The sequence below is a fragment of the Sphaerodactylus townsendi genome, linkage group LG14 (genome assembly GCF_021028975.2).
Source record: "Sphaerodactylus townsendi isolate TG3544 linkage group LG14, MPM_Stown_v2.3, whole genome shotgun sequence".
Classification (NCBI taxonomy): domain Eukaryota; kingdom Metazoa; phylum Chordata; class Lepidosauria; order Squamata; family Sphaerodactylidae; genus Sphaerodactylus; species Sphaerodactylus townsendi.
This window is the reverse complement of record NC_059438.1, coordinates 27,691,924-27,800,481: the sequence shown is the minus strand read 5'-3', so window position 1 is coordinate 27,800,481 and position 108,558 is coordinate 27,691,924. Positions and strand designations below refer to the sequence as shown.

Here is a 108,558-nt window from a genome sequence, read left to right as displayed (position 1 = left end):
CTCTTATGCTAGAACTATAGCTTCTCCTAAACCAAATCTGTAGCTGAGCCCGGAAGCACAGCCACTAGGATCGACTGGGCCACTTTCAGTATCCTAAGCCCTGCCAGGTACTCTTCGCAATGGTATGCACCACCAGTCCATTCCAGCATCTTGGTCCCCCAACCCAAGTGCAGACAGCCTGTAAGTCAACACAGTCTTTTGCTGGCTGCAGGCCAAACAACAGAGGAGTAGTGCATTTTTCCTACAGAATGCAGCAGGATAAACCACTTTCACCCCGCGGAAGTATTTTATCCAGTCATTAAGCTGCTTAACAGTTTGTACTCAGTAACAACATCAGGAGGAAAGACATTCCCATACTAACAGCTCAAGTGAATATAACACAATGGAAAGCCAGAACTGACGGAGGAGAGCATCAGAAGGATAAGGAACGGTGGACACACATAGAAGGTGGAAGGCTGCCATTAGAGCCTACAATCAAGAGGGGGGGGGAACTTATGGGTACCTAATATGTTTTTTCTAATGAGATGAAAAGCAGTGTCGGGTGGCTTTCTCCAACAAAATAGCTGAGAAGGAAAAGGTTAAAGACCCCCCCTCCCAACATGCTGTTCTTGTCCATAAAAAGTAGTCCCTGCAGGCAGCTGCATTTGCAAAAGGAAACAGAATTGTTTAAAATGAATATAGAAGAAAAGCATTGGGCTCTTACTGACCTATGAGGTGATGTCACGTCACAATGTTTACTAAGCAGACTATGTATACAGGGCGGTTGGCCACTGCCTTCTTCTCCAGTTATCTAAACTTTACCTCAGTAAGCTGGGTATTCATTTTACCGACATCAGAAGGATGGAAGGCTGAGACAACCTTGAGCATTTACCTAGCAAACACTACAAGCATCTGAGAAAGGGAGCTCTGATTCAGAAAAGCTTACGTGCGAATAAATGTTGTCAATCTTCAAAACGCCTCTATTTACTGTTGTAGTCTGTGTACTATCTTGTTAGAAAGAGGTATCGTGTGTGTGGAAGCCGTATCAGTGACGAGCAGAGCTGAGGGGGGCAGCCACGAGGACACCTCGCCTGCTATTCAACTTCTATAGATGTAACCTTCAGGCAGCGGGGATTGGCTGGCCAAAAGGCCGTAATAATAAATATCTATATCAGGCAGCGGGGAAAAAGATGTGAAGGGTTTGACTGAGCACAAGGTCCAACCCAGCACAGAGGAAACGTAGAGGAGCTGGGGTTGCCAGCTTCTACACGTGGCCTGGAATTAATCTTTAAACTACTCCCTCTAGCCGTCTCTTTCTTTACTATCTGTTTTAGCTGTAGTAAATTCCAACTGAGATTTACCCTATATCAGGAAACGCTCCAATCGCCCATTCGTTTTTACGGACTGTTGCAAATGAACACGGAAGTTCGAAGCCGGCTGAGGCCGTGGCCTTTTCGCCCAATGGGATCGCGCCGTTGGCGGAAGCTGACTGCCCACCTGGCGGGCCCCCCGATGCCCACACTCAAGATGGCGTCCGCTTGAGCGCCGCCTCCTCCGCCACAGCAGCCGGCAGGTTGCCTCACGCTCCGCCCGCGCCGTAGTCCCGTGAGCGCCCCAACTTCTCTCCTTCCCCGGCAGCGCCATGAACCCCGAGAAGGACTTCGCGCCCCTCACGCCGGGCATCGTGCGGGCCCTGAACGACAAGCTGTACGAGAAGAGGAAGGTGGCGGCGCTCGAGATCGAGAAGTGAGCCCGGGAGGGCGGGAGTCTCCTCTGTGGCAGTTGGGGGAGGGGGGCTGAGGGCTGGCCGCCCCCGCCGACCTCTGCCTCTGCCGGGGCCGCTCGTCGCCTCCGCCTCACGTTCTTGGCTTGTTTTGCTGACTGAGGCCTGGCTAGACAGGCGGCGGGATTAGAATGGGATGGAGTCCAATTGGGCAAGTGGGCGGTGGTGGGTCACGTTTCTTAGCGTTTTCTCACGCTTGAAAACTCCAGGCTGCACGTCAGAATGAAATCTAACTCAGGTCGTTGTGGTACCAATTTCCCTTTGGCTGGGAATTATTACGCCCAGGAAACGTGGGTAGGGGTGGGTGATTCTTCCCCTGTTGTGCTACAGACAGTCCATTCTGACACATTCTCCACATCTGGTTCTGTTGCAAGTGTAGCCTGTACTTTAATGTCACCTATATTCATTTATACCACTGTTCTCCCCATTGGGAGCCTAAAGCGGCTTACATAACGCTCCACTTCATTATCCTCAGTACAGCCCAGTGAGGTAGGCCAGGCTGAGAGTTTGTGACTAGCCAAGGCCTCTCAGCAAGCTTTTGTGGCTGAGTGGGGATTTAAACCTGAGTCTCTATGCCATGTTGTCTGGGAATCTTGCTCATGGTTCTGCATTCAGTTGACTCAGACTCTCAGTGTGGTTGAATCTGTCTGGCGAGGGCTCTTTCTTAGGCAATGATGATTTGTCTCACTGACAGTCCAAGAGGAGAGGGATTGAACTTGCATGCAAGTGGCAAAGTAACTGGTTTGTGCTAATAATGGAAGAAATAGAGTGTGTGTATGTATGTGTGGGAGGTCCTCTGCATCTTTGGCAGTCTCCCTGACATTTGTAGAAAAAGGTAACCTTGGTCAATTATGCACAAGGTGTCCGGTTGCAGCAGTGTCCATTGCAACAAGATTTCTTGTATGGATGTATTTCCTCAAGTCCCGCTTTCAACATCCATTTTCTCTGCAGCAAGTGAGACCATTTCTAGCGCAACTGTTAATTTGCTTTGCTGTCAGAGTGGGCAGATTTGTCCTGGACATCTTTCCTCTGCCCATGGTCAGCCTACCTAGCTCTGCCTTTCCTGCTGCCTCACACTGCAGTCCATGCTTTTGCCCTCACCCCTCATTCCATGTTGCTGACTCCTTCCCTAAATGCTCATAATAACAACAGAGAGTTGGCTTTTCCATGAAACAGTACAAGCAGGGTCTCTTTTTGTCTCTGCCCACCTCCCTTACTCTGCTTCCATTCTCCCCAGTGAGTGGGAGGGCTTTTTACAACTTTATTTCAAACAAGCCTACATTTAAAAAAAATTTCCTGCAACAGCGGAGAGTGTGTATAGAGGGGAAGGGAAGAAGATTTAGCACACGGTCCCCTTCTTTAGCAGTGTATGGTTAAGGGAATTGCTTTATCTCTTTCTTTGGTGGGGGGTGGTAAGTTGGGAAAGAGACTACAACATCAATATACCTGCTATCATAGGTATATCAATGTAAACGCCCCTGTAAACTAGCTACTGTAAACTAGGCCCCTGTAAACTAGCCCAAAGCAAGAGAATTAACTTCTCTCCCTAAACGTCCTGGGTGGTCTCCAGTTGGTACAGAATGGTGTGGCTTGTTTATTTAGTACACTTAAAACCCTTCCCTCTTTCTTTCATGGGATTCTGCCCAGTGTTCGTGGCTTTCCAGTCTTCTCACGACTCTGCTGACAAGTCAGGCTGAGAAAGAATTTCCTGGCTGAGTGCATATCTGAAACTGTGTCTCAGTATTCTGAGCTTGACACTTGAACCGCTGCGCCATTTTGACTCTCTGGGTAGGTTAAAGAGAGTCAGCTAAAGGAAAGGAAGAGAGATAGATGGGGGAATTAGCCAGCTTAAGGGCCTTCAGAGAGAGGGGTTTCTAGCTATTTATCCCCTTGCTTTTTTTTCATTGGGCTTCCAAACTTGCTAGATCAGGGGTAGGGAACCTGCGGCTCTCCAGATGTTCAGGAACTACAATTCCCATCAGCCCCTACCAGCATGGCCAATTGGCCATGCTGACAGAGGCTGATGGGAATTGCAGTTCCTGAACATCTGGAGAGCCGCAGGTTCCCTACCCCTGTGCTAGATCTATTAACAGCCACTGTGGATGAAGAAGGTGCTGCTGAGGAAATGGTTTGCTTTCATCTACTCTACACGTTCATTTCCTGGGAATTGCTGGTCTAGCCTATTTTTCAGCTGCTGTCAGACTATCTAAAAGGAGCAAATCAAACCATCTGTCTCTCTTAACAGAAGGCAGTTCCTGGGCTCTTACAGAATCCTTTATATTTTGCACAAAGTTCAGGGTATTGTATTATTAATTAAGTCTTAAGAATTATAAGTCTGCTCCGGGTGAAGTGAGACCTGTGGTGTGGTGCTGAAAATGCCTCTCTTTGGTTCCTAGGCTGGTGCGTGAATTTGTGTCTCAGAACAGCACAGCTCAGATCAAGCACGTCATTCAGATTTTGTCACAGGAGTTTGCACTTTCCCAACACCCGCATAGCCGGAAAGGGGGCCTCATAGGCTTGGCAGCTTGTTCCATTGCTCTTGGAAAGGTAGGTGTTCCACGCAGTTTCCTCACAAATAAGGGCTAAGCCTTCATCACAATGCTGTCAGACCAAAAGGCTTAGCTTTGCCAGTTTTCACCTGTGCTGTTGCTACAGCGCATATGAGATGTACTATGGCCCAGGAGAGCACTGCCTTGGTTTGAAACATGGCATGCTTTGGGGCCCAGTTTCAATTGGCCATGGTGGCAGGGGCTGATGGGAATTGTAGTCCATGAACACCTGGAGAGCCACAGGTTGCAGACCCCTGGTCTAGAATCTTGCCATAAGTTCAGTATTCTTTGTCCAATTGATTGGTTACTGAATAAAACTTCCTATGTTGAGAACCATCTTAGATTTTTTAAGTACTTTTTTTACATCTTATCCACACTTTATAAAGCTGTTCTAATATAATAATTGCAAAAGTCTTTGTTTGCTTGGACTTTTCCATAACCAATATGTGCATTCCAACCAAAACATAGATCATGACCTCCTGAGCTTAATAAGTATCTATCTTTTAACATTATCCATTCCTTCAACCATACAAAGGCAGCTGCTTCATAGTATGGTAGTAGATGTGGTCCTCCTAGAACTCTCCTTTCTTTAACATCATACACACTTTAAAAAAATTCTTTTACCAAATGAAATTTGATAAATCTTTTTGCCATTGATTAAATAGTTTTTTAGATGTTACTGTTGGTATTGTTTGGAATAGAAAGGTCAAGTCGCAGGTGTGTGTCCTTAATTTGGCCGTAGATTCAGATTTGCTTATGTCTGTGAGTTTGGAGACTTCTCCCTGTAGCTGAGTAGGGAGTGTACTTGCCCCATTCCTTGGAAACTTAAATTGAACAACAACAACAAAACACATCCGATCTTCTATTCCACTTTAAACGTTCTGGGGTTGCCTTGTCCCTATCACAGCCTTAATATAATGGCGCCACCTAACCTTTTTGAAATGGCTCAACGTGTCTGGGAGGGCCTCCGGCTCAATCACCAGGGGCTCTTGATGCAGGCATTCTGACCTTAGCCAGGGATGTTTTGGGCTCAAGACAAAGCAGGGTGCATCCTGCAGGGCTAGTTGTCCTGTTTCAGTTTAGTTTTTCAGCATTTAGTTACTGTTTCTGATTTTGGCATCATTAAAGCATCTTCCTTTTCTCTTGCTTTGCTTTGTGGCATCAGGACTCTGGGCTATACTTGAAAGAGCTGATTGAGCCGGTGCTGACCTGTTTCAACGACTCGGACAGCCGCTTACGATACTATGCCTGTGAGGCTCTGTACAACATTGTGAAGGTCGCTAGGGGCTCCGTCTTGCCCCTCTTCAATGTGCTGTTTGATGGCTTAAGCAAGGTAACAAGGCTTCTGTGGACCTACAAGCCAAGAGATTCTGCCAGTTAAAATCCCCTGTTGCAGGGCTGGTTCCTGTTGCAAGGAATCCAGCTTGTTTGAGAGAGTGGCAACAAGTTCCTACTGCAGGAGAGATCGAGGGGCCTTCTCAGACTCACTTTCCTTAGACCTGTCATTAGCAGAAGTAATACTCATTATGCACGTGTGCTGTCCAGTTTGCAGTGATGGCCACCATTGTGGCCAGCCCTCCTTGCTTTTTTTGGGATTTGCTGAGAGTAGGATCAAAGCAGGAAGCAGATAAAGCAAAAATTGAAGGTAGGTAGTGAAGTTAGAGAGTGAAGGTGGGTAGGCCTCTGTGCATAGCAATAAAGATTTGCGTGATCATCTCTTTAGGGAAATGTCTTCCTCATTGTCCCGGCCCTCATTCTGAACTTCAGAGGCATTGCTTCCAAGTTCTCTGCACTTCAGTGTGATGTTGGAGACAAGCCAAGGGATGGTGGCAGCCAAGACTGGGTTGAGTTAAATCATCCTTTCAGCTTCCAATAAATGTCATCTTTAAATAAATGATTGAAATCAAGTGGGTTTCCCCCCACCCATTTTGAAATGCTTGCCTTTTTGAAGAAGCTTGCGCACTTAACAGTTGCCCTATAAATTGGAATAGGTTGGTTTACAACTCAATATATCATTTGTACAGCTTAGCAGCATAATCAGTGCTACATATCTATATATATATCCATTCTATAGCACAGTCCGTGACTAACAATCATGAATCTCCACATTTTGAGGATGAAACTAAGAAGTACCTGGCAGGCATACCTTTTTATTTTGTAATGTATTTTGTTAGATTTTAATCCCATCTGTTTTCTAGAAAGCTCAGGGTAGCATGTATGGCTCTCTTCCCTCTTCCATTTTACCTTCACAGCAATCTGCTAGGTAACGTAGGCTTAGAGGATGGAACTTCATCTTCATAGTGGAGTGAAATGTGGCCTTTAAACCAGGGGTCCCCAAACTACGGCCCGGGGGCCAAATGTGGCCCCCTGAAGGCATTTATCCGGCCCGCCAGGCATGGCAGCGATTGCTCCATTCATGTGCAGTGGGGGCTCGAGGGAGAGGAGGAACTGGCCCCAACAGCCGTTGATTGCAGTTACATGATGGCACCCCCAAATCTCCTGCATTTTCTGACCCAGAGTTGGAAACCTTACATGTGGCAACGCCTGCTCCGCCCATCTTTCTCGGCTACTCCATGTGTTGCTCTCAGGCTTTCTGTTCCGCCTCATTCCCATTGGCATCAGCCAGGCTGGCGAATCACTCGCTGCCTGCTAGGGAGGAAAGAACCCAGGAAGATACCTGATCCTGGGTTAGATGGAATGCTTCATTGGGAAAGTTCTGCTTTTTTTTTACAGGGGAAGGTATTCCACAGCCTCCCCAACAATATTTGGAGCCCACCCTGTACTTGACATACTTTGGTCACTGTTCTAAAAATAGACCATGACAGAAAGGCTGAAAGGTGAAATCAAACATTTTACAATCATTTGTGCATAGGAATTTGTTCATAGTTTTTTTTAGTCCGGCCCTCCAACAGTCTGAGGGACAGTGAACTGGCCCCCTGTTTAAAAAGTTTGGGGACCCCTGCTTTAAACCAAATCTACCCTGTTCTAGTCTCACTTCAACTAGTATGTTGTGCTGGCTGTCCTCAGTGCCTGAAACATAGGATAGACTGAGACCCAGGATGATATATCCCGAATCTTCATATCTGTGATGGTTTTCTAGTTCCTGGGCCAATAAAAAGGCCACAGTGATAAATAATTTGCATTTTTAACCCTAGAAGTCAGACATTTTTTCCACAATTGTTCTGTTTGAATTTTAAAAACAGCTTTTACAGGGATACTTCATTGGTAATGATTCAGTTTTAATAAGTCATTATTGCAAGTACTTAACATAGTTGTTCAGGTTAAATTCAGACTTCTTTTTTAAACCAGGTGATTTCTGGAAAGAGTCTTTTAATGTAATTTATTTTTTATGGTCAGTTTGTTTCTTCCCCAGCCAAAACATGTAGACCTGGTATAGCAATTATCAGTATTTTACAGCTTAGCCAAACCATCTTATTTTTCTGGTGGCTTTTTTTCCATCCTAGCTTGCTGCAGATCCAGATCCGAACGTAAAAAGTGGCTCTGAACTCTTGGACCGGCTTCTGAAGGTATCTTTCTATTTCCAGACTGTAGCTGATAGTGCTGTGGGTGCATTTCAGATGGGGCAATTGCAGGTTTCCTGCCTTCTTCTGTGTGTGAGTGAGAGAGGCAGAGACAGATCAATTTTGTACCTGAGTGTCTGAGATTATTTTTGCAGCTGTCCCAAAATTCTGGCTTGTGAAATCTCCTACATGCCACACTTTCAGTTTATACCTAGAAAGCAGAAGTATAGCCTTGGTGATTGTTGGAAAACACTAAAATTCTGTGGGCGATTTCTGTTGGAGTAGTTCTCATGTCCTTTTTGCTTCCTATCATTCTCTTCTCTGGGCTATGTGCTTTGCTTGGCTGCTGGCTCTGAGATCGAACCTGGTTAGTTCTTTTGTAGGAGGTCCTATGATCCATATTTATTATATAGCAGGGAATTTTAAAGGCCCTGCACCAAAGAAGAGATGACTTGTGAGCATGTGATGCAGAGCTCTGCAGGACTCAGTAGCTGGATATATGAAAAGGGGAACTAGCTTCTCACAAGACTTGGAAGGCTAAGGATAGGACCCATGAATGATTCTTCAAACCAAACAGCTTAGGGTTGCAGTACAAAGTTCAGAAATCGATGCTGATTGTTCTATTCTGTCTTCTTTCTGGGGCAAAGTGGTCAATGGCCATGTGATAGAAGTTGAGGGGAGAGAGGAATCTCAGCCAGTGCCAGTGGGAGTTAACCATGAAGGGACTCTTTCTGGAGGCTTTGACTGCTGCTCTGTGTGAAGGAGGAAAGCATCCTCTCTACAGGAAGTGGACTCGTGTATGCAAGCTGCTCATGTTGCTGTATTGACTTTGTGAATGAGCAGTGTTACAAATCTGCAGTTTTTTTAGATCCCCTCTTAACACAAACAAGGAAACATTTGATTCTATTTCCATCTGCTTTTAGTTACCAAAAATACCAAACAAACAAAAATCAACCAGTGAACATTTGATACAATTGTTGGATCAATTTACAGCTAATGAAGAGCAGCAGTGGCGTAGTGGTTAAGAGCAGGTGCATTCTAATCTGGAGGAACCAGGTTTGATTCCCCGCTGTGCTGCTTGAGCTGTGGAGGCTTCTCTGGGGAATTCAGATTAGCCTGTGCACTCCCACACATGCCAGCTGGGTGACCTTGGGCTAGTCACAGTTCTTTGGAGCTCTCTCAGCCCCACCTACCTCACAGGGTGTTTGTTGTGAGGGGGGAAGGGAAAGCCCCTTTGAGTCTCCTACAGGAGAGAAAAGGGGGATATAAATCCAGACTCTTCTCTTCTTCTCTTCTAATGTAATTGAGGCCCCTCGTAGCTCCTACAAGCAAACAGTTCTTAGAATAGTCAGATGTTACTCACTACCCATAATACTTCATCCAAAAATCTGTTCTGTCTTAATCAACGTATATTCCAATTTAAGAACCTGCAGGAAAAGCACTCTTAACCTTATCTGATGTTTCACTTTTAGAGGTGGTAGTAACATTTGGATAAACAAAGAGGTGGCTTCTTGTGATACCAGAAAGAGACTCTTTTTTGAAGCTGAAGTTGTGTTTGTGCTTGTGTCTGTGTCTGTGCAATTGCTACTGGAATTTATCTGTATGAGTGTGGGATTGCCCAATAAATGAGGAGAGAAGATGATTTCAAATGGGTTTGTTTTGGGGTAAAAGTGCTCAGAAGTAGTATAGAGGCCCCTTCTGCACATGCTAAATAATGCACTTTCAATCCACTTTCACAATTGGTTGTTGTGGGCTTTCTGGGCTGTGTGGCCGTGGTCTGAGATCTGGCAGATCATGGCTGCACAGCCCAGAAAGCCCACAACAACCAATTGAGTTCGGCTGTGAAAGCCTTCGACTATATACTGTCAAAGTTGTTTGCAAGTGGATTTGCTTTTCTGCAAAGTAAAACCCGGCTGCAAAGTGGATTGAAAGTTTATTATTCTGCATGTGTGGAAGGGACCATAGATTTGTTGTGGAGTTTGATGTTGTGTGGAGGTGCTGGTGGGAGGAGAGCAGAGACAACTCTTACTATAGTTTTGTTATTCTGGCTTTGCAGGACATAGTGACAGAAAGTAATAAGTTCGACCTGGTGGGCTTCATTCCCCTTCTCCGTGAGAGGATCTATTCCAATAATCAGTATGCTCGGCAGTTCATCATTTCCTGGGTATGTATTCAAAGCAGATTTGGGCCCCAAGGTAGCAGGCTGCCTCCAAATTTTGTGGGGGTGCCTAGAATTTTCATCTGTCATTTATTGTCGGTGCCTCTTGGTGATTCTCAGTGGAAGTGCAAAGCTTATTTTGGTGAGGAATGGGAGATACTCTTTGCTGTGATGACAACTGGAACCTTATATTTATTTGTATACTTCCCAGCTTTAAAAATGGTGAAGAGTTAATTAGGTTTTATGTAGCAATAATGAAAAATGATGGTAATTATAAAATAAAAGCATGAAGCTTGAAAGATGAGTTAGGCTGTTAAAACCAAAGAAAATTTGTCAAGGTCTGGTTTAGTGCCTATGGAGGTTTTGCCTAACAATCACTGAAGAATGCAACGCTAATTAATAGGTGAGCATCTATTCTAAATTAATAAATCCTCAAATTCCTAATCTTATTTAGTACTATTATTATCCGTCTTTATTACATACACAATCCCACATACAGGACAGTAAGAAACTGCTCATAGATTCATCTGCTTTTCTCTCCATACAAACTTTACTATTCAATTATCTAATCGCTTTACTTTTTCCTTGCTTTCTTCCTGTAACAATATTTTAAAAATTCTTCATCTTGTCTCTAATCTTTATTTGTTTAAATACCCCTTCTGATTTTTGTTCTTTTTGTAACAAAATTTGAATTTCAAGCAAATCAGCCCACTCTGAGTTGAAAATGTTAACAGCACAATCCTATGTAGAGCTAGCCCAGTTCTGCTTGATCCAGAAAAATACAACTTGGCTGCCTCTCTGGTTGCTAATCTAATTGTTTTGTGAAGAGTCTCCTGTATTGCAGCCTTGGTTTGCTTTAATTTTGATTCATGCTTGGAACCTGCAAGTACAATTTTCCTTCTTCTCACATGGGCTAGATCTTGGTACTCGAGTCTGTCCCTGATATTAATCTTCTGGATTACCTACCGGAGATTCTAGATGGGCTCTTCCAGATCCTGGGTGATAACAGCAAGGAGATCCGTAAAATGTGAGTGGAGAGTCCAGAATATGCAATATGCAGATTATCTTTTTGCATGCTGGGGTGACTCTGGATAGGGCATTGTTTTTCCACCCTGTCCAAATCATGTTGTAACTCCAGAGGGGGAAACATCATTTTAAATGGAAGATGTCCTCTCATTAGACTCTGAGTTTCTAGGCCTGAATATGTGATGTTTGCTTCCAAAGCACCTCTGAGCAGTGTGCCTTTAGTCTGATGGAGCACAGGTTGTATCAGAAATTGCATGTGTTGAACAGGGTGAGGGTTGGCTGGTTGGTGAATGGTTCTGTTGTGTAACTGGCGGGATTTGACTAAGTGGTATTTAGTGCATTCCAGCTATAGGATTAACATAAATGACCAGGTGGAATCAGGGGAGAGACCAGTTCTCCTCCTACCATCCCGGGTAGATGTTCATTTTCTGGCAAGGGAAGTTTCCTGGCTATTCAGTGACAAGGCCATGATTGGAGGCGAGATGGCTACGTGCATCTTGGACTGGGGTAGCTTGTGCATTCCGTGTGAACATCAGAAGAGCGCTGCTGGATCAGAGCAGCATTCTATCTAGTTCAACATGCTGTTTCACACAGTAGCCAACCACTTGCCTTGGAAGGCCAACAGATGATATAGAGGCCATACAAGGTTTCAGAGGTATATTGCTTCCGGTTTCCTCTGTTTATGAACAGTGAGCTCATGTCTGAGGGGAGGTTGTCCTCTGAACATCTGGCCTTCTGTTTTCACCTGTAGGTGTGAGGTGGCCCTTGGTGAATTTCTTAAAGAGATTAAGAAGAACCCTTCCAGTGTCAAGTTTGCTGAAATGGCCAACATCCTGGTGATCCACTGCCAGGCCTCAGGTGAGTTTTGGTTGCCTTGCCATAGACACCAGCACCAAATGGCCTGGCCAGAGGCTTTCTCTTCCTCCATCATGTCTTATCTTACTTACTGAAGAGCATTCATCTCTTTCTGTACTGTAGTAATGCATGAGCCCCAAGCTGTGAAATGTTCTGCAGGTTTTTTTGTTACCGACACCTTGAACTGAGCCAGGAAATGCATATGCACCCAGAAGAGTGATCTGGGAACTGGTTGTAGTAGTTCCTAGTGGCCCACTCCTGTGAGAAAATGGTGGCCACATTTTGTATTAGTTGAGGCTTCCAAGTCGCCTTCAAGGGCATCCCACTCCAGAGCTCATTATATAATCCAGTTGAGATGTTGCAGAAAGGGGGATTGGTGTAGCCAGTTTAGCTGAGCCAAATTGTTGATGAAAGCAAGCACCCCTAGCAGCAATTCCAGTCTGCTGCTCAAGGAACAACCCTCACATGCACATGGCACTATTACGCCATCCAGCAATGGCGGATCAAATCCCCAAGCTTACTGTTAACAAACATCTCTTTCCTTCCCTATAGACGATCTCATCCAGCTGACAGCCATGTGTTGGATGCGGGAGTTCATTCAGCTGGCTGGCCGGGTAATGCTGCCGTATTCCTCAGGGATCCTGACAGCAGTCCTACCTTGCCTATCTTATGATGACCGGAAGAAGAGTATCCGTACAGCAAAGGGGCTGTGGCTCAGTGGTAGAGCATTTGTTCGGCATGCAGAAGGTCCCAGGTTCAGTCCCCAGCATCTCCTATGAAAAGGTTCAGGTGAGAGGTCATATGAATGACCTCTGCCTGAGATCCTGGCGAGCTGCTGCCAGTCTGATTAGCTTTAATATTTTTCACTTACTGGGTGACTTTATCCATTTTCTGCCCCGACGGTTTATTGTGTCTTCAGTTTTCTCCATAAGCTCTCTTCCGAAATCTCTGAATATACTGCCACTGCGTGCAACCTCAAGGTGGCTGGCCACAGATGGAGAAAGCAGGTCTAGGCAGAAATAGGGGTAGAGAGGATGACAACCTTTATCAGTGGTTGATGGAGTTATGAGGAAGATTTGGCTTTATTTGGGAAAGAAAGGCAACTCATTCCTCCCTCTGCTTTGAGTCAGACTTAGTACTTCTTTACAATTAGGGAGATAGCTGGGGATGGTGAGGAAAAGGAACATTTTCATTTCAGTTAGCCTTTGCTCTATTTGGTGCTGAGTATCTCAGTTCCTCTAACTCAGGGGTAGGGAACCAATTGGCCATGCTGAAAGGGGCTGATGGGAACTGTAGTGGGAATTGTAGTTCCTGAACATCTGGAGAGCCGCAGGTTCCCTACCCCTGCTCTAACTGGTTCCTCAAACTCAGTGGTTCTCAACCTGTGGGTCGGGACCCCTTTGGGGGTCAAACGGCCCTTTCACAGGGGTCGCCTGAGACTCTCTGCATCAGTGTTCTCCATCTGTAAAATGGATAAATGTTACGGTTGGGGGTCACCACAACATGAGGAACTGTATTAAAGGGTCACAGCATTAGGAAGGTTGAGAACCACTACTCTAACTGGTGCTGAGTGTCTCAGTTCCTCTAACTGGGGCTTCAAGTGTACTGAAATCCTGGGAAACCGCTTGAGACTTAGTTGTTTTATCCTGCATAATGCTACCCTGATAGTGTACAGCTACAGGATTACATTCCTTACATTGGTGGGATGCAGGCATCAAAGAGGCGGCCAATATATGCAACCAGAGCCTGATGAAACTTGTCATACCTGAAGATGACGAAAACGAGTTCAAGCAGCCCACAGCAGCCCCCCAAGTAGAGACTGAGCAGGACAAACCTCTCTCCAAGCAGGAGATGGCTTCCGATGGTGAGTCCTATTTTCCAAACATCTTCTGACTGGTTTTGTACAGTGTAAATAAATAGCTAAAAACTAGCATTTGTGCAGTGTGGCTGGCAGATAAACTAGCCATTTGCAATCCCAGGACAAATGTGTAATTGACATACCATAGTTAGTAGAATGGAGTGTGGATGTAAAAGCTTTTTTGTTGGAGGCAGGTAATACCTCTCAAAGCATTTATTACCTAGTCTCTTCAGCTGAGCGTCTTCTGTCTTCGTCCCTCTTGCCCTTTTTCTCCTTAGCTCTTGGCCCAGCCTCTGGGTTGAAGAGATATGGCCCCTTTATTTGCAGGTGCAAAACACACACACACACCCTTGGACAGAGAGGTGCTGGTTGTTGGATTGTTTTTTTGCTGACTCGACCTTTTTTCCTCAAAGAGATGGGAACCACCCTGCTTAGGGATATTTGGGCTTGGATTCCACTGACTTTTCCATTGATGCTTTTCTTCTCAAATTGCAAACCACCTTTGCTCATCTCTTGCCTTGAAACCCTATGGCCATGGTGGCGAACCTTTGGCACTCCAGATGTTATGGACTACAGTTCCCATCAGCCCCTGCCAGCATGGCCAATTGGCCATGCTGGCAGGGGCAAATAGTCCATAACTGGAGATATAATCCGCCTACTATGGGTTCACCATAAGTGGAACTGTGACTTGACGGCACTTCCCTCCACCACCAAAGAGTGAGTGAGAGAGAGAGAGAGAGAGAGAGAGAGAGAGAGAGAGAGAGTGTATAGCGGGAGGGGGAGAGGTCACAATGGAGAAACATAATTTAAATCATTTAATGGCAAAAGTTGCAGTACAGCTTCCAATAACCTGATGGAGCCAAGTTCAGACCAACATAAATGTCCTTCTGCAGGTGGCCTGGATGTCTCAAACGATTCCAGTTTCAGCAGCGCTGGTGATTTCATACAAACCAGGTAAGGTTCTCAGCAGTAGCTGGTGATGCTTGATAAACTCTGCTTTGAGAGAAAAGGAGGGGTTATTTTGGTGGTGGCTGAGTCCACCGTGTCCCGCAGTGTCACGAGACAGGAAAAAATAGTCTCCCCTGGTTCCGCAGTGTCACTGAACACAAACAAATAGTTCCCCCTGGTTCCTGCACTGGTTCATTGGAAGAACTGAGCTTAGTCGTAAAAGATTTGTGCTGGAAGGAATTCAAAACAGTGGGAGACGAAAGTGATGCCACTTTGCTGCATCAGAACAGGCACTTTCTGCATGTTACATCTCAAATGCAAGGAAGGTGAATCAGTTTTTCCACCCACGAAGTCCCACAGTGGTGTTTAAAGCTTGGAATAGAAAATCTCTACCCCTTCCCCGAATAACTGATTGGAATTAAATTCAGTGGATTTGTATATGCTCCCCAGTGGTGTGCCCTTGGGGCACTTCATGCTTGGCTGAAACCAAAGTGCTGAGTGGCAAACTGTGAACCTTGGAGCATTTTGTCAAAAACGTATCCCTTTAGAAAGGCACAGTCTGGAGACCAAGACCACGGATGGGATGGTGCCCATATAAGCAAGCAGAGGTACAGAAGCATTTACTTTTGGAAAAGTTCCTGTTTACTCTGCTTGTGGGCTTTGAAGCAGTTTCCTGGAGATGAACACTTACATTTTGCTGTGACTGTTCTCCCTAATATATGAATATTGGCTCCAGACATCACTTTGACCGGAAGAGGAAGGCACATGATTGAATTAACATCTAGGATACCTGTACCTGACCATGGCAGCAAGGCACAAAACATGGGACCTCTGATTTATATCTCTGCCTTTGCTTACATTATTATTATTATTATTACATTTCATTTTGGTCTATTTTTGAGATGATGGATGTACTGTTGTAATGTCTGGGACCTTTTCGTATGATTAATGTTAATATTATTTGACCACTGAAGAAGGCCAATGGGCTGAAATGTGTTTGGTCAGAGTCAACAATCATCCTTTGCATTTTTCCCCCACATTTGTGAGCCTCTTTGGGTCAAGAGACATGTTTTTAAATATATACTTTTTCCTTTGTTTAGATTTATACTTTTAACGTATACATTGAGCCTGTGGGTTTTGATTGACTTAACTTTTTTGGTTCTTCATTCAGTTTGTTTTGGGTTTAAGTTTTTCCCTTTTTCTTTTTTTCTGTGTAATATCCCATCAAACCACTTAGGGTCACTGTAACTCCAGCCTAACCCCTGGTTGTCGAACCGTCCTTTTTGATATTGGCGCGAGAGAGTCTTGCTTGTCCTTTCTCTCCTTGCTGATGCGCTGTGTATTGAATTCCATTTCCAGTTGTTCTGTTCTTGCTCTGATGCCTCTTGGCAGTAAAATTTGATCCTTCAGAGGACAGGCATGTGCACCAGGGAGCGGTTGCGTTCGTGCCTTCCAGCTGTTGCAAGCAGGCATAATTTGCCTTTTCAACTTTTCTCCTTTCTGTAACTGACACTCCAGATTGTTTCAGGAATACCATAAGGAGCAGGGCCAAGACATTTTTTGGAAGGGTGTCAAGACCACCACTCCCAGTGTGCCCCTCAGAGAGCTCAACTCAACTCAACTGATGCTAGATCATCTCCTTTTGGCCTTTGGGGGGAGGGGGTGGGAGAGGTGGTGATAGGGATTTGTATTATCTATAACCATCTGTTTATTATCTGTTAGGCATTGGAATTTTATTGTTTTTAATATTAGTATTGCTATCTTTAAATTATTTTAATGATTGTATATGATTTTATGTTGTGACCTGCCCTGAGCCTTGCGGGGGTAGGGTGGGATATCAATTCAATAACAAACGAACTAACTAATAACAACCTACTGGAGATCCCTGGTCAGAAAATTGTCCTGCCATCCTCTGCCAAGACTAGAGCCAATGACACCAGGGCCCTTCAAGACCTATCACAATTCCTCAGGGCTGGTTAGACAGAATTTTTCTGCCTGGCCTGTGATTGAGGACAGCAACGGTAGTCCATCAAAGCCAGCCTCTCCTATTTTTATGTTCTTTTGCGTTCTTGTTTATGTTTTATGTTCTTCATTGCTGTACTCTGTATTTGTTATTAGTCCTGCCCTCAGGGTTTAAAAGGGAAGACTGCCAAACTGTGGGAATGGTAGTTTTAAATTTTAAATTTTTTGGTACAACTTTAATTGTATATATTGTTGAACACCGCTCTGTTGACCTATGTTGTTTTGCCTGCTTGAACGGTAAGCCGAAAGGAAACCCTGGGCAAGGAATATTATACAGAATATTTTTTTAAAAAACTGAATGTCTAAACCAGGGGTAGGGAACCTGCGGCTCTCCAGATGTTGAGGAACTACAATTCCCATCCTTCTGGCAGCGTGGTGGCCATGCTGACAAAACTGATGGGGTTATGGATTCGGTATGGAAACGCAGATTCTAGTCGCTGGTTATTGCTGCAAACATACAGCTTAGTGATAGTGTAGGGCCCGTTCTGCCTGCGGCCCCTCAGCTACGCCCGGCAGGAGTTCTGTGAGGCATTAGAGTGAAATGCCGCCGCATGGCGTCGCGGGCAGGTATATGAGAACGGCAGAAGGCAGAGGTGACTCCGCCGCGGAGCAACCTCTGCATCCCAGCCCGCCACCGATTGTCCTTCCTGCGTGTTGCCAGCCCAGGCGTGCAGCCCATGCGCTGCCCTCCGACCCTGGTGGGAGGGGACGGGTAATGGTGAACTCGCGGCGCTAACTAACGGCGTTGTGGCTGGCAGGAAAATCTTCCAGTACGGCGTAGTTGCTACCGCGCCCGCCAGGAAAAACGTCCACTCAACAACAACCCTTTAAAGGGTTGTTGTTTAGAAGCGGCAGCGTAGCCCTGCGAGGAGGAAGAGGCGTCAGGTCGCCGCTGCTGCAAGCTGGGGCAGGCCCCGGGTAAAATGAAAGCGGGCGTGGATCGAGCTGGGCGCAGGAAGAACACATCTTCCCGGATTTTGGACAAAAAGGGAAAACAGAACACTTTTCTATGAGGCTCGTGTGGAGGATTCCTGTGAAAAGCCCACTAGAATGTGGGTCTGCAACTTGCGGCTCTCCAGATGTTTGTGGACTACAATTCCCATCACCCCCTTCCAATTGGCCATGCTGGAAGGGGCTGGTGGGATTTGTAGTCCATGAACATCTGGAGAGTCAATTGGCCATGCTGGCAGGGGCTGATGGGATTTGCAGATCCCTGCACTAGAATGAGCATCCGTAGCATTTGGTGGATTGTCATGTTGGAATAACAAGGGTCACGTTAATTGAGTTAAACAGCAACTTAGAGTCAAGAATTTCAGAGTATGAGCTTGCGAGAGTGGAAGCTCCCTTGGTCAGACACAAGCACAAGTGGTGATCTGAGTTCTTCTTTCCTAATCGGAGGGTGGGAGGAATGTTGTAAAGAATGCTTGTAAAAGTTGCAAAGAATCACCGCGTGTTCCCCAGATCATTTAGACAACATCATTCTCTTGGTCTGAAACTTTCACTAACCTCATATTAACATATTGAGCCCTTCTCTTGGTCTGAAACTTTCACTAACCTCATATTAACATGTTGAGCCCTTTGGGGATAAGGCGGCCTATAAGTCTAATAAAATAAAATAAATAAAAATAAACATCCTGTCAGCTCTGTGGCCTTACTTGTTGAACCTCCTCTGTCAGCAGCACTGAGAGAATCCAAGTGACCCTCAACCTTGATGGAATTGTTCAAGTGTTGGACTGTCACCTTCATGATCCAGCTATTGGGATGATGACCCGGATTGCTGTCCTGAAGTGGCTCTACCACTTGTACATCAAGACACCTCGCAAGGCAAGTGAGCATCACAGTCACACCAGACATCTCTTTAGAACTGGGACACATGATCTGTTCTAACAGGCACAAACCTGAATTGTTTCATATGAGATATTGGTGTAATGGGTATGAGTGGCAGACTCTAATCTGAAGGACCAGGTCTGATTCCCCACGCCTCCACTGGGTAGCCTGCTGGATGGCCTTAGGCCTGTCCCAGTTTTCTCAGAACTCTCTCAGCCCTCCCAGAGACAGGCAATGGCAAACCACCTCTGAATGTCTCTTGCCTTGAAATCTGTACAGAGTCACAAAAAGTCAGCTGTGACTTGATGACACGCACACACACACACATATACAACACACAGATATTGGTGCTATGAAGATTTTGTACCAGTATTCAAAAGTAAAACAAAATTATCTGTTGAGAAGCTTAACAAAAATAAGAGGGTTTTTTTCCCTGTTGCAAGGAAGTGAAACAGCTTCTAAACTGGTTCTGGTGGGTTTTCCGGGCTGTGTGTGGATCTTGTTCCTAATGTTTCGCCTGCATCTGTACGCGAAACGTTAGGAACAAGATCCACCAGATCACTGCCACACAGTCCGTAAAACCCACCAGAACCAGTTGAATCCAGGTGTGAAAGCCTTCAACAGCTTCTAAACTGACGGTTTCCTCTTCTGGTATGGTTGCAATTTTATCTTTGGAACAGAGGACCAAGACTTTCTGTAATGGTTTGGATTACTTCTTCATGGCTTTTTACCTCCCATTTTCAGATGTTTCGGCATACGGACAGTCTGTTTCCTATCCTGTTAAAGACCTTATCTGATGAGTCTGATGAGGTGAGTGTGAACTCCATACAGTGAACGGTTGTTTATATTACTTTATTACCAATAAATATGTTTACATGGTGTGGAAATGTCCTAGAATATCTTATTTTCAGCAAATGATGTCAAATGGTTTGCCTTTTGGTATTGGTTATTTGGTGTATTTTAAACCAGAGATAATGTTGGTATGGAAGATGAAATTGTTAAGAATGGCTGGTCAAATGAAAAGACTTTTCATGTATGTTCCTAATGGAACAAGATCTACCAGACCACAGCTACATAGCCTGGAAAACCCACAACAACCAGTTGAATCTGGCCGTGAAAGCCTTCAACAATACATTGTGTTTGAACTCTCCATATTTGTTTCTGATGTGCCCACGCAACCTGCTATTTTGTGCGGTTCTAGTACTTCTTTCCCTTGGCCTGGCCACCATCATCACCTTCTTTTGTTGTCAGTTGTACACATACTTTAAGTACGTAAAACATTTAGATTTACTAAATGGACTTCAGATGCTACAAATCCCTCTGTGTTTTACTGCTGGCCAGTTGAGTATTAACAGGACTGGTGTGCGAGCTGTTAAGATCAGGAATAATATGGCCATGGGTTCACACAATGCTTTGCCATGGCTGCACCTTCTCTAAAACCCTTTCTAGTGAAAGGAAAGAAAATCAACTTGTTCAGTAAGTTCCTTGTCTGTTAGGGGCAGCCTATCTACACCCCACAGCCTGTTTTATTTAGGGAGAGGTCTATTTCTTGAAGGTTAATATCTTTGTGGCCAAGAAAGATGAAATTGGCCCAAGATTTCTTGGTATAGAAGATGAAATTGACCAAAGATTTCAGTAGCTAAGAAAGCACTGGTTAATTTCATCCTTTATCCACTGGGTGAACTCTCAGCATATATTAGGAGATGTGCACATTTTGGATAGATGGACAGATGGAGAGAGAGGCAGAAAGAAAGAAAGAAAGAAAGAAAGAAAGAAAGAAAGAAAGAAAGAAAGAAAGAAAGAAAGAAAGAAAGAAAGAAAGAAAGAAAGAAAGAAAGAAAGAAAGAAAGAAAGAAACGGTAAGCGTGAAGATGAAGGTAGCTGGACTATTCTTAAAAGAGATTTTTCAGGATGATCCAGGGGATTGGTAACCAAGCCTGTGTGATCAGCTGTTGGCTGCCCGCCCTGCCAAGTCCTTCCATCCCATAGAGACCTACATGCACCTAGTGAATCCCCACAGTAATCAAGAGATGCTCGGCTCAACAAAAATGTACCTTTCAAGAAATGTAACTTAAAGTTTTTGCAAAGATCTTATCATTCTGTTTTTCCCGGCTCAGTGGCATGCTCCCACGCAGAACAGGCAGTCCATCCCAACTGGTGGTCCTTGTTCTTCCTCTGGCTGCCCAAAGGGTGGACAACATCCTATGGGGTGTGTTGAAAATTCTTCTGATATACCCCGCCCCAATCCAGGGCTGCTGCTTTCCCAGCCAGCAGGTTTGGATAATATGTAGCTCTCTAGGTCATGGTCTCAAAAGGGTCTGTGCTTGAATTCCTTAGCTGTCAAGAGAGACATTTATAGCATTCCCTGGACTTTAGAAGGAAAAGGAATGTTAAAGGATCCTGACAGCTGTTCTGGACCCCTGGATCAAGAAGCAATAAAACCCATTTCCTTGTCTGAGGTGTCACTGGACCGGCTGTCCAATCCTCTTTGCTATCTTGAAGAACGAAAGACGTTTGAATTCTTCTGGTATTCTCAAAGCACTAAATTACTTCCCCTAGAAGAAACTCCTTGTTCAATAATGACAGTGATTGGCAGCAGGGATTTCTTGTCCTTTGTTAACCTCACAGAGTCCTGCTTACCTATTCCTCTTAACATACACTGCTGATGCCCTAGATTCCCAATTCCACTACAGAGCCTCATCCTTCACTCTTGTCTTCTTCAGACAGCAGTCTTTGATTTCTGTTGGGAATTGTGCTGGATATCTGGGTCCATGAACCATACCCTTTTTTCAAGGTTGCTGGAAAGTGACAACCACTTTTGCAAGCACAAGTTCCTAGGAATCAGGAGGAATACTGTTTTTCTGCTAATGTATTTTTTTTTAGCTACTGGGAATCACAGAAGTGATGGGTTCCTTTTAGAAGAACAGGACAACAAGATAACTGTCTTGAGTGATCTGCAATTGATTATAATAACCTTGGTCTATCTTCCCTATTTGGGGATACCGATGTCCCTGTTTAGTTTTGGTGACTTAGGAATCCACTTCAGAGGCTCCTTTGCCATTTCAGTTCCCTTCAAGAAGAAAGACAACAACTTTGGATTTATATCCCCCCTTTCTCTCCTGTAAGGAGACTCAAAGGGACTTACAATTTCCTTTCCCCCCTCCCCCCACAACAAACATCCTGTGAGGTGGGTGGGGCTGAGGGAGCTCCAAAGAACTGCAACTAGCCCAAGGTCACCCAGCCGGCATGTGTTGGAGTGCACAAGCCAACCTGGTTCCCCAGATAAGCCTCCACAGCTCAAGTGGCAGAGTGGGGAATCAAACCCGGTTCTCCAGATTAGAGTGCCCCTGCTCTTAACCACGCTGGCTCTCAAGGTTGTGATTCTGGAATTGGCCAACTCCTGCTGTCTTCTGGTGGATATGCTGGGTCAGGTTACTCAAGTCTGCCTACCGTTGAAGGGGCCACAGAGAATAGTCATCACAGCTGAAGCTGGACTGTGCGAGATGTGTGCCTGAAATCTGTTTTAAACTACTGAAACCTGAGAAAAGGCAGCTGCATGGAATTCCAGCCCATCTGCTTAGCAGTGGCAAGTTGGCAGATGTTGTAAGAGCCAGGTGTACTGCGATTCCTGCCATCAACACGCCATAGCAAAGGCATGCATCAGCTGCCAAGGAGAAAATAGATCTTTATGCCTTCACAAGGAGGCCATGTCCATCACAGAAGGTGGGGAATATGCTTGTGTCTCTAAGAGCAGAATTTGTTGCAAGGATCTAAAAAGCATAATGGTACATTGGCTCTGTTAGTTAACACTATACTAGGCGGAGAGGTCCAAACATGAGCGGGTATTTAACAGTTAACTGAAACATGGGAAAGCTTGCACTCTGGCGTCCTCATAATTCAAGCAGATTCACGATGAGCCTGCTTCCACAGTTGCGGACACAAGGCAGAGAGGCCTTAGCCTGTTTAAGCCCACCAGCCTTCTCTAAGCTCCGAGAGCGGAAGGCATGGGCGGTCTCTGTCGTGCCTCACTGATTCAAACAGTTCAGAAGTGATGCCATTCTGAGAACTTGAGAACTGCAAGAATGCCAAATCTATCAAGATGAAGATTATTCTCCCCCCCACCCCCCACCCCCCACCCCCCACCCCATTTCACAACCAAAATCCCTCAAGTTTATGGCCTGGAGTCATGGATATTTGTTTTACTGAGAGCTGAATGAGTAAAGAGGACGAGAATTGTGCTTGCAGAGGTGAAGCCCAGTGAATTTAGGGTATGGGACAGCCACCTTTTTTGACACTGAAAGCTAATCTTCCATTTTAGTGTGTACTAAAATTCTTTGCAGTTGGGCTCTGGTCCTCCCGAAAGTCTGGTAAAAACTTGGATTTTCAGCTTGATGGTAGCTCTTCTTCCAGTCCCAGGCTTTTCTCTTCATCATTCATCTCTCCACAGTAGAGCTTTTCTGAGGGGAGGCCTCCTCTCCTTGCTTTGCCACAGCCCAGAGCCTCACATTCTGTTGTCCCAGCCTTCCCCTACAGAACGGGCTCTCTCACTCTAAATCCCCAGAGGCTTTTCTCCATGTGATACAGATTTCAAGTACAATGACACTTAACAAAAGCATGAATGGCGGTCTTTATCCAGTTAGATTTTCATTTTTGCCTGATTGGATTTCCACCCGTTGTGTCCTGAGTTCCCAGCTTTCATTTTGCCAAGGCTGAAATTTGGGACTTTGACGTATCAAAAAGGAAAACAAGGGTGAGATTAACATGACCTGTGACTTGTTTCCTCCTCCTCGTCATCGCATGCGATTCCTGTGTACAAATAAAGTGCATTTGCAAGGTTTGCAGCTAGCTGTGTTGATCTTCACACTCCAAAGCTGAGGGTAGAGTGTCTGATGAGCCATGCTGGCATTGTTGCTGTGTTGTTCATTCGTTCGTTCAATCGTTCTCTCTCTCTCTCTCTCTCTCTCTCTCTCTCTCTCTCTCTCTCTCTCTCTCTCTCATACTTTTATCCTTCCCTTTCCTAAAGGGCTCAGGGCGGGTTACAACAAGTTAAAACAGTAAAACGTTAGGTAAAACAATTAAACATTAAAACTATTAAAACGCCAATAACAATAGATGAATTATAGAAAATATTTATAAAACAACATAGATGGCGACTTGAATGATCTATTGTATACCATCTTGTCCCCCTTCCCCTCCCCCCTGCTCCAGATCTTTGCACTCATTCAGTTTAAAACTCTTTCCCATGAACACACATGAAGCTGTCTTACAGTGAATCAAGCCTTTGCTCCCTCAAGGTCAGTAATGTCTCCTCAGCTCTCCAGGGTCTCAGATTAAGGTCTTTCACATCACTTGCTACCTGGTCCTTTTAACTGGAGATGCCAGGGTTGAATCTCGGATCATCTTTATGCCAAACAGATGTCGTTCAATTGAGCCAAGGTTTCTCTAAGAGCCAGTGTGGTGTAGTGGTTAAGAGCAGGTGGATTCTAATCTGGAGAACTGGGTTTGATTCCCCACTTCTCCACCTGAGTGGCAGAGGCTTATCTGGTGAACCAGATAACCTTGGGCTAGTCACAGTTCTCTTTGAAACCAGATAACCTTGGGCTAGTCACAGTTCTCTTTGAAAACTCTCAGCCCCACCTACCTCACAAGATGTCTGTTGTGGAGAGAGGAAGGGAAAGGGGTTGTAAGCCACCTGGAGTCTCTTTGCAGGAGAGAAAGGGGGGAGGGGTATAAATCCAAACTCTTCTTTTCTTCTTCTTCTTCATCTTCTTCTTCTGCTGTGCTTCTTGACCTTGGGGGCGGGGGCATCAGGACACGATGCAGAATAGGAGAGACGGGTCAATCTCTTGAAGTGTGCAGTGTGTGATACTGGGCCCTGCATAACCCCACTTATATTCCAGGCCTGTTGCCCCGCGGTAGCATCATCTATTCTTGCCCTTACAAGGGCTGACACAGTATGCTGCTGAAATGCATGGTTCTTAAGTGGCTGCGGGAAGGGAAACCTAGCAAAGGAGGGGGCTGCCTCTTCAGGAAGCAAAGTGAACATCAAGACTTCCTGGCAAAAACAAGCAACATACCAAGGTTCTTTTCAGGCTGGCTGGTTCCCTTCCCATAGTGGGCACGCAGCCTTGCTAAGCTTTGAGTGCCTTGATCAGGAATCACCCTGCCCAGGTGCCTATAATACCTATGCTTCCCTCCCGGGCACAAAGCTTGTGGACCTGAAGGGTGAAGAAGTCCTACTTTTCATCAAAAACACGTATGTTCTCCAAATCATTCCCATCAAGCAACTGCAGTCTGTCTGCTCCAGAATTTTTGTCTCTTCTGCTGTGTTTATAGAAGGTCTTTCCGTCACAATCACTCCCAGGGTGGCTCACAAAAACACAAATAAAAACGATTCCAAATTAAAAGGATAAATCAGTTGTGATGAAAGGTGGGGGTTGGCACTCGGATGTTTGCGATGTTTCAGCCTTCTAGTTATTCTGGCCGCTGCTGATTCCTTCTGCATTGCGCTGGTAGCGTGGCCAGGGGAACAAATGCTCCTCCGCTACAGCTAAATGCTGCATAGCCGGTTCTTATATTGCTGGATGCTCATCATCCCTAGTGATCAGAGCCTTTCCTTGCCTAGGCATTCATCATGGCCCAAGAACTGGTTCCATTAAAGCAGTTCATGGACTGCAATTCCCATCAGCCCCTGTTGGCAGGGCCAATTGGCCATGTTGGCTATAGAAAGAAACATAGCTTCAAGAGATGACCTAGACAGAATCAGCACAAACGATGGAAACAGACTTGTCAATTTTGAGATTGTTTACCTCTGCTTTAATTTACCTTGTGTAAGTCTCAGACTCCCTCTAGTGGATGCGCCCCCTGCACTTGTCTGCTGCTAACTGATCTTTTGGGTTTGTGAACTTTTCTCTCAGTTTCTAGAGGACAGATTTAACGAGGGCCTTTAATGCTCATCACAACTGCAGAGTTCATGGCAGATGCACCCACAGATGCACATTCATGCTTGGAGAGTTCAGTTGCAGTGAACGTACTGGCCAAAACCATCTCTGACTAGCCCTGGAGCACAAGCCTAACTTGTAGTCTAAAGTTCAACCTTGCAACCATCCTCTTCCTTCAAGCGGAGCAATGGCCATTTCTTTCTCTGAAACGCTTTGAAGTGCGGGTAAAAAAGGAATAGTCTATCTAGGACAGGGGTAGGGAACCTGCGGCTCTCCAGATGTTCAGGAACTACAATTCCCATCAGCCTCTGTCAGCATGGCCAATTGGCCATGCTGGTAGGGGCTGATGGGAATTGTAGTTCCTGAACATCTGGAGAGCCGCAGGTTTCCTACCCCTGATCTAGGAAATGTGAATGGCAGGGAACTTATAGAGCAGGTGCACTGAATGTAGGATCGAAACCCACCACGTTGATTCTTGCTTTGTGCCTTTCATAAAGTATAACACATCCCTTGCATTTTCAGAAGTTCTTTCAGGCATGATAGGAACTCCTGATAGGAAAATAACAGTTCCCACCACCCGTAATTGTGCGTGTGTGTATAGGAGCCTGCCCTCTTTAACATTTGAGGTTTTGTCTGCAATTGTGATGCTCAAAAATGCTGTTCTTCGGCTGGTACAAGGATACGTGGGAGAGTGAGGTTTGGAAGGCAGATGGAGTCCAAAATGCCTCACTGTACTAAGAACATAAGAAAGAGCCTGCTGGATCAGACCAGAGTCCATCTAGTCCATCACTGTGCTACTCGCAGTGGCCCACCAGATGCCTTTGGGAGCTCACGTGCAGGATGTGAGCTCCCATTGGGCTCCAGCACATTCATGTTAAGATGCTAGGATATCAAGGATATCAAGGGGGGTGGGGGAAGAGATAAAACTGTCGTTGCTGCTTTTGGCCGTCCTCTGCTCAGAACCAATCTAAGCAGAAATGTCTTTTTAAAAAATAGCCCTCACGACTGTGAAATTGTCTGGTTGAGAGACCGAAGGGCAAAGGTCAGTGTTCCTTTTCTCCCCTGGAAAAAAAGGGCAGTTAAATTGTCACAGGATGATTGATTGGGGTCTCTTTGGTGGGGGGAGCTGGAGGGGGTTTACTTTTCACACTATACTCTCACTTGGGGGTCTGCCAAAAGATGGGGATTGCATTCTTGGCTGGGGCACCACCAAGCCTGGGTTTCTTCCCACTCCGCTCTTGGGCTGCGTATTAAAAGAAAAATAAATTAAAGGAGCTCTCTGACTTGTCAAGGAGAAAGCTCATTGCCTGCCACTGCATTCAAGTCACAGCCCAGGCAGCCTTCCTGTGAGATGAATAGCCGTGTTCCTTCCCTCTGGGATGTGCTTGGCTTCCTAAATTGCCCTTCGGGCTGGGATGGCAGGTGTCTTGGCTGGCAGTTGCCACAAGGGGGCATCTGAGCCCACAGCGCCTCGTCACTTCCCCCAGCTGGTCTGAAAATCTGTTCCAGAATGTCCCACTTTTTGCAGCAGTGCTGTGTGGCCTCCTTTTCATGCCGCCCTGGGATAGCCTTTCCTCGCTTGCAGGTATTGCACAGCGTCAAACGCCCCATGGTCTTGTCCAGTAGGTTCCCACTTTGTGATCATCAACTTGGAGCTAGTGTTCCAACGGTTCCCCCCACCTCCCTAAAAAACCTTCTATCTCATCCCCATTTGGAATGTTCCCCCCTGCCCCGCCCAGATTTCCATGGAGTGGTGCTGAGGTGTGTGTGTGGGGAGGTTGGCATACATATATCTAGTAGTAGTAGCATTTATTTACAGTCAATGACCAAATACAATATAATTCTCCAATGTAGCAAAAATATCTCATACCAAACAGCACAAAAATACCGAACAGAACAAAAATAGTTAAGCGGGATGCCATATTCAGATCATTTTTTTCTTTTTCATAATGAATAAGCAGAATTTTGCTACCGGTTTAGTAATATTCTCCTTCATAGTTTGTAATAGTTTTGTCGCAACAAACTTCATCAGAACAATATGTCATATTATGTAACAGATGTGACAGGCATTTTCCCCTTGCCTCCATACATGTATCTCGTTACCCCCAAATGTAAGGAAACCTTTTTCACTCATTGTACTCTTTGTCCCTGAAAGAAAATAAACGGTAAGAAATGGTTCCTTTTTTCCTTCCCTTTTCTTTTTTTGCGAAGGGAAGAGTTTGCGGCTTCTGTCTTTGTCACATGCCTGCCCAGTCATTGGAAACAAGCCAGGGATATGCTTTCCTTCCTTTAACTTTCTGCCTCTTGCCAGCTCTGTGTCTGCAGGAGAAAGCAAAGGAGCCCAGCAAAACTCCGGGTGGATGATGGGCTGCCTTCCAAACTTGCCCACCAGAAGTCGGGGGCAAAGTGATCGGTCAGGGTGTTGGATGGACTGGTGTGCTAGGAACGGCTGATGTTCTTGCTTAGCGCATTGGTAGCAGAAGGGAGGGAGCCCTCTGGGGATGAATGAGCGAGCCCCAGAGGAAGAGAAGATGTTACTGGAAAGGCTGCACAAGAGTCGTTGTGGGGTAGCTGCCTGGGTGAAAATTTAGGTTCAGATTTCCATTCTCTTTGGCAGGTCTTCAGGAAACGCTCCCTCTGAGACTGATCAGTGATGGGGAGAACAACCCCAAGTATATTGTCCAGTGGTGTGATTCAAATAATTTAACAATCAGTTCTGGTGGTAGGATTCGAATAATTTAACAACTGGTTGTTTACAAGCACCATTTTAACAACCAGTTCTGCCAAAGTGGTGCGAATCTGCTGAATCCCACATATTGTCCCAACCCAAAGAGGCATAACTGGAGAGGCGAGATTTCAGGGAGATTTCAGGGCATGGAAGAAATCCCCCCCCCCCCCCCAATTCTTTGGACAAAACTGAGGTAGGCGGGAATAAAAATATGCTTGTCAAACCTTAAATATGCTGTGTATGTCTACTTGTATGCATGGGAATTACCAGTGTCTAATGCAGTAGGTTGTTTTCTACATCTGTATTTCACATGTTGAGTTAGTAAACCCTCGTTTTAAAAAGCATTCCACTCATCCCAAATGGTGTGTATATGTCCATATACTGCCTAGGTAGGAGCTTTTTGTAGTTCTTTCCCAAATTTTCATTTTCTATTTAGAAAAATTGGAGAAGGTCTTGAGGAGGGAGGTTTTCCATCTGAATCTTTCCAGATGTATTCTGGGCCTTTCTACCTCTCCAGGCGAAAGTTTTATTAAAGCCTTAATCTGTAGTAAGGGAAATAAATAAATTGGGCAGGCCACTTGCCTTAGGTGGGGAATCCATGGTGATATCTGATCATGCTCAGCGAGATAAGTTATGCCAGCATCAGATGATGCCTGAATGGAAGAAAGAGAAGCCAGATAATGTAGCAAAGTGTGAAAAAAAGTTAAGAAAAGGCAAGCTTCAGGCTGATTTGAGTTGTTAGGTAACAGTTCCGACTTAGGATCTCCATTACTCTGCTTCATATTGAACTCTTGTGCAAGTGAACTTTTCTTCAAGATAGGGGCTGCCTGGTGTTCTGTGTGGGAGGGGGCCGGAGTTGAGAGCCAAGCTATTAAACCTCTTCTCTGGCTAGCAGGGATTTCAGTCTTTTAAATGACAAACCTATCTCGCTTGCCACTTTTTATCCCCCCCCCCCCAATCTTGCTGGTGTTAGACTTTTTAATGTTATGGAGCCAATGTGGCTTGTCACATAGTTTTCACCTTCTCCACTTTAGCCTTGCAATTGCTTTGTGAGTAGGGTTGCCAGGTCCCTCCTGGCCAGGGATAAGGTCGCCGAATCCAGCTTGGGAAACTTCTGGAGATTAGGAGATGGAGCCTTGGGAGGCAGAGGAGGAGTTACCAGGGGGCGGGAGGTGCGCACATGCCTGGTCCCCCTCAAAAATCCCCCCATGGCAGCCCCCCTACACACTTATCTTAGTGACACAGTGCAGGCTGGAGAAGTGACCTGTTCCCTTCAGGCTGAAAATGGCCTGGTGGGAACTACACTTCCCAGGAGACCTTGCAAGCCCCAGGGTCTCATGGAAAATGTAGTTCCCACCAGGCCATTTTCAGCCTGAAAGGAACAGGCCGCTTTTACAGGCTAAACTAAGGTAAGCGTGGAGGCTGGGGGACAGGGCATCGGGGGGGGGGCACAGAGTACGCACCAGGCACACTCTGGCCCAGCTACACCTCTGTTGGGAGGACAGGGACCTCAGTGGGGTACGATGCCATAGAGTCCACCCTTCAAAGCACCCATTTTCTCCAGGTGAACTGGTCTCTGCAGTCTGGAGATCTGTTGTAATAGCAGGGGATCTTGGAGGTTGGCACCCCTACATGTGAGGAAGCTCCCTTGAGCCACAAGGCAGAATACAAATGCTTCAATCAGAAAGGTTTGGCCGAGAGGTTGTGAGGGGCCCAAAGAAAGATGCCTTCAGAACTGCGGCTTCAACCAGAAGGCCTGGCCTAGCAAGACTGCCTTGTCTCCAAAAGGAGGCAAGGGCTGGGCTGGATGCGAAGGGTGACTTCATTATATTGGGGGCAACCACTGAAAAGCCTTGATCCACAAAGACTTGATTGACAGGTCTTAAAAGTGTACGGGCCATCATAGGAGAGAAGATGCTCCCTCGGACAGCCTGGGCTGAGATCCTTAGATGAAAATGGCAGGGGTGGTGTTCTTAAAAAGTTGTAAGATAAGCAGAACCCCAGGTATTGCACGGCTCCATTGCCCCAGCGTTGCCCTGGCTTGTAGGCTTCGGCTCCATCAAGAATGTTGAGGGTTACACTATTCTTCAAGTCTAGAAACTCTAGTCTCTGAAAAATCTGGTACATCAACCCCCTGCCTGTGAGTGGCCTCATGGGTTTTGTTCTGCACAGTCTTGTGATGAGTGTTTGGAGGAAAGGGGCAAGATTATGATAGGAGTGACTATCCAGCCCCCAGTTTACTGCTGCCATGTGTACCCACTCCGATATGTAGGTCCCTCTGGGAGTAACAGAGGCAGATGTGCCAAGAAGGCAGCAGGGAAGTGTTTTGACGCCGCTCTGTATTTTCATGCTGTGTTTCCGACCACGCAGCCAGCCCTCTAGTAATACCTCAAATGCCAGGCACTAGAGAGCACCAGCAGAATGGGAGTGGGTGGGGAATGAATGGAGCTAAAACTGCTGCAGAATCACTGTTCCGATTTTTCTTTGAATGCGGGCTGTGGGCTCTTCTCATTCAGGCCTAGAGGTAAGCATATTTTGGGAGAAAAGGCGCCAAAGCCGTTCAGTGGTGCAGCTTTCAGGAGCATGGATTTGCTTTGTCTCCCCAGCGGGCCTTCCTTTTACTGCCTTCCCTGTCTCTTGACGCTCTGCCTGCCTCTGTGGTGTTGTGCAGAATGTTTGCAAGCCTGCATTCCTCTTTCTTCCCCCTAAGTCAAGAACAGTTTGGAAGCTCTGATGGACTTTCAGTGGAGTCTCTATAGTTTAGGCTTTTCTGGTTTTGTACTGTGGAAGTTACCCCTTTGGTGTGACTTGAAATCAACGGTGTGGATTTACTGTTTGGACCTCTTGCTCCGTTGAGAGCCAGCGTGGTGTAGTGGTTAAGAGCAGGTGGATTCTAATCTGGAGAACCGGGTTTGATTCCCCACTCCTCCACCTGAGTGGCAGAGGTTTATCTGGTGAACTAGATGTGTTTCTGCACTCCTATATTTCTGCTGGGTGACCTTGGGCTAGTCACAGTTCTCTCAGAACTCTCTCAGCCCCACCTACCTCACAAGGTGTCTGTTGTGGGGAGAGGAAGGGAAAGGAGCTTGTAAGCCACCTTGAGTCTCCTTACAGGAGAGAAAGGGGGAGGAGTATAAATCCAAACTCCTCCTCTTCTTCGCCTTTGCTTCTTGACCTTGAGGGCGGGGGCAGCAGGACACGTTGCAGAATAGGAGAGACGGGTCAATCTCTTGAAGTGTGCAGCGTGTGATACTGGGCCCTGCATAACCCCACTTATATTCCAGGCCTGTTGCCCCGTGGTAGCATCATCTATTCTTGCCCTTACAAGGGCTGACACAGTATGCTGCTGAAATGCATGGTTCTTAAGTGGCTGCGGGAAGGGAAACCTAGCAAAGGAGGGGGCTGCCTCTTCAGGAAGTGAAGCGAACATCAGGCCAATTCAACTAGAACGCGATGCACATTGCATTGACCTAAATCTGGAAAGAGCAGGAAATCTCTCATTTTGTTGTTTGTTTTTGCGAAGTATGCGAGGAAGCCAGAAGATGTTCATTATCCGAGAACTACGTGTTTTGAAATAATTTCTTCCCCTTCTAGCGAAGCCGGTTGCCATATGGAAGGATTAGCCATATTTTTCCGCTGACAAATTGTAGTAAATAGCTTCCCAATGTAAAACCGCAACTTTTAATCAAATTAATGCCGTTTCCTAGCTCTTGTTGAAAAATCAACTTCGGGAAGCATGTTGGGTAGCTGGGTTTTTTAAGATGTCCAGAGCGGTGGGGGTCATCGTACCGTCTTCTCCCCTACCTCTTTTCTCTGTAAGACCCGTCCCTCCTATTCCATTGGCACAAAATTAAAACCAGTTCCCCAGTTTTGTGTGATTTATGCCACAGCTGGAGCAATGTTTTTTTTAAAAAAATATTAATACGTGAACAGGTTTGCATCTTTCTGCTCAGTTGTGGGGAAAGTCTGTGTGCAGCTTCTGTGATCCCGGTTCACCATGTGAACGGCGGTGGAAGTGGAAGAAGCCTCATCCGATTTTATGATCGCTCTGAGCTCATCCCTAAAAGCAGCCTTGCTTCTCTGCCAGAGAGACTTTGCTCTGCCAGCCCTTAAGCCCTGGGCTCTGCAGGGCCTTTGCAAGCTGGCCACCCTCTTCTGGTTGCGCCCCCTAACCACCAGGGAGGCCTCCTTGCTGGTGGGGAGGGGGGCAGAGCTTCACATCGGCCTCAGTGCTTTCAGGTCCAATAGTGAAATAGCTGCTGCCCTCAAGTGATGGGACTCAGCTGATGCTCCTTTTTGGCACCTGGCCGGTCACCATGGTAACATTAGGCATTTGTGCCCTGCCAGGATATTGCTTTTCTTACACCCTTCCAGTTTCATTCTTTTGCTTGTACAAAAGAGAGCGAGAAAAGCAGCCTGAAATTTGTTCAGTGGTGAGATGCAGGGCGCATGTAAAGCACTCTCCCTCCCTCCTCCCCACTGGCGCCCTCTCTGACAGGCTTGTACTGTTTAAAGCTCGTACGAAGCTGTCTTTTACCAAGTCGGTTCCTCTTGCTCAGAACAGGCGACTTGGAAGGGCAGCTGCTTTCCGGAGCTGCGGACAGGAAAAGGCCTTTTTCTCAGATTCTTTGAACTGCAGGTGCAGGGGATTGAACCCAGGACCTTTGGCAAGGCATTCAGGTGCTCTGCCATGACTCACAGCTGTGCCCTTATCCAAAATCTGCGTTTCCACTGTTCCTGCACTGCAGAATGAGAGAGCCTGAAGGGGGGGTCCAGGGAGATCAAGTACCCTGGAAGTTTGTGCTCGGTGGGATTTCTGGGCACCAGTATGCAATAAAAATCCCTCCCCCTGCCCTTGACGCTGCCACCAGCCCTTTGGAAGCTGTCGGGGAGAGCCGTGCTGCAAATCTGCAACCTGCTGCCCACCCTCGCTTCAGGGTTATCTACCCTAGAAGGAGGGTCCAAGTCCCTGGGGGCAACCTCACAGCTAGTGGCTTCCAAAACAGAACTGGGCACATTATTTCAGAGTTTTTTAAATGGGGGATTGCCTGAATACCGGTCCCCCTTATTTTTGATCACGCTGTGGACCCCTTCCACCCCGGTCCTTCATGAGCTTGCTCATTTTTGCAGGGGCTCATTCTTCCTCCTGCCTTCGTACTCCTTCTTTGATTGGGGCCAGAACTGGTATTCTGTGAAATGGGTTCTCTTTCTGTGCTGCTGTTGGTGAGCAGTGTCACTGCTGCGGCGCTGCCGCTGTGCAAGTTGATGAAACCTGACGAGTGGGTGGTTGTTGTGCCACAGTGCAGTAGGGGCAGGCCCTGGGGACCAAGATGACCCATGAAGCAGGTAGCAAGTTCACCACCGTGGCGGAGCTGTATGGGCAGCAGTTAATTTGCATGCTTCATGAGCATATTCTTTGCTTTAATTGAAGAGGTTTTAGCTTACTGGTGGAGCAGGTGCTTAGCACATGGAAGGCTTCAGTTCAACTTACCCCATTAGTCAATCTCTATGTGAAGCTGGCCAAGCTGTTCAGAAAGTGGGCGGAGCCTTTATAAGGCAGGGCTTGTTAGTGTCTCCCATCATTCAAACTAAAGGGTTTTCCATAAATGCTATAGCAATATCATCCTCTGGAGGACTGGTAAGCATTCAGGCCTGTAACTCCATTCCTCCTTCAGTCTTTCATTCTTTTATTACCAGGGTGGTATACTGGTTAAGAGCAGGTGGATTCTAACCTGGAGAACTGGGTTTGATCCCCACTCCTCCACCTAAGTGGTGGAAGCTTATCTGTTGAACCAGATGTATTTACGCATTCCTACATTTCTGCTGGGTGACCTTGGGCTAGTCCAGGGGTAAAATTTTGTTACTCACTGTTTATCTAATTTGATTGAGATCAGACTGAGTTAGCTTGTGGGTGATGGTGTATTTATTTTATGTGCTGTCCGCAAGCTTAAGTGGTGGTTTTTAGAAAAACTTGGTCACTGGCAAACGCCTGAAGCTTCCTTATGAATCAGGGCATCTCCTTAAGTAAAATGCACCTCCCCTTCTATTTCTGGACATGGCCCACCCACCCTAGTGGAGGGAGAGGGACGGGTGGCATGCAAGGGAAGGGGAGTGAGGGAGGGGAGGGGAGGGGGGAGGGGTAGCATGCAAGGGAAGGGAGGAAGGGGGATTGTTCCCAATACCTTCTACCTGCAAATCAGGTTCTTGGACACTAAGCCATCTCTCATCCCTTGGATTTAGTTTGAGGCCTCCTTGACTCGGGACCAGGTGGACAAACTGTCCTGTGTGGGGCTTAGCTCCCACTGAAAGAGCAGACTTATGGTTGGAATATGCTTATGGAATATGCTGCCACAGGAGGTGGTGATGGCCACTAACCTGGATATCTTTAAAAGGGGCTTGGACAGATTTATGGAGGAGAAGTTGATCTATGGCTACCAATCTTGATCCTCCTTGATCTGAGATTGCAAATGCCTTAGCAGACCAGGTGCTCGGGAGCAGCAGTAGCAACAGCAGAAGGCCATAGCTTTCACATCCTGCATGGGAGCTCCCAAAGGCATCTGGTGGGCCACTGCGAGTAGCAGAGTGCTGGACTAGTTGGACTCTGGTCTGATCCAGCAAAGCTCCTTCTTATGTTCTTATGTTGGAGGGTTCTCTCTCGCTCTTTGCTCTTTGAAGTTAATCCAGTCTAGACTACTGGAACATGCTGTAAGTGAGGCTGCCTTTGAAGACATTCTGAAAAGTGAGTTATGCAATGCTCTGTTCAGGCTGATGTCTGAGACCCCGTCTTCCATTGCTGACTCCATATTGGCTTTTCTTTTTATTCCAGGTGATCCTCAAGGACCTTGAGGTCCTGGCTGAGATTGCATCCTCTCCTGCTGGGCAGACTGAAGACCAAGGGCCATGTGATGGCTCTGAAACACATCCAGGGCAGCTGGAGCTTCGTGTTCCTCCTCCAACCAAAACTGGCCAGGCCGGCTCCCCTGGTGGGTCCCTTTGGTCCAGCAACCTTGCTGGCAAAAAAAAATCTAGCATGCTAAGCAGTTTTGTAGTGCTTGTCTTCATTTTTTCTTGATGCAAAGCAGTCTGTGATGAGTTTTATCAGCCAGAGGCAAATGGTTTCTGGCACAAATCAACTGTTATCTCAGGGGAGCAAACTGAGCATGGAGGCATCCTGTCTTCTCTCTGTTCGGACAGTCAGCCACACAAGCAGTCCAAATCTTTGTGCTACCGAAATGTACGTGATGGACTGAAGAGTGGCTTGTGCATTAAACAGTAGTCTTCTTATCCTCCAAAATTAAACTGATGCAGAGGGTGGGGGGGGGGGGGAGCACGGGACTTGAAGGGAGGAAGTTGTTTTCAAGGGTGTGTATTTTACACAGATAGGGTGGTATTGACAATTGCAGAATGGATGAGTTTTGTTCAGAGGCTCACGGGGACATGTGGGGTCACATGTCCCTGGGCGCATGCCAGCTGGTCATGGGGGGCCAGGATCTTCCCCGGAGCCTTCAGCCAACGGAGCCTTCAGTGGCGGGCTCCCATAAGCAAGGTAAGTGGGGCACGGGGGGTGGGAGTGGGGCGCTGGGGGGCGCCTGGAGCAGGTGTTGTCCCAGGCAACATTCCCCCCTCCCCACGCCTCTAGTTTTGTTGCTTGCTGGGTTCTTAAATCCCTCATGATTTTAAGAGCGAGGTGCTGGCCCTAGTGGCTGCAGAAGGTAAAGTCTGGTGGCATTGTTATTTTGTCATCAAAAGAATGGTGCAGTCTGACTCATCCACAGAATTTGCCATCAGTCTCAGAGCATAACGAAAATCAAACGGCCAAAGTTTTACAACGAATCAGTGTTTATTTTTTCTGCAAATGAATCCCATTACCGTTAAGCAATTCTTGCATTTGCAGAGAGTGCCTGCAGGAACATAACTTGAAGAATTTAACTTTTATAAGCCAGCTTTGGACAGCTTCCATGGAGAGGCGGTATAGCTTGCTCTGAGCCAGTGTCTTAAGATATTAAGCCACCTTCATTTCTGCCAGGGGTAGTTCTAGTTTGGGGAATCCTTTCCAAGAAATTCAATGCTGTGATAGGCTAGGTCCGGAATTGTTATACAAGCCAACAGGGCATTTGATGCTTAACAGATGGGGTTTGAATCACCTTTCTTGATTCAAAATCCACTGTAGAAAGTTGTCTTTTTCTATCTTTATCAACTCTCTTAATGGGGTGTGCCCTGAGATAGCTGCTGCCTTGCTAGTGGTCTTGTATTTTGAACCTCATAAAATGGACTTTCCAGGAGCTAACCACCCTGTGCTCTGTTGATTTCTGGGTGCTGTCTCAGCCTTTGTCCATTTTGTTAAATGCATCAGTTTCCTGCTGACTTCTAAGCAGCAGGACTCTGGGCGGGGAGATGAAAAGTGCCCAAGTAAAAAAAGTATGTAATATTTTGCAGCACTCATTTAGCTCTCTCAGCCCCACCCACCTCACGGGGTGTCTGTTGTGGGGAAAGGGAAAGGAGACTGTAAGCCTCTGTGAATCTCCTTACAGGAGAGAAAGGGGGGATATAAATTCAAACTCTTCCTCTTCTGTTCTTGTTTTGAAATATTTAATTGGGGGGAACAGAGAAGGCCTCACATTTATCACATTTGTGTCCCTCCCTCCCTACAAAAGAGCTCAGAGTAGCAAATGAGGCTCTCTCCCTGTTCTGTTTGGTAGCCCTGGGAGGAAGGTTGGGTGGTAGTGACTGGTGCCCAGTCACCCAAAGGGCGTCATGGGTGGAGTGGCCATTTAATGTTCATGTGTCTGGTCTGACTGTATGGAACCACTATACCACACTTGACGCTATATTTGACTGCACAAATGAACCAAAAGAGAAAGCAGCAAATAATTACAGACTTTGGAAAGGAGGAGGGGGTCTTTCAGGCTGTTTGTGTTCCAACCTCCATGAGTGCTAGAATCTTGCTGGTTTTTCACAGTTGTGCTTTTTTGTTGGGGTGGTTTTTGCCCACTTGCATTGGATCAGTATGGAATTGACATGGCTGCTTTGTCTGGAGAGGAGGGGGGGGGGCAGTCTGCTAATCTCCCTCAGCCTTGCTGTCTCTGGCTAGCCTGTGCTACGAGCTGACACTCTGCATCGCAGCATTGGCTCACACTGAACACAGCTGGAGCCGGATTCAGTGCCTTGGGTATGTTGTTGATCTTCTCTGTCTGGGAGATGGCGTGGGTGGAGCTGCTTCTGCAGAGTTGGCCAAGCAACTGCAGAGCTGTGCTTTAGATCAGGCTGATGGCTTTCTCTTTCCTTCCCAAAGGAGCATCTAAAAATAGCCATATAGTTATGGCATGTATCCTAAAGACTATCGTGGCCCCTGTAAGTGAAATCCAGGCTCAGTTTGCTGTGTCAAATACTTGGAAAGACTTGGAAAGTCCATCCAAATATATCTAGCTTTTTTCCCCTCAAGTGCCTATTTTAGTTTTAGAATATCCATAATTGTGCAGTTCTTTTTTTTAAAAAAAGATACTGCGGCAGTTTAAGCGGATGGCTATATTGGTAGTTGGTTGCAGAACACATGTTGAATAGACATTTGCAGTACTGAGTTACCACCACGTTCAGAAACGATAAGCCCAGAAGTGCACAATGTCTTTCTGTCCTTGGAAGCCTTCTCTGGAAGATCAAGCTGGTCACTGTTAGAAGGGAGATGGCTGGGTTTGAGGGACCACTGTTTCCCCCCAGTATGGATTTTCTATGTTCTGTGACATAGTCCAGTAACACTTGGCAAATAAGTCTGTGCCTGTCCTCCCTAGGAAGAGTCAGACTTCTGGTTGTCTGTTGTTGCCATCAATCCTCCATTTTGTTAGGCTTTCTCTTTCTGCTTCCATGTTGGAACCGAGCCAGCTGTTTCCTGCCAGTTGCATGAGATCCAGAAAACTAGACCAATGGCAAGCTGTGACTTCCATCTCTTTAACAATGAAAGTGATTTTTTTTGTGTGGAAACATCTCTGGTAAAATAATGGCCTTTGCACTCTATGATCAGGTCCTCCTTGCCTTCTTTTTCTTAGGCAGGAAGCTGTCCTCTGACCTCGTACTTCCTGTTCTAGGCTCCATCTTGACAAGGAACTTGTTTTATGTGCTTACTTCCTAAACCCGTCTTCAAATATGGGGAGAGTGCTACATTGTTTTAGCTTGGGAAAAAACCTGTCAGGAAAGTTGCTAACCTCCACATCTTTCTAATACTAGATTATCTGGTACTTCAGAAAATTTCTATATTTCCTTTGTCACAGATCAGCCATTACCTAGACTTTAGACACTTGAGACCTCTACAGGGAAAGGGGACCAGTTAGAAAGAACTGCCCCAAAAAGACCCATATTGTTTTATGAGAATTCTCAGTGAGTTGGTTCTCCAGGGGAAGCCCTGGTTCATCGGTAGAATATAGCAGTAACCTGAGTAGATGATATGATTGCCCTCTTCAATCCCACAGAGTCCATTCCTCGTCCTGCGTTAATAAGAAATTTTGGAGGACAAACTTGCTTTGGAAGTATGTTTGTTTTGATCTTACTAGTGGACTCTTATGTTATGTTTGTGTCCTTGCAACTTCTTGTTGCCTTATTGACTGCCTTGAGTATAAGAAGGTAAAGTGGGACATAAATATTTGAAATAAATAAGTAAGCATATTTCTATTCAAACTTTGCCCTTCTAGGCTAGTAGTAAACCTGAAGCAGAAAAGGGGAGAAAAAAAATTCAGCTCAGAAAGACTAGGTAACCAAGAAGGTTAATAGAATGCCTAATAGTAAAAAAAATACTAAGGGGGTACATCTGTTAAATTAACCAAGCTTTAAGGCATAACAAATACTAAAAAAATTATTGGAAACCAATTGTGTTTCTGCCAGAAATCCTTCCTTAATGGTGCAGATTACTACAGACCATAATTAATACAGACCATAAAGTAAAACTATTCAAAATATCACATTTCTGAACCCAGCTTTAAAACATCACATAAGAAGTAGGGCTGATTCATTAACTAGACAAGTCCCACTTTATTATTGGAATGGGCTGAAACAATCAAAAAATCCTTTTTAAGATTGTGGCTGTTCGTGGCCCAAATATCTTTGTAAGCAAGGTCAGAATGAATTGTACCTCTATGGTGTGTAAGAATTTATATCTTGCTGTTCCGCAAAGGAATGTGTGCAAGGGAGCTGACCAGAGGAATCCAGACATGACGGTAAACTGACTACTGACTGCTTTTAGGTAATGTTTGAAAACCCCACATTCCACCGTTGGGCATAGCAAATATCAGGGGCCTACTGGAAAAGGTTTTGTTTGAAGACCATCAGAGGGGACGGTTGTGCCTTATTGGCAAGGGAATTCCATAATGGGAGAGGGGGGGCCCTGGACGACAGCTGTAAAATCCCCACAGCAAATCATGTAGTGCTGACGGTTGTGAGGAGGGAAAAGGCTGCAGAAGAGGAGCATCAGTGTGGCAGTGGCAGAACCAAGCCGTGAGCTGTCAACAAGCATTTCCATCCAGTCCGTGGCCAGGCTGATCTCCCCTAGCTTACTTGGCATAAAGACACTGCAACTGTCCCATAGCCCCAAGACTTCTTGCTGGAGACAGCGGCCAGAATGACCTTTCCCTGGCTAGTGAAGCCACAGGATAGAAAGGCAGTCGGAGCAGATCTCTTTCATGCAGGGAAGGAAAAGGAACGATCGAAGTTGCTCGGGTAGCAGCAGGAACCAGGTTGGCCTTCTGCTGGCCATGGTGTTCTTTACAGTGGGGGCAACTTTTCAAGTGCCTTGAACTTCCTGGCTGGCGAGTAGAATCCTGGGTGGCCTCCCTGTTGCATCTTTAGTCCCTGGACATCTGGAAATTGGTGCAGATCTCTTTGTGTTAGGGAGGGGCCAAGCCAGCTCCCTGGGGCTGGGCTGATCATCCTCTTAGGCGGCTGAAGAATTTTGAGCACATGAGATGTGCCCTAAAAACGCTGAGTGTTATTCCATAGAAGCTTCTGAAACCTACAAGGAGCCTCCAATTTATGATTGCTGCCAATTCTGTGAATCCACCACAACGTCAGAAGTTCAGATTTCTTTCTGTCACTGTCAGATTTTCCTCCTTAGGACACAGTCTCTGTGGCTTGTAGCAAGACCCTTGTAAGGGTAAGTGAATTGCATTCTGCTCAAAAGCAACTGTTTGGAGCAGTCAGGGCCAAGCCCAGGGACATTCTGTTACTTTAAAAAAATACTTCAATTTCTGGCTTTGTTGTTTTGTTTTGAAGATGAGAATGCCTGGCTTTTGATCTTGAAATGCAGACAAGCAGAACTAGCAGATCAGCTGCCTTGTCATGTGAGGGCTTTGGCTACAGAAGCACAAAGGTCTGAAAGTGGAGGACGGGCTAGAGTGTGTTTGCTAATTCAGCCTCCAGAAGGCTGCTTTGCAAGGTGTGCAGCGGGAGGGATGGGCTCCGGCAGAAAAGACCCCTCTTCCATGATTGCACTGAGAGGAGTTGCCCTCTGCATCTTTCCTAGCGGTACATGGAATGTGTTCAGACAGGCTCGAGCATCTGAAACCCTTGCAAGAGTATTGAAGCATGGTACAAATCACCACTGAGTATGGAGGGGTGAAACAGCTGATTCAGATCACTGCATTGTAAAATACTTTGAGTTGTTGCCCCTCTTGCTGTATCCATGCACATCAAAACAAGGTTGTCCTCTTTTCTGGAGGAGAGGAGAGGTCAGGCAGGCTAGCCATTATGCTAGTCACAGCAGGCCTTCAAAGTTGCCTTTGGGGCTTAGGCCCATAGAGCAGGGGTCACAGAACCTGCTGACAAAACAAGATGGCAGACTGTAAGCCAGAAGCGGCCTTCCTGAAGTCCTGAGTGTTGGCCATTCCAGTCTGGAACTCCAATTCCATCTTAGAAAGATGTTCCCCAGTGTTCAGCTAAAGAAAAGCCTTCTCATAGCACAACAAAGGATCCTGTAGTTCATCTCTTACATGGTGGATCATCAGTGTCTCTAGGAATGTCGCTGTCTGAAGCAATTCCATTGGGGTTCTCGGCACAGCCTACCATTTGTAGAATACAGTAATACTTCCTCATTGTGTTGGCCTTTCTTAAACAGGAGACAGGAAGTATATTGGAGTATCGTCTTCATTCAGAAGTTCCCCTTTTTATTATTTATGTATTATTTCACATTTATAGCCCTCCCTCCCCCGAAGGGCTCAGGGCAGCTTACAACCACAAATAACCAAAATCACAAACATCGAATAAACAATTTAGTATTTCAGCAACAGATTACAACAGTAATAAAAGATGGCAACAGCCCACTCCCACCCACTGCAGCCATGAGAGGCCAAGACAATAGATGGAACACAGCATCACCTCAGCTGGCCAGATGGAGAAAAGTACCCATGGGGAGAAATCCAGACGGAGAAGTACCCATGGGGAGAAATCGGCTGGCCAGATGGAGAAAAGTACCCATGGGGAGAAAAGTAAGAGATTTTGGAAGGGTCAGCAGTTCAAGGCAGCCAAGAGAGATGATGTTTCCTGGTCCTACTGCATGTGGAAGCCCCTTGCATCTCCAGGTGACAGCAGTACTTTCCTTGTGCATGGCCAAGAAGTCTTCGTGTAACCAAGCATCAGCCACAAGCAGTCAGGAGGTCTTATGCAGCTTGGTCTGCTGGCTCCAGTACTTGAACAGAATTTCTGGTAGAACTTGCCATTCTGGAGAGAAAACTGTCCATTGTGGCTGTAGTCTGGAGGGCTTCATCCCAGAATGCTCGTCCTGCAATCACTGTAACATTACACTGTGCTTTTCAAAATACCACCTACACCAAGGGCATAACAGACAAGCTTGGAAGAATATACAAAACTTGGAGGCCAACTCAACGTATGGGTCTTTCCACCCCAGTTCTATTAAAATGTTTTCCTTGTCTTCACCTCCCCCAGAATGTGGCAGGACCATGTGACTACTAAAGTGGACCTTATCCTATTTACCACTCCACTGAGCAGAGTTATATGTTTACTATAATGTTTATACCCCACCATTCCTCTTGACTCAAGTTTGAAGCCTTCCTGCAACCTAAGAAGGCTTTCTCCAAATTGAGAAGAGAAGAAGAGGAGTTTGGATTTATATCCCCTTTTCTCTCTTGTAGGAGACTCAAAGGGGCTTACAATCTTCTTTCCCTTCCCCCTCACAACAAACAACCTGTGAGGTGGGTGTGGCTGAGAGAGCTCAGAGAACTGTGTACATTTTCATGCTGTATACTTGAAGTAAAACCTTGACTCAAAACATTTCACTTATTCTAAAAGGATAAAGAATTTTTGGCGCTCCTGGAAATTCCTGGCGCTTCTGGAAATTTCCAGTTCTTCCATTACAAAATTGAAAAAGCCATCAGGTCTGGAGACCCAGTGCCGCATCTAGAACATAAATCTTCAACCTCTCTAGAAGTTTTCAACCTGCCAGGACAGTTTGAATATCAAGCTTGCTGACCTACAAGATTCGTGGAGGACAGTTACTAGACATAATAATTAAAGGGAACTTCAATATACAGAAGCAGCAAACCCCTGAAACCTACTACTTTATAGAAGAAAACACCAAGGGAAGATCATGGCATCTCTACCCTGCTGGTTGACTCTCCAGGGCAACTGGCTGGTCACGATATAAAATAGAATTCTAGACTAAATGGATCTGATCTGTCAGGGATCTTGGGATGGAATATATTCTCACATCAGCTTTCAGAAGAAAGCAACAATATCAAAACAAGTGATGCTCAAGCGGCAGAGTGGGGAATCAAGCCCGGTTCCTCCAGGTTAGAGTGCACCTGCTCTTAACCACTACTCCACAGCTGCACAAATTAAGTGGTTGTTCCATTGGAGGAAAAGCAGCTGAAGTTGGAAGAAGGCTAGAACTGACTGGATCCCCCCCGGCTATGATCCAGAGAGTCTGGTAGAACACGGCTTCATCTTGGAATACTTTAGGCAGAACTTTTGCTGAATAATAGCCTGCTGTTATCCTGGGAGTATCCCATTATCACCCCCTGTCTTCTGGCCGTGGATATATTGTGGAGGATAATTCATATGCTTTCATGTTTTGTGGAGGTGCAGCAGAAATGGTGTTGACCACTGCCCATCCATCTTCATCTTGCTTATGGGTTTGACTGTAGGCCACAGCACAGTTGCTCCAAATGTTTCCTTGTCATATACCACTGTATATGACAGGGGTGGCCAACCTATGGCGCTCAAGATGTTCATGGACTACAATTCCCATCAGGCCCTGCCAGCATGGCCAATTGGTCATGCTGGCAGGGGCTGATGGGAATTGTAGTCCATAAACATCTGGAACGCCATAGGTTGGCCACCCCTGTCATGTACAGTCTTCTGTAGAGTCCTTCTGGTTTCCCACTGTGGCTAATGGATCTAGTCTTCCAACCTGTAATGGATTCAAATAAGGTTTCTAGACTACCAGAGGACTACTCCTTTTTCCTGAGATGCACTGTGCTTTAGTTGAACAGCAGCTTCTTCCTCTGGATCCTCCCCCCCCCCCCCTTTAGAAAGACTGCTTTTCATGCATCTTGTGCTGCTGGAGCTGGAGCAGCGTTAATTAAATTGCAAGATAAGCACCCAGCTCTGTCATTGGTCTCCAAATAACATGCATGAAATCACAATTCAGTAAATGCAGCGAAACCAGTAAAATACTAAAGTGCAGGAAAAACTGATAAGAACGAACAATAAACCTGGTTTAGAGGAACAGAAGAAAATCAACCGAAAGGCTAGCTGGGTAGCTAGACAAGACTTGGCATGGCTCTTGAAACTGAAAAAATCCAGTGCTGTGTGACACTTGAGTAGAGTGCTCCACAGATGGTATCCCAGCACAGCAAAAAAAAAATCTCTTGGGTGGGAAACCACCTTATCTTTTGGCTGTTGCAGTTTTTCTAGTCATGGTCTGGTAGTTTTTGCTCCTAATGTTTCACCCACATCTATGACTGGCATCTTCCGAGGCATGCCACCGTAAGAAATGTTCCTCTCTGTAGCACAGTGCGGAGTGATTTGGGAGGGTGAATGCCCGCTGTGTTGGCCACCCCTGCAGGGTAGGCCACCTTGACCTCGTAGGGGCTCAGCTGCCCTCTTGGGTCAAATAAGACACGACACTGGCTTCTATTCAATGGTTGTTTATTTCCATCAGTAGTTAACAGCACTCCTGTAAGCTTGAGCCCCTGCATCGCACCAACCAACCTCCGTCTTGTCTTGCTTCCCTTTTATCTCTCTCAGGAGGTTCTTTCCTTCCTGGGAGCCTCCTGTTCCAGTCTCCTAGTGACTGGCAAGCTGTCTGTCTTGCTCTTCCAGACTGGTACTGACTCTTCAGCTTTCCTGGCCCTCCTCAATTGCAGCCTGTCTGGGGCTGTGCTGGTCCCTCCCCCATTTTTTTAAGGCTGCAGCAGGCTGCTGGTTGCAACTTGACTAGTGCTATGTTGCCTTCACCCTTTTCCCTTCTGAGGCTTGTTCTTGCTACTGAGTCTCTCCTGCCATTTCTCTGCAGTCTCTCCTGGCCCCTGACTTCCTGGAGGTCCCTGCTCCTACTGGAAAGTCCAAGAGTGTGGCTGCCAGTGGTGGAGTGCTCCAGGATCCCTGGGTGGGTGTCTGTGTCAAGGAAAGGGATAGAACAGGCTGCCTGGTGCGGGGAGTCAACCCCACCCTGGACAGAGGGGCTTTAAATTTTGTCTACCTCACAAGTGGGTGGGGGGAAGATGAGGTGCATTTGCATTTCTCTGGGTAGAATTCATTTATAATTGCAGTTGTATCTTCAACAGAACACCTTATCTTTGTTGGGAGCATAAGAGCCTAAATAGATTATCTCGTTTATTGGGTTCATAGGGGAATAGGTGCCTCTCTAAATGGCCCTTTTTCAAAGGAGCTCAGTGTGGTACAGGTGGTTGTATCTGCTTCCCCCAACACACCTTTTTATCTTTAGTGCATCTCTGTGAGATAGGTTAGCCGAAACGATGATTTATGGTCCAAGGTTACCCCATGAACCACCTGGTCCAGCAGAGAGATGAACCCATCTCTCACTGGTCTTCAATGTACCCTGGTTTGTACTGTTCCCTGGGCTCCAAGGCGATCCCTGGCTAACGGGGTGGATCACAGTTGAGACTCATAGCCTGCAGTCCTGCATCTTGACATCTGTTTTGACAATCCAAGGGGAAAGTTTGGGGTGGTTTTCTGTTTTGATCTGGTCTATTTTTGTCTTGCCTTGTGATGTCCTTTTACATATTTACCCAAAGCTGAATGCACAACATTCTAGAATAACTTGTTGGGAAGACACCCTGTAGGAATTCTTTTTTCTTTTTCTTTTTCTTTCTTTTTTTTTTTTTTTGCTGAACATCAGGTTTCACTTAGCAACATCTGCCTTTCCTGGCGGTGCTTGTGTCTGTGTGTGTGTGTCTTTGAGAGAGGAGGTCATGATTGTTGTAGTTGCCCAATTTAAAGTTTTTACTGTAGTCATCTGGAAGTTAGTGCTCTGTGAGCTTTCTTCTCAGCTAGTTCCTGATAGATAGAAGCCAGGGATGTAACCAGAAATATATCACATTCTGGCACGCTGTTTTTCCTCCAGCTCCCTGCTTTTGCATTGCTTATGGTTCCCCCACGTATGCTGTTTTGGGCAGCTGGGAAGATGGGGAGGGGAAGCCCTGTGCAGGGGGACTGGGTGGGGTCTTGTGTGAAAGACCCTCCACAACATGACCTTATTGTTCTTCCAGTGACCCAGTAATTCCTTCTAGCCTCCTATGACCAGAACACCAAGTTTGAAATACTGTGCAAAACATTCTTGTTCCAAAATAAATCTAGATTTCTTCTTAATGGATGACAAACAGAAGCAAATCTTCCAGTCGTACAGTATTAGTATTACAGACAGTTACTCCCATGGTTAGTCCTATTATAACCAGGCTTCCCATCTTGTTTTGGTACTAAGATTGTACTTACTGTAGGGAAACTTCTAGGGAAAAGTATTTGCTTTGTTTTCCCAGGATACTCGGAAAGCTTGCTTATGCCTTCTCAGAATCCTGACCACTTTGTGTTTAGTGGGGCTCACATGAGCTTAGTTGTCAGAGGAACATCTGATACTTCTGTTCCTTTAATAGTAAAGTGCATAGGGTTACGTAGTGCAAAGCAGGCCGAAATAAAAACTGGGCGACCACTGACAACAAGGGTCCTATTCTTGGATTGTTTACCAGTTGGTTTTGTGAGTAAATCGGATGAAAAAGCTGGGGCATCCCTTACATTCACTGAACTGGGTCCTCCAGAGGGGTCCAACTGGTTTCCTGACTGCTCCAAGGGAGCTCCCACTGGTAATCCTGCTGCAGTCCCAGTAGACTGAATGTGCTTGATTACAGCCTTTGTCCACTAGTGAGAAATCATTTGGCTCTTGATTCACTGGGAAGCACTGAAGCCAAAGGAGGGAATCTCATACAGAAGCCAATAGAATTCACTTCACAGCCTGTCAAGAAAAGGGCTGGAATGGGGCAGGTCCCTTCCAAGGATTCCCCCTCTCTACACACCCCTTCTTTCTTTCCTCCTGCCCCTGAAGCACAGAAACGGGCTTAACTGTCTGCCATCACTCTGGCTCTGTGGCTTTCCTGAAGAGGACCCAGGTGAACTTCCCTGTTCCCCGGACTATTCTGTTTTCAGTCAGGGCATGCTCTGATGTATGACCAAATATGAGGTGTGAAGAATCCAGACAGAGTGAAGAAGGAACACTTTATTTAACAAATGTTACAGCAGTCATAAGGTTATATCACCCCATAGGTCAGTAAAGACTCAGGGCTTGCAGAGGAGGTCACATTTACTTTTAGAACAGTAAAGTAAATAGGAGAAAAGTTATAAAAATGGGCTAGAATAAAGATAAGATTACTACAACTACACAGGGCAAAACTCAACTGGAAAAGAAGTTGGCGGGAAAACAGCAAAGCTCTCTAATGTGTCTGCCTTCCTGAGTTCCTGCTCTTGTGTCAATATCTGATCCCAGTAGGCCAGACTCACCCCAACAAGGGGCCAGAGATCAATCCCTCCCCCCACCCCTCCAAATCAGCCTTACTACTGCTCAGTTTTAGAGACTGAACGTTCTCCCTCTTCGTTCAGGGCCTTGTATGTTTTTTTGTTCAAGCTCTACTTCTCATCAGTAATTACCTTCTCCTTTTCCTTCCATTTTCCTCCAACTCTGTAATTAGGCTTGGAGGATTCTCGGGAGCTGGAGGCATGCTGCCAAATTTACATACATGTCTCTGATCTTTATGGAAGAGAGGCTTCCCTGGAACCTGAAGGCCACCTGGGCCTAGGATCACGACACAGCGTACTTCTGTGATAGTGGAAAATAGTTGCTGGCATTTTTGTGTCTGTTTTGTGTCAGCCAGCATTGTTCTAAGTATGGAAGCATCTTTTGGGTACTGGGTCCCAAGAGAGTCAGTGGGGCCATCAGCAACTCTCTAGCCAGTGTGTAAGTGCTCAATGAATTAAACCGATCATATCTCATTTGGATTCCACATTTAATGATTGTTGAACTACTGGGTGATCATGAGCCTTCTACTTATCTGGCTCCCTCTCAGTCTGCAGAACCTGAGCAGTTAAACTCACGGAGGTGAACCCTGCTCCCTAGTCTGCTGACTAGTGAACTCTTCTTTGAGAAGTGGCCTCAGTAGATGAGGCTAATAATTTGCAAGAGGTGTCTCATCTCCTTACCTGGTCCAGAAGGCAGGCAGATAACAGCCCCCTCTTGATCATTAAACAATGTTGGTCTTCCGGCTTCTTTTAGAGGGAGACATCCTGTAGTTCTTTAAGCTCCTGCATACCTCATCTTCTGACTTATTTTCCATTTCTTCTGCTCCTGGAAAATTTGTCTGCAAGGTTTCTGACTGGGGCTTGCTGTGGTGATTTGCTGTGCCAACTGCATAGTTGCTGATTTGCTCCTGAACCCGGAGTTTGGAAAAGAGCTCTTGGCTGCATGGAGGGGTCCTATGTGGGTTGGTTGGAATCAAGAAGAAGAGTTGGATTTATATCTCTCCTTTCTCTCCTGCAAGGAGACTCAAAGGGGCTTACAAACTCCTTTCCCTTCCCCCCTCACAACAAACCCCCTATGTAGTAGGTGGGGTTGAGAGAGCTCAGAAGAACTGTGACTAGGCCAAGGTCACCCAGCTGGTGTGTGTTGGAGTGTACAGGCTAATCTGAATTCCCCAGATAAGCCTCCACAGCTCAAGTGGCAGAGCGGGGAATCAAACCTGGTTCTTCCAGATTAGAGTACACTTGCTCTTAACCACAACGCCACTTCTGCTCCAGTATATGATGCTTCTCCCAGTATAGGAGGAAGAGTATACGATTGTGTGTCTGCTGACCAGCTCTGTGCTTGTGTAACACAGCGGCAGTTGCTGTCATCACACCTTGTTTGTGGAAAATCTCAGTAGTTGCTGTGAGCCGTTCTCCTGGTTTGTTCCTGTGTTAACTGTAACAGCCAAGGTTGCATATTTGTTACTCTAGTGTTGGGCTTCACCATATGTGTGCGAACAGCCAATCTGGCATGTTAGAAATCTGTGAAGTTTACACTTGGGGAGTGTCGGCGTATATTAATTCTACTCTGTTTTCCTAACACCCTCTCTTGCCTTTCTAGTATTCCCTCCCACCTCCGTAGCAAAACAGATTCTATTGTAAGGTTTTACTACACTTGAGTGGGCGAGACACCCGTCAGCCGCCAAAACTGCAACTGGGCCAGTGTCTTTTAAAAGATCTGGAGGAGTGGATGAATAACGGGGCCAGCAGCTTTCTGCCAGTTTCCACGCAGTAATTACATTGATCTGTACAGAGCCATCTCTGTAGTGATTATGAACTGTGAGGGAGTGGAATGGATGCAGGAACCCAGTCTGGTGGTCTGCTGCTGGTAGACCACCAGGTCTGGGTGAAAGGAAAAGTCTGCTCATCCTATTTTCTCACTTCATCCAAGCTGCTGTAGGTTGTCATGTGTTTGACCTTTTTGTGTACATCAGTCAAGAAGAGCGTTTCTGTCATGCTTCCTTGCCATGAATCTTCCAAACACTTGGTGATGACTGGGTAATGGTACAACTAAGTACAGTAGCAATGTTTTCCTCCAGTGGAGGAAGTGTGTCTGTGGTTTGTTTGTTTTTTATTATGTTTTGGTTTTGGGGTGTTTCTTCGCTGTTCCTTCTTCCTCTTTATATGTGTTAACTGTGTGCACATTTTTAAATTGGCTTTACATAGTTTTAAAAATTGTTTTAATGGCTTCAGTTGTTTGCCACCTTGGGGACTCTATGTTGGGTGAAAAAGTGAGGGAACCTTTGAGGTGGGGTGAGGTGGGTTTGTATATCAATGCTAGGCATCTCTTCAGGGTTCTTCATCTTCAACATTTTTTTCCTTCCATAACATTTCCCTCCTACCTGGTCCAGCCATGAAGGCATTCTATGTTCTGCTTAACTGCATTTCTTGACTTAAAACCCATTAAAGGACACTTCTGATGTAAATGCCCAATACTGGAGTTGCATCTTTCATCAGCTTCGTTCACTTTTCACATCCTCACGGCCACGAAAGGTTGCTAGGTGGCATTGGCCCAGTCACACACTTCTCAGTTTAACCTACGCTAACGGGGTTGTTGTGAGGATAAAATGGAAGAGAGGATAATGATCTAAGCTACACTCTGGGGAGAAAACTGGGATATGTATGAAGTAAATAAGAAAATAAACATAGCATAATGTCCATGCTGGGTCTATTTTCTGCAGAGTATACGCCCTGAAAGCCACCTGCATTTGTGCATAGGGTCCTCTGTGTTTGTGAGCGGAAGATAGGTAACTTCCTGCCATTCCTTCTAGGTACCAAAGGCATGGAATGCTCTCCCTCCACTCCCACCATGAACTCCTACTTCTATAAATTCATGATCAACTTGCTCAAGAGATTCAGCAGTGAGCGGAAGCTGCTAGAGATGAGGGGTGCCTTCATCATCAGGTCAGATGAAGTAATGTTTTAAATATTCTTTAATTTTGACTTTTCTATATGAGTAGATAGATGGTGTTTGGTGTCACAATTTGAATGACAGACAAGTCAGTGTCTAGTTACTGACATATAATGCTGGAGTCAATACCATATCCAGACAGTCACCAAGTAATGAATTGCAGCATAGAATTCTGAACCGTCTTATACTTCCTGTAGGCCAAATAAAGGGACATTGTTGAAGTGGCAAGGCCATTTTGTTGAACTCATCAGCGGGCAGTAAAAGGGAGTGGCGTATCCGCCAGAGGAACATGGGGGGTCAATTGACCCCAGGGGCCCCCATTGGATCATGTGGGGGGCGCCTGGCGGGCCCGTGGGGGGCGCCCTGGCCTGGCTGCTCCTAGGTGCCCCTCGACCTGGCCCTGCCTGGCTATCTGGGACTGCTGCCATTGGCTAAGGTAAGTGAGGTGCGGGGGAGGTGGGGCGGGGAGGGCGCGTGGAGCAGGTGTTGCCCCCGGGCGCCTTTTTCCTGCGGTAAGCCTCTGGTAAAAGTTGACTTAACAAGAGAGAGAATGACATTCTGTCTTGAAACATATAATTTCTATTTAGTTGGCAAGGCTGGTAGCATTGATCGAACTGCCCTCTGCTAAGTTTTCCTTTTAGCAGACTGACTGGGCAGGAAGGTAGCACTGCAACTGCAGTGCTGTGAGCTTCTGTGATGGAGGGCCTTTGTCTCTTTGCGGTTGTGAACCACTGTGCTGGCAGCATTTGGCAGTCATTCCCCCCCCCCCCCCCACCCCTGAAATAGCGCAGCGTGGCTCACCTGCTCACTATGTGTCTGATTCCTCTGCCTGAGAAACTTTGTTTCCTTTCTGCTAAAGGAAGCAAAATGGCATGTGTGGGTAATGCGCACTCTGGTTTTGGTGAGAGTAGCTTTCTGTGGTTGCAGTCTTCCGATTTGAACTTCCTCTGCATGATGGCTACTCCCTGCACTCTGGCTCCCCACGTGGATTGTCCCTTCAATATGGGGCTTGTTTCTTGCTCCTGAAGGTGATCCCCCAGAGAGCTGATCCACAGCTCACATTATGGGGGTATTGATGGTCATGGAAGTTTCCACGTGATGCTTGTGACTTCAGAATTGGCTGCGAGTTGATTCGGAAACAGGAGAGCGACTGGATGTGTGTTCCTCTGCTTTGTGCCATATGCCTGTTACAAAGAGGCACAATGTCCTACATTTCCTAACCATCCCTACAAGCCTTTGTGAGATCATCAGTCGAGGAACATCATGTGGCCAGCAGCCTTGTTTCCTCATCAGCAGACTTCCTAAAAAGCAGCTCTTCATTGCCCAAGTCAAGGCCGACATGGATTGATTTTTCCATACGTGTCTGCAGCTTGTCTTCTCTGAGATTAAATGTCATCTCGCTAAACTGTCTTGTGAGCTCTCATTGTGCTGAGGCAAATGAACCAGTGTAGTAATGCACTGCTGACCCAGCAGCACCGTGGTAGAACGTTGGAACGCCAACGGACCTACGGCCTTCTGGTCGCACCGCACCCCCACTCCTCATCCCCCTATGAGTCACGGGTCATGAACTGTCTGGCTCAGTCACCGGGCGCAGGGACAATGGTCTTGCCCCCAGGTGAGGATTAGGCTCAGACGCTTACGCTCCTCTCCGCACGTAGCCAGGTGAGATCATGCATCACATGATGATCTCCCGACCTCCCGCCCCCGCTCTCCCCCCGGTCCTCCCTCCTACACGCATAGAATAACAATAAAAGGTGCCAGGAACCAGCACGCTGGAGACTCGCTTAGAACACTTCGCTGGCTATCTCCACTAGATGTTATCTCCGCCTCGCCTCGCTCTTACGCTGACCACGCGGGTCGACTCATGCTGGTGCCGAAACCCCGGAATCCTCGAACCTCCACCCTGCTCTCTACCGTCAGCCTGGGAAGGGTCAGCGATAATGGAAGTCCGGCTGGATCGGGCGATCCAGGGACCACTGCTGTATCGCTTCGTCCCTCTGGATCGGCGATCCAGAGACACGCCCTAGGGACACTCTCTCTCGTCCCGGACGGAACACCGGGTAGGAGTATGGGAGCTTGCAAAGCAGGGCTTTATGACAAGCATGTTGATCGAACTGGAAAGCGTTAGCTTAAATGCGCAGGGTCCCCCCGGTGAAGAGAAGGGAGCTGCGAAATTGGTTGAGGAGATTGAAGCTCAGTGTCCATGGTACCCAGAGGGGACATTGAATCTTAAGGATCGGGAAAACATCACACTTTTCGCGACAGAGCCTCGCTACGATGTCACTGCTACTGACGCGGAGGCCGTTATGTCGCCATCAGCCTGCAGACCTATGGCTCCCTTTGCTGTAGGTCACTTCGACCTTTCACCTTCAATTTCAACCTCCGGAATTTTTCTATCCACTAAATTGGACGCCTGTCCTCCTTCTGCCCCCCCCTTTGCTCCTCCACCATTTCAACTCTCCCGCTGGCTCAGCCGCCTCTCCCCCTGTTCGCCTTCATTTTCCTCAAGCCACTGCATCTCCATCAGCCATCGTAATGGCTGGTTTCGAAAACTCTCGAGAACGTGATAGCCACGATTCTGCAGAAGAAAGAAACCCTGACGGAAGACGATGCCATATTCTTGCATTGTGCCCCATTCATTTCACAGATACCGAGGGGAGGGTGGCGCCATTCGGCTGTCGAAAACGGGCCTTCTTTTAAGCTATATAACATCCTCACTGAGTTCCAGAAGCGAGCGCGAGACGTGAGGAATCACTAGCCCCTACGTGAGAGGCATGCTGGAGGCAATCGCTGGAGGGAATCACCTAATGGTTCCGGACGACTGAAAAACCACCTTCGTGATGCTCCTGAGTCTCTGCACAATTTGTGATCTGGAAAGCGAGTTCCGCCTAGCAATATCATAGGGGAGCGCCTCTCCGGCGGCGCGCACAGCCAGCTTTACGGTTTCCGGCTGCTGCCAACCCCTAACGATCAGATTGTCCTGCCTGAGGCCACCTTTAGCTCGAGGCGCCTCTATAAGGCATTTATCAAAGTCCCCAATGCCGGCCAGCCAACTCCAGAAGCCCACCATCCTGCAAAACCCCAAGAGCCCTATGCCGAAGCTTCAGGAACAGGCTCCAGGAAGCCAAGAGGCAGGTAGATAGCCGGCAGGCTCCAAAACGAGCTCCTCATGCGCTCAAGAAAAGAGAACGCTTCCACGGAGTGCCGCGAGAGCAATCACGGGCCTGGGCAAAGATCCTGAACTGGCCGACATGCTTAAGGCTTGCCAGGACATCGGATCCTCCGCCCACCTGCTGGGGCTCTCCTCACCGCAGCACTTCCACCGGGCGGGAGGCAGCCCTCAGGATGACTGCTTTAACTGCTGCAGACCCGACACCTCCGGGCGGGAGTGTAGGCAGCCCGGGTGGGGGCCTAAGCAACCCCGATGGGAGGAGGGTCCCTCCCCCAGGAGGAGAAGGCCACCTAAAACCCGGGTGCCCACCACAGGCTTCCACTGAAACCACTGCCCGCCGGGAAACTCCCCGCCGGCCTCCCCAGCCCAGGACCAAGGGAGAGGAGAATACTAGAGCAGACCCAAACACCAAGTGCCCCTGCCAAAACCTTCACTCCCCTCTCGTGGCATCTCGGGCCAAGATGCACCCAGCCCATCTCCCTCTTTAAGTTCCCTCAATGCAGGTTCTTGTCGCCTAACCCAGTATGATTTGCCCATCCCCGGCATCGCACTATTGGGCTAGTGCTGCCAGCGCTCCTGCCGCTGAACAGGGACTGTTCATCGCCCCCGGAGTGATTTACTCCACGCACCAAGGACCCATCCATCTCCCCAAGTCTGGACAAACATCCCAGGAGTTTCATTGAGCCAGCTATGCCAGTTTGATTCTTCTTTGCTCCCATGCGCTGCCCGCTGCCGACCCAATAAAGGCTAAGCAAGCCCTAGCAGCCGCAGTCGGCACCGCCGAAGCGGTGGAGACGCTTCTATCGGGAGCTCCCGCCCATACCTGGAGCTCTATAAGTGTAAGTTCAAGGCCCGCGGGACACGCGCCGATGTTACCGCCATCAGAGCAGCCGAGTGGCCCCACCAGTGGGCTTCCACCGAGGTCAGTTCGCGACATCTGGGGGGGTGGAGACAAACCGACGGAGATCCGCCCGCCACGGTCAACAGCCCAGGACTCGAGCGGCAGCTTCGATAGTCCGCCCCATCGCTTTTAGACATCCATGTCAATCTCTGGGGAAGGGACCTCATGAGTCAGGTCAAAACGACTTTGGTCTGGGGATGGGTAAAGCCGCCACAGATCATTGATCCCACCGCAATTCTCTCCTCAAAATTACTTTCACTCGTGAAGAAAACTGTTTCCCTCTCCCCTCCTCTCCTTCTGTTTTTTCGACTAGTAGAGGCGGGAGGGCCAATTGGACTGATCATCTCCCTGGATTAAACGGGCCCGGCCCCTGATAATGCAGCACTGCTGGACAGGCCCCAGGTTGCAAGGGGCTGCCTACCATTATGCCCCCCTAATACCTAAAACCTGTTTGGGTTATGTTGCCCAGCCTGGCAACTTTACCAATACCATCGCTAGGCCATTTTTATTTAAACCGCCTTAAGGAGCGGTTCCGCAGGCTGCAATTCCCCAAGATAATTCGATCACAAACTTTAGCACCATCCAGCTTCCTGGGCGCTAGCCACCAAGGTCACGTAAGTGCAACTCCCTTGCAAAGAAAACCCCCCCTTTTGTTTGTGTGCTTAGGAATTCGCCCTCTTAACTGATTGCATCATTCTCCGGATGCACCATCTCCAAAAGGCGCCTAAAAGCCCCTTTGTGTTGCTGATTAAGCATGCATACCCATTAATCCTCTAGGACCCGCTTCTGTCCTCGAGGCTCGAATTCTCTTGACGCACCCTGATGACGCTTCTGAAGCTGGCCTTCACCAGGGTCGCTTCACCTCCGCCCTCCCCTGTCAAACAATTAAAGAAAGAGGGAGTAGGGCGGCCCCAGTAGGATTGCATTAAAAGCAACCTTCACAGGCTGCAAACAAGCCTTCTTATATTAAACTCTAAACTTCTAAACCCCAACTCAAACAAAACTCCGATCCTGATCTCCCGCCATCCGCTTCTAGAACTGAGCCTGGGACCCGCCCCCCCCCCCCATAACCTGGGAAAGGGGTGTGTTTCAGTCCCTCTTCCTACAGGTCCCTGTGGACTGATTCGCCATGACAGTGGCCAACCCATGGAATGGCTTGTGAGGAAACCAACCCTATCCCGGAGATGGAACACATCTTCTAAAGGATCCCGCCTAGCGGTCTCAATAGGAACGCTGGCCGCCAACGTTTCCAAAGACCCGAATGACCTGGGGAGACGCCACCACCAGCCAAGCCTCCTAGGAGCCGCTGGGCGCCAGCAAGACCACCCCCGAGACACCTGAGAACCCTGTGCCGCCTTTGCTATCATCACCGCCAACTCGGGCGCCACCATCCTTTGCCTGCTCTGTTGCCTCCTGCCGATGGCGCATCGTGGCCACCCCTGACGAGCTTTCACCAGACCAACATCTGGGAGCAGTTTGCTGCCGGGCTGCCAACGCCTCTATCTTCTTCTGCCTTGGGCCAGTACTCTAGGAGTCGGAGCCTGCTAAGCTCCTGCCTGCTCCCCGCCTGCAAAGCCTCGAGACTTCCTAGTGGAGTCTGGCTAAGCTCCCTTCATGAATGCCTCCTTCATCCATCAGGTGTACTCTATGAGCTGACTGGGGACCCGCTGCCCAAACCCCGGGTTGGCTTCTCCCTTGTCACCAAGACTGTCGCTTAACCATCATCTCCAACACCTGCGCCGCATCACCGGGCGCAGCCAAACGGGAACCGACCTGGCCCATTCATCGGGCTCGCCAGTTGGAACTGCACACACACGGAGGACATTCCCCCGTGTTCGAAACATCCTGCTCCCCAGGGCTGTTCTGGACCCGCGGGAGAGAACGCTTAATTACATTCCCACCACTCTCTGCCGGAACTTCTTGTTGCCTCAGTCAGCCTCACCATCGCCCCACCCTCTGTGGCTCCACCCCGAGCCCGACGCTGGCCAGCCTCCGCTTCTGCTCTTCGGACCCTCCTGTCGGAGCTGACGCTGGTCGCCCCTCTCTCCTCCTCGGGCAGAGTTCGCCTCCTCGCACTTCCTCGGTAGTGGGAGTCCCCGGACTCGCTTCTCTACAATGCTAAGAGACTATTACCGCCTGGCCTGTGCCCCCCAAGGGTCCATCAACTTCCCCACTTCCATTGCTCTGGATGCCTTGGCCTCCCGAAAGCAGCAGGAACTCGGGCTGCTTAATTCCTAGACAATCGTGTCCGCTTATTGATTACTTATTGTTATTACATCACCAAGGTTGTGAGAATGTACATAATATGTGTTGTTTTTTTTAATCTTCTTCTGATAATTCTTAAATTGATTCATATGAAAGTACGTGAGCTGCAAGAAGTTGTATCTAATCTGAAATATGATGTTTTGTCTCCCCATTGGTGGTCAGCCCTCTGGAGCTGGCTGCCGAGGATGGTTGAGTGCTATTGTGCAGCCTCTGCATTGGTTTAATTGTGTGCCCTCAAGTATCGGATCTTGTTTCTTTCGTTTCAATGTGTGTTCCATATTGCCTGTAACGTGTGTAAGAAGCCCTCGGAATTTCCCTTCTACCCTCAGCAACCAAGTTCTAATGTTACACAAGCAGCCTCCTCGGTCAGCTTGACCAGACGGGCGGAGGAGACAAGCCGCCCCTTTAAATCACCCCCCTTAGCATTTCGTCCCCTTCTAAAATGTAAAAAGGAGGAGATGTAGTAATGCACTGCTGACCCAGCAGCACCGTGGAACGTTGGAACGCCAACGGACTCCACGGCCTTCTGGTCGCGACCAAGACTCCCCCACTCCTCATCCCCCTAAGGAGTCACGGGTCATGAACTGTCTCACTCAGTCACCGGGCTATGTGGGACAATGGTCTTGCCCCCCAGGTGAGGATTAGGCTCCTAGGACGCTTACGCTTCCTTCTCCGGGTGACGCAGCCAGGTGAGATCATGCATCACATGATGATCTCCGACCTCCCCTCCCCCGGGCCTCCCCGAACTCCCCGTCCCTCCTCCTCCTACACTCATAGAATAACAATAAAAGGTGCCAGGAACCAGCACGCTGAGACTCACTTAGGGAACACGGACCTCCGGCTCCCGCTGGCGATCTCCACTCAGATGTTATCTCCGGCTGCCCTGCCTCTGCCTACGCTGACCACGGGCCTAATTACAAGCCAGCTGGAACACGAAGACAGACATCTATTGTGGGCGTTTGGCCGATGGGACTCTTTTCTTTCTCCTTTGGTCAGTGCAAGGTGCCGGAGGGGTGGGAGATGGGTTTACATCTCCATCCCAGGTTACATATTGTCAGGCTTGGCGTAAGAAGGAAGTGGATAAGCAGAGAGTGGCGTGGAATAGGGCTGATGCCACTGGCTTTCTGTGGAGGCTGAAATTATGTGGCTTTGTATTTGATGGGCAGAATGGTGTGGAACCTGGAATAGCACCAAATAAATTCCACAATGACTGTTACCAGCCAGACCTGAGGTGGGATAGGGTGTGGGGGCTATTTCTATGGAAGCAATGTCTCTACCTTTCTCCCTCACCCAAAAACAGGGTCTGCAACCTGTGGCTCTCCAGATGTTCATGGACTACAAATCCCATCAGCCCCTGCCAACATGGCCAATTGGCTGCTAGCTACACCTTTCCTAAAGCCATCTGGAAAACCATATAGCTGGTCAATTTGCTGTCTCATACCTAAATCTCAGGCCTTCTTCACCAGTAGATCAAAGAACCAAGTCTCCATTGCATGACTCTGTTATAACAATAGCTCTCACCTGGTGGTACACATGTACTAACAGTAGGACCCAGACGTATCCTAGGTGGGACTCAGAGTTTTCACAACAAGTACTCACTCTTCCTCAGATTTCACTGCATCTTCTTGTTGGGTTTCCCTCTGCAACCCCTGGCCTCCCCCCTGGTGCCCAGGCTGCAGCCCAGTTTAGCGGGGCCTTTCTTGCCGCCTACCACCATCCTTGGATGATTTTCTCTGGCCCGCTGGGCCTAGCCCTGCCCACCTCTGTCTTTGTTGGAGTCCTTGCGTGCCTCCGCCCAGTTGGGACATGGGCCTGTCACTGCCACCAACACCCCAGGGAAGCTGTGTCCAAATCCCCTCAAGATAAGCGACTTGCAGGACTTCTGCTTTGAGAGAGGAGAATTGCCTGGGTGCCATCATGGCTTTTGAATTAATGGCTGCTTCTTTGACTTGCACACAGTTCCAAATCCTTCATTCATTTTGTTCAGTGTTTCCACACTCCATCATTAACTCCTTCAGCAGACCAGGCTGTTGATGGGATTTCTTTTTCTTGCTGCAGAATTGGTCAAAATTTCCTTTGGCTGAGTGTGTATGGAAAGTAAGGAGGCTTGTGGAATCGTCCAATATTTTGCAATTCTGGAAATATTTACCTGAGCAGAGATGTCAGAGGTAGATTTCTTCTAGTTGTCTTCTACAGCTGTGTTTCTGGAACGAAAGCAGAAGTACTTTGAAAAATCCTGCCAAATAATTTTTTTAGATGGCTTAACTGTTTCTATTTTTATCTTGCAGAAGAGTGCATTTGGGCTCTTCAGGAACATAAAAATAAAAATCCCAGAACTAATCCTTTCCATGCCAGCCCCCTCCCTCCACATTTTAAATTTTAAAAAAATTGATCTGTTAAACTAAAATTCGTGAAAATATTTATGATTGTGATTTGCACAAGAGCAGAATTTTTATCAATTCAATTCAATGCCTTTTATTAGCATAGTATAACAACAACATCAGAATTTTTATCCTTCTGCAATGCAGAAACAAATGTTTTTAAAATCAGCATGCAAAACATGGACCTAGTCTTTTGTGGGGTGATATGGACATAAAGCAGCTGTTGAAATTTGATGTTGAAAGGATGCTAAACCTACTTAAAAAAAACCATTCAAGAATAAAATGAGCTTTCTGACCACCGCCCCTTTTTTTCTTGCCAGAGCAGAAACTAGACATGAGGTAACTGTGGAACAATACCAAAGTGAGGCTGAGGGAATCATCTCATTCCCTAAGGCAGGGGTCTGCAACCTGTGGCTCTCCAGATGTTCATGGACTACAATTCCCATCAGCCCCTGCCACCACTAAGCCAGGGACTTACAAGATGGTTCCTCTTGTAGGTTGCTGACAATGCACTCCTCTCTGCAGGGGGATGTTTTTTGAGAATTCCATACCTCCAAAAAGCCACTGGGCTTCTGGAAAGATATCCGAATTTTGGTGTGTGTTTGTTTTTAAAAACACTACTTTCTGTAATGAGCTCTCAAAGCACAAGCAGTATCTTCAAACTGCTATTAGCCAGGTGGTGATAACTTAAGATATTTTGGCTCCTTGTTAAAAGCAATCCCTCAAGTTGGGTTGGCAGAAGAAGCATCTCTGTAACCATAGCATTCCCAGCTCTCCGAAGGTTTCTAGTTTGCCAGTGGTCTCATACTGATAGGGGGAAATTATTCCCATCCATTGGACTGGGGGAAGGAAAAGAGAACAATGTCCTTTTTCCTTTTTTTTTTTTACCCTGGCTGGCTAATGCAGGTGGAAAAGAACCCTTGGAACTTTTCATGTGAACTGTTTCAAGGAAGGCAGAACTTCTGTCTCTCTGGTTAAATGGCAAAGCCAAACAATTGCATCTTCTACATTTGGGCTGGAAAGCAGGCCTGCCTGGGGTGCTGTGCTACTCCAGGGAGCCAGCGTGGTGTAGTGGTTAAGAGCAGGTGGATTCTAATCTGGAGAACGGGGTTTGATTCCCCGCTCCTCCACCTGAGTGGCAAAGGCTTATGTGGTGAACCAGATGTGTTTCCTCACTCCTACATTCCTGCTGGGTGACCTTGGGCTAGTCACAGTTATCTCAGAACTCTCTTAGCCCCACCTACCTCACAAGGTGTCTGTTGTGCGGAGAGGAAAAGAAAGGAGCTGTAAGCCACCTTGAGTCTCCTTACAGGAGAGAAAGGTAAGGTATAAATCCAAACTCCTCTTCTCCACTCAGCCATGCAAAGCGACTCTGACAAGATTTCACCAGTAACCCTTTCCCCCTCACACCCTCACTTAGCTCATATTATGCTTTTCTTTAAAAGAACAAGCTGCAAAGGAGGCCGTTTTTCATCTGAAAGCAGATAAATGAACAGTAGCCCAGAGAGCTATACACGCCACACTGGGCAGAGGCCAAACAGCAGTGGATTTCCACACCTTGTATTAGAAGCTAGCTCTGTCTCCGCTTCTCTGGCATTTTGATTGGGGAAATAATAGGTTTTGCTCAAAGAGCTCTCCAGCTTGACCATATTGACTCTCACGGTGTCAAAGAACTACTTATTTCTCCCAGCTGTAATTAAGCAAAGACAGCCGGGCATGCTGTGGACCAGAAATGCTTGAAGTGTGGAGGAGGTGCTCCATTGGTCCACTTGTACAGGAACAGACTATAGCATCTCACGCTTCTGTGAACCATTTCACATTTGGGCAGTGTAGGGCTAGTCTTCTGAGAAAGATGGCAAAACAGACTTAAATGTGTGAGATGGAGTGTGTGTGTGTGGATTTCTATTCCTGTAAGAAGGTGTGCCTCATGCTTTATGAAGAGGGAGTTTGGGGGATGTGATTCTTCAGCTCAGGAAGCACCTGTTTATTACCAGAAAAAGGCCTAAAACCTCAGGGCCACTTGATCACCACCGAGAGGCAGAACTGTTTGCCAGACAGAGCTACATCCCATACTGCCTATTCTTGGCCCTATACTGTCAACCCCTGGCCTTCCCCTTGGGTTCAACAGGTCTCTGAGGTTCTTCACTGTTAGAGCTGCATTCAGATGGGCCCTAGCCCTAACAAGTGATAGGCTGTTAACACCTTCCAGGGGCAGGACAAAGCCTCCTGTCCGTCAGAAATTCCAACTGAGCAGTGTGTACAGTCATGCTTTGGACTGAAATGTTGGCAAGCACAACATTTGCTGTAGGGTGTAATGCCGACTCACAGCCTCAGAATCTGGCTGAGCATGAAGGGTTGTGGTGGTCATAAGCAAGTCAGATGACAGATAGCAGATTGGGGGCAGTTCTTTTTATAGGTCGTTTTCTTAAGATTTCACAGAGGAATGGCTCCCATAAACTAGGGAACTTTCTGGAAAAGAGAAGAGTCCTCTGGGGTGCTGGAGCAAATTATATAGAAATATATCAAGCTTTGTCCAGGCTCCTCAGCTCCTCAAGAAACATTAAGTGGGAAAATCCTGTACCTCCCATTGTCTTCACCAGTTTCATAACAGGAAAGTCTTGTCATGTGGACTCTGTCGTTGGGACTCTGTGCTGTACCTCTTTCAACATAAAAAACGAAGTGCGGTCTTGCACTCTTCAGCGGCAGCCACAGCAGCATTAGTCTGTTTTTCAAAGAAGTACAGATTCTCTTGCAGTGTTTTAAAATGTTATTTTAGCGCTGCTTTCATCTAAACCATTATCATCTGCACTGTTAAACTTAGCATTTCTATTAATAGTTATTAATTCAGGTTTCTCCAGATACCAGGAACTATACTCTTATCAGTTTCTCACCAGCATGGCCAATTGGCCATGCTGGTAGGGGCTGATGGGAATTGTAGTTCCTGAACATCTGGAGAGCCGCAGGTTCCCTACCCCTGAAATAGCATTTATATCACCTCGGATGGCTGTTAGCAAGACCCAGCTTTTCTGTAAATAAATGGCTGGCACAACTTTTCAAAAAGTTGCGACTTGGTCCTCCCTCACTTCAACTTCAAATATGGAGAAGTATGAGATCCACCAGACCATGGCCACACAGCCTGGAAAACCCACAACAACCAATGGAGAAGTATCTTCAAGCAGATAGCACCGCTGTAGGATACCTACATGACCCCAGTGCATTTATGATATAGTTAGATTGCTTCCTCAACTCTTGCTGAGATGGAGTGATGATATTTCAATCATCTGGTTCCATGGGAAGGATGCCCTTGAGAAATTCTGCCAGCGCTCTGACAGATTCTGCTGTGCTGTGAGTCTGGACCAGCCTGTGCAACTGGACCCCTTATTGAACTCCGCTATACAACTATTTGATAGATACACTTTGTACTAGAAATCTACTGATGGAAGTACTTACTTCTTACCAACTCTGTCTCAATATCTACTGGAGCACCTTTTATCACTGAATCCTATACTTTCAAGGGTTTGTTCAGTGAAATGTGCATGTAGAGGTGACAATAATTTCCAGCAACGAACATCTGATTTCACTCTGCAGTGGCTCAAGGAAAGATGTTTGATTTGCTTCTCTGGCGCAACTTCTCAGCTGGCATGTGAAGAACATAGAAACCTTCTCAGCTCAAATCTGAGTTTCTGTGGAGATGTACTGGGACCACCGGCGTTGAAGACTGGGACGACTTTGTCATTTTTCATAACAATTCCTGCTGATGTCTCAAAGGGGAATGCTTTTCATATCAATCTGGGTATCATAGCTGACACTAAGAATTACCTCTGATGCTTTAACACTGTTTTTCCCATCATCAAAGCCTGGCTGGATTCTGTGAGAAGAGTTCAGATGAGTTTCTTCCTCTGGAAGGACACCTTCTGCACCACATGGACAAGTCTTGCCTACTTCTCTCCCAAGCTCATCAGCAACATTTCCTTGACCCATTTGGCCTTCAACATGGGTCTCGAAACTTCATTTATACAACAGTAGTTCTGAAGTGTAGCCATTTGGTTTGCAGGATGGGGTAATCTACATGCTACTTTGCTGTAGGTAACATTTTGCTTCATTTTTAATTGCTCTGTGCTGAGACAGCCAAAGAGGTTGCTCTTTCATCCAGTAATTTGAAGGTTGCCCTTGTTTCTAGCTCAGCATGCTCTGAACATGAATGGATGTTCTTGTTTTCAGCCGTCGTCTTCAACGCGTCCAAATTATTAAGGCTGGGAGCAGTTTGTCGATATTTGTGTCACCTTCATAACCCCTCTGCTACCCCCAGTTAACCTCCATTGAGTCTTTTCATTGTTTCCCTTCAGGTGCAGTCCATCCTTTGCCCTGGCAATCTCCACGCTGCCATTTTTTTTGCAAGCTCTTCAAAAACCGCCCAAATGCACTTGCCTGGAGAGATCTAATAAAAGACCATTGTGGAAATCCAGCCAAGAAGCCACTTGTATTTCTCATAGTTTGATTGGGCGGGAGGGAGGTTGCCAGTCCTTGGTGGTGCAAGAGTCTTATTCAATGTCCTGTGCAGTGTAGTTGGAAGTCATTAAAGGTGCTTGGGAAGTAGGTGGTGGTTGGGATTCCTCCTCTAGTCCCCAGTCCTGGCTCATTTCTTCCACCTGACATTTCAGTTCACATTCTCATGCAGGTTCTCATGCCCTTGGGACATAGGTGTCAAACTCGCGGCCCTCCAGATGTTATGGACTACAGTTCCCATCATCCCCTGCCAGCATCATGCTGGCAGGGGATGATGTGAACTGTAGTCCATAACATCTGGAGGGCCACGAGCTTGACACCTGTGCCTTGGGAGAATGGCAACCTAATCAGCTGACACTGTCAATTACAAACTGATTTCCTCCTCATTTGCCTCCTACTTGGCTTGCTCTTCCTCCCAGATCCACTCTAAATCCACCATTCCTCTTCACCTTCTCATTCCTTGATTTCTGTGCTTCTTCACCATGGAAGCTATCTGCTTTCCTTTCTGTTGCTTTCATTGTCCTTCCAGCTCTTTCTGTCTTCCTATGGCCCCTTCAGCCTGATGCCTCGAACTCAATCTCACCAGGAGCGGACTATTCATTTTCCCTCCCAAGCCTTCCTCGTCTCCTGTACTTTCCATGTGCATTGAAATCTTCACAATCTACTGTAGAGGTCACAAAATAAAGGCCAACCCATGTTTGGCCATAAATGGGGTTGGGGGAGACCACCTGGCTTTCTATGCAGCCCCATGGCGACTGTGAGGAACTAATGACCTCAAATACTTCAGAGTCCAATTCAGATCGATACTGCAAATGGCAGGAAAGGAGTTACCCTGTATCTTTCTTCGGACCACAAACAACCCCTTGAGAGCATCTCTTGTCCTACTGCAGAGCTACACATACTTTGGGGGACATCGTCAGGGGTATTCAGAGCAGCTTGAAGCTTAACATTAAGATGTTTGGTGGTAGTGACTGGCCATGAACTCTTTTGGCTGCAGGAACAGATCAAAAGACCTGGGACTCCAGATCGAACAGCAGTTCAGTTTTCTTCAACAACTGTGTTGCAATCTGGGAGCCAAAGGGCACGTTTTCTCTCCAGTTAGAAAAAAGAATAATCGGTGATTAGAACAAATTCTGCCAACATGTGTGTGCTCATTTTGCTTAACTCTGCTTCCAAGAACTAAGGTTTTCAAAACAGTTGGGATGTTTGGCAAGGACTTAAGAGCAAAGGCAAACTTAAGGGGAGAGTGTAAGTAGATGTGAGTAGACGTGCAGCAGGAGAAGGTGCCAGTGAATTGTGGGGGGAGGGGAGTGAGGGAGCTGCTGTTCTGCCCCTTCCCCCCTTCCTTCATCTTCTGAGATCCAGCAAACTTTTCGGTTGTGTATTTTTTTCTTTAATGCTGGTATATTCATGGTAATGAAGTATGTGCAGATGGAAGGAATATGGCACTCCCCCTCTGTCCTTTTAATCCTCAGTGTATTTATCCGCAGTGGAATTTTCCAAAAGTCCTGCCATTGTAACTTTTTTGGATGGAGGGAGACTCCTGAAGTGTGGAAAGATGCTGAAATGATTCAAAATAGGTGTGCATTTATTTTATCCGCTCTAGCATCTTGAAGACAGACTATGATGTATTATGTGTGGCTGGGTATGTTTTTGTGGGGGTTTTCTTCTTTTTATGCATAAATTCGACAAAGAAGAAGAAGAGTTGGATTTATATCCCCCATTCTCTCCTGCAGGAGACTAAAAGGGGGTTACAAACTCCCTTCTCTTCCCCCCTCGCAACAAACACCCTGTGAGGTGGGCGGGGCTGAGAGAGTTCAGAAGAACTGTGACTAGCCCAAGGTCACCCAGCTGGCGTGTGTTGGAGTGTACAGGCTAATCTGAATTCCCCAGATAAGCCTCCACAGCTCAGATAGCAGAGCGGGGAATCAAACCTGGTTCCTCCAGATTAGAGTACACCTGCTCTTAACCACTACGCCACTGCTGCTCCTGAATGAAGCAAATGGTTCTGGTGCTACAGGTTGACTCAGCAGGTACAGGAGTGAAGGGCTCTGGGAACCCTGACAGCCCTTTCTCGTAACAAGGCAGGAAAGCGGCATCCACAGGCTGGGTGGAACCGTTAGAAACTGCTAACTGCCCTACACAGTGAAGTTTAGTGATGCTGCTGATTTTGCAGCAGACTGTTCAGGAGAGAGACTTCCCTCATTTGTCACGTAAAATCGGACGGTGGCTGATCGGGGTATTTTCAGGTTGCATTGAGCATCTTGTATAGCTGTGGGAAAAGTTTGCAGCTGCCTTTTGGTCAGCTGACTTGCAGATGATAGAGGAATCAGCTGAAAGTTGGGTTTCTTATCCACAGCAGTTCCTCAGCAAAATAGCTGTGCAGTGGTGGCAAAGTGGAGCTTCTCCAGCCCATCCAGGCTGGACATAGGCAGAAACAATGGTTTTGATCTCTGCATTGCAAAAGAGAAAGCGTATTCCACCCCCACCCCCCACCCACCCCCACACAAGCTGGGCAAGAACAGATGGAAGGTTTTTAATGTCTGCATTGCAAAAGCGGATAGGTCATTTCTCCTTCCCTAGGATGCATGGGGACAGATGCAGTACTTTTAGCCTCTGCATTGCAAAAGGGAACCGGAAAAGAGAAAGTTTCTCACTCTAACTATCAGCTTGGGCTGTACAAAGAGTGGGGATAAGTGAAGCAAAATCTTTTGGGCTTTTCTGCTCAGCTTTCCCCTTCCCTATTTTTTTTTGGTTGCATCTCAGCAAGGATGGGAGGTCAAAGAACCCATTTCTAGCAGATCAGGTAGGAGTCAGCTCCTGATTGCCCCCTTCCTGGGTACAGAGGAAACATTTTCCCATTGGGAGATCAGATCCTGTTGTGGGAGTAGCTGGGCGTTTGCTTCTGGTGGCTGCAAGGAGCCTGTTCCTGTCAATACACACAAGCAGGTTGTGAACGCCTTGACAGCCTATCAAATAATTAGCTACTTGACCATCACTGTCGAACAGGAAGCAAGCTGAGCTGGTATATGTTCAAGCATCTCTAGTGAAGTTGTGCCTAAGATAGAGGACAGAGTTGCTGGTTCCAGAACAAGGACTATCATTTTCCCTCCTTCTCCTTGAGGTTACCCACAGGGAGTTAGGTGGTGGGTATTCCCTTGCTGCCCTCCTGCTGCTTTCTTCCAGTCAGTATAAGGAAAATGGGGGGGGGGGGGGAAGCATTGCACATATTACAAATTAGTAAAGTGTCATTGGTGGTTGTAATGTCACTTCCAGGTTTTTCACTGGAAATGACACTGGGGTTTCAAGGGTTCTGTCCCTCCTCACAAGCTCCCACTATTCTCAGCAGAAGGCTGACAACCCTATATCTTTCACGGCCTTCTCCACTGTTGAATAATCTCCTCGTAGAGATTATACCGTTTCTCTACGCACATGGTGCTGGAGATGCTTGGAGACCAAGATGTCGAGTGCGAGAGAGAGTGAGAGACCGAAAGGAAGGAAGTCCCTAAGGGTATAGGTCTAACATCAAAGGGATAGAGCCAGCATGATAGAGTAAAGGTGACAATGCCTAGGTCCCTATCTAGCATCTGGCTAACTAGTCAAACCCCCTCTCTGGTTGAGGCAGGAAACAGCGTGAAGTCCTTCTCTTCCAACATCCACGATCTCTTTTGCAACTCTAGGTGAAGCACTTGTCTTCTGCAGGGTGGACCGTGGCAGGCCTGACAGAGGCGGTGCCATGGAATGCTTGCAAGAGTGAGGTTTGCTTTCCATTTTTCGCAGGACTAGCACATACTTGGTGCTCTCGATGGGGCTAACATGAATTGAGAACATCACTGAAGAGGCGGTGGATTAACTCCTGAGATACAGGATCCATGTTTCTCTTCAGCAGCTTTCCTAACTTCCTTTGGGTATCAGTGTGAACTGCAGGAAGAGAGGTATAGCAAAAGGGCAAGCAATCACACTGGGCCAGGATGACATCAGTCATTTGATTTCTGCCTGGGAGCTTAAGATAAAATAAGTATCTCTCAAGTGCTCTTGGCGTTTTGCAGGGTGCTTCAAGCAGATTAGATTGTCCTGTTTGTGCTCTCTGCTTTGACGGTGAAGTTTCTCTGCCGCTGGAATATGAGAGACCACAGCTCAGTTAAGTCAGAAATCAGTGAAGCTACTGAATCCTAGCTCAAGGGCAGTGTTTAAAACCCTTCTTGTCAGATAGTGTTTTGGCCAAGAAAATGAAATTATGCTTCCATTCCAGTACAAAATAACCTTTTTTAAACAGGCTTGGGTGGTTTACCCAAGACCCCAGAGAGCTGCTACTTGTACAAGGAGACAGCACTGCCCTTGATAGACCAAGAGATGGTCTCAGTAGAAGGTAGCTCCTTGTGGAGTCATTCTTGTTGTCTTGAGTCACAGAGCCTAAAATGGCAAATAGAAGATTCCAGTACATTCTGTTTTTTGTGTAGGATAGCTAGCTGTTTGTTGAGCTTGGCCAAGTGCTGCGGATGCTTCCTTGTGTGAGCTTTCGTCCCGTAGCCTCTCTTTCCCCAGAACTTCACAAGAAGTTTATGATGCCCAAACATGCTTGGCAGCCCCTCACCATAGCTGGCTAGTGAAGTCATCTCAAAGTCGCCCTGGCTGCGATTTAGCCTTAACCAGCCCATCTGAGTCAGAGGAGCCCCGTCAAGTTCTGATTTACATGGCTGGTTGTAACTGCTTGGGAAGCAGCTGGTTCAATCCATGGGGGAATTCTTATTGGTCAAAGGCCATTTATTTCAAAAGACTGTAATGGCTCCTTTGGACCCATTAGCCTCTTGGATAAATAAGAGCATGTTTTTAAAATGTGTGAGGATCGTTCTCGCTTGGTCTCAGAGCTCATTTTTGGTAATTAGCTGACATGAAGCTTCACATCTGCAGACTAATGGCTGAAGGTTGTGAGAAACAGCAAGTGTGGCTCCGAAGCGAGGTGGCCAAAAACAGCAAGCTATTGATGGCAGTGAGGAGGAGCCACTGTACACAGAACTGGAATAGATGCCCCAATACCTAAGTCATAATAGAGCAGTCCCTTTTATCTTTGTGTACCTCAGGGGATGAGGTACAAGACCAAAGGATTGGCAGAACCATCTTTCAAAACCAAAAATGGCAGTTCCCAAGAGGTTGTGTGGTAGAGCAACCTTTGACTTCTCTTGACAGTTGGCCGGTTCTTCATGCTAAAGACCACCAAAGGGGGGGAATGTGTCTACTATCTCACAACATGTTGGTTTTTCTTTGCCTTCTAGCATACAAACATGCTGGGAGAATTTTCAAAGAGTGAAATATTCTATCTGTGTCAGTTAAGCCGGGTGACAAAAATCTCTGCGTATGTATTTCTGCGAGTTTAGACACTGTTCATGGTCTTCTTGAACACTGTAGCCTATAATCTGTAAATGTGAAAAAAAAGAGATACTTTGTGGTTTTTCTAATGTAACGAAGAAAGTAAACTAACTTTAACAGTTTTGTTTGAGGGAAAGGATGACACATTTACCAGAGATGAGTAATTGGCTAATCTTAACTGATTCAACATTTTAGACTCCAAATTTCCTTGCCTACGGTTTTTTTTTCCTTCAATGGTTTTTACTTGTTTTGAGTCTCCAGCTTCGGTTGGAGAAAGTTGAATTTAAACCAGTCCGCTTAAACAAGTTTGTCCATCCACTGAATCAGCTTATGAGGTGGCAGTTTGTAGGTTAGTTCAGATGTTCCCTCAGCATCACTGTGCAGATGCTTAGTCTTTGTGAGAAAGACAGAGTCTAAATGAAATAAATAAGTACTCATCAAAGAGATGTGGCTTTCAGGAGTACAGTTCAGCAAAGGATGTTTTGCAGATAACAGTTATCAGCATACTTTTGTGACTATCGTTTTAACTTCTGTGGTTTGATTTTTTTTAAAGAACCTTTGATCCTGTTCTCCTCTGCCTTTTTTTCAGGCTTTTGTTCAGTCAGTCATTTTTATCTGAACAAAAGAGCTCAACTGAAATCACAAAGACCAGGACCAATGGTTAAGAGCAGGTGTACTCTAATCTGGAGGAACCAGGTTTGATTCCCTGCTCTGCCGCCTGAGCTGTGGATGCTTATCTGGGGAATTCAGATTAGCCTGTACACTCCAACACACACCAGCTGGGAGACCTTGGGCTAGTCACAGTTCTTCTGAGCTCTCTCAGCCCCACCTACCGTATATACCGGCGTATAAGACGACTGGGCGTATAAGACGACCCCCCCACTTTTCCAGTTAAAATATAGAGTTTGGGATATACTCGCCATATAAGAGTACCCGGCGTATAAGACGACCCGACACTTTACAGATGATTTCCCAGGGTTCAAAAGTAGTCTTGTACACCAGTATATACAGTACCCCACAGGGTGTTTGTTGTGAGGGGGGAAGGGAAAGGAGTTTGTAAGCCCCTTTGAGTCTCTTACAGGAGAGAAAGGGGGATATAAATCCAACTCTTCTTCTACAGTGAAAGCATCTTGTAGCGCTTTCTAAAAGCAGGCAGGGAGGGGCTAGGGTAGGCTTCCTTGGAAGGAGAATTGCAGTCATAACAGTGGAGCGTCAAAAGAACCATTGCCGTGAAGGCCCTGTTACAGCCAGAGCAGAAGGATCTGTGTATGGGGTGGGGCTAGGACTAAACCAATTGAAATTTTTCACCTTTTCCTGTCTCCAACCAGGCTTATCAAATACAAAACTGATCCTGGCTCCTTTTTAAGCAAGTATTTGAAATCCAGCACTGTAAAACTGTCCATATTTCAAACCAGGAGCTGGTAGTGTTGCCATGGTTTCGCTTGCCTTGAGGGGTGTGCTGCTAAGGACTGATAGAAGTGACAATAAAGATGGGAAATTATGATTTTCATATTTTTAGGCTGGAAAAAATGCATTTCGGGCTAGGGTATTTTCTCTGCTTCAGATTGCATCTTTCCCCCTCATTAATTGCAGGTAGCAGTTATTTGTGCAGATGCCTGAGAGATTTCGACTGTTGAGGGAGGATGGGAGCACAGGGTTCTTATAACCTTAAGTGCCTCTTTAAAGATGACCAATCTCAAACAGGCACTGAACTGAGATGGGGTCAGGTATTTTGGAGGGGGAGTTTCTACTGTCCTTTTGGCATGGACCGCTGGTTAATTAGCAAAGGTTGCACTGATGTCTTAATGTTTGCAAACGTGAGGGGAGCAACTGATCTGCTACCCTTGTGCCTGTCAAAATTCTTGTATTCAGCCTGCCCTGCCCCCCCACCCCCCCATACACACATACACAACACACAGTCTTTTAAAAACCTGGTTGTATGGCAGTTTTAGAAGCATCTCTTCTTAATTCCCAGGGGGGCCATGTAAAGAAACTGATATGAGTGACAGCAGTTACCTGGGCACATCTTCATATTTCAATTTCACTTTAGATTCTCATGAAAGTCGGATATTGATGTCGAGTCAGACAGGCAGTTGTATTTGCTTGGCCTGGTTTTTATGAAATACTTGGCTTTACCACAGCTGTGACTAAAATAGCAAGGTATTTATTCTTCCCCAGTACATTCTTCTACGATGTGCTCACACCCGGGTCATTAAAAAGAGTCACAGATAGTTTGATTTTGGGAGAAGACCCCAGGGCTGCAATGATGCTCTGAAGTGGCTCTTGCTGGGATCAGGTGCCTGAACTGATTGCTTAGCGATTGGCTTGAAGGCAGCTTTGTTAATGTTTTTGGGGTTTTTTTCGTTTTGGGGGTTTCAACTCTGATGGCAAATTCTGGTTCAAGCTTGGCCTGAGATGGGTTACTGGGCGCCAACTACTTTATAACTATTAGCACCACAGTTAGTATCTCACTGCTTTTATAGATTTTAATTAAATTAGGATGGTTTTATGATTGTATTTATTACATGTTGTTCACCGCCCAGAGCCCTTCGGGGATAGGGCGGTATAAAAGTTCAATAAATAAATAAATAAATAAATAAATAAATAAATAAATAAATAAATAAATAAAAATAAGTTCCAAAAACAAAAGCCACACAATAGCACTTTTTAAGGTATTGTAAATACCTAATAAGCCTGGATGAGCCAGGCTAGCCCAATCTCATTCGATCTCAAAAGCTAACCGAGTGAACCCTGGTTATTATTTGCACCCAGGAAGTCCAGGGTCACTTTGCAGTGGCAGCCAATGGCAAACTGCCTTTGAACATCTCCTGCCTTGAAAACCACAAGGGTTACCATAAGTTGACTGCAGCTTGATGGCTCTTTCTACCGCCAATACCTAGTCATAGGTAACACGATCACAAAACCATGTACATCACAAATTTGTGGGACTTTAGGTAGTCATCATTAGATTGGATGTTTGTTATAGCACAGAAGTGGCAGGAAGGAAGAGGAAAAAAATTAAAAATGAAGGCGTGGTGCCTAAGCCCACAATCTGCCACGGTAGTCTTAAAATAGGAAACAAAGTGCGCTGTACATTTTACTAGATTCATTTATATGGTGCTGGGTGCAAAATAGGTTTTCTGAGTTGCGCCAGGAAAGAACAGAACTAGCATTAAGAACATAAGAAAGAGCCTGCTGGATCAGACCAGAGTCCATCTAGGCATTTGCAATCTCTGATCAAGGATGATCAAGGATGGTAGCCATAGATCGACTTCTCCTCCATAAATCTGTCCAAGCCTCTTTGAAAGCTAAAATTCTTCCCCTGCGGCTCTGAAGGTCTCTACAAATAGTGCTGCTTGCAACAGGATGCAGAATGCAAACAAAATGCTATGGGCAAACTTTCTGACACTGGTTGCCCAGATAGGTTTTTTTTAGTTTACTTCCTCATATATCACTTGGATTTCTCTTAATTCACTGGAGTTCTGATCCTTAATGCTTATTCAGAGTCTGTTGTATGCCAATCAAACTAACTGGAACTGCTTTTTCATAGTCTGTTCGGCTGCTATGAGTGTGTGAAATGCAAGCAGCTATCTAGTAGCAAGATTTTCAAAAGGGTGAAGAGACGTTGTGACCTCTGTAAGCTACTGATTACAACCTCCTTCTTCCTCTGTACACCTCTAGCATTAGTGGATATACACCTATGTATTGAATCCAGTGAGTCCTCCTGAATCCTTGTAAGGCAGGCCAGTCAGATTGTAAACATGAAAATACAGGATCACAAGGCTGGAGTTGAGCAGGGTGTGGGCTCAGACTTCAGTCACTTCAGGTGTAAAAAAAACAACAGCCCTGCGTCCATGCCTGAGCTATGGATTTAGAATGCTGTGTTATACATCGGGTACCTAAACAAAGTCATCAGGGACACTACAAACATAAAGTGCCTCATTTTCTGGAGAAAGGCGTGCATATCCTCTAACTTGCAATGGAAAACCAAGAGAAACAATTCTCCGGAAGAAAGCGATTGAATTATTTGAATCATCAGCTCACTCACACATGTGGAAAGTAGCTGATCTCAATAGTTACCTACCTCACAATGTGGTTGTGAGGATAAAACGGAGGGGAGGAGAACCTGCTAGATTTCTGGTTGACAGAACAAATTCATTACTTTCAAACCTGCACAGTTGCAGTGAAAGAATGACAGGAAATGGATGTTGGTAGTTTCCCACTGCTCCAGAATGTCTGCCCCCTCCCCACCAGGAACTAGTCCCTGTTCAATTATGGTTTTTTGCCCATAGCATCCTCACTCCATTAAGCAGGCACCAGGGAGCAAACCTTCCGATGATAGACTTAATTTTAAAGATCTGGTCTCACACTGCTCTTAGCTACTGATGGCCTGTGTGGGTATCTGAGCTTCTCAGATGGGGGTTGCCTGCAGTGTGTTTCTTTTGCTTTGCATGGCACGGTGAGGTTTGCACCTTAAAGGCTGCCATCTAGAAAGCAAAGTAGAAGAAGAGTTTCTGGTTCACCAGGCAAGACTCTGCTGCTCATCTGGAGGAGTGGGGAAACAAACCCAGTTCTCCAGAATTGAGTCCACTGCTCATATGGGAGAAGAAGAGTTTGGATGTATTGCCCACCTTTCTCTCCTATAAGGAGCTCAAGATGGCTTACAAGTTCCTTTCCCTTCCTCTCCCCACAACAGGCACCTTATGAGGCAGTTGGGGCTGAGAGAGTTCCAAAGAACTGGGACTAGCCCAAGGTCACCCAGCAGGAACGTAGGAGTGCAGAAACACATCTTGTTCACCACATAAGCCTCCGCCACTCAGGTGCAGGAGTGGGTAATCAAACCCAATTCTCCAGATTAGAATCCACCTGCTCTTAACCACTACACCATGCTGGCTTTCCTAGAGGACTTTATCACAGGACAGGCAGGTCAAAAGGTAGCTGGAAGTCTCCTTAGTCAGCATTGGCTACCTTGATTGCGCCTTACTCCCCTTTACTGCCGCCTCTGTTTGGCATTCTGGAATGTTGTAACCTGAAAGCATTGCTTCCCCTCAGCCTTCCAGTTCATCAGAGGTTCTCTCATCCATCTTATAAACCTAGCAGAGGTGCTTCCGAGCAGGTTGAGTATTGCCAAACTTTGGAATACTCTCTGGATGTGAGAACCTAGGTTAGTAGGAAGAGGAGGCTGGAAGATGAGTTGCTGTCTCATTTCTCTTTGTGCCTGTTCAAATGTACTCATGCAGCTGTTTTTATGAAAGGTGATTGTCTCCAGGGGGACCCAGTAGTACATCTGGCTATTTCCAGATTCTGTGTGATTTTTAACAGGGCAGCCGTGGAGGTCTTAACGTCTCTCTGGACTACTTTGCTTTTTAGAGGGGCTCTAATCGGATTTGGGAGCAGGATTTGGCCCTGCTAGCTGCTAGGATCTGCAGAAATAAGGCTGTATATGTTCAGTCACTTAAAACAAGGTCTCCTAGAGGACGGAGCATATTGCAAAGTAAATTGTACTGGGTTTTATTTTGCTATATTTATATGTTGTAAACTGCCCAGAGCCCTTCGGGGGTGGGTGGTATAAAAAGACAAACAAACGAACAAACAAATAAACCAACCTGGTTTCAGACTGTGCTTGCACTGATGTTAGGCAGGCATTTGTCCTCGCAGTGCATTGTCCCATATGAAGGTAGGCAAACCCTCTGGATGCTGAACAGAGCTGGGCTTCAGCCAAGAAATGCTGCTAATAAATAGCGGAATGGAATCTGTGGCTCTTGCCGACCTGCCATTGGTCGTGCGAGAGGCAGGAGTCACTCTCTCCAGTGACACAGCCCTGCATGGTCACAGCTGTTCCCCTTAGTACATGTTACGACATGAATGTGTATCTCGAAATCTTGAGATTCCAGTCCTGAAAGATGATCTCCTAAAGGAGGATGGGGAAACTTTCACAGGCATTTATCAGCTTGACCAGTGAGCGGCATTGGACTCTGGGAGACACATTTACACAGAGCCATGTGACAGTTAATGTGGCCTGCTTTCTGGTTTGGCCAGCTCAAATTGGGATGTCCATAGGCTTTGAATACAGTGAGGGCGGGTGGGCGGGCAGGCAGGCAGGCAGCTCTGCGAGGAGCAGGCCTCAGTAGCATGTGGTTGAGGCGCACGCCTTTTGGGCACTTGGGGGGGGCGCCAGGCACCCCCTACATAACCAAAGAACGTGCACCTGGGGATATGGGTGACCCCATGTCTCTATAGGCTGTATGCCTCTGACAGGCAGGCTGAGAGCTGGAGGTCAGAGGAAAACCAGGCACATGGAGCTTACTAGGAAGTACACTCATTGCACCCAGGCAGAGCCAAGCCCAAGACAGGGTTTATGTAGGAAGTCCTGGGTAATGAGTTTGGGATCCTGCAAGAGCTCAGTCCTCCTCCGATGTAGAAGCCTTCTGCCATACCTTGCCGCAATGGAAGCACTTCTCCTCTGCAGCTGTAGCCTCTGCTTTTGCCTCCTTTGAGCAGCTGGCTTGTTACTCGGCTCTCCTGAGATTCCTGAAGGCTCTCCCAGGTGGTATTTAGCTTTGCCTGAGCTTGCAAGGAAGGGCTTGGAAGTGGCTCTGCTGCCTGCATTTCCCTGCGAGGAGCCAGCTCTGAATGTACAGCATCTTCTCAGTTCCCAGGGGCTGGCTCATGACACCTCCTCTCAGTTCTGGTGCCCTGCTGATATTGTGCTGGGTTGAAACCAGTAAGGAGAGAGTGAAGTCAGAAGGCAATGTCATATTGATCAGAAAAGTATGTTGACAGGTTGCCTTTATACTGCATTTCTGCCAGTCACTGCATTGTCAGGGAACAGGTTTTTGAATCCTATCTAAGCAAGCAAGTACTGTCATTTTTCTGCCTGTGCCATGTGATTTATTTGAGAAACCTGGGTTTTATGTGCTCGCTTTCCATTGCTGTTGCTTTAAAACTGTAAATCTGTATGAGATAATGTATGATTTAGCGTCTGCCTTCTTGGGGTTCCATCTGAAAGCTTCTGTGGCCTTTATACCAACTCTGCTGGCATTCCTTGTTGTGCCAAAGGTCTCCCTGTACCCATTCCACTTGCCTCCTGGGGATGCCAAACCCCCCCCCCCCCCCCCCCCCGGTCTGCTGTGCAATGAGAGTTTTTGTTCCCTATTCTCCTGTCAGCTTGAAACTTGGCAGGCATGTTCCCAGGGCTCAATCTTGAAAATTTCATCCTAGCTGGGTGGGAAAGGCCACAACATCTCAAAACTGAGTGAATAAAACAAGCAGGTAGGTAGCCCCATCTGGGGTGGGGAATCCCCGTCTGGAACCAGTGCAGCCCTATGCCAGCATGGGTGCCCACCCCACTGGCACAAGGGGCAAATGAACTGGTGCAGGGGGAACTTTTCTGGGCAGCCAGGCAGCACATGGCTCTATGGCACCCCCAACCCAGAAGACACTGCTCGCCCTCAGATCCGCTGGAGCAAAAAGCTGGACTGATGTGGCTAGGGGTGGAACTGGCCTTAGTTGGCTTCCTCCAGGCCTTTACCCACTGGAACAACGGTGCTGGGGGTTCAGGCTTGCACTATTCGTTTGGGTGGCGTAAGCCTGTAGAACCCAGCGGAGGGCTTTTTGGCACCAGAGAGGCTTTTTTTTTAGCCTCCCCAAGCTGACAAGAAGCCTGCCTGGAGGCAGCGGAGCAGCACTGAAGCGGTGCTGCAGCCCACTGCCACAAGCTCTGGATGGGGCTGCAAAGAACTTTTGTCAAGAAAATTTACCAGATGACAAAAGGAAGATAAATACAATTCTGGAGCACATCACTGATTTAAAAGAAAACTTTCTTAATATCATTGCCCTAAAGATTATTTTGTGTGTTTGTGGAAATAATGGCTTGCTGTGTTTTCCATTGTGATGAAATAATTTAAATAAGGAAATAAATGTTCATAATGCAACTTTTCTTTCCCACTGGCCACCAAGGTAGTTCACAGTGAGGAAATGGAGGCACAGTAAGTGGGTTTTTTAAAAAACAGGCCGTGGCAACTGGTGATGGCCCTGGACAGTCAGGCAGGGAATGTACAACATCTTCCCTGCCCTCTGGCTCAGGCTACTGCTTCCCTGCTAGAGTCTGTGATGTCTGTAAGAAACAGCTTCTGCCTTGGATGGATGCTGCCTAGCAACAACTGCCAGGTGGCACCAGATGTTTTAGCCCTAGGAGGGAAGTCTCCTTCACCCAGGCAGATTGAGAGTGTGCAACTCCTGGCTCTTCCCAGAGCCAGCACCAAATGATGAAAATCTTTGATCACTTACCCACTTCCGGAAATCCATCTTGAATGCTGCTTCCTCTCACACAGATCACTAGACCAATCCATAGTCACACCTGCTACATCTGAACTGGCATACCCAAAGCTCGTTTGTAAACCAGAGATTGCAGCCGGAATTCAAAGCCCTGGCCTAATCCTTCTCGTCAAAGTGCACACATGTTAACATCACTTCTCTTCTGTCAGACTGTGTCCGTACTTTTCAGCTGCCATAAATATTCACAGTCCTCTGAGAAACAACTGAAGATGCCAGCCACAGATGCAGGCAAAAACGTCAGGAGAAAATGCTACTGGAACACGGCCATACAGTTCGGAAAACCCACAACACCCTACAGGTCCTCCAGTATCTTAATAATTTTGACTTCCATTTTCCGCACCTCATATATATAAGGACAATACACCATATTACAAACATGGCTGCACGGCAGATTGCATTAAGAGATTATATTGATGGAAGCTCAGAAGGGAACAAAGCACTGCAGTGTCCACAACTGTGGGCTACACTGGGTGGGGGAAGAAGAGGGGGTGTGACATTTCTTTCATCTGAGCTGTTTTGAGTTTCCAGGGTCATAAGAAGGAGAGAAATCTCAAAGGAAAACCAAGCCACCTTCCCTTGCTAATCAGAAGCAGCCCCGCTATTAAAATGCCGCTTACTTTCAAGTGCCTGCTTGATGGGAGGAAGACGTGTGCCAGTGAAATGTCAGCGATTCTATTTATGGGGAACGGTTCTTCCATTTTGATCAAGGGGGTGGGGACGTTTTCCCCTCTGGCGGCTGTGAAGTGTAGGTGTGTGAGGAGGTTGTTCGTTACTGGAAGGTTCATCCTTAATTGATTCCCCGCGCTCCCTTGCCAGCTCATTCAGCTTTTCCTCGAAAGTGTTCCAAGCAGTTCTTGCTGCTATAGTGTTTGATCTTAACTATGGATTTGGAGAGTCTTGATCCAGGGCCTGGAATCCTACATTTCTGTGGTTTCAGGAATGGATGGTGGTAGCTGTGAACATTGTTTAATAACTGTTCATGATTATTAACTGTACTTTCTCCTGGAGCAAGTCCGCTTTCAGGATAGCACCACCCACCTGATTGAAGTCCAGACCAAAGCCCAACTTGACAAGCGAGTAGATGTCCATCTGGCAGGGGGCCATGTGTTTTGAACAGAAAGAGGAAGTCTTTTGGAAGCTTTTTTGGAAGGGGGAGAGAGCAGACTGTGACTTGCCTTCCCTTGTAGGCTTGAAAATGTCAAAACTCTTGACTCCTCAGATGTCCCTACTTTGCTGATGACAGGAATGAGGTGGAGAGCCAGTGTGGTGTAGTAGTTAAGAGCAATGGACTCTAATCTGAAGAATCGGGTTTGATTTCCCACTCTGACGCAATGAGCCTGCTGGGTGACCGTGGACTAGTCACAGCTCTTTGGAACTCTCTCAGCCCCACCTATTTTTCAAGGTGTTTGTTGTGGGGAGAAGAAGGGAAACGGGTTTATAAGCTGCCTTGAGTCTCTTTACGGGAGAGTAACACAACAACACAACACAACAACACCTTTTATTGGCATATATACGAGAGCGTATAAGTGGGGGGGTGTAAATCCAAACTCTTCTTCTTCAGAAATTCTGCAAGAATGTTCTCCCATCCTGCCTATCCAAGATGTGAAAACCCAAAGACATGGAGACCTAAGTAGCTCCTGCATCACAGAGGGAGATCCTAGCCCACCCCACCTGAACAAAGTTTGAATCCTTCTTCCAGCCTAAGGAACTTTCTTCCAACATAAGTGGTTCTTCCTCCAACAGAAGGAGGTCCTTTTGGTCCTCAGTGGAGAAGCAGGGTAGGTGTAGGCACCATTCCATGAACTGTAACAATGGAGGTGTGCAACAGCATGCCTAATGTTTCCCAGACTGCAACCTGCCCAGTGCACCAGCAGAGGCCAGCCACCTCAGCCAGGTGACAGTCTTCTCCTGAGCCCCTGGCCACCTCCTTCCCAAGATTGAATAAACCAGTATGTTAAGTCAGAGACCTTAAGATGGGTGAAGCAGTTACTTTTCAGGAAGGCTGCTGTTTCTGTTCCAGCCAAGCTAGCAACATGGGAAGAGCCCATCACATGTTTGTTGAGGAGTCACCTTTTCCAGAGGAACACAGGCATCACTGAACACACAAATGTATCTGCCAGTCCACGTCTTGGATAAACAGAACTGTTCTTTGTGCTCCTTGTGCTGCAGTTTCAGGAGCAATTGAGTTGGACTGTTGGACACCTCTGTGCTAGAGTTTCAACCACAACTGGAGAGAATCAAACAGACACATCTGTGTTTTGAGAGACAGTGTTGAAAGGGCATACTCTGGATCTGACCAATGCATTTAGGAACTGGCTCATCAGTTCCGCAATGGACACCAACCCTCAAATGTCTTCTGGCAGCGTTGGCAGCTACCTCATCTCCAGACTGGTGTAGCTATAGATCCTAACATAATTCTTGTTTGAATAGCTGTTGTTTTTCACATGGTACCAAGAACAACAGTTTGTGTGACCTGAAAGAGATTTAGCAGGTAGAAAGTCAGTTCCATGTGGAGATGCTGGAATCTATGCCGGTGGGCTCAAAGATAGATTACATCACATATAGGAAGAAGAAGAGCAGAGTTAAGAGTGCTTGATGGGATGAGCGTGTAGAGAAAGGCAATATGTGTCAAGCAGCTCCCAAGAGCCCTTGTTGCCTTTTCTCTATCCTGCTGCAGTTGGATTAGTTTGTTGGGATCCTTGAGTCTGGATCTCGTCACCCCAGGATAACCCATAATTGCACAAACATGAAAGGCCAGGTCTCTTACAATAATCAAAGAAAAGCTTTTGTTATTTTTTTACAGAATGCTTTGTTTTGATCTTTGTTGCTTTATAAGCCTCCAGACAATTCCCAAACAGGACCTGATCCTGTCTAACCGCAGATGCATTCTCTCTCTCTCTCTCTCTCTCTCACACACACACACACACACACACACGCACACACACGCACACACACACGCACACACATATTCAACTCATTCTCATTGCTTTCCTCTGTGTCCCGTAGGGAAAATCACTGCTCTGAATTAACAAAAGCCGTGGTATAGTTTTCAGAATGCTTTGCTTCCATCAAATTATAGAGATTGTGGTGGGCTTGCAGCAGCGTTCCAGCCCCTTTCAGAGAGAAAGCAGGGTAAAAATATTTAAATAAGGCCAGGCAATTGATCTTCAGGGAGGCCTTCAGTCTGCAAAATAGGATCAACGATGATACAGTTGGGTAGGTAGCTGGAACAAGTATGTAGAGTGATTTGTATGCTGGCAGAGAGTGGGCTGATGCCCCTCACTTATTTTCAAGAGGTCCTTCAAGGAGAAACTAGTCCAAGATCGCCCATCCTGCCCCTAGTCTCCAACTCCCAGCGATCTGCTCCTTCTTCCTTTTCAGACACCCTGTGTGCCAACTGATTGTCCCATTTGCCCAGAACCCTGACTGCTCCCTGCCGTCTTCTGCTGCCAGTCTTGCTGACTCAATTCCCCTGCGCCCCACCACCAAAGATGTTATCTCAGAAATTAGATGGGTTGTGGAAGGAATGCTCTGCTTAATAACCCGAAGAATTCCTAAGGTTTTTTTACTGCAAGAAACAGGAAACCAGATTTCCCTGGGTATGTGTTTATGTGCTCTCGCTCTCCTCCGCACTGCCAAGTCCGCTGCGGCACTGCAGGGTTTGTCTGAGGACGCTTGACACAAAGCCCCACTGCCTTTGACAAGCTTGGCTTTGCAGCTCTGTGCATTCAAAGGACATGGGAAACAGCAACCCAACAGCCCTTGTTGCCCTCAAGTTACCCCGGCTAGAACTTGATCAATTTTCCCTTTCAGTTCTTCTGAAGGCTCTAAGCTCTGATTTTGATCTGTTTCCAACACAGAATAATAATTCATTAAAAAGCCTCTCCCTAAGTCCCAAGAATAGCCATTCACTCGGCCCTAGCAGAAGTGATGAAGAAACCATTTTCCCAAAGTGCATTGATGTTCATTAAGGGTTTTCCCCCCCTCTTTCTCCAAGATCATTAAAATTGCAGAAGCACGTTTAAAATGCAAGAGGCTCCCAACTGGGATCTTGCACCAGAGGCCTGCTAATGGAGCCGGCCAAATAGTCCTTTGCTTTTCCGAGCTCAATGCAGAGCACAACTTTCTCTGTCTCTCTCTTTCTCTTGGGTCTGTGGCCAATCTGTCCAAAGCCAGGACAAGAGAAAACTTAGTCAAACTCTTTGGATTCTTTCCATAATAGCAGCTTCAGGCTGCTGAGAGGAACGGTACAGCAGAGATCATGTTCTTGAGTTGATTTCATGAGAACAAGTTACCCCATGATAAAACTGGCCTTTAAGCCTCTTGGTCAGTTGCTTAGTAGTGGAAGTACTTGTGCGTTGTTCCCTCAAGCGTCATGGTTTTCCATGTGCTGCATTAGCAAGGATTGCCCACTCCCCAAGTTGCTTCCAGGGGTTCCAGTTCAGTGAAACTATCCAAACAGAAGGCTCAGGCCAGTAAGCCAAGCTTGTGAAATGCTTCTGTTTCTCCAGCTGCCTCTAGAGCAGAGACATACCAAGGGAAAATGGTGCCCAGAGACATCCGTTCCCTGCCCCCCCCCCCCGCTACGCCTGGGGCAGGGCCCACCCTGGCCCCACCCCCAAGCCTCACCTCCTCCCGGATGCCGGCTCCAAGATGGCAACCGGGAGGGCGGCGAAGCTTGGGGGGTCCTCTGACTTCCTTGGCCCCATCCATGTCGATGACAACATGGATGGGGTCGAGGGTGCCAGAAGACTTCCTGCTGCCTTGCCGTCTTCCTAGTCACGTGGGTTTTTGTGACCCCCACGTGACCAGATCAGTGGCACCCAGGGACAGAGGGTACCCCCTGTCCCTATGCAAATACACCTAGGCAAAAACAGCCATCTTACGAATTTCATTTTTTACAAAAGAATGCAAGAACATGGTGGAACTAGGAAGATTCCTGTAACATCTTCCCTTCCTACTGCAGATAATCAGATGGCAGTGAGTTGGATCCCACAGATCTGTTCCAGTAATGGTAGCTCCCATCTCTGGCACAAGTTACCTTCCCCTCCTACTAAAATAAGAGCCTCTTGCATCAGGGTGAAGCGTTGCACCAGAGGAAAGTGGTGCCCTTTGCAAAGTAGATCTGTGGAATCCAACCCAACATCTCCATTCTGCTCAGCTGAATGTGTGGAGGGCCTCCTGTGATCCCTCTCGCTCTCCTTCATGCTAGGACACATGATGGTATAGTTAATCAGAAGTAGCATCTGTAAACAATGTCTGGGAGCCCCTGACAGGCATTTGCAGGGGGGGGGGGGGAGCCTCCAATTACCTTATGGCCGGGGTGGCCAACCTATGGCACTCCAGATGTTCATGGACTACAATTCCCATCAGCCCCTTCCAGCATGTCCAATTGGCCATGCTGGCAGGGGTTGATGGGAATTGTAGTCCATGAACATTGAGTGCCATAGGTTGGCCACCCCTGCCTTATGGGTTTTAAGAAAGGGACTTGGAACCACTACCGTGCCTGACATTTTTGTGAGATGAAGGCCATGAATCATAACAGTCACCAAATTTGAGAGGCAAATAGGCCGGAGTCTTTTACCCATGTGTGTGCAACTGTGGCTCCTCCTGAGTACTGCTTGCTTGGCCCCATTGGTCACAGGGCAAAGATTGGGCCTGTTCATCTGAATCCTCAGTGGTCGAATGTTGGGTTGCAGACAGTGGCAAACCACTAATGAGGACACTGCTGAGCCCCACCCCCTCCCAGCCTCCCTGCAGGCCAGATCCTGCCTTCTCCCCAGGCCCTCCTGGGCTGCCAGCCATGGCACCCCACCCTCCCAGCAGGCCAGCTTCTGACCTCCCCAGGCCCTGGGGAGGGAGGGTGGGCCGCCTCACCACCCATCTGAGCCACTTGCAAGCCCCGCCCTCCTGGCTTCCGTAAGGGGTGTGGGGAGCTGGGGGGGGGGCACGGGGAGGTGGTCATTCCTCCGGGTGCCATTTAGGTCCAGTATGCCCCTGGTTGCAGAACAGGACAGGGTTTTGTTTTTTTTTTTAAAAAAGAAGGGTGTAAAGAATGAAACTTGCAGCAGAATGAGAAAGAGAGTTCACAGGGTTTTTATGGTTTGGGTAGGCGTGATCCCTTTATACCTATTATGTATACTTTATTATAATAATTATTAGATTTAATATTGAATGCATATTTAAGAATCAATTAAATAAAATTGATTTAGCTTTTATTGCTCCTTGGCGAATGCTGCTGCTGCATTGTTCTGTGGGCTCACACAGTTATGGACTTTGCTCTTTGGGATGGCTATTAATTATTAATGGAGGGGTCTTAGTTGAATCCAGCTCCTTGTCTTCCAAGTGTGCTTCCTGATGAGCAGGTGTTGCATTCATATATCTGCTTTACATAAAATATCAGGAAAAAAACCCTAGTCTCACAGAACTTCTGCTGCCAACCCTGCAGTGTCTTGTGGAAGGCAGCTTGTCAGGGGACCAAGTCTTCTGGTCTCTCACTGTGCCTCCCCTCAGTGGCAGGCTTCTGCTTTGGATCGAGACCCAAGAGGACTTTCTTTTTCCATAAAGGAGGTGTTACTGTGCTTCATTTCGTATCTGACTTTTTGACTGTGAAGTATGAATCGCTTCCTACATTCCATACTCTTAGCCCACAGAACAGTAAGAAAAGTTATTGATCCGAGTATTCATTTACCCTTTCAGGTTTCTTGTGATCTGAACCCTCAGCAGGAATACTTCCAGTGTGTGGATTTAACACCTTAGTTCATTTTCGATCTGCCTTTCTTGTTGATACTCTTACCATAGGTGTAGCTATAATGGAGACATCCGGGGACAACCACCTGAGGTGGCCTTCATTGAGTCACATGGGGGGGCAGAAAATTGCTCCCCACACTTCTGCCCGCCAGGCGTGGCATGGAGCAGAGCCAGGTGCCACCCGAGCAGGCCTTGGCCAGTTCGGCTGTTGCCTAAGGGGCAGGCCAAGGCAAGCCAGAGAGGGCCTCCACTTTTTTTCTCCCTGCCGCTGGCCAAGGTAAGTGGGGCAGGGGGGCAGCGCAGGGGCTCGGGGGGGGGGGGGGGCGGAAAACTGGGAGTCTGCCCCGGACTCCATTTTTCTTAGCTATGCCACTGACTCTTGCCATCCTTTGACTTAAGAGGAACAGGTGGACTCCAGCTCATGTTCATTTTGCTGCCTCGCAGCGTGTAGTAGTTTGAAGCCTTGCAAACTTGTGCTGCTTTGTGCCAAACGACACATTTGGATTTTGAACGAGTGCGGTCTGAGTTCCCCACAGTCAGACAGCAGCTGCAAGGAGTCTCTTTTAAAAAATGAAGGAGAATTCAAATGGTGTCTGCAGGGAACCTGAACCCACTTCTTTAAGAACTCGAGCAAGTGACTGGGCATTTGCTGTTGCTGGAAAGCTTGTGAACCTCAGATTTGGGGGAGGTGGAATCCCGCAGCATTTTCCAGAAAAGATAGGGATAGTTTCAAATGCAGAAAAGAAAAGAAATGCATTGCAATGGGAAAATCTTCCTCTTGACTCCCTTTAAGGGAAAGGGAGGCGAATGTTACCATCTCTTACCTTGCCCTGCTTTGTGCTTCTAGTAGCTGTTACAAAATATAATTGACAGGCTGTGAGACTTGGGAAGCAGCAGTGCCATTATTATGGAGAAGGGACAGTGGAAGCAACTGGAAATGGCGGTAAAAAACCAGCAGTGATCTTTTGGATGCATCTGTTACAGCCATGTCAACATGATCAGTTTTCACTTGAATGCCCCTTCTTGGATTGGGCAGATGCCCGCAGGCTGGTGTGCCAGTGTCCACTAGTGGGATAGCCAGAGCGGAGACTTCTTCCAGCCATTACCATCCTTTCAAGCTTGCAGACCTGCCAGAAATACCCATCTGGCTAGTGCATGGAGACGGAAGGCTGAGCTCCGTGGGGCCTTGGCCAATGCTTGTGTTTACAGGCGAGGGGCAAACTGTGTGTGAGGTCTGAACACATCGCTCTGGCTTTCTAGCCCCTCTCTTTAAAACACGAGAAGTCACTTCAGGAGGCAGAGCTTTAAAATGGAGGAGGAAGGCAGCAAGTTAACCCTTGGTTTGCCTTGTTTGAATTCTGAGGAGTGTCCCTGAGGGACTCCCTACCCCAGTCTCTCAAGGGCAGAGTTTCAAGCAGGCTGAGTTTGCAACATAGTTTAGCCATAAAGAGGACGCTCTAGATCAGGGCTGCCCCCCCCCCCTCCCACTTACCCCTGAAACAGTGTACTCTGGTGATCAGAACTTTCCCAACCCATTCCCAAGGTGTATTATATTCCTGTGGGAATTGCTTTCAGTGTAAAATAGTAGGAAGGCATCCAATGAATTATGGGGAAACACCACCAAGAGAAATTCTGGGATGTATGATTCAGACATGGGTCCTTCTGTGTGCAGGGGGCACATAAAACAGATAAACGGTACACAATTCAAGCGGTGGGCAGAGCTTTTCCTTACCTTCAATTTTCTTCTTTTTAAGCTGTGACTCTTTTCAGCCTGAAGACTGTTTAAGGATGTCATCTGAGGCTGCTGAATGTTGTTGTATGCCCGTGGTGGCAAACCTTTGGCACTCCAGATGTTATGGACTACAATTCCCATCAGCCCCTGCCGGCATGGTCAATTGGTCATGCTGGCAGGGGCTGATGGGAATTGTAGTCCATAACATCTGGAGTGCCAAAGGTTCACCACCACTGTTCTATGCTATTTTAATGGCATGATTCAGTACTAATAATACTTATGCTTTTTTGATTTTATTGGGTTTTTTTTATTTTGAGATGTCTCAAACAGTAGGCAATATACAAACAGACTCTTAACATTTAAACTTCTGTAGTTAGTGTAGCAAGAGCTAGGAAATCACTGAGGCATATAGAAAGCTTAGAAAAATGTGTACAAGTAGACTGGGTACCCGGAAAGTTTTAGCTTCTGGCCAAAGAAGGGCTCAACTGTCTTGGATTGATATTGGCACATTGATTTAGAAAGAGCGTAACAGTAACAGAGAGCCTGTGCAGTTATGTTCACGTAAACTTGGAGATAGGATGTGCATGAAAAATCTGTACATAGCTCAATTTGTACAATATGATGACTTCATGTATTGGGTGCATTGTGGGAACCATCCAGTCCTGATATGGAGTTGGTGGGCTCCCAGGTGGCATGAACATACAGGCTTAGAGATGCTTTAGGAACTAGCAAGACTTCCTTGATCATGAGGGGTTCATTTAAACCTCCCACGGGTAACAGCAGGAAGAGAGTGCATTGGTGCACGTTTACTTGAGGGCGATTTTATGATGCTTAAAAGCAGACCCAAAAATAAGGGACTCTTCATCCTGGATTATTTATGATTGCCTTGACTGCAATGTTTCTGAGGAAACCTTTGATGCTTAGCTTTCCCCCCCCTCCTGCATTCAAAGGTGATTTAAAAACAAACAAACCAAACTCCTGGTTCTGATAGGTTCTAATCTCTTGTTGTTGTTGTTTTGGTACCATGCAGGCAACTCTGTCTTCTCCTGAATGCAGAGAACATCTTCCACTCCATGGCAGACATCCTGCTGCGGGAGGAGGACCTCAAGTTTGCCTCCACGATGGTTCACACCCTCAACACTATCCTACTGACATCTTCAGAGCTCTTCCAACTAAGGAATCAACTCAACGATCTGAAGACTCTGGTACTTAGGGGACACTTTCTTTCCCTTGTCTTCCTTCTCCAACTCCTCCAACCTGTAAATGGGTGTTTTATGGTGGAGATCAGAATCCACCCCTAGAAACACATGAACAGTTGGTTGGTCTTTGAGGGGATCTTCAGCCTCTAGCCCCGTTATCTCATTTTGTATCCTTGCTGAAAAGCCATTGTGTCCTCTTATCTGCTTTGGTGCTCTTGAAATGAGGCTTCTGTTTGTAAATAGTTGCCGAGTGTTTGGTCTGTGCTTCGATTTTCCTTCTGTTGGAGGCCAAGAGGAACAGAGCCCAGTCACAAAATAGAGACAGGGGTATGCATGTAGTTCCGGATACCAGATTTCTTGTATCCTGACCTTGAGTCTATACAGGCCTTTAATTCAGAGAGATGCTTCGCTGGTTTAATGAAATTGTCTCAAATTAGGCCTTTGAGACTGAAAGTGATGTGGGCTGATAAACTTGGAACTTTTGTTCCTTTATAGCGTTAAGAAAATGTGGTCCTTAACAACATTGGAAGGTTCTGCAGTTGCAAACTGTGTTATCTGTTCCTATCAGAACCCACTGTTCTCGCAAATGAAGCCCATGTTAGTATCAAAAAGGTACTTACAAAAACTGAGCACAGCGTGCACTACCTAAAAAATACAACAAACCGTTGCACTCAAGCTGATGTGAAATAAAATGTTCTTTACTATTATTTGTCCAGTTTTGTCGTCTTATTTCATTTCATATATCTTCGTATATATGGACGAAAATAGATTTTATTTCCTATGAATTATGATTTTGGAATTATGAAATATGGATGGATATCCTTTATGAATTATGAAATTTGGATTTATGTATGTAATACGAAGATATATGAAATGAAATAAGACGACAAAACTGGACAAATAATAGTAAAGAACATTTTATTTTACATCAGCTTGAGTGCAAAGGTTTGTTGTATTTTTGAAGTATCAAAAAGGTAAACAGGATTCAAAGTGCTGCTTGGGGGGAAAACAGGTTCGTAGAGTAGCAAATTGAATTCTTCTCTTCTGAATGGCAGACTTCTAGGCTACTCATACATTTGTTGCATTTTCAACATAGCTGGGCTTTAAAAGATCCCCAGACCACCCTAGTTTCACTTCTTACAAACAAGAATGTAGGGATAGCGCCAAAGGCAGTTTGCAAAGGGTATCAAGGTCTCCCCCACCCCCCATCCCTGCCCCTTTTTGGCACATTCAGCTTCTGTAAGAAGACTTCTGGTTTTGCCAACTATCAAGCTATGATTCAAACTATTCTGTACTATGTAGCTGAGAGTATGTATCTGTTATGGTCCTTTGGGGGCTTTTTTGCTTTTATTACTGATGTATTTATTTTGCATTCTGATTATGCCAATAAAGGCTAATGTATGTATTTAGCTGCGCTATTCTCTACTAGAAATATTTTTAAAGCTGCATGCCATGCTTGTGTGGCCGTCTGGCAAATGCACAAAATGTCTTGCATATTGCAGTTATTTGCATCAGTGGTAAGAACAGCACTCCTTTTTCCTTTCTTACAAAGGTGCTGGATTGCACCAAGAGGGATAGTTGCTAGTTTTGGAGCATGTTCAGCAGTGGGAAGCAAGGGCTGACCTCTTTTGTGGTGTGTAAACGCCCCCACCTTACGGTTTTGTTTTCCCAGGAGAGCCGCAATTTATTCTGCTGTCTCTACCGTTCCTGGTGCCACAACCCTGTGACTACTGTATCCCTCTGCTTCCTCACTCAGAACTACAAGCACGCCTACGACCTCATCCAGAAGTTGTATCTTTTTTTTAAAAAATTGGCGCTGTTCCTTGGTGCAGCAGGCAGGGTGGGGCTGGGCCAGCAGCTCTTGGTCTGTTCTTATGTAGTCTAAACACAGGACAGGCCTCCAGGCTGCCTCCTCTTGGACCATAACAAATAGTTCTGAACTGAAACAGCTGATTAAAAAGTGATCCTTCACAAGGTCCTCTGTATTGCGGCTATCTTTGTTTTCCCAAGAGCCATAAATAGTAGCAGAGGCTGAAGATGCTCCTTTGACTCGAGAATGACTTCTAGAAATGGATTTCCAGCTGGATCAGCTCAAGAGTGTCTAAGTTGAAAACTGGAGCCTCCCAAAACAGTATTGCCGGGGGTGGGGGGTTGATCTTCTCCATCCCCCGAGTGGGGGAGGGGGGATGTAGCTGTACTCTCTGTAGGAAGAGTTAAGGAAGAGTTCCCAGCACTACCTGCCGATGGAAAGGGAGGGCTGATTTGAAAGGAGCCATGGACCATTGCGTCTTTGAAGATGTGGTTGATGACTGGAGTTGGGAGGAAATCTTGGGAAGAAGATGATCCTTTCCTCAGCTCCAGCCGCCAAGAACTTTTGGGTCACACGATAGTACCAGCATGCTCCTTCAGCTACGACTCCCCTTTCTGTTGATTGTCGGTGCTGAGCCAGATGGAAATGGCACTTTTCACTAAATCACAGGATGTTCTGCTGGGGGGAAATCATGGGATTTGCACTGCCACTCTCTCTTGAATTGGCCCAGACTCATTGCAAAACCCCACACCCTTCACCACGTTGCAGTGCCAATGCAGGGACGGGGTCTCTGTGCAATTAGTAAGCCACAGGGAAGTGTTACCGCTGCTGCACAGAAGAATAGCTGGTTGTCTCCTTCTGAGAGACTTGTAGTGCAATCCTAAGCAGAGTGATCCACTTCTAAGCCCACTGAAGTTGATGGTCTTAGAAGGCTGTAGCTCTGCTTAGAATGGCGCTGGTCATCTCAGTTGCAGCATTTGCAGGAAAAAACTTGCCTGCCAGCAGGGGGAGACACAGTGGACAGCTGGCTGCCACTTCTGCTGCCATATGACTCTCTTCATCATCAGTGCATGTAAGCCACGTGGTTGCAGTCAAAGGACATGGCCGTATTTAAGATTTTTCAGGATGACTGTTGAGGTTGGCTGACAAAACCAGAGAATCCACACAGGAAAGAATGTGTGTGTGGCGCTCCTCAGTCTTGTTGCTGCAGGCCTGCAGTGATGCTTCTGCCTTCTTGCTTGGCTAGCAGACCAGTTAGCTTCCCTTAACAGAAAGTGTTCAGCGGTGACCTGGAGGTCACAGTCGATTTCCTCATCGAGATTGACAAGCTGGTCCAGCTGATAGAATGCCCAATTTTTACATGTAAGTTTCCTTTCTGTATTGCTTTCATGGGGGAGATGGAGAGTTTTGTAGGGGGTATCCCTGGGGGGGTGTATTGACACACTGGTTTGCCTTTGCTTCACCCTCTCGTTGCAAGTCTCAGTGCTAGCCAAATAAATAGAGCAGAAGTTATGAGTCTTTTGCTGTTAGATTCTCCAGTGCGCTTGTCCATTAGGGGCCAGGCAGCAGTATAATTGCAGTGGGTGAGGCCATGCACACAATGTAGGTTAGTGGGATGAGCATCATGTGCACTGACTCTTGCAAATGCTGGCACTGACACTTGATAGCTTAGAAGTCGGGTGTGGGGGTCTAGGTTCCTTTTAGAAAATGGCTTTTATGCAGTTTGTTGTGATAGAAGAAGGGGCGGGAAGTCAGCCCGAGCGGATTCTGTCATTGCTGTGTCTTTCTCCAGTGCCCACCCAAATTCTCCTTTCCGTGCAGTTGTTAAGAGGCACACATGACTCTTCCATGTAGAATCACACAGCTCCAGTCCAGATCTGTGATGCCCAATGAAATTTTCTGCATAGCATTTTTGTGTTAGCAGTAACATGGTGATCGCATCCTAATTTTGTTTTGGAAAACATGAAATCTTAAGTGGGGCAGGGATTCCTGCAGGATAGGCTACTAGCAGTACACCAGGCTGGCTCATTCAGGTGACATAACCCTTTGGGCTGACAGCCTTGTGTCATATTGGCTAGGCACCTGCTGCTTTGGCCTGTCTCATCCTGAGAAACAAAATAAGCAAATTCTGTCTGCTCTGCAAGCACTGTTTTATGTCCACAGGAAGTCCCACGGAACAGGCGTTCCAATGTCCTCACGACCCCCATTTTCTACCCGCATCTAGAATTGTTCTCTCCTGTGAATTAATGGGAAGCCCGATCTCTCTCTCTTTTGCTTTGATGGAGCTCTGGGCGTTCTGTGATGCGCACACAGTGCGCCCCATTTCTATCCCAGAGCAGCCCAAATGCTAATTCCATCAAGCAAGAGGAAATGGGAGCAGGTGGTGGTGGTAGTAGGGGAAAATGGTGTTTCCATTGCTGATCCCTGAGATTCAGCTTCTCCTGTGATTTTTGAACCTTAATGTGACATTCCTTTGCACGTGTGAGGTCTACAATTGCACTTCTGTAACACCCTCCCAAACATCCTGTAAGCCCCCCCCCCCCCCCGATTTCTGTTTGAGGCCTAGATGCCCAGGTCCTACAAGTGCACAAAACAGTCTCAGCCCCTTCTCATTTATTTTCAGATCTCCGCTTGCAGCTGCTGGATGTGAAGAACAATCCTTACTTAATCAAGGCTCTGTATGGGTTGCTGATGCTCCTGCCACAGAGCAGTGCCTTCCAGCTCCTCTCCCACAGACTGCAGTGTGTGCCCAACCCTGAGCTCATGCAAACTGCGTAAGTCACAGTCGAACTAGCTTGGCTTGCTTCATGTTGCCCCCGGGATTTCTTTTTCTTTCAGTGCAGCTTTCCCCCATCACTGAATGGAGTTCTTTATCATTCTAGGAGGGTTGTGAGTTTAAGACAGAGGTGTCCAACTCTGGCATACAGATGTTCATGGACCACAATTCCCATCAGCCACTGCTGGCATGGCCAGAGTCAGTGGTGGCCTTTGCTTCTTTATTTGAATCTCCCAGCGAATGTACCTGCTCCAGGCAGCCAAGGAAAGTGTGTTGGCATATTCTGGGCTACTTGCACACAGATTTTAAATATATGCATGCAAAGTAGTTGAAAGATGACTTCTTCCCAGATCTTCATAAGCCGCTGATCCATTTTTTAAAAATCCAAAAGCCTCAGACAGGAAGCGGCAACTTAAAACTTTTTAAGTTCGTCAGAATTCTCCTGGTTTGATTCTTCAGTGAGAAAAAGGGGAGGAGAGAGAGAACGATATTTACAATATTCTGTTGGCCTGAAGAAAGAAAAGGTGTTAATTTCCCCACTGTCACCAAGGTTCTGTGCCTTCGTTGGCTATTTCACAGAGCCGTCCTCCTGTTTTGCTCTTTTTCAAAATATCACAACCATTGAAAAGTTTCTTCAGCACCAGCTCCATTGAAACCCCCTGGGTATTTGCGTGGGAGTGCCACTTTTGTGGACTGAACTGGTGGCCTGCTGGGCCATCTATAAGGCTGGCTTGTTGACGTTCTCTATTTGAACTGTGTCCCAGCCAGGTTGCTTCAAGCACACACATGGTGGGGAGCTTACCGTGTGAAAATCCCCCCTGTGACTTTGGCAGTGTGAGTGCGCTTGGAGAGGCCCGATGGTGAACAGATGCGATTAAGGGCGGGAGGGGCAAGCAGAGGCTCAGGGAGGCAGAAGCCAAAGGAGTCTGTTTGGACGAGAATGAGGGCACTTCAGTTGAACCTGCCCTTCTCGTTGTTCTCTTCTGCCAGAGACCTGGCCCAGCCTGTAGGGCTGGTCGCAAGATTGTCCCGAAGAGCGTTCTTGGAGGGGGGAATCCGAAGCATAAGCTTATCTATGAGTTCACCTGCAGCAGTTGCAGGCATCAAAGTTTTAGGCTTCAAGCTTGGCAGGTGTTCACTGACATGGGGGAAGGGTGAGGAAGGTATTTGAGCTCTGGGTCACCTGAGGGGCAGCAACTAGAAGGATGCCTTTGGCTGTTATGCCCAAATTGCCTTTGTAGATCACTTCGGTTGAGGAGACCGTGTGAGCTTGTATTTCGGGAACTGGGGGAGGTTCTGGCTCTGAGCAGACGGGAGAAGCCCTTTCTCGGCTTTCTTTAAGCACCACGGATCTGAGGCACATCCTCCGAGTCCCAAGCAATCAGACGCTCGGGAGTTTTGTCTATATTTGGTAACCCTCCGAGGGGCTGTGCCTCATCCACAGGCATTTGGCATCCGGGATGGAAAATTTCACTTGTGGTATCGCCATGGAAACAAGCGGAGCCATGGAGGAGATTTACCCTGAATAGGGAAGGCCTTCGTTCCCATCACTTTGCCAGGGGTTGTTCAGGTCCCCTCGGGGAGTCTGCACAAACCGCCAGCAGAGAGAAACCAGTCCTCTGTTCCTGCAGTGTGCCTGGCTCAGGGGAGGGGAGGGGAGGGGAGGGGAGGGAACAAAATGTGTTGCTCAGCACCGGGGCTGTACACTTCTGCTGTGGCTGGCAGCCATGTTTCTACCTCACCCCCCTTGGAAGATGCTGCTCCCTTTATCTGGCTTCCAGATCTCTCCCGTGCTCAGGACTTCATGTGACATGACATTTGCAAGAAGCGACTGTATTTGCGAGGGAATCTCACCCATCCCCAAGGATCCCTTAAATACGTTGTCAAAATGTTGATCCCTTTGACCCTGCAGAGAGCAAAACGACTCCAGGCAGTTTCCCCTTCCCCATTCCTCTCCACTCGCTCTAGAAATGGGTGGACCAGTGAGCTCTAATGTTGGGCAACTTGGTCGCTGCATTGCTTGCCACCTGGGGGAGATAAGGCAGGAGAGAAGTATTTTAAATAAAGAACCGCATAAATTGCTGCATCCTTTTGCCACGGAGCCGGCTTCCAAGAGGCCTTGTTTCTGTGGCTGCAGTAAGATCATGGTGATCTGGGATCTCATGGTGATGATGCTTGCCGGCCCCTTGCCTTGGCACCATTGTGGCAGAGCTGGAATTAGGTGTGGGCATGCATATTTAATAGGGCTTGGCTAGTGGACCTGGAAGACACCTTCCTTCTGGCAAGGGCTTGTCTGTCCTCTGCCAAACAAACAATGGCCAGAGATGTTCCCTTTGAGAGGCTTGCTTGGCCCAGCCTTTCCCACATGTTCCTTCCCCTGGACTCTCTGGTTGGGTTCGGGCTTTCAGGGGAGCCCTTCTCTGGTGCATGGTTGCATTCCATTTTTCTTTTCATCCCTGGCAGCTGGATATTGCGAGCTGTCAGACAGACTGAGCATCTGACTAATCGTGACCTACATTCTGTTTAAATGTTGGCAGTAACTTTCAGAATGAACACAGCGGAGGAATCTCTGCTGGGGAGGGGCAGCTTTAAGTGCCACCCTGCTGCTCTCCGCCCGCTGGTTATCTCCCCGCCTGCACTTTTTGGCTACTCTCTTCCAAATTGAGAGGCTCTGTCCAACTTTGACTTTATTGGACACATCCCGGTAAAGCAGGGTATGTGTGGAATTCGTAGGGCAGATGTACCTCAAATTGCCTTGAGGTGAGCAGGCAGTCGCACCAGCTGGCCTTCTGTGTCTGACCTCATTTTGTAAAACGATGAGATTTGAAAGCTTTGGCTGGCACTTTTGGCTTCTTGTGATATTGAGCGTGGCCATGAAAATGCACCTGTTTCAGTCCAATCCCTCGACTACCTAGGAAGTGGTCCTGTGCACCCGAGTCTTGAGCAGCCTGCAGGCTTGCAGAGTTAACTGGAAGGATGGCTAAAGCTGGGACCACCTCCTCTTGCCTGGCCCAGGAGCTTTGGATGCGCAGCTGTGCAAAGCCAAGGCCCATGTGCTATACAGGTGGGTCTGGCCACATTCAGAGCCCCTCACCCTGCGGCAAGTGAGCAGGGGAACACGTTTCTAGTTGGGGGGTCAGTCCAAATCCTGGCAATATCAGGAAGAGCACTGAGGTGGACCTATCAGATGGGAGGACAAATGAAGAATATCTACCTGTTTACCAACATGGAATGAGAGGACAGATAGTAGCTCATGGGAAGGGGAGTACGGTTCACTTATTTCCTTAACACTGTAGTGGCTATTTGTTGATCATTCCTTTTGAGGAACAAAGATAGCCATCTTCACTTGATTTTCTGTTTTGTTGGTTTAGAGCTTGCCTTTCTTGCTGAGACTTGAGGTAGATTACAAAATTGAGGGGGGGATTCAATAAAGAAAAGCAATTTAAGGCATACCGTGAACAATTCAACAAAAATTAGATAAACAATGCCAGTACAAACAAGGCAGTTTATTCAATAAATTATGCAGGAGACTGTTCTCCTGTTCTCTTCCTAAAAATGCCCCCCTGAACATTGAATTTTTCATATTCAGCGGAAGGATAGATCCATGGGAGCCTTTCTGGCCAATCCCCGAAGTGGGAGCCACCGCAGAGAATGTGTGCAAATGGTCAGTTGCTGGTCTTGCTCGTTGGCATCTTTTGAAGGCTTTGCTCAGACTAGCACAAGTGTTGCAGCGGAGCATATTGGGAGAGGTGATCCTGTAGGCAGGTGGGTCTTAGCCCACGACCAGCCTCTTGAGCCAGACTGAGGAATTAATCAGTAACCCAGGTAGGGGCTGCAGAACAGGTGTGAGACACATCCCTCCCTTATGTCCCGCTCGCAGTGGAGCTGAAGTAGAAGTTTTTGAGTTCTTTTGGAGGGGGGCAGGTTGCAGCTGACTTAACTTGCTTTACCAGCAGTAACGCTGGGTGTAGTCTGATTCCTAGGTTCTTGACTAAATCAGCAGTGGTCAGCTGCTTTGGCTGAGAATGGAGCACCCTGCCCTCCAAGGGTATGTGGAGAGGGCACCACAGGGGCACTTTTCCTTGGCCAACTGGTGGACATGAACGGCTGCATTTAGCTCTGTTTGCAAAGTATGGCAATGACTCGGTTGAAAGGCACAGGGGATTTGTGGGGGAGGCTGAAGGTTGTGGAAGAGAGAGGTTGTTTGATGTGGGAGATTGGTGTGTTGCAGTTGTGCTATAAACTTGCACCATTATCAGATAGTTTTCACTTAAACTCTCTCTTTATCTGTTTGAACCTTTATCTGTTTGACCCCCGCCCCCCACCATCCACTATACTCCCTTCTAATTCTATTAATTTTTGATGGGACATGCAACCAACCCTTCTAAATCGACTCCTCCTTTCTCCTGTTTTATTGAGGTTTAAACTTGAAAGTCTCATAGTGTAACTTAAGCCACACGTTGGCTCTCTACCACCACCACCACCCCCCGCCTCCTAGCCTTCCCCTTAGCTGTAGGAGAAGCAAGTCACCTGTGAAACTCACAGGCGGTCCCTGAGCCAGCCTCAGCTTCCATCTCTCTTGCCAGAGTCTTCCCTGGGTTTGTTGAACGGCTGGAGCCCTGCTCTGAGTTTCTTGGAGCAAAGGCAGAAGTTCTTCTCTAATCTGTGTAAACAGGAAGAGTTGGTCTTTGGGGATTCCTTAAGCCAGGCCAACATCCCAGCTGAAAAATCCATCTCTCTCCTCTCAGATTTGAAATGAGGGAAGATGGGGCAGCCCTTCAGCTGCAGAGCCGTCACGCCTCCCTTGCCTGCTAGCCGGCATCTCGGGTGGAGCAAGTGTAAGGAGGAGAGGAAGCACAAGCCTCAGGCATGGTGGACTTCTGCTTGTGTCCAATGAGGCAAGTCAGCTTTGTGGTGCAGCCAGTCCAGGTGGAGGGCCGGGGGGTGGGGGTGGGGGGTAGACTCTGCCTCCACGTTTTGGCTGAAGCTGCTCGAAGCAGCCTTGTCAGCGATTCCCCTTTCTTCTCCCTTCAGTGTGGATTTTGCTTTGTGCAATGCCTGGCATCGTCTAAGTCTTTCCATCGCTCTGGAAACCCATAATCTCTGTTTCCCACTGTTTGCAATGTCCTTGTGTTGGTTGCCAAGGACTGAACTGTTCTATAATGGTATTTCATGTCTCTCCACTTGGAAAATGAGTTTCCAAGACTTTTGGTGCAGATGCTGCTGCTGGTTGCTGCCCCCTCCAAGTGAGAGATACAGAATCAAGAAAGTTGGTACCCTTTCTTGGACCAGTATGTCAACACGACACAGTTTTGCAAGTTTTAATGCCTTTTATTGTTTTCATTTTTTCTAACAATTGCATTCTCGGGGGCTTTCGCAACTTGCTTGCTGTTAACCGCTAGCTGTTGCTTTGCATGGGCCAGGCTGGTCCTGCTTTGCCCCTAAAAAGTAACCAAAAACGACCCAGTGCCCACACTCTACACTCAAAGTTAATTGAGCAAACCTGCCCATGTTTGCTCACTTTACTTCCAATAAAGATTTATTTGTTTATTTTTTGCAAGAACACAGGGAATAGAAGGAGCGACTGGTCTGGAGAGACCACGGACAGATTGGCCTTGCGAGCAGAAGTCATAAGTAGTTTTGTGGAAGAGAGAAAGTGCTTCCTGACAAAAGGAAGCCCTCACTGATTTCTTGCGACTGCCAGCATTTCACCAAACGTTCCGTACAGGCTTTTCAGAACCACAAGCAACAGCTAGAAGCATTTAAACGCCCAAATCAGCTCTAGATTTTGCTCTTTTTCCACCATTCAGAAAGCCCAAAAGAAATTAAGAATATAAACATTAAGAAGAGCCATGCTGGATCAGATTAAGGGCTGATCTAGTTCAGCCTTCTGTTCACACAGGGGTCAGCAGCTTGCCTCCAGGAAGTCCACAAACAGGAAGACTGCAACAGCATCCTTCCACTCGTGCTCCCCAGCAACTGATTTAAAGAGGCATACCAGCTCTGGTATGAGAGGGAGTAGATATCCATCATGATTAGTAGTGGTCAGTAGCCCAGTCCTCCATGAATATGTCCACTCACCTTTTAAAACCCTCCAAGTTGGCCATGTCCACCACCTGTGGCAGTAAATTCCACAGATTAACTACGCATTGTGTGAAAAAAACACTTCCTTTTGACTGTCTTGAATCTCCCAAACTTCCACTTCAGCGAATGACCCTGGATTTTAGCATGGTGGGAGACGGAGAAAAGTTTCTCCATGTCTAATCCCTCCATATCATGTATAATTTTATAAATGTCTATCATGTCTCCCTTTACTCACCTTTTCCAGGCATTCTAATCCGGAGGAACCGGGTTTGATTCCCCGCTCTGCCGCCTGAGCTGTGGAGGCTTATCTGGGGAATTCAGATTAGCCTGTGCACTCCCACACACGCCAGCTGGGTGACCTTGGGCTAGTCACAGCTTTATAGAGCTCTCTCAGCCCCACCTACTTCACAGGCTGTTTGTTGTGAGAGGGGAAGGGCAAGGAGATTGTAAGTCTCCTTGAGTCTCCTACAGGAGAGAAAGGGGGGGATATAAATCCAAACTCCTCCTCCTCCTTCTCCACTACTACTACTACTACTACTACTACTACTACTACTACTACTACTTCTTCTTCTTCTTCTTCTTCTCCTCCTCTTCTCCTCCTCTTCTCCTCCTCCTCCTCCTCCTCTTCTTCTTCTTCCTCTTCTTCTTCTTCTTCTTCCTCTTCCTCTTCCTCTTCCTCTTCTTCTTCTTCTTCTTCTTCTTCTTCTTCTTCTTCTTCTTCTTCTTCTTCTTCTTCTTCTTCTTCTTCTTCTTCTTCTTCTTCTTCTTCAAAGCCCTAAGCATTTTAATCAATCCTCATAGCTCCACTGCTTTAGCTCCCTGATCATTTTGGTTCCTCTTTTCTGCACCTTTTCAAGCTCTACAATATCCTTTTTCAAGCATGGTGGCCACTGCTGTACTGAATATTCCAAATGTGACCTCGCCATAGTTTTATTCACTGTTTTAATTATAACCAGCATGGAATATGCCTTTTTCATATCAAAACAAAGGCAAGAAAACAGTCCAGAGGGAAACAGTTTTTTAAAAATAATATTTGTGACCCCTACGCATTTTATGTGTAGCTCCATCAGGGGAAATTAATAGAATTAAGATCTAACTCAAAATAATAATATAAACTTATGTAATACATGATTAAAATGTTTTAATCATATATTATCTACGTTTGTATTATTATTTTGTGTTATGTTTTATTAGATTTTTCTCAATGAAGCAACATGCAAAACATGTAGGAGTTGCAAATATTATTAAAGAATTGTATCCCCCGTGCCCCATTTGTTTTCTTGCCTTCATGCAACCCTCTTTTTCTCCTTCACTTTTCACATCAGCTATACATGGGGTTGACATTTTCATAAAGCTACCCACTATCACCCCAAGATCCCTTTCTTTGTCTGTTGCTGCCAGCTCAGATCCCATCTGTGTATAGGTGAAGTTGGGATTGTTTGCCACAATATGCATGACTTTCTATTTGTTAACATTGAATCTCATTTGTCATTTTAATGCCCAGTTCCTCAGGTTGAAGAGATCCTTTGGGAACTCTTTGCAATCTCTTACTGTCTGTGCCACCCAGGCAGTACAATCCAGAGGAGGGGGGGGGGCTGTTTTTGCTCTTGGAGCCAGTGCAGGTGGTGGGCCAGAAGAGCCTATGATCCAAACAGGCCTGTGTGCCACAGAGCCACGCTAGCCTCAAGCTGTAATCTAGCACCCCTGGAGGCTTTCCTGTCACAGCCCTCACTTACACCCCAAAACAGTAGCGTACGTCTTTTTCTTCTGTTGGGCTCTTCGGGTGGTAGGAGGGATTTTGAATTTCCCTCCTACCTGTGCCACCTGGAGCTCCTTTGGAGGTTGTGTGGCACTGCCTTCAATGTGCCATCTCCATAAGAACAGAAGAAAGAGCCTGCTGGATCAGACCAGAGTCCATCTAGTCCAGCACTCTGCTACTCGTAGTGGCCCACCAGATACCTTTGGGAGCTCACAAGCAGAATGCGAAAGCAGTGGCCTGCTGCTGCTGCTGCTGCTCCCGAGCACCAGATACAGCCCTCCCATCTGGATTGTGCTGTGAATAATTTTGTGTCATTTGCAAACTTGACCACCTCTCTACTCCATTTACGAACGCATTGGAAAACACTGGTACCATCCCTGAAGAACCCTACTGCTTACACCCCGCCATTGTGAGACCTTACCATTTATTCCCACCCTCTGCTTCCTGTTTTGCTTTGTTTTTTCACCAATTTCCAGTTCATTAGAGGATGATCCATAAGTGGACATAAGAGCTTTAATAACACAGTTGTCACCGACATGAGGGAGATGGTGGGGGGAGATGCCTCAGCAGGCCCACCCAGAGCAGTCTGGGTAAGCTACCAAGAATTGGGCCGGGAGCGGGGGGAGAGAAGAAAGAAAGAGTTGGGGTACAAGCAGAAGGAGAATGAGTGCTGGAGAGAGCCAGAAAGAGAAAGAGTGAGCTACGGTAGGTGGGCAGAAAGAGAATACAAAAGTTGGGGTAGGGTGGCAGAAAGATAAAGAAGAGAGAGTTGGGAAAGAAAGAAAGAAAGAAAGAAAGAAAGAAAGAAAGAAAGAAAGAAAGAAAGAAAGAAAGAAAGAAAGAAAGAAAGAAAGAAAGGGAAAGCTGGGACAGGGGGCCACAAAGACAGTTAGAATAGCGGGCAGAAAGTTAAAAAGCAGTTTAGGGTAGATGGACAGAAAGAGAAGAGTAAGAGAAGGGGTGGCACGGTAGAAAGTGAAAGGCAGAGAAGAAGGGGGAGAACAGAAGAAGAAAGATGGGGATAATATCCTCTCTCCTCAGTATTCTTGTGTGTCCTCACTTGTTAGAGCCCGTTGTATTTTTTCACACAACGGGATTTACTTCTAATCTTTAATAATGCTTTCCATCAGTTTACCTGAAACACATGTTAAGCTAACAAGCTGGTAATTCTCTGGATCCCCCATGAATCCTTTTTTTTTTTTTAAAAAAGGGAGTCGAAGTTGTTTTTAAAGTTCAAAGTCTGCTAGCACTGTAGACTTTGACCATTTGCACAATTGTGGTCTCCCTCGCAGTGAGCATCTGTTCTCTTTGGGTTGGGTTTTCCGTTACACACACATTTCTTCCTCTTCAAAACTCACTGTGCCTCAGGTCGGACTCCTGCCACAGTTTCCAAGGCTGGTTAAACTGACTATTTAGGAGAGAGTGAAACGTGGGGGAGAACGAACGTTCACTTGGCTTCCTTTAGGTTTCCGCACTCCTCCCCTCTTTCCCCGCCTACACAAAAGGAGTTCCTCCCAATCAGCCAGAACAAGGAAGTGCGAGTCTGCTTGGCTCAGCTGTGGATGCTTCACAGAGGGGTTTTCCCATTCAAATTAAAAACTGCGGGGAAAACCCACTGCAAAATACACAGCCCCGAGGTAATCACTACATGCATAAAAACCCTTTGTGTTCGTCTTTATTTCATCACAAGTGAGCCAGATCTTAGTTGTGTGGCCCTGTCTGGAATCCTCTTGTGCTTAGAAGTAGTGATAGTTGTCTTTTGTTGGTCTAACCCAGGGGTGTCTGGCGCTTCAGATGTTCAAGGACTACAATTCCCATCAGCCCCTGCTGTGAAAACCTTTGACACTATATAGGGGCTGGTGGGAATTGTCCATGAACATCTGAAGTGCCGGAGTTGGACAGCCTTCGTCTAACCTCTGTCGTTTGTGTGTGTGAGAGAGAGAAGAGTATTGCTGAGTTCAGATAACTTTTTGGACAATGGATCAATGATCTGCTCTCAGCTTTGTGTTTTATAAAGCAAATTTCCGAGGTCATATGCATACTTACTTATTATGCATACTTTGCTTTTATTGTGACGGAGAAAACAGAGTTGATAAGAAATGCCAGCCATTTAGCCATTCTTTCCTGTTCATAAAGAAATCATAACCTTCTTTGGTCTCAAGGGTATGTAGTTATCATACCTTCTTGGTTTTGTGATTACATTTTTATGCAGATTATACACAGTCTTGTAGGATGTTGCTTAGTCTGTTTAGCCCGTTGCCCTTTGAACCGCTAAGTAAAGGGACTGGAATCTCCACCTTTGACTTATTTGTTGTCATAGGCAAGAGATCTGCAGCCAAGGAAAGGACAAGGCCCTTTCAAAGCACTAAGAAGCCCCAGCCCAGGTCTCTTCCCACAGTCCGCCACATCCCACCAGCTGCGTACAATCTTCTCCTGTAGTGAGACCCTGCCAGTATTTTTCCCTAACCAAACTGCCCTCCTTTCTTCTTAGCTACTGAGGTTTGCCAGTGTTCTATCAGTTGGCAGTGTTAGTGATCATTCCGTGCCGTCACAGTGGATCAGCAAATGAAAGGCAGTCGGTTTTTAGCCAATGGTGCGTGCATCTTAGGGCTACAGAAAATGAGCTACCTGCCTTCCCCTCTCCTCTGGTTTAGTATCTGGGCCAGTGGAGCACAATGTGCCTTTCGATTTATATCTGCCAGCATCCAGGTCGCATGCCTTTTGAAGTTTAAAGAGAGTAAGCAATCTTTGAATCTGCTTGTTTCTGCCTCTGGCTTGGGGCTTGCCGAATCCATCCGCCTTTAGTGTCTTTGCTGTAGTTCATCACTGTCAGTCAAGCCTACTAGAAGGGCAGAACTGTGGAAGAATCTGCCTCTGATGTGGATGTCTGCTTCACATCTTCCTGGGACAGAGGCAGGGGGAATCCAATAGGAATGACTGGCTCTGAGCTGGCACTGTGAAGAGGATGAACGGGGGCTTTCTAGTGGCCCGCTCCCTGGGAACTTGTGTGTTATTGCTGCTGTTGCAGTCCTGCTGCTGCCTCCGATTTCAACACCCCCACAGCTGCCTCACTGAGCCTTCCCCACCCCATCAGCTGCTCCAGGCTGCTGACCCTCAGAACAGCACCCCGTGGGCTTATCAAAAGGAGAGGCTCACAAACAGGAAATGCTTTCCCAGTGTGCGGCAGAGCTCAGGCGCTGGGCTTTGTCTCCCAGTACAGCCTGGATTAGCTGCAGCAAAAACAAAAATCCCAGGCTGGGGTCGAGAACCCGCCTTTGACCCTCTCCCAGGGCAGGGAGTGCGGACAAAACAGAGAGGTCTAGGTTAGAAAACACTCTGCAAAAAACACCCGGCGCCATTTCAGCCACACAGCATTGCCCGTGTTTGAGGGGACAGCTGTTCTCTTTTTGATTGGAGGGCCTGCCCCTCTTGTTTAGGGTTTGAGGTTGGTTCTTCTCTTGAGACCAAGCCGGCAGCACCAGGTTTTGTATGTTGCTTTATTCCTTTAGTAGTCCCCAGCTCTTTCACTCTCTGTAGGAGGCTGTCCTCCTTCCAATGAGCATTTCTGAAAGCCAGCTGACTAGAGGGCAACAGTCAGCTGTTCTGGGCCACCGGTTCTTGCCTGTTGGCACACCTGTCCTGCTCCAAACGTGGCAAAAGCTCACTCTGTATTTTTGTCAAAGCCTTTGCTGGTTGGGGCTTGTACTTCATGACATTTCCGAATTGATAAATGCTAAAAATGGCCGTGCTGAAGTTATTTTGATTGGCTGAAATGGCTAGTATATCAATTCCAGATATGACAGACCTGGTTTCAGAAGGAAGGGGAAAGGAAGGTCAGTACCAATATGGTGTGTTCCCAGGTGGGTTTCAGGGAACCGTCTGTAGTTCCTTGGAAGTTTTTAAGGGGATCTTCATCAGGAACAGCAGTGACGTCAGCAGCTCACTCCACAATTTATGGCTGTATTCTCTGGATAGCTAGTTCACCACAGACCTGTGGCCAGTTCTTCACGTACCTTGTGTGGCATGATCGTGCTCTCCCGAACCCTCAGCATCCACCCAGAGATGCTTAAAATAAATAGTCATAGAACAAAACTTGGTTGCAAACTCTGTGTACTTCTGGTTCCGGCAGCTCACGATGGCCTCTGCAAACAAGAACATGGCTTTTGCTTTGAACATCTTGAGAAGACACTTTACTGAAATAAGTGGGGCTTTCCCAAGAGCCATCAAAGCACTGATGTAAGGGGAAGATCCTGATTCCTTCTGATTTGAGGTCCCCATGTCCCCTGGAATTGAGGTCAGCTCCAAGGGTTGTATCTTCAGGAAACTGCTTGGCAGGAAGGGAGTTCTCCATGTCTATACACATGACTGTGTAGCTTCCCAGTTTCAGAGAGTTGATTTATTGACTTGGCTTTTGGGAAATTGAGTGAGTTTTCAGGCTTGCCTCTGATTCATTGAGTAAAAGATAGTCTCTGTGGTTTCACTGTTTGGCATTATTTTATTTTTTTATTTTATTGGAAGACAGGAATTATGTTGCACAGTGGCTGTTTGCACATGAATGTCTTGCTTTACTTTCGCTTCCTTAAAGCAACATTGTTTTCAGGTGTGTATACACAATGTTCATCTACTAATTTAAAGTTTTTAAAATTTTCTATCTTTTTTTCTACCTGTTTTTCCTCCGGAGAAAGATGGAGCCTGCACTTTTCCTCTTATAACTCCACAGTGAAAAGAACTAGAGAAATTCTTTTTTTTAATGAAAAATTGAGAACTACTGAGTCATGGCAATAGATCATTTTAATGTTATAGTGATCTAGTAATTCCCAGGTTTTTTTTTAAAAAAATCCTCTGATGGAAGGGGGCAGTGGTAGCCATGTTTCCAAAGATTTTCCTGTACTTTGGAATTATGTTGCACAGTGGCTGTTTGCACATGAATGTCTTGCTCTACTTTCGCTTCCTTAAAGCAACATTGTTTTCAGGTGTGTATACACAATGTTCATCTACTAATTTAAAGTTTTTAAAATTTTCTATCTTTTTTTCTACCTGTTTTTCCTCCGGAGAAAGATGGAGCCTGCACTTTTCCTCTTATAACTCCACAGTGAAAAGAACTAGAGAAATTCTTTTTTTTAATGAAAAATTGAGAACTACTGAGTCATGGCAATAGATCATTTTAATGTTATAGTGATCTAGTAATTCCCAGGTTTTTTTAAAAAAAAATCCTCTGATGGAAGGGGGCAGTGGTAGCCATGTTTGGCTGAGACAAGGAAAGCATGGGGGAAACTGCTTTGGGGATTCATTTTGAAAAATTCTGTGGATGCACAGTTGCCACTGCAAATTCCTCTGCAGCAGCAAGAGCTCCACAGAATTGTCTCCATAGGGAAGCAGCCTGTGAAATGAACCTCAGATATATTTTAGAAATACTCAAAGAGTTGCACATTTTAACAAAGTCTGATGAGTCTCCAATAGCAAGATGCTCAGAGTCACTGGCTAACTGGCTTTTGAGGGGAATGGCTTCCACAGGCAAATGCTTTCTCATCTTGTCTATGGAGTAGATTTGGGAAACACTGGCCAGATTCTACACGTGGGAAAAGAGCAGACCAAGGTGATAGTGACACAGGAACTAAGTAATGGGATGTTTGGAGCTTTCACCGTGTACGAGCCGCTAGTGCTTGCTGTCAGAGATGGATAATATCTAGTTGGCTGGGTGATAGTCATGTTCACTTTTAAGTGAGCATCAGACTGGGATGGAGGTGGGCAGGCAGACCCTGGAGGGTATCTGCTGCACAAACATTTTCTTCAGGGCTTGAGAGATATCAGAAGGAATAGTAGAGGGGAACTCCCTGCCCTGCTACTCAAAGCTGTACTGGGGCAAGAGGAAAACCCAGTCCAGTGGGAATAAATGTTCTTCCTCCACTCTTACCAACAGGGGACTTAGTCAAATTAGGGAACTGCCTTACAAGTCCTGTAAGTGTCTCTGTCGCAAGGGACCTGCAGCAATTCTGGAAGGGACAGTGTGAGGCTGTGCTTAATTATTCTCTGGCCTTCCAAGGAAGGATCTTCTCAGTCTTGGCACCAAAATTGTGGTATTTCCTTCCCAGGGAGATTCCCTCCATCATTGCATTCTGCCAAAAGGTGAACACTTTTCGGAGATGGGGGGAGGGTTGACCCACCTTCCTTCTCATGTCTGTTTTCTCTGTCTGACTGTCTGTCTGTTTATCATGTGCCTATGTATTTTAAAGAAAAATAAAATTCTGAGCAGTGCTGTCTTTAGGCCAGGAAGAGAGGCTGCCTGCTCCCCTCCCAAAGTCTTAAGTCTATCATTCTGCTGCTGCGGTGATGTAGCCCAGCAAGCACTAGCATGCCGTCTGCTCCCTCTTTTCAGGGATGACTCAAAGACCAGCCCTGCTGCCAAGACGTCAGCTGCCACCACGGCCATTGATTACGCTGAACTGTTACAACACTTTGAGAAGGTCCAGAACAAACACTTGCAGGTCCGGCACCAACGGGCCAACCGTGGAGAGACCCTGGACCGGAGAGCAATCCTCTAGAGGCTGAATCCGGAGAACCAGAAGAACGTGGGAGCAACACCAAACTGGGGGGGGGGGGGGGGACCACCGCTGGTCCCCAAATGCTGCTAAAATTGCATGGTTGAGGAGGAACAGTGGAGCTGGCATGCAGTGAGCAAGTGCAATTGCCCTGCACAAGGAATCTTCCGTACTCCCCAGACAAATTTTCCTGCCAGAGCAGGGGAAGGAGGAGCTCTGACCTGCCCTTTGACATGTGCTTTCTTCTAGCAGTGGGGCAAAGTCCTGAACTTCACTGGTGCCTTCCCTTGTGACAGTCACCTGATGGTCACAGTCTTGCGGGGAGGGGAGGCAGGGCAGGAGGCAGAGTTTTTGTGCTGCTTCTCATCTGAGAGGAGAGAGTATGCCAGCAACTCGTCCTCTGCTTCCCTCTCCTAGCTGATCTGGCCACTCAATTGAGAGAGAGAAGCTAGTCGCTTAGGTGGCAAAGACTGGAGCACTTCATGCCCCCCATCCCCAAGGCCTGCACTTGTCTACTGCCTGTGGTTAGTTCCCACCAAGTCCCTCCCCATCCATGCAACCCCTCCCCCATCACATATTTGGACTGCTCGGCCTTAACTTCCAGCTAAATTTGTGTGTGTGTATATAGATCTCTACAGACCTACAGGATTTCTAGACTGAGAATCTTTGTACAAGTGTCAAAATTCCCTTATCAAAATAAAACTAAGATGCCAAAACCCTCATAGAGGGGGTGCTGGATGTTTGGGTGTGTGCATCCCTTCCTGTGCATTCCTTCCTGTCGGCCAGACACATGGGTGCTGCTGCTGTGAGACAGGTATGCAATCCTGTCCTGAAGATTTGAACTGGGCTAGGACATCCTAGAAGCCAACTATCATAAATCCATGCTTAAATCTTTATGAAGTTTCCTAGAAGTTTAGGAAGTTCTGGATGTTTAAGACGTTTCTCTGTCCAACACCAGGCTAGTCCAGGATACTAAGTCCAGAGAAAGTCTATCAGTCCTGGGAAGGAAAAGCCCAGGGGCCTATGCTTGGAGGGATATTTGGGGGAGGATAGAGGTACATTTTACTTGGGGGACCAGCCTGAACTGAAAACCCATCAACATGATCACTTTAGATCACTGCAGAAATATTTTTATGACTTGTGAGATTATAACTATGGAATGGAAGCCAGAGTTTTCTACTGGGCCTACAGAAATTACCTTCACACTCTCGACTGTGGGGAAATGTCTCCGATCAAAGTGAAGGGGGTGTTGAGTCTAGAGCAGACGCTGATATGTGACCACTCCTCCCCCCATTTGTGTTGTAAATAATCCCCTGTGAGGAAGTGGAGAGTTTGACTGCCCAATAGCAAGACTGGTCATGGAGTTGCTGTTGCGTGGATGATGCTCAAGCCTGGGGCAAGGAGACCTCAGTCACATGTCATTTGTAGAATAAGCATTAGCAGAAGAGCAGAGCCAATGCCTTTCAAAGGCATGCAGCTGGGATGTGCGAAGAGGTCACAAGGAGCTTAGGGCTGCGTTGCCCCCTACAATGGAGCTTGTGGGCTGAATACTGGTGGAGAGGAAAGCTGCTCAAGAGGAAATCTAAGTAGACATCTGCATGGAGTGTCATACCACAGTATTGGCTGATGGGGGAGGAGCTATAGTGAGGCACCTGCTTTGCCCCTTCAAGTCTCAAGTTCAATCCCGTTAAGAGCATCTTGGATAGCAGGAAAAACCTTTCTCTGCCTGAGACTTTGCGGAATCAAGAGTATACTGTTCAGTGGTTTAATTGTGTACCGGGAAGCTTCATGTCTTCCCATGATGCACAGTGAAACAAACTAAAGATCCCAAGATCAAGAGGATGAAGCTCTGAAGGCGGTCTTCACAGGATCTCATGGTTGGGAGGGAAGGGTCTTTTGCCCCGGGACACCAGGAACATGGAATCAGCCTCCTTTCTCACATAGCCAGCAATAGCGTTGTGGTTTTCCTGACTCTGGAGAGATTTTTTTAAACTAGATGTTATTTCAAAATAAACCACAGTTATCTATCTTACATTCCCCAAACTGAACTTTGCCTCCAGGCCCTGAGGAGATAAAGAATGTTCTGCCCAGCTCCTAATCCTAAAGATAAATCTGGAATGGGGAAATGCCTCTTCTTGACTCCACAATTATTGCTGGGATTGCAAGAATTAGCTATTTTATTCTCCCCTCCAGTGAATGGGTGTGTGTGTGTGAATCAAGAAAGTGCCTTAGCAATGCCAGTTTCTGGGCCTGAAGGGAAGCTCTTCTATACAGTGTCAAAGGTTTTCAAAGCTGGAATTGACTGACTTTTGTGGTTTTTCTGGGCTATGCAGATGATATCTGGTAGTTGTTTCTCCCCAGTGTTTTGCCTGCATTTAGGGCTCTGAAGATGCCAGCCATACTGTTCAGTGAGACAAAACATTAGGGCCCAAATTTACCAGACCATGGCCATGCAGCCCAGAAAGCCCACAACAACTGGAAGCTCATCTCCTTCCACATTCACCGCATAAAGGGAGAATGCAGCAGATTGGAGCCCCTGACAAAATGGAGGTGGGGAGGGGGGATGGACTTTGCAGGCTCTATCCATGGCTGCCCTGTCCCAAACCAATTTCTGGAGCTCCAGGAAAGAACAAAAGGGCTTGTCTTGATTTTGCCATAATAGTCTTTAGGGAAGAAAGTGCGCTCAGGAGCAGAGACCATTTCCTGGTCGCTATGAGGGTCTTGCAGGGGATGCTGCAGTTCTGGATGGCGATTCTCCTCCCCAATTGTTAGCAAGACCAAGACCTTCTCCTGACCCCTTGCTCTGGTTTTG

The 108,558-nt window shown here is 46.9% G+C and overlaps 1 protein-coding gene across 2 annotated transcripts; it reads left to right on the top strand.

Moving 5' to 3' along the window:
- Nucleotides 1-1,481: 1,481 nt before the first annotated feature.
- Nucleotides 1,482-106,486, top strand: VAC14 (VAC14 component of PIKFYVE complex). 2 transcript variants are annotated; one of them, XM_048515487.1, is made up of 19 exons: nucleotides 1,482-1,725; nucleotides 4,159-4,309; nucleotides 5,477-5,644; nucleotides 7,776-7,838; nucleotides 9,889-9,996; nucleotides 10,908-11,017; nucleotides 11,768-11,874; nucleotides 12,424-12,558; nucleotides 13,583-13,735; nucleotides 14,623-14,683; nucleotides 18,379-18,523; nucleotides 19,271-19,336; nucleotides 35,022-35,178; nucleotides 50,029-50,161; nucleotides 86,610-86,784; nucleotides 88,451-88,569; nucleotides 89,871-89,950; nucleotides 91,212-91,362; nucleotides 105,584-106,486. In XM_048515487.1, exons 1-19 carry the CDS (start codon nucleotides 1,622-1,624, stop codon nucleotides 105,747-105,749), a joined length of 2,352 nt encoding a protein of 783 aa, XP_048371444.1. In that variant the 5' UTR covers nucleotides 1,482-1,621; the 3' UTR covers nucleotides 105,750-106,486. The 2 variants fall into 2 exon arrangements, with proteins under 2 accessions (XP_048371444.1, XP_048371443.1); XM_048515486.1 differs by having other exon boundaries at nucleotides 18,376-18,523.
- The last annotated feature ends 2,072 nt before the right edge of the window (nucleotides 106,487-108,558 follow it).

Bases quoted from the DNA above. Each gene is read 5' to 3' on its own strand.
- VAC14 (XM_048515486.1), top strand. From the start codon at position 1,622: ATGAACCCCGAGAAGGACTTCGCGCCCCTCACGCCGGGCATCGTGCGG. The intron at 11,018-11,767 runs GTGAGTGGAGAG...TTTCACCTGTAG, and splicing joins AGCAAGGAGATCCGTAAAAT to GTGTGAGGTGGCCCTTGGTG. The intron at 11,875-12,423 runs GTGAGTTTTGGT...CCTTCCCTATAG, and splicing joins GATCCACTGCCAGGCCTCAG to ACGATCTCATCCAGCTGACA.